At 29.0% G+C, this 122,036-nt stretch overlaps 7 protein-coding genes and 1 long non-coding RNA gene across 13 annotated transcripts; 6 read left to right on the forward strand and 2 right to left on the reverse strand.

The window, feature by feature from the left end:
- The first annotated feature begins 404 nt into the window (after positions 1-404).
- On the forward strand, positions 405-21,036 carry LOC132939784 (probable peptidoglycan muropeptide transporter SLC46). Of its 2 annotated transcripts, XM_061007155.1 has the most exons (9): positions 405-1,078; positions 12,380-12,522; positions 14,077-14,778; positions 15,046-15,418; positions 16,844-16,945; positions 17,061-17,198; positions 18,330-18,413; positions 18,475-18,631; positions 19,396-21,036. In XM_061007155.1, exons 3-9 carry the CDS (start codon positions 14,188-14,190, stop codon positions 19,640-19,642), a joined length of 1,692 nt encoding a protein of 563 aa, XP_060863138.1. In that variant the 5' UTR covers positions 405-1,078; positions 12,380-12,522; positions 14,077-14,187; the 3' UTR covers positions 19,643-21,036. The 2 variants fall into 2 exon arrangements, with proteins under 2 accessions (XP_060863138.1, XP_060863137.1); XM_061007154.1 differs by lacking the exon at positions 12,380-12,522 and having other exon boundaries at positions 408-1,078.
- An 8,233-nt stretch (positions 21,037-29,269) lies between these two features.
- Positions 29,270-65,572, forward strand: LOC132938918 (uncharacterized). The gene is made up of 15 exons (XM_061005904.1): positions 29,270-29,720; positions 47,327-47,973; positions 48,066-48,447; positions 48,595-48,696; positions 48,775-48,912; positions 48,989-49,072; positions 49,143-49,299; positions 50,955-51,122; positions 57,290-57,878; positions 58,078-58,447; positions 58,908-59,009; positions 59,075-59,212; positions 64,120-64,203; positions 64,274-64,430; positions 65,219-65,572. The coding sequence occupies exons 2-15, from the start codon at positions 47,377-47,379 to the stop codon at positions 65,310-65,312; spliced, it is 3,162 nt and encodes a 1,053-aa protein (XP_060861887.1). The 5' UTR covers positions 29,270-29,720; positions 47,327-47,376; the 3' UTR covers positions 65,313-65,572.
- Positions 34,044-40,181, reverse strand: LOC132939786 (uncharacterized). 2 transcript variants are annotated; one of them, XM_061007157.1, is made up of 8 exons: positions 40,116-40,181; positions 39,490-39,572; positions 38,893-39,395; positions 37,866-38,089; positions 36,524-36,724; positions 36,262-36,450; positions 35,859-35,987; positions 34,044-34,226 (listed from the first exon to the last, which is right to left on the reverse strand). In XM_061007157.1, exons 3-8 carry the CDS (start codon positions 39,002-39,004, stop codon positions 34,044-34,046), a joined length of 1,038 nt encoding a protein of 345 aa, XP_060863140.1. In that variant the 5' UTR covers positions 39,005-39,395; positions 39,490-39,572; positions 40,116-40,181. The 2 variants fall into 2 exon arrangements, with proteins under 2 accessions (XP_060863140.1, XP_060863139.1); XM_061007156.1 differs by having other exon boundaries at positions 38,893-39,572.
- Positions 65,573-70,250: 4,678 nt separating the features above from the next.
- LOC132938919 (uncharacterized) lies at positions 70,251-75,075 on the forward strand. The gene is made up of 4 exons (XM_061005905.1): positions 70,251-70,335; positions 73,187-73,270; positions 73,341-73,497; positions 74,982-75,075. The coding sequence occupies exons 1-4, from the start codon at positions 70,251-70,253 to the stop codon at positions 75,073-75,075; spliced, it is 420 nt and encodes a 139-aa protein (XP_060861888.1).
- Positions 75,076-79,093: 4,018 nt separating this feature from the next.
- LOC132938450 (uncharacterized) lies at positions 79,094-99,538 on the forward strand. 3 transcript variants are annotated; one of them, XM_061005287.1, is made up of 9 exons: positions 79,094-79,294; positions 79,462-79,664; positions 82,517-83,181; positions 88,771-89,134; positions 96,909-97,010; positions 98,058-98,195; positions 98,531-98,614; positions 98,713-98,869; positions 99,271-99,538. In XM_061005287.1, exons 3-9 carry the CDS (start codon positions 82,615-82,617, stop codon positions 99,344-99,346), a joined length of 1,488 nt encoding a protein of 495 aa, XP_060861270.1. In that variant the 5' UTR covers positions 79,094-79,294; positions 79,462-79,664; positions 82,517-82,614; the 3' UTR covers positions 99,347-99,538. The 3 variants fall into 3 exon arrangements, with proteins under 3 accessions (XP_060861270.1, XP_060861269.1, XP_060861272.1); XM_061005286.1 differs by lacking the exon at positions 79,462-79,664; XM_061005289.1 differs by lacking the exons at positions 79,094-79,294; positions 79,462-79,664 and adding an exon at positions 81,790-81,811.
- LOC132938451 (uncharacterized) lies at positions 83,067-107,431 on the reverse strand. Its single transcript, XR_009663917.1, has 3 exons — positions 107,266-107,431; positions 84,222-84,309; positions 83,067-83,199 (listed from the first exon to the last, which is right to left on the reverse strand). It is a non-coding gene; the product is annotated as an uncharacterized LOC132938451 (long non-coding RNA).
- Positions 89,231-96,860, forward strand: LOC132938449 (uncharacterized). Of its 2 annotated transcripts, XM_061005285.1 has the most exons (11): positions 89,231-90,146; positions 92,228-92,323; positions 92,385-92,459; positions 92,520-93,419; positions 93,652-93,874; positions 93,939-94,202; positions 94,261-94,632; positions 94,705-95,223; positions 95,323-95,417; positions 95,505-95,704; positions 95,775-96,860. In XM_061005285.1, the coding sequence occupies exons 4-11, from the start codon at positions 92,994-92,996 to the stop codon at positions 95,908-95,910; spliced, it is 2,235 nt and encodes a 744-aa protein (XP_060861268.1). In that variant the 5' UTR covers positions 89,231-90,146; positions 92,228-92,323; positions 92,385-92,459; positions 92,520-92,993; the 3' UTR covers positions 95,911-96,860. The 2 variants fall into 2 exon arrangements, with proteins under 2 accessions (XP_060861268.1, XP_060861267.1); XM_061005284.1 differs by having other exon boundaries at positions 92,385-93,419.
- Positions 107,432-108,312: 881 nt separating the features above from the next.
- Positions 108,313-118,757, forward strand: LOC132938490 (lysosomal proton-coupled steroid conjugate and bile acid symporter SLC46A3-like). Its single transcript, XM_061005355.1, has 8 exons — positions 108,313-108,581; positions 111,470-112,051; positions 113,540-113,897; positions 115,624-115,725; positions 115,805-115,942; positions 116,013-116,096; positions 117,863-118,019; positions 118,388-118,757. The coding sequence occupies exons 2-8, from the start codon at positions 111,515-111,517 to the stop codon at positions 118,521-118,523; spliced, it is 1,512 nt and encodes a 503-aa protein (XP_060861338.1). The 5' UTR covers positions 108,313-108,581; positions 111,470-111,514; the 3' UTR covers positions 118,524-118,757.
- Positions 118,758-122,036: the final 3,279 nt, after the last annotated feature.

Here is a 122,036-nt window from a genome sequence, read left to right on the forward strand (position 1 = left end):
ATATTCGTATAATTTTCCCCTATACCTCCTACACACACACACACACACACACACACACGGGTAATTGCGTCGTGGTCCTGCTATCGCGGCGTTCGCTAGCACGCAGAAATCACCGCCAAAGTTTGAACAGCCTGCGCCGACGAATCTGTCAAGTGTAATAATACGCATGTTGTAATATTGTCGTGTATCGCTTACGACCGTCGCGGCGCGGTAGTTGAAATTTTCTGATTTCGTCCGCGGAGCATTCAAAATAATATCATTATTATTATTATTATCATCATTATTATTATTATTATTATCATCATCATCATCATCATCATCATCATCACCATCATCATCATCATCATCATCATCATTATTATTATACACTCCACCGCGGCGCCGCCGCCGCCCGTCGTTGCGAGCGAAATGAAAAAGCGCCGCCGCGTCGGAAGTGGGGAGGAAGCAGAGGGCAGCGAATAGGTATATTATGTTATAGAGTAACGACAAATTAGCAGCCTTCGTAACTCGTGGATACTCACTCGTCGATTGTTTTCATAGTATAGCGCGCAACAGCAGCAACAAGTCGAACGTCGATCGGCGACCGTGGCACACACACACACACACACACGATACATAACATTAACGCGTTCACGATTTAATATTATCATACCGCGGTATGACCGGTGACAACACGTTATTTTTTCAATTTGGTATATTTCGCGTGTACGCGACCGCGGTATGAGCTACCGGGTATACTAAAAAAGCCACCTGTTATACCAGCTCGGTAGTTATACGATATCGTATACATTTCGCGGAGACGTCGTACTGGGAATACAATATAACACTTGATATCGTTGTACACCGGCCACGAATAGAATATAATATAATATATAGTTGTATACCAAGTGACATTTTCGTTGCGACTCGACCGATTCAACTCGTGGCCTAGAAATACATCGTTGTGTGTCCACTACGGCGTTTGATTGGCGAAGACGATTTCAAACCATGTCGTAAGTCGATTGACTTTTTCAAATTTCGGAATCCATTATTACACTGCACCATGTACCCGGCAGATCGTCGTGATTTCGGACGAAAGGTAAGATGACTCTACGTTTTAATATCATCACTTATACGTATGGTGTATTAGGGGTGGTAAATAATATATTGTTTTTTTTTTTTTTTTTCGTCGCAATAATTAGACATATAATATAATAATAATCATTATTTGTCTTTGAAGGTTTTTTATTTGGTTTTTAATTGCATATTGCCGTGATGCTCGGTCATTGACAATAGGGATGTGAAAATCATTAATTTCATTTTTGAATTAAATGTCCGTATGAACACATTACAATATTATACTATTAAAGTCCACCTAAAATATACGATCAACGATATTTTGTTTGGATTTCACGGACTTTTAACGCACATACTTGTTCCAGAAGGTACCTACGCTACTTTGATTGGTACACTGGCTTGCTACGGTTTTTATGTTCATACACAATTTGAAATCACTCGCGTCTAAGAATTATGACTTGAAAAGTTGTTGATCTTGTTATGGTGACAATTGGTTTTTAGTTTTCAAACTAAATTGAAACTGTAAATAATTATGTGTATATTGATGTGAGTCTATTTAATTTTTCTGAAAAACATTTTTATTCATATATTGTACCTATATAGGTAGGTTCAATGTAAATGTCTATAAATTCAACTAATTTGTAAGTGATATCTAATCTGTTTTATGTAGTTTATGCTTACATTATTTTTGTATTAAAATTAATAAATTATTTTAACCTTGTATTAGGTAGACGTATTCAGTAGGGTTTAAAGATCGGAACTTAACTTCTTTTTATTATAAAGACCTCAATCAATTTAGTGTTTGTTGAGATACGAGGATCTATACGAGGCCTTTTTATAAATTCACCAGTGTATGTAACAATATGTAACATATCTATTAAAGTATAAACTCTTTATTAGTCATTATTTTATTAGGTATATACTAAAATTTGTTATAACAACAGTTTATATATAACATACGATCTATAAGGATTGCCGGGGTGTAAGTCACATTTTCACGTGCATAAAAATAATTTGACCTAGTCTATTTTTTAGTTACAATACTATACTATATTTACCAAATAATACATTTTCTTGTAAAACTCTTTTATTTTAATTACAATTGTTATTTAAAAATACAAAATCCTATTTATAGCGACGACACATTGTCAAGCGGACTATTGCATAATTTTTTATTTTTAATATTTTTATCACTGTTATTCTAACCGATATATTATTATTTCAGTCGAATGTCATAACACGACATTGTTTCTGGGACATTCGCAGATTCAGTATAATAGAACAATAAAAGTTAATTATGTGGACCTCTAACGAAAATAATAAAAAAAATTTCCTCGTCTATTGTTTATATACACTGGATAATGTTATCATTTCTAAATATGCAGATGATGCTTGTCAAAATCGTTCGTACCATCAAATTAACTAATGCAATACGTTTACGATCGATAGTTGTATGAATACAATAATATTTTTCTTCCTGTTTAAAACCACGATTAACTATTATAAGTAGGTACCTAATGCAGACAGTTTCAGATTCCAAATTAAATATTTTATGTTTATCATTTCACTATTCATTAATGTTTTTTCGTTGTATTAATATTATAAAACTATTCTCATCATTGTAATGCTAAGTAAAACAAAACACTGTTATCCAAATCCCATAAAATGGCCTAATGGTTTACACTACCGTATGCATATTATGTTTCGTATGTTAGTATGTTTCATATTAAGTCGGTATAGTATAGTATACAATTTATCATCAAACAATGTTTTAATACAATATTGATATTACAAAATAAAATCATAATCATTTATAAAGTATTAATCCCAATTACTACCTACCTCCTATAACTATTTACCGACAACTCTTCCCAGCTTTGTAAAATTTAATTATATAAATTACTAATTAGAAACTAACGCGATATATTATACTTGTAGTAAGTTGTGTGCAATTGTTGTATTAATATACTTTTTAAAGTTAAGTTTAAGTTTTTTTATTCGATTTAAATTATATTGTGTTATATTTTATATCCGGTGAACGTACTTTTATCACCATAATTCAAAACTATCAAATGAATAATGGATGCTACGCATATCACATTAATATTAAGCAGGTATCCATTAAATTTGGGCACAAGAAAAAATTTGATCAAGAATGTGCTGATAGCTGCGGACATCGTATTTTTTCAATACAGAACAATAATTTTAAATTGTTCTGTAAATACGTCGCAGAACGAGCAATCTCAACGTGGATGCAGTATAATACATAGATAGGTTAGGTTAGGTTACATAATAATATTACTGTTATTATTATTTTACACGGCAAGTAGGGGAAAATTTGTCCCAGAGTTTTTGTCGAATGCCAATTTAATGTTCAGTGTTTTCACTTTACTATTATCGTCAATCCAACTATTATACCTAAATAGTATATAAGAGACGTACCTATGGTATTATTTAATATTTATTATCTGAGAATTCCGTTCATGAGATACAGCTGGGCTGGCGCTTTAAACGTTTTCAATAAAATAAAGTCGGCAAAAAGGTACACGATAATAATGAATAATAATATATTGTATTGACTTTAATGTATGTAAGTATAAAGGTAATAAAATTATAAAAAAAATTTACATAAACATTGACAAATTCATTTCATATACATATTTATTTGAATCATTTACATTGATATTTGATAAAGTACTTCTCAAATCGATTAGCCACGTTATTTCCCTAAAAGTATAACGCGTAATAATTTAATTATTTCGAGCAACACTGGTTATAATTAATCTAATTTTAATTCGCTATCCAGCTTTATCTGCGATTTTTTTTTTTTAACTGAAAATATTTTATACCTCAAATTGAATAGTGTAACATTATATTTACATTGGTTTATTCGGTGTAGTTTTTTTTGTTTTATATAAAGTTGAACTTAATGAATACATATTTTTTATTAGATTATTCATTAAAACAAATTGTATTAAATCACACGTTTTTCATACCTTATTATAAGTTATATTCTCATGGTTGTACATTTATTGTAGCTGATACTTTTTAAGTTCTGACAGGTTTAAATATATATATGGACACGGTGCAGCTTATTCAAGCATATTATTCTCATTCATTTTTGTTTATGAAACAATAACTAGATAGTTGTATTACCACATATAAAAGTGTGATACATGATAATAATAATATAAACAATTTAGCCATTGATTCAAAAACATCTCGATTTATTATTATATGATGACGCCTTAAAAATAATTTTTTTTTTTTAATCACAACTAATTAGACTTTTCATGTTATAAATATAAATTGTTATACTATCTTTATTTTTCTCATATACCTACATAAAAAATAATCTTGCGACTTGTTCAAACTGTATTTTAAAATGTCAATTCAATAATAAAGTATTACATTGGTTAGGTAATAGCCTTACAATGAGTAGATGTATAGCGAAAATAATATTAAAATATAATTGTCAACTGATATCATCAAGTCGTTACATAAACTCATAATATTCAATTTTATTCTAAATTTACTGTTGTATTTTGAACCTATATGTTTCAGACCGTTAATATACAGTCCCGCACAGGGTTTTTGTTATCCTGTTGTGTAATGTGAACGGATATAATGATTAAGACGAAGAAAAGCAAGTGGGTCAGACGTTTCAATAATAAATTGACACAGTTTTAGTTTCTGAGCGGAGCGATGAATGTATTGGTTTTACAATGAAATGAGTTATTATTATTTTTCTTTATATTAGATGACACTTTTTACAGTAGAAAGAATGCTTCGATCTTAAACTTTGAGAGTGGTTTCTGGTAGCACAATGAATCTAGTTGGTACCTACTTTGGGAAGTCAAAACAAAAAAAAAACCCAGTATTTTGCAAAATAATCGAGAAAAACTAAAAAAATATTTAAGGAAAACAGCTAAACCATTTTTCGACAAAATCTATTAAGATTTAAGTTTTTTGGGTGTAATTCAAAAATGAATAACTTAATGTATAAACTTAAATTTTTCCCCTAATATTTTTGCTGGGGTCTTATAATTTCGTGACGTTTTATAGGTACGTCGTTTCAAAATATTTCATATTATAATACCTATTTGTGCTATTTATAGATATTTGAAAGTTTTTGTTATTGAGCCTTTTTGGTTTTAAAATGTAATCACGTTTCCTCATAAGTTTGTTTTACTGGAAATTAAAAGTTTAACACAAAGCCACATCATTGTTTGTATGAGCGATTGAAGTTCAAGTTTAAGTTTATTTCGTCGTACTAGGTAATTATTAAACGTAGGGACTTGACACTCTTCACCACTACGTTAATTATTATTTACTATATACGATATGAAATTTTCAATATATTTAGATTAATTTTAAGCTATTTATACGATGAACAGTTTTAAGCTGAGTATGTATAGTATGTAGTAGTAACGCGCCGAATATTATGCGTCGTTGTTAAGGGGATTCGATACCGTAATTTTCTGTTTTTGTCTAACATACACGCGACATAGGATTTTAGACTGGTTCTTTGCCAAACATACTAATTGATCTAATGAAGTAATAAGAATTCTAAAAAAAGATTTGACTTTGTCGTCAAGTCTATTTGAAATCGACTTTCCCATGTTTTTGATTTTTCGATTTTAACTTCTCCAAAAATTAAAATACGACAATTTTTAAATACAATTTTTTTTTATATGACATTTTTAGGAATCTGGTGGATAATATAAAACATGTGGGAAAGTCGATTTCAAGTAGACTTGACGACAAATTCAAATCTGTTTTCAGAATTCTTATCACTTCAATAGATCAATTGGAATGTTTGGCCAAAAACACGTCTTAAATACTATGTCACGCATATGTTAGACAAAACAGAAAATCACAGTATCAAATCCCCTTAATAGCTAATTATTTCAAATAATAAATAATATTATAATAATTATTGTACCTATATTGTACCTATGCGATTTGTTATTAGAAAAATTACTTATATCATTATCAACTATACATATTTAATAAAATTTACTTCCTTAGTAATATTGGATGGCAGAATGGCACTTTTGATCTCCGCTCAGAATCGTTTTTTTGTATGTAATGATGTACCTATCATATAATTCATATTAACACATTGCAGTGACCTATTCGATAACGATACTCGACACCTACTATACAACAAAGCGATTTAGGGGTTTTTTTTTTTTATTACAATTTAAACAATTTACAGTTATAAATACATAATAATAGTAAAGTGCAAGATTTGTATTCAAAAATGGGCAAAAAGAACGGAAATATGTTTGTTAAACGTACAAAATGTGTACTCATATAGGTTGGGACTTGGGACAGTCGGGTTGTATATTTTTAATACTTTTAAGTAGGAAATTTCATGTCAATCGTAACTTTTTCGTCATCGTTAGCAAAGGTGTTTGTTGAAACTAATAAGTTACAAGTTGCTTTATTTTCCTAGCATTGAAAAAAGAACGTTTTACTGCATTTATCGCGTCCGACTTTTATGGACTGTAGATTGTAGTGATCGGGAAGATGTAGGTTTTTGCCAATAATAGAAATGTAACACGCATTGAATGTTGATTGCATAATTTTATTTAGTTTAGGTATACGGCAGTACTACAACGGTCACAAGTGCACAACTATGATGGTATAAAATAATCTTAGAACTTTCGAATCGCAAGTCCTCGGGAGTCTCTGTGTTAATGTAAATTCCGTCCAGAATGACCGATATTTTTATCAACGTTTATTTATTACGAGTACAGTAAACAGTAGCTAGCAATAAAAAAAATGTATAAGTACTCATTCTACGTCTAATTATATTACTATCAAAGTTTGTTGAAATTGTAACCTAACCCATTAAAAAAACTCCACATCGTTAGGTAACAAATCGAAAATTCTTGATTATTTATCAGTATGGTTTGGGCATTATTTATATAGTTACGTATTTAATACTTCTAAAACGATATGGTTTTGGTATATATATATTTTTTAACAGGGGTACCTAATAGGTTGTCACATAAATGTCAATGTAAAAACAGTGAACCTACCATGTACAGGAAATACAATCGCGTATTTGCAACAAAAATTCAAAAATCAACTTTAACGACCGAAACATCGCGATTATGGACCACGTTACTAGTTACCGGCGTCGAGCGGTTGATGTCAAAGTTAATTTAATAAAGGGACCGAGTGTGGTTATTTATCAAGGTTGTTTAGCGCGTATAAAAAAAAAAATTAAAAATTATAACTCGTCTGTAATGACATCCTTTACACGACAAAATCTCCGCAAATTTACTTGGAATTGTTTCATATGAAATAATATTATATACGAGTGTGTTCTTGTGAAGAAATGTTTTTGTTCTCTTGAAGTTTTCGGGGAGACTTACCAACGCCCTCGGTTCATCCGTGAACCCAACAGACAACGAAAGTGTTTGACTAACTATTTTTAATGTTGATCATCACTTCATCTATAATTACTGCAACATTTTCCGATGTAGTATTTTCAAAAATAAACGGTTCGGCAATTGCATAAAACTATTTGAAAATGACTAAATAAAAATGACCATAAGGTTCCAAATGTTCTAATACAACCTACCATATAATAATAATGTATATTATTATAAAATGATATAGTAACTGTTTTTCTATAATGTATTTGATACACATACATTTTTTTTTCAATTTACATATAAAACATATCACACGTTTTGTTGAAAACTATATACAGGATAATAAGACTTTAATTAGGTAAGTTACAAAACTTCGAAACTTAAAAAAAAATTTTTACTAATCCACAGTTATTGTGAATAAATCTCTTGAGTTAATTATGAGTATTATTATCTGTGGAATAATATTATTATAATGTTGTGATTTGTGACCACAAAAAATTGGTGAATAGGATTTGATTGGGGCCAAGGACAGAATATTGTTGTCATTGATGATAAAAATACCCAATGTTTCTAATCGACGAGTTTGATCAAAATTACACACATAATATTTATATATTTATATTTATTTGTACCTATTATAATAAAATTGGAAAAATATTGATGTGCTACTATAATATACGACGCATACATGTTGTACCTATATTCTGCAATGTGCAGATGGACCAATTGTTTTTCACTGTCATTTGGATTCCAAATAAAATGTTTAGGAAAAAGGTGTGACCACCAGAACATACATTATCTTAAAAATCATCTCCCCTTTGCCCATCGACAAATCTCTGCAGTACAAGCTACACTATGAACTCATAATTATTTGAAATATTATACGGTGGTATATGATGTATAATGAACGGTATTCATTATATTAAAGTTCCATTCGACCAAGAACGTAAAAATAACTAATAAGGTAATAATACGTGTGTTTACATTAATGTTTTCATCTACTTCTCGGAAGAGGTTTATATTATTAACTATGCGCGTTGGTCGAGAACATAAATACATAATATCGATCTTGACTGTTGATTTTCTGGTTTGAGTTTGAACACAATTTTTGCGGGGGTGGGAGTTTAGCCTGACCACTTTCTCCCCCTCAACTTTTTCTATATTTTCGTCGATGGAAACTATTTATAGATAAATCGCAGAGTCGAGGTTACCGAGTTTAGCACAACGATGACCAATGTGTTAAATATATAATATATCACCGAGTGACTACTAATATCATCAAATGTATGATGTGAAGGAACTTAACAGTAGCTACGCGTGTTACGAATTTTGTTCTACAGAAGGTCGATACCGAGATTTTCATGAAATTATGACTTGTGTGATTAATTGATATTTTATGAGCACATTATAACATAATGTATGCAAAACAAAATAATAATAAAATAGAGTTATGGTTCGAAGACAATAGTACAATAGAAACATGATGGAAATAACAGGGAGTTACTCTTAATAGAACAGATTTAAATCATCTTATTCTATATAGAATTAGGTAGGTTCATGTTATATTTATTTTGTTTAATATTAAAATGACATACGTTGTTTTAGGCTATATACGACACTAAATAATAATGTGAGTACCTATAACTGGTCGTCACTCATCTAAACGACATCGATATTTTTAGGAAAATTAATTTTAAAATTAGCATCATTTGAAATTTTGAACATTTTCACAAACGAGTCACAGAGTTATTTTCATTCACATTTCAAGAAAACATAGGCACTGATAATTTTTCAAAACTTAGATATTCAAATGAAAATTTGAAAAGATAATACGGAACTATACTAATACTTAACTAATAGTGTACCTATCTACTAACAAGGGAATTTTATTTATTACAATACAGACGAAGTCCAATTATGTAAACACATTAATAAAACTAAAAATGTGAAAAATATAATATAAATAAAATAGTTGTTATTTAACCAAATAAAGATGAAAAAGATACGTCTTCATTGGGAAGTCGCATGCATCTATTGTGTGGAAAACTTATATTATTGGTAGAAATTGCAAAAACCAAATCCATTCTGGTAGTATAGGTAATATGAGACACGGGCATTTAGGTGAGCAAGTATAGTGTTGGTATTTCATACAGACAATTTTGCGTAATAAAAAAAACAAATTGGTATTAATTTGTCTAAGAGTAAAGACAATCCAAGCTGCTGAAGTACTGGGTCGTGTTCACGAGGCTAATCACAAAGTAAACAATACTTTATAATAATGTAAAATTATTAATTTTATTTTCATTGGTTTTGGCAAATATACATATTTAAGTATACCAACTGTAACATATTATGTAGTACTCTTATGATCGAGCGACACAATTAAAAAGTGTTACCATAATATGATATTCTTAATTAACGAGATGGGTAAATATTTTCTTGTTTTAAAACATAAATTTAGTTGTTCGGGTTTATATAATAATATGATTCGCATATCGCACACAACATATTATAGTACACTAATTGCCGGATCATCAAGCCTTGAACTAGTTGAACTATGTTATATTATTATTTACACAGTTGTAATAAAAAAAATGCACGTTGTTAGGTACCGGTCTGTAGAATTTATAGATTATAAACAGTTATTTAAAACAATATAGGTACTTGGTAAGAAGTCAGTTCAATAATATGAGAAAAATTAATATTAATAAACGAGTGAGCAACGAGTTCTTTGGATAATAATATTCATTAAAAAGATATTTTTTATAATAAAATTAAAATATTTAGCCGTTTAAGGTCTTACATATTTTATTCCACTTTATGATAAATTGGTAACAAGAAGGTATTTACATAATGCATTACAAATGTACATTATAAAGTTATTTTAAATTAGTATAATATAGATACGTATAACTCCTAACGCTTATTATAAATATTATAGTAGTGTCTATCAAATATTATCAACACTGTCTACTGTCTAGTATATTATAAATGATTTGAAAAACATCTGGGCTCGCCATAATATGACATTTATTATAAAAGTGCAATTTCTGTGAAGGGATAATTATGTCAAACTTAACGCGTAGACCTCTACAATACCAGCTGTAGTAGTTGTATAATAAGCGGTTTCTATCAACAACAACAATATTATTGTGACGAAGGTACATAATACCGATGATACTGTGAGCAGCATAACATTATAAATGTTCAATGTGCACAACACTGTTACTAATATTACTTGTAGGTCAATGTGGTGGTTGCAATCTCCTCACGACCACTAACCACAACAAACACCGTATGCGCCTAATTACTTTTACTTATCGTACACGATAATAAGACTCGATATTTATTAATTGCTCGTAGGTATAGTGATATTATAATTATATTTTATTGTGGTGACAATGAACAAACACAATCCGCATAATATATAAATATAAGCAATGGGTATTTTTAGACTGGTCGTGTTGTGCTCGGGCCTAATGGTGTTTGTACATGGTACCACAATATGGCAGGTACCCATTATATGGGTAGTAACAATACGCGTATTTTTCCAAAATGTTTTGAAAGTATTTAATCTGTAAAAATCTTCAAACGTATAATTACAAGGTTCTAGGAACATATGATTTATTTTACTTAACTATAAACTTTAGCCTCTAATGTAGCTTCTGTAATGTACATTATCCAATGTACTACTATATTGTTATGTATATAAATCTCGAATTATTCAATCGATACAATAATCAGATAAAAGCGTATTTCCAACATAGTTTTAATTTAACCGATTTGAAGTTTTTATTTAAGAATAATAATAGTTATAGTAATACCATACCGTTATTGTTTACCTATATATTTTGTTATATTATTATGTAATATGTATTAGGTACATCTGTATTGTTATTATGTTATTAACTACTATTGTTAACACTGCGATCATAAGAAAATTGGTTGAATAGAAGAATAATAAGTATATCCTCTGAGCACCTGCTTTGCGTTTCGAGTAATTACATAATAATTTATATATAATATTTTAATATTTATAGGTATCACTACTATCACTTATTAATTAAATTATCATCTTAAATAGGCTTATAATACTGAACTATACACAACTAAACGCACAACGACTATATTTTATTTGACTTGTGTCTAGACATTCTAAAAAATAAATTCTTGCATTTCATTTTTAAAAAAATATTTGTTTAGATAAAATATATACCTCTTACCTATAATTTTTTTTTATTGCTAATTTATGTTATACTAACTATAGTTAAATAAAATTCAACAGTAAACCACTGTACATTAAACAAATTCCTGGTACAAAGAGAATATACAATTAGTCAAACCATCCTAAGAAGGTTATAAAAAAATAAAAAACTACTGCCGTAAAAACATTTATGTATTAAATATATTTTGTTACTTTCTGTTTTTATACGGTTTGATTTAAAAACAGGTACAACATTCAAATAGTGAATACATTATGTTGTGGTAGGTACAGGGTCTGGGCGTATGGCATGGTTCAAAACTCAAGGTTAATATAATTTTAATTAAATTTTTTATTTTTAGTTCAGTGAATTATAGTTTAGTTATTTATAGTTGTATTATTTTGTATTAATTTGTCAAGTGCAAATCTTAAATTATGTTCGTTTAATCGTTTAAAACTAAAAGCTAATAAAGAGGTGCCTACTCTAATTATTGATAACAATTATAAAATATATAAATAGGTACTTTAAAATGTCCAACTATTAATGAATTACATTTATTCCATGTCCCGATTTTTGAAAGTATAATATTTTATCTATCACATATATGTAATATGTATGTAATATGTGAACATAACTCACTAATCAATACAGTGGCATTACTGGCAGGGAGGGGGAGGTTATTATCTCCACAAAATGTTTTTTTTTCAATTAAAATTATTAATTTTCCAGGTATGCAATATAATATAGTGTCAATAACTGATAGCGATTTGAAAAAAAAAATAAACATTTGGGTACGCTCCAACTACCATTGTCTCCATTTTACAAGTGCATACGAGTACAAGTCATGTGCTCATATCTTGTACACTCCAAATGTACGTACAGTGGTTCACTTAATTTTATTAATTTTAAATTTTAAGAGGAATCTACCAATTGTCAAATTTAAAGGTAAGAACATTATCTGTGGTCTCTTGGTGATTGATTTTTATGTTTCATTTCAAAGCGAGTTATGAACATTAAGCAATATTTTTTACTGTTTTACTTTCTATTATATTTTACAAATGTATGACTAGCTTTTTAGTAAAGACATTGAAAAATCCTTTAAGAGAAAGAGAGGAGAATTGAGTTAGCTTTAAATTTGATAGTTGATTGATTTAATCTTAATATTAAAACCAACGAAACTAAACGTGAACTGCTAAACGTAAATTATCTATGTTGCGGGCTTGTAAGACAGAAACAATAAACGCAAGTGTAATGTTCTCTTGATGAGAAAAAAGATTAACGAATAAGGATCAATTTAAAATCGTAACTATTTTTTTAGTTCTAGAGTCTAGAATGACGTTATTATACTATTAAAATTTTTAAAATTAAAAATATTCTGATCATACATATATTGTTTTTGATTGTTTAATAATGACAACTAATAAACGGTATAGTTTTTCAATTGATCAATATGGTTCATATTCAGGGGGTTATCTCAGAAAATAAATCCTAATAATTGCGCTTCTGTATTCACAAATCGTCGGATTATTGTTTCGTATTAATATGGCTAACTTCGTTATTGTGTAATGATATCACGATCATTAAAGGTCACCATGATTTATCCGGTTATTTCTCTACGTGCTATTAAGTATACGTTATTTAATAAAAAATAAATAAAACTTAAGACGTTTACGTGATCGGAGATACAAAAATAGACGGAGAGAGCGTAATGAAGAGTGAAAGAGACGGAGAGAGAAAAAATAATGATCATTATTATATACAAGATAGCTTGTCACCTTAATGGCGTTACACAAAGTGTGTCATAGGGTCATTGTTTAATGTTTATAAGTTACTGCTGTGGACCATTGACCCGCCCGATTTTAATTAAGTATCACCACAAACCTATCACGTCGGTTCATAGCAATTTGTTGTTGTATTTTCCCTATCGTTTTTATTATTGTCTCTAAACCTCAAATAATTATGTTGTCGATGATATTTTTGTGGTGTTTTTAATCTCAATGCCGTTACAATAGTTCTTCCTTATAGTACTTTATAATTACTCGGCAAAGAATTTTCTCCTAGGCATTATGGTCTTGACACAAAAACGCTTAAAAATTAACTACATGAAGAAAAAGGTCGATTGATCTTTAGTCTTTGTAAACGTTCCATTATTTTCATAAAGTTCAGCTTTCTAAATATGAATAACTTTAAAAATATTTAAATATGACATTGTTGGTAAGTATCCCCTGCATTATATTCATAGATTTTTTCTATCCAACTAAGTAACATCTGGTATCTATGTTTTAATTTTAAACGTGATTTTGTTTAATTTTTAAAACAAATGTAGGTAAAATGTGAATCTCCAACAATTGTTTTAACGATGAGTAATGAATAATGACTAATGGGTATTTAGCAATTGTTTCAACTTAAATTATGTTTGGTTTTAGATATTCGGACGACATGTTTGAACCAGAATCCAAGTGTACTTTTCTTTCGGACATATTCGATTTAACTCATAGCTGCGTTTAATCACTGTCACAGACAACCCCGAAAACACAATGACCTACGATACTAGTGGGGTAAAACGCGAGAAGTCGTCGCCACCAGAAGACAACCACGAATCATGGCAGGCCATGAGCATCATGTCAAAAGCCAAATTCATGCTGAAACATTGTACGGTGGAGCCGATGTTGGGATGCTATATAGTGTCCAGCGTGTTGGCGTCGCTCGCCACGCAGAATCTGAACTTGCAGAAGGCGTGCCGGGTGAACCTCCGGCTGGACAACTCCACGTGCTCGGCGCTGGAGAGTCGGACGATGAATAACTACACGAGGGAGGATGAGGTGGTGGTTCAAGAACTGGTGGCCGACATGATAATATGGAAGACGATCGTGCAGAGCAGTATACCGTCGGTTCTAATAATATTCATCGGGTCGTGGAGCGACCGGAACCACAAGCGCAAACCGTGCATGCTGATACCAATCATCGGTGAATTCCTCACCAGCATTGGCCTGTTGGTCTGTACTTACTACTTTTACGATCTCCCGATGGAGGTGGCCGGGCTCGTGGAGTCCGTACCGCCAGCTATGACTGGCGGATGGATGACCATGTTCATGGCCGTGTTCAGCTACGTCGGAGACGTGACTACGGTTAGTATAAAAAAAACAAGTGCCTATATACTATACTTTTGAGCTATAACCTAACCTAACCGATGAGTACTATTTGTGATATGAATACTGTCATGATAATATAAGACGTAAATCACGTGGAGTGGTCATTTCCTCGTGGAGTTATTTATAATCCGCGTTTATTCACTCGTTTCTATAAGAAAGCGCGTACAAAATATGTCTCTACTGCACAGATTCGCATTTGAAATGGCAACCCTTTTTTCTAATTCGTTCGTTTTGATTTTTCAGGTGAAAATGCGAACGTTGAGAATCGGTATAGTGAACGTTTTCTGTTCTGTGGGTGTGCCCATCGGTACCGCGTTATCTGGTGTACTGTTCCGAGAACTCGGATTTTATGGCGTATACATCATAGCCACAGTATTGTACATATTTGCTTTTGTGTATGGCATGGTCTTCATCAAGGAGACGAAACCAGAGATAAGTATTGAGAGTAAAGAGCCACCGAGGGAAACGTCCTGTGTGGATTTCCTCAAGGACTTTTTCAGCCTGAGCCATATTAAAGAGGCCGTCCGAGTGACATTTAAAGAAGGACAGTACAACCGAAGACTAAGAATTATTGCTTTGATGGTTGTCGTCATCGTCGTAATGGGCCCTTTGCACGGTTAGTAAATCCAAGTAAAAAAAAATTGATATGCTTGAAGTATTATTATGGTTATTTTTTATATTGATAGAACAATTTATTTTCATTTTTCACTCGTTAAATCGACCTTGGAATTTGTAAAGCTGACGGCTTGATAATAGATTGTTTGATTAGGTTGATTTGATAAGCATAAAAATGACGTTGTATACTATGCCGGATATAAATTGTGTAAAACATAACCTATACGCAAAATTTACCACTCCTATATGAAATACAAATGAAATGCATGTCTAATCAACGCTACCGTCTATGCTTCATATAACACTTACGTGTTTTTTTAATACAAATTTATGTTTCTCTCTCGGATAACCCCTAAAATACATAATAAATTGTACTACAGTACTGAGTTTTATTCAAATTAAAAAACTACTTATCCACATAGTTCTTATGCGGACCCGACATTTTGTAGTTTTACTCAAGAATTATACTATAATCTAGTAATACAGTAAGTATAATTTAAAAATGTTATACAAATTTTTGACTTTTTTCATTAAACCTTATTTTACATTTCCATTGTATCTACCTACCTATATTAGCTATAAATATTAATCTAATGGAATTGTGCGCAATTATTTGGAGGTTATTTTATAAGTCAAATGTACACAATTATGATAATATTATAGCTTCTATATACACCATCATTATGGTTATTTTTCAAATAGAAAAATTCCCGCTAGAGGAGAAAAGTAAGAAAAACAATGGCAAGCAAAAATTAAAATTTTAACAACATAATTGTTTTAATCACTATGTCCTTCGACTCCGTAACAAAGCTTTTTAGTTTTTTTTTAAATTTATAACTTACAATTAAAATACTCATCGCTGTCTGTTAATATATAAATGGTTTTAAATAATTATTACTTATGATAAATTATGTTTTATAATATCAATCACATAGAAAAACATTTTTTCTCTATTCGAGTAGGTAAATGTAATTTAATTAGAATTAAATTACGCATACAAATAATTTATATTAATTATACTTATTAGCTATATAACTAATACAACTGTATAAGTTATAACTCAGTTTCTCAGTTGCCCTGATATTTATTCTGTATTCAAATAAGAGCCAAGTATAATCTTGGATAATACGACAGACGTTGACCATGGACTATAAATTCTAACATAACATGTAAAGAAATAAATATTTCTTTAAAATTTATTCGCATAAAAAAATGAAGCTCTTCATAGTTTATTCAAATATTAATTCATCGTATTACTATTAACTTATTGAACTCCGTGAAGTTTTAGACATTGTGAAATATTATGAGTGTTGTATATTATTTGTAATTAGATAAATTTATATTATATCGTACACAGAGTAAATATATAGGTAGGTACTTGTGATTCAACAGTTCAACGTATAAATTATAACATAATATTTTGCAGGTGAAATGTCTGTGATGTATCTGTTTACACGTGTAAGATTCAATTGGGACGAAGTGAACTACAGTATGTTTTCCACGTATTCAATGATTACTAATCTTGTAGGTACGTCAAAATGTATACATCAATTATGGTTTCAAGTTTTTTTCAATATTTTTATTGTTTATACTTTAGTAATAATATATTCGTGTATTGTTTTTTTCATTTTTTATCAAAACAGGTACAATGTTTTCGGTTGGAGTGTTCAGTCACATGCTGCAAATCGACGACGCCTTGATTGGAGTAATATCATGCATGAGCAAAATATTGGCCGGATTCGTTTACGCGTTTGCCACAACGGATTTCGTATTTTATTTGGGTTGGTGATATTGCAATAAAAAATTTAATAAAAATGGAAGTAGGTACTAATTTACCACTCGCTGAAAAATAACCGACTTAATGCTACGACGAAACTGTTATAAGATTCTAAAAATCGAATATAATATTATTATGTGTAGGTACGTATAAAAAATAATACGTACCTATAACAATATTATTTACAACCCATACACATTTTGTAATGTGAAAATTAAATAAATAGGTATCTATTATAATAATAATTGTCCTATAATGTTCATAATAATTTGTCAGTCGTATAATCTCGTAGCTCTAAAATTAGATTTTAAGGTAAGAAAACCATAAGAAATACAATAGTATTATATTGACAAGTATGCTTAATTCAACTCGATAAATACTTAGTGAGTTGTATTCATCAAAGTAAAGGCCCAGGTATGTTAAATTTCATTTTGGTTTTTATAAAAAAAATAAATTTCATAACTCGTTCAAAATTATTTATTAAGAGTACGTCATACGTCCAGACCAGCATTTTGTTGTCTCTAACTAACAAGTGCGTAACATAGCAAATTTACATTGGGCAGACCACGTTTAACTTCGTTAGTTTCAAAATTAGTGTGAATTGACCTATTGTCAAACTTAAAGGTAAGAATATTATCTGTATTTTAAATTTATACGTCGGTGTTTTACGATATTTTAATTTTTAGATTGCAATATTCATCATACTCATAACTCATAAGTCATAACTCTCCTAAAAAATTGAAATAGATATCGTAAAAAACCTACTCACTTACACAAATAAGCTGTTGTTACCTTTTTAAGTTTGATTACTGGTCAATTCACTCTAATATTAAAACTAACGATGCTAAACGTGAGCTGCTGAGCGTAAATTTGCAGTATCACGCACTTGCAACTTGCAAGACGGACACAATCAATCATCTTAAGAATAGTTAAGTTAATTGTAATTGATTCGTATTATATTGCATGCTTCCGAGAGATAAAAACTTTTTATGAGAATAATAAAATAATAACTTGATTAACAGTTATTTACCATAATATTTTATATTTATATACAAGTGTCAAAACAAAACGTTTCTTAATTATTTGTTAAAATGTAAAAATAAAAACCCGTGATAAAAAAATATTATTTTTACAGCACCACTTGTTGATATTGTAAACGGCACATCATTTATCGCCATGAGATCGATTATTTCCAAGCTCGTACCACCCGATGAACTAGGTATGCAATGGTTATTTTAAAATCGAATTTTTTGTATCTAATCGTACATAAATACTTTCAGGAAAGGTAAACTCGCTTTTTGGCGTATGTGAAGCTCTGGTGCCCCTAATTTATGGACCAATGTACAGCGCTGTATACAAGGCCACGCTGAAGACGGTTCCTGGAGCGTTTTTCTTACTTGGTGGCGCATTAACTGCTCCTGCTGCTCTCATATTTCTGTTAGTATAATTTATGTCCTACATCGTGTTTATCTATAAAATATGTTTTTAAAAAACAAATACTTAATTAATATTTATCATAAGTTTCAATAATAAGTTAGTTTAAATTGTTTTGTTAATACAGTGTACTCTCGGTAACTCGAATTTCACGGGGGAAAAAAAATCGACTTAGGTACTAAAAATTTCGAGTTATCAAAATCTTAATATGTTATTGTTATTTGAAGGGGAATTTTATTTGTTCGAGATGTCGAGAATTTTGAGTTATCAAGGTTCGAGTCACCGAGAGTACACTGTATAATATGTTATGTTTGTTATTCTTTGGTTCACGCTTAGGCCCGGATTAAGAGTAGGCAGGTGTAGGGTACGCCCCTGGGTCCTATACGTGAGTAATTATAAACATCAAGAAGGCCAATATTGCAATGTTCAAACAGGAGTAAGAACAGGGTTGTTTTTTCCCATTTCCAAGGGGGGGAAGGGCACAACCAAGTATCGACATGTGACCATGTGTGTCTTACAGTGACCTACTCAATGACGAAGGAGGCATAAAATTGACAATAGAGCAGCCTTCCCGGTTTTATAAAAAAATATGATTTTAATAATAATTAATTTTGGGTTTCAATATGGGCTTTGATACACTTATAGCTAACAATATAATTTGATTAGAAAACGTCAACCTAACTGTTAGATAAATCGATTATTAACTTTATTACCCATAATTATTTATATATAATATATATGTGTGTGTGTGTGTGTGTATATAATAGATGGATGTACAATGAACATAAAAAGGAACGGAGAGAAAAAGAAGCAGAGATCAGAGACGAAAAAAAGAAATCTGAGGCGTTGAAGAAAAAAAATAGTTTGGACTTCAGGATATCCTCGCACGACTTCGACTTGAAAACTATATTAGATAGACGGACACAGACTCACAGAGGTTCGGGACAATTTTCAAGTCTAGGATTGGACAACATCGCATTCCAGATGGAAGAAGGAACTACCAAAGGCAAATAATCTTGACGATTATAACAATATATTATTGAGTATTTTTTTATTCCTAATGTCATGAAGTCACAACTTCGTTCATTCGTTCCGTGTGTAATATGTGTACATAAGTTAAGACGTCCGTGCAAATTAACTGTACAATAACTCTGTTTGAAAATCAGTAACTTAATGTCCATATTATGATTTTTAATTTTCGCCTGTAAGTTGGTATCGTCATGGTTGAAAACAAAATATTTTCGTATACGTTTAATGTTTTCCCGCGTATGGGGAATTCAGCGTTAGGTTGTGGTACAATTTACCTTGAAAATATGACCATTGTTTTCCTTGATGTGAATTAGTGTATTATACTTGTAGTCATAAATAAAGTCACCTGCAGGCGTCTAAATGACGACCCCACTGACCCAAATAAAAATATTGTAGAATATAATAATATATATACTGTTAATAATAATTTAGTCAGGCGAGTTATATAATGTTATACTATTTGTAGTATATTGTCTTATAGACATAAAATACAGCTTTCCTAATTTTTCCTGACTGACTTAAATATCTAAATTTTAAGTTACCCATCTTTGTACATGTAAATATACATAAATATATAAATATTCAAGCTTATACATAATTTTACATCATAATTATGTTTCATAATATATTTTCACCGCGAGGTATTAAAAATAATTGAACTATATTGGTTCGGTTAAACAACATAGATTTAAGACAGTTAATATAGTTTTGACCTTATTTTTTTATACGGACTCCGAAGTACGAATGTTAAATTAGTAGTTCAGTAGTTTAGTAACAACTCTTTACTGTAACTTATAAGTTTATTTAGTATAAAATACATAGAAAAGAATCACAGTTTTAGAATAGTAATTTGAAAACTGTATAGATTTGTATATTATTATTATATTACCAGATATATTAAAATTTAATTTTGTTTAATAAGATATATATAAGTGATAATAAACAAACTTGTTGACATTAAATTAAATCGTAGATGATTTAAAAACTCTATTTTGATTTTGTAAACTTTGGGAGGTGTAATATCCATCGGGCACCATGGGCCATTACTTCACTTATAAATCCTCCGCTCGTACTTGCGAACCTGCAATACCTCCAAGAAAATAGTCACCATATTTTATACTATACATAGATATTTAAGAACAAAAAAAATGTTTTATGCATTGTAACGTTTTTATTTCTGCGATTGAGTAATTCAATTTTAAACAATTAATCTGTAAACATTTGTTAGTTTTTAAGGTTTTTGTTGAATTATATTATAAATTTGTCGTTTTAAATTACCTACCTAAAAAAATAAAAATTATATATGAAGGTTCTCCTTTACTCATTATACAAATATATTAATATTCAATAAAACAATATAGTGCTATGTTAACACGAGATTACTTGTAAATTACTTTATAAATTCATTTAAATATTTGTAATACGTAAATCCTTTTAATTGCCTATTTAAAGCTCCTTAAAAAAAAATAAAAATTGGTGCTCGATCATTGTTTTTTTTTATATGTATAATATATATATACATACATTTTAAGTAATATTTGAACAATTGTCTGTACTATGTTTCTATAGACAATAGTTATATAACTGTACACTTGTAATATGAATTATGAATAGTGAATACATTAAACTTTTTTTTATACATTTCTCGTAGCTATTTATTATTATTAATCTTTGTAGGTATATTTTCAATTAATATCAATACTATATCATGATAATGTTGAATTTTATAGTTTTATGCGTCTGACGTTTTAACAGTTATCAAATCCAGGTTTCTAGATTTAAAATAAGTATAATTTGTATGTCATGATCACTTATTTATTTTTTTTGTCGTCGAATCAGTCAGTGGGTAAAACGGAGGTATTTAATTGAAATTATAGAATTATACTATCTACGGTCAAACATAAACGTATAGGTAAGTACGCTTTTCGTAGTAGCTCGTGAATAAGACGTAGGTAATACCTATACATATAATGTGTGACGTATTATAAAATATATTATAATAATATTATAATATACCTATGGGTTTTTATCATCACGTGGCAGACTGTAAAAAAAACGTATTGATATCAATCATATATTATATAATATTTTAGCAAGTGCGCACCTATCTAAGTATCGTACGTTTGGCAAGGGCAATACATTTCTCACGGGGCGATGACTAGCCGGAAAAATTACCTTCGTCGTTTTATTCATACATATTGTGTGCAATGACCACGTTTTCGGACCGAACATCGTTAAACACTCGTCTTTTAAATCAATGTCAACCTCGTCACACCTTTATATTATAGATATTAGATACTTACTCGGTTTTGCAGGTGAGTAAAATTCGCAGTTACTACTTCTGTACAACAAATGCGTTTCGAACCATTACGCCGACGTTTCGATGAAGAAGATTATTGAAAAATGTTGACAATGCCCGGGCAAAGTAAAAACTCTGCTCAGAATATTATATTATTGTTTTTTATCTCGTGGAAACCGAAACATACGTCATAATGTTATATAAGTAGCGACCAACACAGAAATTATAGCTGTTAAATACAATTGCATGATACGGAGACAGCTGGGTAAGTAATTACATCTATGTATAATGTATTATAATAATACTCGTATTATTTTAGAATTAAACAATTAGGTTGATCACCGCAATCGGCAAATTACCCCCTCCGACGAATGATAATGTTAAACTTACATGAGGACAAATTAAGACATCCTATATTTTTAATTAATACCGGCAAGAATATTCACCCACGGCTGGCCGATTTCAATAAGTGTTCAGTGAAACCAATTGGATATATTATAATATAGTGTTGTCAACTTTAATATTAGAGTGAATTGACCTACTATCAAACTTAAAGGTAAAAATAAGTGGATGTCACTCTGATGTTCAGTAAGTTACAAGTGGGTTACTGTTATGGATGGTGTTAAATTTGAGTTTAATGATATAATATAAAATGTATACGAAAAACGATTCTGAGCGGAAACGGTTTGTCAGCCAAGGATATATTATTCTTATGTTATGTTATTAAATATTTTATATTATTATTTCTAATAATACGGTAGCCGGTAAGTTGAATTAATATTATTTGTGTATAATAATATACTTTAGAAGTTTCAAGTACACACAAAAAAATTGTTAAAAAAAAATAAAAATAAAATCGTTCTTCGTTTAAATATCTAATTTCGTCCAATTTTGAACAATATTTTTTTTATATTTTTTGGTTACACAATAACTACTTACGTGGTACCTTGTTTTAAATGTTTAATCCTTAGCCATAAAAGTTGAACATTTTATGAATATTTAATTTCAAAATCATTTTTAGATTTTCAATTTGATAAATTTTGTCAACATTTGAACTTTAAATGCTTATAAAAAAAATTGTGAATTTGTATTTTAAATATTTGTTAACCATAATTTAAACAATATATTAGAAGCCTTGAATAAATTTTCAAGCTTTTTGACCCAACAAATAAAATTTTATTGACATTTATAGAAAAAAAAACTAAAAAAATTGGAAACTGAATATGTCCGTAAACAGCTCTAAACAAGTCAAAATATTTTGAAAGTTGTATGGTGTAAACAACCAGTGAAAATCATGTATATACGGTCATTTGTTTTAAAGTTACACCAAAAACCTAAATCGACTTTGTCAAAAATTGATTTTGGGTAAAAAATCCCGTTTTTCCTTAATTTTTTTTTGTTTTGCCCGGGACTTTTGAAAACTACTGGGGATTTTAACTTCCCCATTGCACCAACTTTATTCACTTTCCCATCAAACAAGATACTTAAGTTAAAAATCAAAGCATTATTTCAACTAGTCATTGTGCACACAACTACAAAAAAAAAAACTAGCTACACTTGATACTTTTGAGCAAATTTAGAGAAAAATACGGGAGAATTATTGAATTATGAATAGGGAGAAAATGTTTTTACAGAATAGAAAAGAAAAAAAAATATACATCATTGTAAAACCGTTACATTCCTCGCTCCGCTCAGAATCTAAAACTCAGTACTCATCACTGAAAAAATAAAATATCAAAATAAACCGACTTTTGATTTTAAGTCAATTCACTCCAATATCAAATCTAATACACAATTGGTTTTGCTGAACATACATTTGCCATGTTGTGTACTTGTTAATTTGTAAGACGTAGCGTATATACATCGCGTTCTCTTGATCAAACTTACCCGTAACCACCTGTGTGTATAAAGTAATATATTTTTACATTAGTGTTCGATAAATATTTAATAGCATTTTATAGCTATCATTGTACGTATTAATATATTATATTCTTTAGTAGAACTGATAATATTTACTTACGTAATTTCGATACATTAAACCTAATGCGTATTACATAAATAGATGACTATAAAGTGTTTATAGTACCTATATTCAAGTTATAAATATATTTTACAATAATTTATTCTCTCGGTGGAAAGATTAAAATCAAAATATACATGAACTGACAAGTCGCATAACAACTATGTCTTTATTAAACTAATTTGTACAGTAAACTAACAGAGTTGCATTCTAATCAATTTTTTAAAAAAAAAACTTCCTACCGCGTTTGAGTTTTACTGACTTCTACCTATATCTATTATGTATATAACTAAATCCACGTAAAAAAAGTATTCTCTGCTTACGATAACATGTATTTTCTCAAAGAGATATTTCTATAATTCATCTAGATAATATTAATTGTTTACAGATGGTACTAAGTAATATTATACTTATTCGAAATATTGTACAGAAAATTATTTTGTTTTAATTAGTACAGTTTGTTTAAATTTGCTAGCCACTCATTGACTGGCCTAAATATTCATATCATACAAAAACTTAAATGTATTTTGTATAAATTAAGTTGTTTTTTTAATCAACCAGGAAAGATAATTCACAATAAAAATTAAAAATAAAATTTACAATTGGCATTTAGGCCATCGTATACGATAAATATTTTTATAATTTTATATTATTTTAATCAATGATAATTTATAGTTCTTGTCAATTGTCATAGCTTATAATTTCTGATCTACTAATATGTCAAGTCTTAGTATTGTAGTGAACAGTAAAACATGCGGTACAAGCAGGTACGTGTGCACCCAAGCGTCAACAATTTTAGTTTTAATTATAAAATGTATAGAAGTCAACCTTCAGCTAAAACTAAAGGGTTTATTGTAGGAAATAAAATAAAATAATATTAGATATGACTGCAAAACAATATTATAATATACAATAACAGTATGTTATTACAAGTGTACTACACTAATTACTCAATACAAATTTAAGAATAAGCACAATACATAGTGAGCGTGTTGAATTTTCAGGTTTCTCTACAAATTCACTAGAACACATTATTTGTGTTAAAATATAGAATGCAAGGTGCTACGTGGTATACAATTTTCGTTTCTACTATTAAAAATTATCTTAAATAAAAAAAAAAAATAATGAAAAGATAGTAATGACCGTGATGTTAAAAAATAATACATTAAAATTTAACTGTAAATAACCTATAATACCAGATTAATTATGCTATATAACTGTAGTATTATAACTGTGGTTCGTGACAACTTTTTTGGGGGCGGTCAGATAGATAAAATACAACAAGAGTAGGGATTTTATATTTTTCTGTAGGCAGGTATAAATCAAAATTTGATTTTATATATTAACGGTTTGATAAAAGTAACTGCGTATATATAAGTAGGTACTAGGTAGGTAGGTAGGTACCTTATCGGTATATTAATCGGATAAACAAATTTTGGTATGAGAAGAATTCATCGTTTAGAATTTAGTTGCTGATTTCCTCGACTTTTTTGCTAGTGAATTAATGATAATAGCTAGTAGGTACTTCTGCAATCAGGCTAACCAGAATTTACTATGTTTTTTAAATTTATTTCCTTGAACTTTTTACAGTGAATATTATTTCAATACGTCGTGTATTATAGCATTAAAGCGCAGTAAAATATTTTTAAAAATATAAATTAACTGTTTAGGACTTATATGGACAACTGTAATGACAATGTACCTACGTATATGTTAGTCACGCTGGGCGAATTCAATGAATGCATGTGAATGCGTGTTAAATATTATAATAATGACATAAATAATCATTCCGTGCAGTATTGCCGGATATGCAGTTGATGGTCATTGATTATAAAACGGGAAAACTCAGGAAAAAAGTATACTACACGAACTCAGGGTTATTCGGTAAAATGAAACAAATTATCCACTGTTGTTTCATATACAAGTACAACAGTTAATTACAACTATTACTGTAAAACATAGTTTTTTTGAGATTAAACGGCGTTGTGGCCTACAATTGTATACTGTACACGTCTCGGTACGTCGATTAAAAAATAAAAATACATTTATTCATACTACTTAAAGATAAATAATAATTATGATTGATCGAGTATGTTTATTTTAGACTCTGAGCGGAGCGGCGAACGTATCACACGTTTTACAATTTATTATGTGTTTATATGTTTGTGCCAGTCTGAAGACATTGTTTATATGCCATTGATATGAAATAATATTAGGGGTGACAATGAAAAATAATTAATACTCTCCTACCCGCGGTCTAATACACCTCTACGTGTTAAGACCTATGTCGTAGGGGTCAGAGCTCAAAACGCCTCCCCCCACAGTTTACGGATTTCTTCTAATAAAATAGCGCAAAACATTATTTTTTACAAACGATATAATTTACTAAATAATTGTTTACATTTTGGCATTATATGTTAACGATACTGACATTAGATATACTGATACAGTTAATTTATGACGAGTGGCTACTTATTTAATTTGTTATAATAAGCTATACTGTTTTCTGTGTAGATGGGCAGTGATAGCAATGTGAAGTGGTTCCTCTATAGCAGTCAGAAAAAATCGAAAAATAGGCTTTAACAATATTTTTTATTAGGTACCTATCTTTATATTCGTATTTTAACGATTCTATATTAGTAAGTACATGTAATTTAGTGTTACAACTTTACAGGTGCAGCTTGTAAAAATATTTTTTGGAAAATTTCAAAAATTAACTTAAGTGCGAAACGAACGTTGACTGTTGTTTATCGAATGAATTATTCTGTGTTGCATACTTATAATAATATTATGATATTACATATTTTTTAAATTTTTTCTTCTTTTAGACATTGAATCATTTGCAACAATGAAATAATATTGACGCCAATTGCATAATTTAATATACTCGATTCTGTATAATAATTTAAGTAACATTAGTATATTTACTAATTATAATATCTACCATTGCTTGGAATCATGTTACTTTTTTTATGTGAGTTTATAATATTCCTAATCAACGTTAGTTAATCAAAACTAAATCACATAAAATGTTTTATTATAGTTCCATTGGTTGTATAATAATATAATATAAGGATTAATGGCTTAAGTTCAAAGATAACATATGATTTCAAAAGTTCTGTAATTTGTTTTAAAAAATATAATTTAAATAAAACCATTACATTTATAAGATGTGATATTAAAAACAATAATTTCGATAGTACAATTATTTAAACGATGTACGGATGTAATAGAAGTTTTAAAATGTTACTCAGTTTTCATTACCACCTGAAATATTTAAGTAGTTGTAGCTAGCTCCGATTATGCAGTTACCCATAGGAAAATGAAACGTAATCCTACAGCTGGTTTAATCTGATGTAATCAGCTTATTTTATCAGAATATTGTAATGATTGTTTCTTTGATGGACGGTCTTCCGACGAGGACCCTTAAACAATAGCTAATTGGTACTTTGTAGCTTATATACAATAGTATAATGATTAGGGCCAGACGAATGATTTAATTTCCTCGTTATGTAATAATATAGATAATAAATTCATATTATACGTTATATGCCTATACAATCTACATAATATTATATAATTTTAAATTTTAGCATCCTGTTATCAAGCCATATACATGAATTCAATTCTTAAACAGTTGCACTCGCATGGACGTCCAACAAATTACGTATATTAACTATAATGTTACATCACATATTATTCTGTTTAGTGTTTACAAACCATGATGATCTGTTAAACTTTTCATCGGAATAGAAAGATTAAAAAATCTAATATGTAAAAGTATTATACCTACGCGTGATGCGGATAGACACACGGAATTAGCATTTAATATTATTAAACGTCGTGTGACACGTCACATATATTATAGTGACACTATATATAAATGCCGAAGATGGACATGCCAAAATATACACACACATCGAGTCTGAGATAAGTGGTCTTAACAATGATGATGCGTTTCACAATGAGGATGTGTTGGTTGAGTTTAAAAAAAAAATGATTATAAAATGTTACACAGACAAACGCTGTGTACTACCGTACCGGTAGGCACATGATTTTTATACGAGGAAAATATTATTTTCATTTATTATTATATTTTACACGAAATATAAATTCTTATATTTTTCCCGTCGCTTATTATAATTATTACATTGCATTGGATAGAACACATAAACACATACGTTATTCATATATTCTCGAATGTCCTCGCAGAGTCGACTCATTGGATTATATACTATGATATCATGTCTCGGTTACATTTTATATTGAATTACATGTCATTCCCGAACTGTAAATCAACCATAATATGTATGGTAATAAGACAATAATTGAATTCCTTGCATTCTGTAACTGCAGCGGTTGAGTGGTTCTTATCAACCAACGAACTTCATTTACCTAAATATGATTGCAACAAAACGGTATATTGTGTCTAGTGTCCATACACGATCAGATTCCTCAATGTCTTGTTTATTAGATACCAATTTCATGTTTTCAAATGTCCACTCGTATACTTCAGTGGTCAGTGATGCATGTAAACATTATGAACTAAAGCAGTCCATCACCTAGTATACATATTGAATCGTCATTCACAATACAGAGATAATTTCTGGTTTAATTTTATTTTCAACCGAACACGTTGTTACTGAGGTGTAGGTACATAAAATAATAATTGCGATCATCACTGCCGAATCCTTGTATGGTTTATAAGTTTGTGAAATGTATATGCATAATATTTAATTACTAATTGTAATAATAAAAAAAAAAAAAAAGCACCATAGGTCGTACGATTTCATCCGTTTATAGTTTTTAAGTGGGAAACTTCGTTTTAATTTTTTGTCTTACGGGTTATTATGCGAACAAAACTTTATGAAAACAAAAACTATGAACACAAGACGATAATAATATTAATAAATAAGACGAAAACTCAAAATGCATTATTGTTTTATTGTTGTTCATCAAATCTACGGGCGATTTAGACCCTGCCACGTATTTTCGAACGAACGGTCGTCAAAGTGGGGAGAGTGTAGGCTAATGGAAACAGGTTGCATTGACGAAGGTCGATCAACTGAACACGCAGTTCTGCATTAATTGTGCACGATATGAGACGTACCGCGAAAGTCGTGTCCGTGTAGCGGCAGTCGGCAGAGGAAGATCCCCGTCGTCGAGTTACTCCGCGAAATCCCTGGAACCGTCGATTTTGTCGCGCACGTGATTTCGTCCGATACCGTTTCGACACCGGCCGGAATGATTTATTTTCAACAAACAAATATCTAACAATTAGGTAAAGTCGTTCAATATAGCACGTAGTCCGTTGTTTACTTATAGTTTTTAAGCCGGTTTTATTCAGTCCTCCGTTATTACGACAAAAGTAGTTGTCGTACAGGATTCACAGGGTATCATAGGTATTCATATAGGCATCACAATAGTACGCAGAAGTGCGAGCGGAGAGGGAATCAATAAAACTATAGTGATAAAAAGTAAATGTAAAATAAATAATGCAACCCGGATGGGGCTTTAGTCGCGTGAATGAAACTTTGCTCGAAGGAGTACTTATCATTATCGTTTTGATGATGACCTGATCGAGTCCAAGGTGGCGCATTTTACTCGTGAACCGTAACGTACGGAACCATAATCATATAGTGGTGCCAAGTATTCCGTCGTAAAAAATAATTGCATGCTATATTATTTACCTGTCGTTTCATCAAGATTTCGAAACATAATCAATTTCCGTACGAATATTTCAGGTAAGAATTAATTAATTAATCTTTTACGGGTTGCACCATACTGGTTCTGGACTTTTAATCACATTTAATACAAATAAATATACACTGTTTCACCGTCTCTCAAACACCTATAGTAAACGTTTGTCGATTTTTTATATGTATTGTACAATATAGATTGACAATGCGATAATATGCTGATTTATTAAAGAGCAGAGACATTTCATATTTTGTAGATAAAGAAAGATTGTATAATATGGTAAAGTAATTATTATTGTCGTTTGACTTTAATAGTACATACGTATTTATCTATGCCATCTACATTCAGTATCAACTGTTCATTTTACAAATCGGGTGCTTTACCGTTTTACGTGATTTATTCGTAAATTATCGGGAAATGTACGAATTATATGTTAAAATTACAATTTATAATATTATGTAAGTATAATTTACAACCTAAAGCGATTTTTCGGAAATGTTTGAATTTTTTTACAACCATCAGTCAATCTACAATTTATAGTTTAAACTTTAAATTTCTAACTGTCAAAACTACTAAAATAAAAAAATACTAAAATACTACTTAAATATCTACTTTAAAATACATATTAATTAATTAAATGCAGTACATGCATTATATTATTATTATTATTAATTATTCTTAGGCAAATTTAAATTGTATTGGTAATGCAATGGATGTTATGTAAGAAATAATTCTTTGTTTCCGTCAACCTCTGATTCATTTAATCGTTCAGTAATTTTTCATCCTTGTAATAAATTCGTAGCTTATACATTTATATTTTTAAATATCTGATAAAATCGTTGTATTCTCAATTACTTTAGGTCTGTGAAGCGTAGGAAATTATAATTAATAAATTAAATATACAGTACGTTTTATAAACTAATAATGTGGCTTGTTTACGAAATTTTAATAAAACGTATACGTTGCACGATATTGTAAAATACTAATAAATCGTGGGTAATTAAACTGGGGAAGACGCTGGAAAGTACAAGTTTCAAGTGTGCCTCATCATTGAGGATCCAGGGTTTAATTTTAGGAGGGGCATGGGGGGGAGAAATGCCCCCTTGCCCTCCCCCTGGATTCGCCACTGATTGAGTAACTACCTAGATCACGCCATAATGCATGTGTTAAATTTTAATATAATGATAAATCATTACATTTACGATAAATTATATTAAGAGGAGGCAGCATCTATTTCTAAAGATATTTTAAAATGTATTATACAATTTTACTATAAATATAATTTATTTTCTATTATAGTAATATGGTATTTTAGACTAACTTTTGACGAAAAAATCGAATACATTATGTAGTTATATTATATCGTACAATGTTGTTATTCACTATTGCGACATATATGCCGGGTTGCATGAACAATCATTAAACATTTATTGAATCAATAGTGAGCCAAGGGTCCCTTAGACATGATTCAGTGGCCCAAGATTGGTCCATTAAATTTTATTGAACCATTAATGTTTCACGCAACCCGGTATAAATATATTAAGCTGTAAAATGTAGCTCTGGTACAAAAAATAACTCATCGTTCTAAACCATATAGTATATACCTAATAATAATACGCATCCATCACTCCAATCAGAATCTAAAATAATATTATATTGATAAAAAGAATAAATATTATAATATAATGCGTTTGTAAAAATAAAATGTGCTCTGATTCAATATGAATCGTCCGTCACCATATAAACTACGATATTAACCTACGATTTCAGCCATGAACAAAAAAAATTTTTCTTATCAACTCACCGAATCCGTTGCACGTTTCAAACAATATTTTAACTGTATGCACAAACGTCAAACACTAATTTGTATGTCTAGCAACTATTGCAGTGCGAAAATAATAATACACATCATTACATATTGTATGAAGCACAAAGAGATCAGATTTTAAATCCTACATTGACAATGGAGTTATTATAGTAGGTACCTATATATTTTATAGTTGCTGACTATCGGTGTGATTAATCGATGAGAAGAACCCGTTATTATGTACCGGTACATAAAATAAAAATACAATAATAGTAGGTTTCTATGCATTTGTGTTTAGGCTATAAATAGAATAAATTAATTCGTCCAGCACGTCGACGAATGTAAAAAATATTATGACAACGCAAATTATAATTTCATAATATATAATTATTTAATCTCGAAGAGCCGCGAGCGACTCCGTGTCTGCTTTTGTCAAGTACCTATCTATAAATTTGTTATGCGCGTATCGGCAAAGGATTATAAACTAAATCACAATATTTGTCATTTGTCCGTCGGGGGTGGCTTGTATACAGTAAATAAATAGACATCTACTTCATAAAGTTGAACTTTGACACTTAGTTTTAACGGTAATGGCAAAACTAATTTTTAATAATCATAACACGAGTCGAGGACTTTGCCTTTAAATTCCCTGAACACCGTATTGCAAATTAAATATTATGATAAAATATAGCACTTGCCTGTATTAATACATTTTATTTGAGTATATTAAACATAATATTATTATGGCGTGGAATCTCGAGGTCAGTTTTAGTTTTAAATGTTTACATAATATAATAGTCCAAAAGTGGAAATCAACTTATTTTAGTTAAAATCAAGTTAAAAAAATTTTTTTTTTCTTTTTAACTTACAACTAGTTAGATAATTTACTAATTATTTAACTTAATAACTAAACTAGTTAACAACATAGGTATCTGTAATACCTGATTACTTTAGCTTTAACCAATAATCTGATATTTAGGTTTACACAATATAACACATAATATTATATTGTATGAAATATAAATTATATCATTACAATTAATCAATATTTATTTTGTTTAATCACTCTGTATACTGCAATGATTTTAAACAAAAAATTAATAACGTAGCACGCTACTCGATGTTTTTTCTCTGCAATGAATATTATTATATGAATCTTTATGTTTTTTATTTGGGCTGAGGAGGTTTACCATGGTATCGTAAATTGTATAAGCGTTACAAAAATCTGGCACGAAGAAATCGGTCAGAAAAAAAAGTTTTTAGCCAACATATTTATGTTAATAAACAAAAAAATAATAATAGTTTTAATAATGTAGTTGACATAACCTTGTAATGGCCTAAACCACTATAGCTAGTTTGCAATAATAAGCAATATACAGTACTACAGTAGGATGCATTTAAGAATTTTTAGTTATTATTAAAAAACATTTAAGTTACAAAACCAATATACGTAACCAAAGTTGTAATTACAAAAATTAATAATTAACTTGTTTTTGGCTGTGTTCAATTAATATCTGTGTCCATACTAACTTTGAACTTATAAATAGTTAAATATATTGTTTATAAATAACTTAATAACTTGGGTATAAATTAATGTTGGCTTTATTTAATTAATTATTTAGGTTATTTATTTTTTTCATTAAATTATGTGTTGTATATTTAAATCTTAAACAAATTATTAAGCCAGTTAATTTTGGTAATTATAAAATCTATAATAATTTATTGAATATTTTATTTTGATTTTATTCTTTATAAAAATTTAAAAATATATTGGTATCAAAAATGAATAAATATGACCCATGCTCTTTGTTAACAAAGTAAAACATCGTTAACAATAAATCAACGATTTGGTTAGTTAAATAAATTATAATGTATATGAAATATTTAAATTATTTTTCGAAATACAGTTATCAAAATATTTAATACAATATACCTAACTTATTCACTACCGATATTCTAACAACGGTGGTGACTTACTCTTTCTTACCTGAAATAAATATTTATAACTTTAATAGATTTTATATTATACATCAAATGCACAAGTATTACAAGTAAACTGATTTCAATAAAAAAAAGTATGTATGTCACGAGTACGCGCGTGGGAAGTGAAACTTCTTTCCGCAGTTAAAGGTGAAGATATTAATGATAATAATTTTCCATCGGTTTTCGAGTGCTTGTTCTCTTTTTCGAGCTCGAAAGTTTCGCTCACGTTCAGCACCAGTTTTAGGTTAGGTTAGTATAATATAACCAATATAATTAGAATTAAGAACAGAGGACGCGGATGATAGACTTCGGCTTGAACCACAACTAAACATTGCAATGATTTTCACCTGTTCCGTCATCAATGGGATACTATATTTTCTTTTTTTTACTTGGTATTGCCGTATTTTGCATATTTTGTTGAACTCATTCCTACATACTTTATGTAAACGAATTTATTGCTTAAAATGCATATTGATATTAAAATAAACAAAATGTATGATCAAAAGAATACAATTATTTACGTTTATTGTATTTTATTATTTTTCGAAAGAGATATAATATTATAATCTTAAACGAATTATCTATTAGAGTTTTTCATTTCTAATTGATTCACAAAGTCACATATTTTTTCTTTTAATACATTATTTTCATGTTGTAATTTTTCGTTCTTTTCGTCTAAAATTTTACATTCGTTTTTTACAGATGATACACGGTATTGAATGTTAAACAATATCCCTTGTATTGTTGATTGATGATCAGGCTACAAAAAATGATACATTTCTAATTAGTTTGATTCATCTGTAACTGTTTTTAGCTAATCGTATGGAAAATCGAAAATGTACCTAAATACTTACTTACTATGTCATGATAATATAAATATAAAATAATAAATAATAATTTTATTTTATATTAATATACATTCATACTCAAATTCAACTATGATTATATAATAGGTATAAGATCCCTCCTGCCACTTAGTTTAATAATAAATACAATTATACAACAGACCATTTTAATTAAATATTACCGGAAAAACCGGAAAATACATAAAATAATTAAAACAGTTGCAAGACAAGTTCACATTTTTTCCCAGCCAATATGACGAATAGGCCGGTCTCATTCAAAGGTGTTATTATTGAGACAGTGCATTTTCAGCGTAATTTTTCGGGGAGTTTACCAATTTTACTTAAAATTACCTTTTCATATACTAATTGCGATCGGTAATTTTCAGGGTTGATAAGCCAATTGCACTATGCCAAATTTCACATACCAAATTATAAGTGCTGAATAATCCATTTAACTCAGATATGTAAGAGCGAATTAATCTATTATCAAATTTAAAAGTAAGAATATTATCTAGTAATTAGTGGACCTCGTTGGTGTTTTTTTTTTATATTTTAATTTTAAAACAAGCTATGAGTATTTTAAAATTGTAAAATTGTTTGTGCATTTTAAAATATTCATAGCTTGCTTTAAAATTAAAATATAAAAAAAAACCAACGACGTTCACTAATCACTAGATAATATTCTTACTTTTAAATTTGATAATAGGTCAATTCGCTCTTATACATACCTCAGTTAAATGTATTATTCAGAACGTACAATTTGTCATGTTACGCGTTTGTAAGACGGAGACAGAGTATACGGGTGTGTCTTCACTCTTCTTAATACTAATTTATACCTCTGCGTATCAAATTTCTGGGCAATACTGTAATAGTGTGTCAGAATATTTTTACAACGATCAATTTTATTTTTGATAACTACTATTTAATATTGTGCAATACACTACTTATTCATATATAATTATTAATTATTGAATAATGGACCAACTAATGATTTTTTGCATGATCAGAGAGTATCAAGACGTGCGAAAAGACAAGAATATAATAGCTATTGGAATGAAAATGTAGTTTTAATTCTTGACAAATAATCACGGTTAAAACTTTAAAAGCGTTCATGTAATATTAGACACTGAGAGACTAACTAATGTCTAATATAGTTCAATAAATACCTACTTAACAATCGTTACAAAAAATTTAACTAGAAATGTTGTTAACATTTTTGATTTTTGAAATATAATTAATCATAAATTGATCTATGATACATTTTTTGAGTTTTCTGAAAATATACACTATTTTCTACCAATTCTTTGGTCAGTTCAGTTTATATAAAAAAAATAGTTTTCATGTAGCACTGTAAACAGTAATAGTACCTACTACCTATACCTACCAATGATTTACATAATATACATTCCATAGATCTTGTTTTGTATGCCCATTTCCTAATGCTATAAATACGGTATTTTATACATTATATAACACTCGTAAGCGTAACAAAAGTCAGAACAACTTTTTCGTATAAAATCCAGTTAAATTAGATAAATTTGAATTACCTCTTCAATATTTTCACGTGCATCAAATATTGGAATTTTATTAGCTTTGTCTTCGGGTGTTTCCAATTCTTGACATAGGTGGATACATTTTATTATATCCTCACCCCTCTTCAAAATATTGATTAAAATCTATATTTTAATGTAAAATGAATGAATTATATTAACATCATAAAATATGCATATTATACAGACACATATTTTCAACAATTCATGTCTAACAATAATACACACAAACGATTATTATTATTATTATTATAAAAAAAAACGTAAGCATTTATAAAAACAATATTGTTATTTGTATGCTATGTTTAACCGTGAAATTGATTTTAAATACGGTTATTTTATTAGTATAAGTATATAAATAACATATATTATAATACGATTTCATTAAATTAGTTTTTACGGTATTTATCTGTTTGGTAGATTGGCAAAGAAGTGACTTTTGTCTGAGGCCGAGCTTAGAATTATTTGCAACCTTATTTCGGAAATGTTTCAAACCCTCTTGAACTTCATCTCTTTTTTGTATTAATATATTTAATTCCTTGAATAATTTAGGTTTGCCCATTTCCTTTTCCAAGGTACTTATTTTATTCTAATAAATAATTGTAATATTAATAGCACATTAAATATCTGTAAGTTACTGTAAACCCGTAGTATCAACTTACTAATAAATCTTTGATTCGAATTTTTAATTTTTTTGTTGTAATTGATAATTGTTCGTCTGTTGATTTGAACTTCGAGTATTCTGTTGCTGTATTTTGAGTTTGTTTCAGATAATCATCCAAAGTAGAAGAATATACATCCTTCATATTCGTGTAATGCATTATGTAATCTTTCCAACAAAATTTATTCATAATTGATTCGAACTACAGTAAAAGGTAAAATATTAACTTTAAGCGTGGGGCGTAATTACTGCGACAATTAAAAAAAAAGTCGTATTTTTTTTAGACATTATACTTAGTAGATACTTATTAGTACAAATACAATGAAAAAATGAAATTCTTTAAAACATTAAACAATAAAAAATAACAATTGATAAAAATCCTAAATCTTAGATTATACTAATTTTGAATACGATTTCATCAGGCAGTAATCGTACTCATCGTAGTTATAATTTTTAATTATTAAAGTTGTACATCTGATGACTATAATATTAATATTTGTATATTTGTATACTAAGTATTTGTTTATTTTATATTTTTATTGAATATGATACTATATATTTTTGTACAACATAAAATAGTTTATAATACGTCGTCCACATCACCATAATATACAGAACATTATAGCCTATATAGGTACAGTGATATCACTGATGAATATAATGTTACCTATACAGTTACTAACCTATCATAATGTAATAATACAATAATAATATATCATATATAATAATCAACGCAGTTATTTATACAACAATATAATATTGTTCATCATTAATTACCGTTACTGTAACTATATAATGATCAGTATCGTTTAGTTTATATAACCATCAGTAACGGTACATGCAACAGCTTATCATCATTGGTTTGAAATTTCAACGTAATTAAAAAACTGAAACTATCTAACAACTGCCTAGCTTTTATCATGTCGATGGATCAAAAAAAAATTAAACATTTGTATTATCAAAGTGACCCTTATTTACGGTAGCATGTCTTATCCCTTTGATTAATTTTACAAATAAAAATCTAAGTTGTCAAAGTCGTATATTATTTATATTATTATTAATGTCACCGCAATAGTATCATATTTTCTCGTGTAGATCAATTTTACAAATTCGTAATGTTTTTATACCTAACTAGGTACTTAAATAATTATCAAAGGCATATTTTTAATAATTACAGCATCACTATCACTGTAAAAGTACCTATTAATTTTTAAGCTTTTAAAGTTAATTGTAATACCAATTTTGTAAATGTTTACTTTGACTTATAGGTCATGAGTTATAGGTATCAGATTTTCAGTGTAAAATGTAGAAATTGTAGTAAAATACATTTTTATTGTACCTACCCTTCCACGTTCGATGTCCATATTTTCAATGTGTTTTTTTTTTATGTCAGATGTCCACTTATCTATCTCAAGTTGTACCACTTTACTATCATATTTTAGCATTTTCCAATAAGTGTCGTTCTCGTTAGTCCTGACCTCTAGTTCTGCCAAATCTACAGGTAGTGCTAATTCTAATTCAGCCTGGTATTGGTGATGTATATCTTCAATTTCGTTTTTAAATGCACCTTTCATGTAATAATTAAAATAATATCATTATTGAGTAATGTGTATATATTTACATAGAAATTATGTGTTAACGGGATGCCACCGCACCACATAAAGCTTTTTATTACCATGATAGGTAAAACCACGACAGCAAATTCAACGTGAGATATTTTTCAATAAATGTCGATAGGGCACTTAAAGGATCCTTAGAAAATCGTCTTATTTGTTTGGGTTTATTTATTGAAAATTAATTTTTAACTGCTGCATTCAATATTGTGTACATATAGGTACGAAAAACAGTTAGAACTTATAAGCTAAGAAGATCAGCATTTATTTCTAAGGACAGTTTATGTTATATTATTATTTTCTTAATTCAGTAGATTGCACAATTTTTTCCAAAAACATCGTATAATATAACATAATAGTCAATAGAGACAAATTTCACTGTGTATAAAACATGATAATATAAGTAATTGTGGAATGTTTAAAACGTCTGCGTTTAGTATTGTTTAATCACAACAATATAACTAAAATCATTTGAGGAAAATCGTTATTTAACGTTTGAGTATCTTATTTTGTGAGAAATTTGTAAACAGTTTTTTTTAACTTTCAATTTTTAACGCCATAGCCACTTAGAAGATTATATTTGTGATTTTGGGCACATATTTTAGTATCCCGCTTTCAATGAGGTACTCTAGCTATAGTTCTTAACCTATAATATGTAAAAATCCCGTTGAAATTCAGTAGCATTTTCGATGAATAATAGCACGGACACACAGACTTTTATTCAATTTTGTTGTATAGCTGATGTAGATTAAATTACCTAATGTGGCACTGACCAATTCCAAATTTCTTTGACCAGTCCTACAACGATACTCTATGCATTCGTCCAACTCGTTTTGTAATTTCTCTATTATTTTATCTTTAAATTCCATTTGTACAGTTAGAGATCTTTGGGAGGACTAAAAAATGTAAAACTAGAATTAATATTAAAATGTAAAGCATTTCATTTCAATGTCAATTATTATAAAATGCAATTGTATAGAAAGTGTCAAACAACGATAGCTTAAATAATAATAAAATGTAAGGTTGTTTTTAATGTTTTTCGGGTGAAAAAATACATTCACAGATTAGATAGTTTTTTTTACTTAATTTACTATCTAGTTACAAATCACTCTTATGAGTAAGAATACGTAGTATAATATGACTTGCCAAAATTCGACTATGCAACTCTGTGTCATGGTATTTTAACAATATGTTTTCCCAGTGTTTGGTAAGAATTTTCGTACTATCTATGGTATCGTCCACATTTTTTGTCAACATATCCTGGTCATAATACAAACGTACATTATATTACATAATAGTTCAACAATAAACAACGTAGGTACTTTATAATCAATAGATAATAAATCGTTATTACTGTATAAATCTTCGTTTTATGGCGTAATATTCCCAACATCTTCTCTTCTTTTCTATCCATTATCAATCTATGTAATTACTCACCTGCTAATTTATACGAATTCGAGTAGATAGAATCTTTTTTTGATTAACATTTACAATAGTATTATAAGTACCCACTACCTAATTATTATAGTTATTATTTATTTTACAACCGAACAAAGTCTATTTGAAATAAACGGTTATCGAGAGAGCATATAGCGGCATATTCCTTATAATATTATAAACAAAATAATTAAACTTATTTTACGTAGGTATGGGACCTTTCAGAATTAACTATGACTCACTGTTTATAATAAAACAAATTATGATGGGATGGCTTCTATAGATATAGTACAACAACAAAAAACGATTGCACTTAGTCCAATCATTTTTTGAAATTTAATTTAATATTAAGCATTTATTTTGTAAATTACATTATTGCTAAACACTTAGTGCATAAAAAGATATGATAAAAACAAATTAAGTCTTCTTACATTGATGAATATTATAATGCATGTTATTTATATAATAATAACATTACATTATACCTTACATTTTTTAATTTAAATAGCTTCGTTACATTATAAATAAATTTTTAGTACTAACCGTTGGCCATTGGAATTCTGATGGATTCAATGAGTAACAACATTTGTACGATCACTTCAGTTTTTTAAATAATTTTACCTGCTGCGACTACTGTTAAGTGCTAATATAATACATTCAAATTATTTGCTATTCATATTATTGATTGTGCGTCGTATAATTTTATGCAGATTAAGGGGAGTATTTTATTTGCTTCAAATTTATTCTTAAGTATTTAAAACTATTGCCCCATAAAAAAAATTTCGCGTAACCCGTCAATACTAATTTTTTATTAATTTAAAAGCTGTTATGAAAAATTAAATTTTTATATTTCTCATGTTTATTTATATAAAATACTGTAATTTTAGGTGCATAATTGATAATATTATTACTTTTTAATAAACATAATAAAATTAAAAAATATATATAAAATATGTTACTCGCTAAATCGTTTGATATTATGTAAGTATAATCAATACGGCATATATTTTTTGAATATAAAGCTGAATAAAATCTAAAATAATAATATTATATTAGAATCATTATAATTTATAATCATTATTTAGATCAAAGCATGGTTACTATGGCATATAGGTAATATAAAATATAAATTGACGAGCCAAATATTTTTAAAACAACTATTTATATATTATGTCAGAGGTTGTAAGCAGTCACGTATCCAGGGGGGAGGGGGTCCATGGGGTCTGGACACCCCCCTGAATTTTTTGTGTACCGGCGTATAAAATCATTATCGTTATAATTTAAATTAAAATAAAATACGTGTCATTCAAAAAAATGTTATTGTACACCACTATTATAGAACGGTCGAATATTATTATCTATGGGTCAAATTATATCGCGGAGACCCGACGGCCGACACACTGTCACGTCAACAACGTCGTATAACGTCAATTATCATCGAACAATATTATCACAGATATGTGATATTTGTACATGTTATCTGAAATGATGGATATTTTGGATGCATGTGATGCAAAGTTTTACCCAAACATACATTTTTTATTGAAAATCTTGGCAACACTAGGCAGTTTCTATAACAGCAGTTGAACAAACGCTCATTTTCAACACTAAAACGTTTAAAAACATTGCTTCGCAACAAAACTGGAAATGAGAGTTTAACGGGACTTACTCTTCTGTGAGTACATTGGGAAGTGTCTATCTCTACAGACCAAGTATTGGATATAATAGCTCAATAAAGCAGAAAATTTATATTATAGACATCAGTTGAAAATTGACTTGTAAGGTTTTAATTTGTCAGTTTATAAAAAAAAATAAAAGGTTTTATACATCAATTAAGCATAAAAATTGTACTTACATTTATTTCGACCCCCCCAAAAAAAATAAAAAATAAAATCCTGGCTACGTGCCTGGTTGTAAGTATTGAATATTTTGAAATTGCTTAACTTGACATCAACATTTTAATATAAATAAATATTTTATATATCATAACACTGCAGTATCGTTAATCTTAGTCTCTAAACGTAAACATAATAATAATATTATATAACCAAACTTCCAATATTTAGAAAATGAAATTATTTTATCATAGTATATAAACATTAAAATTAATGATTTCATGGAATATTTTCTATCTGTACTACATGGCATAATAAGCAAATTAGAAAAAGAAAAGAATACACAACAATGATTACATGAGGAAGGAGGCCATACAGTGGTATAACTAAACATCAATTATTTACATAATATATATTTACATTATAATGTAATCTGTAAAATTATTATTATAGTTAGAATGTAGACTAATTAGGCCTTATACGCTGATAGCATATTATTATTTTATTTTTTAAACTGTGAAATATAGTTTAGTGTTGATATCAGTCGTAGTTAGCATTAGATAATATAGTTAAAATATTCCTTTCCCAATTTTTAAAATGTATTTCTATATTTATTTTTCTAATTTGAAATTGAATAATTTATTAAAAATCCATCGAAAATCATCATAAATAAAATTCTTATATTAAAATACTCAATCCATTAGATTGAATGCAGTTCAATGCAATATAATGTTTTCAAAGAAAAACAGGTAAATTGATTTTGAATTTTGTTAAAGTATTTTTTCAGCGTTAAATGCATAAAAATGTTCTTATCAAAATATATAAATAATAAACACATTGTATACATTTATTCGGGGCCTGGTGAAGCTCGGTGGTTGGCCTCAGTCACTACCATATATACTGGAGCAAAGTACCACCCTGATTTAACGTAATAATTTAGTTTAATTATATTGGGTATTATATTTTATGTAGGTGCTCATGTAATTTTTTTAAAATTTTTGTAAATAATGTTATTTATTATATTATTATCAATTGTTAAATTGCCAGAAAAAATAAATTCTATAATAATAATAATAAATTAGATGACTTCATCAGGAAAACTTTACAATGAAAAAAAAAACTAAAAAAATAATACATACTGTGTCAATACATAATAATCACACGATCGATCATACAGAAAGTATATTTATTTTTTTGATAAAACAATAAATATATAGGTACACGTTCTAAACAGTTTATAATCCACAAAAAATACAGCAAATTTCGTACAGGATTTGACGTATCAAAATGCAATATACTACCGAGAAATCGTACGTTATATTATAATATTTTTCACCTTTTAAACGCAACTATACATTTTTTAAGGTGCACAAATTGTGATTGAAACCTTATTAAGACACGTAAAACCGTAAAAAGTAGTTCGTGGTTATATTAATAATTACGAGGTATGCTAAAGTGTATATACGTTGTGTAAAATATTAAAATTCTAAAGGTAAGGGAGAGTTAAAAAAAAAACCGTTACGATCAGAGCGATTGTAATGAATTTGCATTTCATTATGAGCAAATTAAAAAAAAGTGATACAAATTGAATTCAAAGCATATAACGAATATTAACGATATTTAACCATTCTAGGTAACCATTCTAAATACGAAATTTTACTGTTATATCTTTTAGATTTAGACGTTAGTCTACGTATAAATTAATGAATAAATGCATATCATTTTTATATCATTATTTGATAAATCATAATAGATTTGGAATTTTATACCATATTGACAATATAATTATAATATTTTAATATAAAATCTTTATTATAAATATGTTCATGAATTATTTTAAAAAAATATTTTTGACGATCTTGATCAATTTTTTTTTTCATAAAACTAAGTTATTCTTTTTCAAGTATTAACGTTATCTGATTTATTTTGCAGTTTGATTGACGGAAAATTATTTTTATATTAAACAGCCTAAATATAATTTTTAAAATACCTACGATTTTTTTTGCTTAACAAATTATTGTTGGAATGTTAAAATGATATTGTTAATGTCTATAATCAACCTGTATTTCTTTCATTTTTAAATTCGATCAAATAGAAAGTCAAAAAAATGTTTATTTTAATTTTATGTCAACATATATTATCATGCTTTATACGTGCCTATATATTAGTGAATAGTGACGTACTTATTACCGTTTACAAAAACTACGCTTTGTAACACATGTCCCTACGTCAAGTACTATTATAATATTTCCTAATAAATTGTATTTTAATAGCAAAATAATTTGAGCCAATATCGAGCTTGAGCATAGTTAGTTATTGATTTAAATTTAGTTGTGGCTTATGAATCACATATTTTATAAATATTAAATTAGAAACATATTATAGAGTGCCCATTGCTATATAGTATTCCAGATTATGTGTGTTTTCTTTTATGATAATGTGTTGATTTATTTGATAATCAACCATCAAACAACTATTTGTATAGTTATTTGTTTGGATCAAATAAATCAACACAATTAACAATGTATTACTATGTATCATTATTTATTTAGAATCGAGTTTTATTAATATCAGCAAAACATAGTACATTAAATATTTTTTCGTATACAATTATTATCATTACTTTAGCAATTGTTTTTCTTGACTGAATAACAATTATATTATTATATTGACCTAACTTATATTTTGCCGTAAAAAATTATGTTCAAACATGATTATATCACTTTACTACCTACTCGTCAAGTGATCGATTTCCAGTTGAATACAAACGAAATAAATTCGTTACTTCTTAGTTATTACTAGTGAGAAATATCTTTTATTCAATTACAAAAACTGTCTTTTGACAATTTTCGTTAAAGTGGACACCTAAGTAGTTTTAACAATTTGTTAAACGACGGTGTTACCTCTAAGTACAGATCTAGTGAATAAAATCCTACATTAAAAAACAGCATGTTTGGCTATAGGTATGTATCTATATATGATTTGGAATAGCCAAATCAAATGAACCTTTAGGAATTTCTTAGAAGTTGTAATTTTTCAATTTTTTCAATAATTTCTTTAAGCGTAAGAAAAACTACCGAAAACTGTTAAAAATATTTTATCAGGTTTTTAGATTTTATGCGAGATCCAATCAAAGAATGTTTTCGAATGTATACATTATAATGTTTAATTTTAATCATTACTTTTAAATTTAATGTCATAATACACCGCACCATCTTTGCAAGTTTAACACTCAGTCACTATATCCATAGGCGGAAATCCATTACAATTTCTTGATGGAGGGGGGGGGCTAACATTATTAACAACAATGTGAGTAGAGGGGGCTTCGATCCTATTGGGATATTTGGGGACATAGCTATTTCCGCCTATGGCCGTATCCTGTCTGGATTTTATTTTAGATAACTACGTATATAGTATTAGTATTGTTTTAGATATACTGGGCGATTATATAAAATCAACACTCGCATCACCTCGATAAACATGAACGTTTTTGAAAATATTTATTTTTCAATGATTTGAATTCTTTAAAAAACAATATTTTAGTAAAAATATATAATTTTTACTATTTTTATAAAATTTTATATAAATTTATAAAATTTATAAAATTTTATTTTTGAACGACAGTTGTTTATTATTTGCAAGCCCGGACTAAGATCTCAGACTATCTTTTGGTTATAAGTATTTAAAGTTTATATGAACGGAGTGGAATGTTATACAGTTTTGGCACGCAAAATTATCGTCTTCTTCTTCATCACTATAATAGTCTACTGATGTAAAAATTAAATACTTACTTATAATTGAGTAACTGATGGTTTGAAGTTAAAAATTCTCAGAAAAATATTCTAGTAGTATAAAAGAGCATAAAATTAAAAATGTGTGTATTGTCATTCAAAATTATAAAAACAAAACCAATTTTAATATTGTTTTGAAAATTGAGTTAGTTATAATATAAGGTTCTGAGAATCTAATCGTAGAGATATTTGTATAGATTTAACAACGATGTGTGTTTTATTTCTGTGTACACGTTTTATAGAAGAAAAATGCTTCAATCTTCAACTTCTTGAGGGTGATTTCTGGTAGAAAATTGTATCTTGTAATTTGAATTTGAAAGGTCAAAAGTGAAAATTACCAGTACCTATTTTACCTACTTGTCAAAATTATCGGAAAACCCCAACTAAGGAATATCTCTCCAGTGTAGGTAATTGTACGAAATTAGCGTTTGCTGTTTAAGGAATCACAATGTATAGTTGACCCTAAAATTCTCTTAGAACACGATTATTATTATATTACATGTATTGTCTATATAGTTATTTGAATCATGTAATACAATAACAACATTAATTTTTACGTTCGACGTAGATAATAACGATGTTATAACATTTTTATTAAATCACAAACAATTTTTTTTACTTGTTAGATTTAAATAAGTACCTATTTAATAATAGTTTATTCCGTTAATTCATACATCAATCCAACGTGGTAACTTTCAGTAGGTATAAATATGTAACAGCATAATCTGATATGTAACTACAATTATTATTACGTGTTGATTAATTAATACATTACTACATTAACGCATATACATCATCAAATATATCAAATATAATTTTCTACTTTTTTATGTGCCTGTTACAAATGAGAGGATTTATATGGGTAACTCGTTTATAGTTAAATTCGATTTTGTACAGGTAGGTAGTGGAAATATATTTTATGCCTTCCTTCTGTACACCACACGGTTATATTATGCAAGAATGTTATAATAGGTACGTGACAAAACTAAATAAAAATACACACACACCATCACATATATTTTTTTTACTTTTATACTTATAATTGTTTAAAGAAACGTAAAACATGTAATTAAAATATACGCATACCATATTATTTTAAAAACTATAATAAACTAATAAATTCAAAACTCCACTCGAAATCTTAAGTTACAATACATATTATTATTGTATACGGCATGTCTCCGTGCTTCATAATAATATACCTAATCATTATGTTTACTTGCAAAATAAAGTTTAGACAATTGCATACTGTCATTATTATTATTATTATTATTATTATTATTATTATTTGTTCTGTTATTTTTTTCAATTGCATAATCGTTATTTTTGTTTAATTATTACTAGCTACGATATCTACTTCATTATAATTTTAAACAGTATTAGTATTGTGTAGTACCTGCTACCTCCTACCTTTTTATTAGATAATTAAATATATTATAAACCATTATTACCTATTGTTTGTTAATTGTGGCAACGGCTTTTACGTAATAGATTATTTTTAGAATTACGAGAATTCATAAAATCCTTGAACATTTTAGCTGATATTCACTTTTGTGATAAATACGTATTACGTTATTCGTCTAGCTTTTAATTAGAAATTCGGGCAGAATACAGACTCTTTGGTCCAATCTGAGTTAATAGTGGTGTATTCTTTCAAATTTTGAAACAACGATAAGTCAAAAAATTTCATAAACACGCCTAAGCGTTGTAGTTTGTTAGTGCTTTCAAATTTTAATTGCTCAAGCGATTAATATCATAAATATAAATTCCAAGTCACGATTTTATGCAATATTTTTGATAGTATAGAAATAATAACTGCTAGTGTTAAAAACTTCAGTTGAATCATCGTTATCATTCAAAACTTTAATCAATTGTATAAGTAACTATCAACAATAATTTCTATTTAAGTCCAACACAGAGTTGGACGTGCAGATCAAATTTTCAAGTCAAACAAATTAAAATAGTAATTTTTTATTCACTTGGAACTCTATGTGTTGAGTAATTTTGTTAATTTATTTATAGCACTCAAGACGTCTATTGCATAGTATATATTTTTTAAGATAATTTTTCTGTATGATGATTATATAAAATATTTTGTATAATACTATGATGTATTTTATTTTTTTAGGTATTAAATGATGTTTGTTCCGAAATGAGCTAAATTGAAACAAAACAATAATGAAGCTCACAAAAAAGTCCATAAACGACGATACCAACATGGCCGAAGAAGTGGACGCAGAGCACGAAAAATGGCAAAAACTGAATTTAGGCTCAAAAGTTAAATATATAATTAACAACATTACGGTGGAGCCGCTGCTCGCATTTTTCATCGTGTCAAGTGTGCTCGGCAACCTCACCACGCAAAACCTAAACTTACAGAAATCATGTAGGGTCAATTTAAACATGAGTGACGCCATTTGCACTGCGTTGGAACAACGGAATAAGACCAATTACACCATTGACCAGGAGGCAAGAGTCCAAGAGCTGGTCACCGACATGACAATGTGGCAGTCGGTTATACAGCACACCATACCGTGTATATTCGTGATTTTCGTCGGATCCTGGAGTGACAGGACCCGCAAGAGGAAACCGGTCCTGTTGTTGCCAATTTTTGGAGAGCTCGTGCGGGTCTTGGGCTTATTGGTTTGTGTGTTCTATTTTTACGAACTACCGATGGAAATCGCCGGTCTGGTCGAATCCGTGCCCGGGTCACTAACGGGTGGTTGGATGATCATGTTCATGGGTGTGTTCACGTACATTTCAGACGTAACCACGGTTGGTACACAGTTTTTGATATTTTTCAATACTCCTCTGGAATTTCGAACAAATAACTACCTACACGTATTATATTGAAATTATGGTTTCAGGTGAAAATGAGAACTCTTAGAATAGGTGTGCTGAACCTATCATTAACCATAGGGATATCTTTCGGTATAGCCTTGTCTGGTATTCTGTACCAAAAGCTCGGTTTTTATGGAATATATTCAATATGTTCCACTTTATACTTCATGGGTATACTTTATGGATTTTTTTGTCTTAAAGATATAAAAAATAACGACACACAGGCCATTTGTGAAGACCCTAAATTCGTTAAAAATCCGTCATTCTCAACAAATGTTAAGGAATTTTTTGATTTAATACACATAAAAAATGCGTTTAGAGTAACATTCAAAAGAGGTAATGATAACAGAAGGCTCAGGATTTTGATGATGATGATAGTTCTAATGATAATAATGGGTCCTATGACAGGTTAGTAAATTATTTGAAATTTATATATTTTACACTTCCACTATATCAGATATATTAAACATTTTATCACATCTAAAAATACTAAAACAATCACAATATGTGTTTAAAACAATCTAAAACTTATCATTTTTTAATCATACATTTTAGGTGAAATGTCAGTTATGTACCTGTCGACCAGGATTCGATTTAACTGGGACGAAGTCGATTACAGTATTTTTTCTACATTTACCATGGTCACTGGTTTTATTGGTATGTAACCAAATATTGTTAAAACCAAATTAAAAAAATTAATTTAATATAAAACACATTATACAACGTTTATTTTAGGAACATCAATTTCGTTATGGATTTTCAATCACAAGTTGAAAATGGATGACGCATTGATCGCTGCAATGGCATGTGTCAGTAAAGTCATTGGTAGTTTCGTTTTCGCGTTTGCACCCAATAAATACATATTTTATTTGGGTAAGTAAATAATTTATACTCGCAATAGCAGATTTTTAGAAATTATAATACACAATTAATAATTACATTTTTTCAGGCCCTGTTGTGGAAATTATTCATGGCGCTGGTTCCATTGCAACTAGATCTATATTTACTAAACTTGTCACTCCAGACGAACTTGGTAATTTTTAAACTGTTGCAACGATTGGAATATAATTTTACTTAATTATGATAAAAATGTAATTGTTTAGGTCAAGTAAGTGCTGTTGTAGGAGTTTTTGAGGCTTTTGTTCCAATGATATATGTACCGATGTACAGTGCATTTTATAAAGCAACAATGAAAACTTTCCCAGGAGCTTACTTCCTCCTCGGTGGTGGATTAACTATACCAGCAGTTTTTATATTTTTGTAAGTATTGAAGTCAACAGTTATAAAATGTACTATTATATTTTGTGATATTAAAGGAATCTATTGTGATGGGCAACGATACAATTTTGTGTATTGATATTGTTCCGATTTTCCGATATTGTATCGCGATATCACAAGTTGTACGATATCGTCATATCGATATCATATAGAAAATATCGAAAACACACGTTTTAAATTAATATTGTAGCCTACTTATCACTAATATTACTTTTAAAATATTATAATATATTAATATATAGGTAGTTAAATCCGGCATCTACAATGAAAATATATTCAAGGATGGTTCATAAACCATAACTAAAATAAATTACAGATAAAAAGTTATAATACATCAGAAAAAAATGTTTACGTCAAAAAGTTTGTGAGGGGGTTCAACCCCCAAAACTCCACTATCGAAGCTTAGTACTTATATAGATTTTGAGCCGAGCCATGAATGTGTTAATTTTAAACTATGTATGTGTGTTTATTCCTATCTGTCAGACCTTTTGAGGCAGTAAAAATGCTTTTCCACTATAACATATTTTCTGGTAGGAAAGCGAATCTTATAAAAGGAAAAAATGCTCAGTAGTTTTCAAAAAGGTAGGGAAAAACAAAAACAAATTAAGAAACAATGGGGATTTTTACTCAAAACAAGTATTTGTCAAAATCGATTTTGTTTTTTTTGTAGTAAACCAAAACCGAATATTCGTAGATATTTGACATTTTCATAAAATGTTTATATGACCATTTGCCATGCAATAAAAACTTTCAAAATATTTCGACAGTTTTTGAGCTATTTATTGCCATGAGAAAATGTCGGCACGATCAAGAAACTTGAAAATTTAATACAATGTTCTTCATAAGTTGTTGTAATAGCAGTTCAAAAATATTGAAAATAGGTACATGATAGGTGCAAATTTAACTTAAAAAATTTTGTCTAAATTTGTCAAAATCACGACAATTTGCAAATTATTTTGTAATTAAAAATTTATAAAATGTTCAATTTTTATAGCTATGGCTTGAAAATGTTTGCTTGTTAGTAATTAATATTGAAACCAACAAATCTAAAACATATATATGCCCAAGTTTTTCATAAATATTCAAGTTAAATTCCAAATTCGGACTAAATTGGATAGGTAGTTAAACAAAGTGTAATGAATTTATTTTTTTTGTTGTAAAATAAAAATATTATTTGTGGGTATATGAAACTTATAAAGTATATTATTATATTTTACACACACAATGACATTTTCAAATGCAATATTTTTGGCAAAAGTTAATTTAAACTACTGTATTGTTAATATCGTAATAAATAAACAACTTTAATAGCTTCTATATCATACCTATACCTACTTAGTAATATAGGCTGATAGACCGTCTTTGCTCAGAATCTTTTTCGTGTGCAATGATTTATCATTGAATTCAACTTTAACCCATCTATTACAGTAACCCTCTCGACACCTACTGTACAGCATTTTTTTTATAAACTTATTTTTTATAAATTTAGAACTGACAAATTATAGTTGAAAATAATGACAAATAGGTACCCACGTATTTTCAAATCTTACTATTGAGTTATGTCATATCAAATTACAAATTATAGATAAATACTAAATAACTTATTAACTAATAACTAATAATTATCTTTATTTCAGGTGGATGCATAAAGGAAATAAAGAACGAGAAGCACGTGAAATAGAAAATAATAAATCTGAAATAGTACAGAAAAATTCTGAATTAACGAATGATACAATCAAAATTCCTAAATTATACGAAACGTCAGAAAAAAATAATTATGAAAACTCAGGATATAAATCCGACTAATGTGCAAACAATCAATCATGCAATATTTCCAATATTTAAATATTTGTAATTAGAATTTATTATTTTATTAAACTAAGACCTAAATAAATGTGTGTATATATATTTTTCTTTTTAATTAATTTTACGACTGTTATATTATTTTTCATCTAATCTTAAGTTTTAATTGTTAATTAATTACAATTATTCATTGATAAGTGTTTAATATAATAATTGTTGAACTGTTAATTTATATAATTTTTGTGGAGAGACAAGATAAAAATATTTTTTTATAATATATTGTGATAGTAAAATGTATAATCTAATCCTTATTATATATCCATAAAAACGTCTATAAAATAATTATTTCAATAATTTTTATATCTAAAAATATTTATTAAGCCACAAAATATAAATAAATAATATATATTTTTGTATTTATTGACAATTTTTTCATACCATATATTATTATCATCTAAGAATATTATTTTAATTTTATAATATAATATTTTTCACATTAACTTAAGGACATTTTACCTGATCTATATCCTATAACCTATATTATTGAAGAGTATATTAGCCTGAGACTAACCTAACCTTACCTAACCTGTGACATTGAAATTTGTAAAAATTAAACAAAATTACATATTCATAGTTTTATTGAAGTAATTTGATTTGTATCTAATTATCTATGTTAACTTGGTTAGGCTTATAAATGTTTGTATCACGATTCTTTCCGGCACGAAACCGTTTTTCTATAGAACTTTATAATTACAATAGCCAACATTAAGAGCATTATTGTTGGACCATTTGTGAGCTACTTTTAATATTAGTGTTTGAATGTATTTTTTAACTTAACTTTTTTCATCATAAGGTGCATTAAAATTGCCTATACCAAACCCCTTGAAAAGCCAATGTCTAAACCAAACCATACTTCAGTCCTTTTAATAATCGAGCTCATCCGTACTAGATCGTTTTCCAAATTCAATGATTAAATATAATTTATTTAAAAGTTAAAACACTACAACCCTGCAAAGATGTGTTATCCCTACTATCGAATATTCGAGTATCTAGGTGACTAGGACTTAGGTATGTATTTTGTCTAACTTTTTAGTAATGAAATATGACTATAAATAACTCTCTATTGACTATTGATTTACCTAGTTTCACATTCTTTAATTTATTATTTGATGATTATTATCATTACTAACAACCAAACTGAAGGGATCATTTTTTCGCATCTTGTTTTATGAAATTAATACTAAAACAATAAAAAGGTAGTCAATTGGGTCACTGTAATGGAAATATCATTGTATACGAACAACGATTCTGAGCGAAGACGGTCAGCTAGCCTATGATATATTACTAATTATATTAATTGATGATATTATTGTGATCAAAGTAATTTATTTACTTAAGCTGGGTGTTATCAATGGATAACTTCCCAATCCTATTATTCGCCGTTAATTTTTTATTCTTTCCTTTATCAAATCTAATTATTGTACAAATAACTGTATAGCTTGTAGATGTATTTTAAATAATAATAAAAAAAAAAAAAAGTAATTTATTTACTTATTTACGCGGAACCTTGTTTTAAATGATCAATCCTTAGCTATAAAAGTTGAACATTTTATAGATTTTTAGCTATAAAATCATTTTTAAATTTTAAATTTGATAAATTTTGTCAACATTTGAACTGTATATGATTATAATAAAAATATGTGCCTATGAATTTTTAATATTTTTCCACTGCTATTTTAACAATATATCAAGAACCTTGTATTACATTTTCACGTTGTTTTTTGATACAGCAAATAAAATTATACTGACATTTATAGAAAAAAATAAACTAAAAAGATTAAAAGTTGAAAATTTTTGTAAACAGCTCAAAATGAGTCAAAAAAATTTGAAAATTTTATCAAGTGTAGGAATTTATAAAATAAACATATGGTGTAAATTTCAAGTATCTATAGTTATTCGTTTTTTGAATTACAGAAGAATAAGAAATTCCCCGAATTTGTAAGTCACCCTATAACTTAGATATCAAAAAACAAAATGAGGGGACCAAGTTCACGTAGCCCCCCCCCCCCACACTTTGGCTTATCGACTCTGGACAAATTGTATACAATTGTAAATCCATTTTAAATAATTGTTAATTCATTCCTCAATAAACCATAAGCCGCTCAAAACAAGTAAAAATATTTTGAAAATTTTTTCCGTCTATAGAAAATGATAATATAAACATTCAGTCAACATTTCACTGTCATAAAAGTTGATCACAGACACAAAAAAATAAAATAAAAAACACTCATCATTGTAAAATCAATACATTCATTGCTCCGCTCAGAATCTAAAATTATTACCTTGCAAGCTAGTAAAATAATCATGTTTATTATCAATGATATAATGTTCGCAAATCGTATGCACCTTAACAGTGCATAGTACTGCATGCCTACCATTGTAGTATTATATTTGCGAGTTACCATAGTATATTAGGCAAGAAACTAAGATTAGCATATAGTTTTTATGATGTTAAATTGGGTAAATGGTAAAAGCATAAAATATTGTATGTGTAAGTAGGTACAATAAGTCTATACTATACAGATATAAAACATTAATGATAATGTAATATAATATTTTAATTACTGTTTTTACTAGTTGTCCAATTATATTTAAATAAAATATCAATACAAGGCTATTTTATTATTTGGTTAAAATTATTGCTAATTATCGTTGGAGATGATAACAATAGTATTCGACATTGATTGCATACGACTTGTGTTGTGTAAAACAAAATGTTTTTTGACATATCATATTAAAACGGTTTTATCTGTTCGAAATTTAATTCAGTAAGTGTGGTGGGAAAACAATTACTTGTCAAAGTAATCTAGATTAATATAAAATATAATTTAATTCGATCGTGCAATGCAGTACGTTAAAGTAGTTGCAGTAGTGAGTAGGTACCTGCTGCGTTACACGTCTACATGTTCCGTAATTGGAAAAATACTTCGATGACTGAATATCTCAATCGGGATATATCACAGGTAATAAGTTACAATTTATATACTCAAGTTCACAATCACTAGTAGTCGTTCATCAATATTTGTTTTATGAATTTACATAATAAATTGAAATTAAAATTGAATAAATTATTTTTGTTTGAAACGTATTCTACGAGTAATTTTGAAGTAGGTATACATAGGTATAGTTCAGTTCTCAAAAATCCAAAATTTCGGTTCCGGTTAATACCAGTATTAATCCATCATATTTGACTTTTGCTTTTTATGTTATTTTTATCAATTAAGTCCTGTATAACAAAAATTAACATATTAAGAACCTATATTTATTGGCAGGTATTAATATTGTTATTAAGTGTACCTATTTCAGAGTTTATGTAATATAATATCATTAACACTAAAACTATAAAAGATATACAATTATATTAAAAAATGTACTGACTGTTTATGGAAGTTTCACTATACCATTGAATTCTAAGCTTTGTAAGATAACGAATGATTATGATAACTATTACTGCAGTGTATTGTATACAATTATGTAATGCCTAATAATTTGGATCATGTGCTCTAATAACATTTCTATGTGAGATAAACTAATCTGAGTGTTTAAGTCTTGTCCATTGATCGATCCTCAAATGAATCTAGATAGGTAAAAAATAATCGCAAAAATTAACTTGATATATTTCAAACTAATACAATTTGATTAAAATAGTTTTTAATACGATTCTTGGATCTGTAAACCTGTTAAATTAACATAAAAAATACTTAGGTACTAAAAAAGTGAACTGTCTTATAATAATAAAATTATTCGATACACACTAATTTGGAAAATTAAAAAAAAAACAGAGATAGATTTATGAATGTGCAAATACGTTTGCTACAACAGCTGTATTTTTCATAAGAATAGAAAATATTATTGGGAAATAATACCTCTTAAAATGAATCTCAGAAAAATATTGTAATGATTAAACATTTTCCATTGGTTACAAATTATATGTATACTAAAAAAAAAACGATTATCCATCATTATAATATACGTTTTGCATATTGTGAACAAATTATCAGTAACTGCGTTATAACCTATTATAGATAAAACATGCAATCGTATAACATGTTTACTTCTCGTTAAATTGTGAATGCTCATACTTGTATGTAATATATTTAATATTATATCAATAATCACACATCGACCAAGTGTGTAATTTTTAATAAGTCAGGAATGAGTACGATGCTAAAATCAAAACAATAACCAACCGACAATTATAAATTCGATAATTGTACATTTGAACCTAATATATATGTAGATACCTACATAAAAGTATGCGAAACTTACTGTGTTGCATACAATTTGATCAAACCTAATGATTCGGTTATTGGTCGAAATATCTTCGGAAAAAATATCTATAGAATTAATAGTACCTCCAGTCAATTATAGCTGCTGAAAAAAAAACTCTAAAACAAAATATCATCGGCTTTGTAGCAAGACCGTGTAAATAATTTTTATCAAATTATCAGGAAAAACCGTGATAGGCTAAAATATGTTTACGTTTGTTGACTGAAATACGAGGTTTTATCCTTTGTATTTTATCATATAGAATAACTATCTAAATATTATTATCTAAATATACTATAACGATATCAAAATGTGTAAAAAAAAATGTATCCATGAATAAAATGCATTTGGAAAAAAAATGTAAATTTTATGACTTACGAGGTCTTGCCACGAAGCCGAAGATATCTAACTGACAAAAGAAACCACAGTTTTCTATACTACACTAGATAAGAAATTCCTATATAATTTACATTATTATCAAGCGAAGCTTGGCTGTGGACGTCCGCCATTTTAGTTAGCAAAACTAGAAATTTAATTAGGAATAACATCGTTTTTAATGGTAAAATAAAATAGTAAATGTCAAATAATTTATATAAAATATTATTTTTTATTTTAATAACAGATTTAGAAATAATAAAATACAATACTAGATAAATCATAATTAAACTTATTTACCATATAAAATACCATATAATTGCCAACCGACCTTGATGCTTCAATTCATGGTGGGAGTTCGCTATCTAGTACTATATATAAACCTGTGAAAGAAACGTCAAGAAACAGCTGTTACGGCCACGTGGCATTTTATAATGGCCATAAAAATAATAAAGTCGTATGATATTAGATAAGTACTAAACTATACTATAATCGATGAGAATATACCAATTACTAACTAAAAAAATGTATTTCATTGATTATTGGTCGGAAGAACTATCGTTATCCAAGTATCCAACTAAGTTTAAATTCCTGTTTAATTTAAGGTTATGCATGTAAAATTCAGTACACGACAATAAATTGCATAATTTTTCCTACAAGTATTTTTGACAGGAAATAGGTATTTTTTTGAGATAACTTTGCAGGAGTTTTGATTAGTCACCACAAGGATTCAAGTCAAAATATTTTGATTGGTAAAAAAATACTCTATTACGAATGAATTGTAATATTTTACCCATAAACATTAAAATATTAATGTTTTTTATATACTTCTAATTATTACTAAACACTTGCACAAAATTGAAAAATATAAAATATCAGACATTTATTATATATTATTACTTTCTAGGAATATTAAACCGTTAGTAAGTAATTTTTTTCTATTCTGACAATTATTCATTAAAATATAATATTTTATTGAACATTTATATTATTCTCAGAGTATAATAATATATTATATACATATAATAAATTATATTGTGGTTTAGTTCGGTGAAGTGGCTAAAATCAATCACACAACGTGTTTGAGAGTAAGCAACGGCCGCTGCTACTAATTCCCGGATGGATGACCACCCGGGTCCATAGTGGCAAAAACCTTGACACACATACCTACACGTTCCTTTAGACCTTTTAGAAAAAATAAATAATAAATGCTATTTTTCCACTATATTATTTTGTAGTATAAAAATTGTGTTTATAAATTGATTGTTTGTGCAAGATAAATAAAAATGTTATGAATCGATATGAATGTTAATATTATAATTGATTGGTTGGTTTAGTAAGCAAAATACGTACCTATTAATGTTCCAATTTCCGATGTTTGTAATTCGTATACGTAGCAAATTACAATGTGCAGAATATAATTTGAAGTACCTTTTTCTAGAGTTTCTAAAACTGTGGTATAATATTACGGTACAATGGAAAGGAACGAACGAGTAAAAAGTTTCACTCCGGAAGACGAAGACGATCACAGTTGGCGAGGAATGGGGTTCGGTTCCAGAGTGAAATATGTCTTCCGAAACATCACCGTGGAACCGCTGTTGGCGTTCTTTCAGGTGTCGTCCGTCTTATCGAGTCTGACCACACAGAATCTCAACCTGCAAAAGGCATGCAGGGTCAATCTAAAGATGGACAACGACGTCTGTCACGGATTAGAAAACAAGAACATGTCGTTCTACGCTGATCAAGAAGTCCAAGTGCAGCAGCTGGTCGCGGACATGCTCATTTGGCAAACGATGATTCAGAGCAGCATACCATGTATACTGGTCATATTCATTGGGTCGTGGAGTGATCGAAACAGAAAACGCAAACCGTGTATGCTCGTCCCAGTTATCGGCGAAATCGTCAGAAACATCGGCTTGTTACTTTGCGTGTTCTATTTCGACGAGCTGAGGATGGAGGTGGCCGGTCTAGTGGAATCGATACCAACGTCCATGGCCGGTGGACTTACCGTTCTGTACCTGGCCGCTTTTTCTTATATGGGGGACATAAGCTCCGTGAGTAAAAAGCCCTCTTGTATTTTTAATCAAATCAATATTAACTGTACTTTTCACTAATACAAATCATTAACCTGCACAGCGTACAAGGGACCTATTCCTTGGTATTTACGATAAACGATTGTATATTTGAAAATAAATAAATAATATCCCGGTGCTAATAATAAGTGTACATAATACAGATTATTTTTATTTTCAGCTGAAAAACCGAACTCTCAGGGTAGGTTTAATGAACTTATTCTTTGGTGTGGCTTGGCCAGTCGGTGCTGCACTTTCCGGTGTTTTGTATCAAAAACTAGGATTCTTTGGAGTGTACTATATCTCTACAGCATTGTACATGATAGCTTTTATCTACGGCTCAGTCAACATCAAAGAAAATCCAGGGATGTTAGAACTGAAAGAGCCTACACAGACGTCTAAATCTTGCATGTATCTCGTGGTCGATTTTTTCAGTCTAAGACACATCAAAGAAGCATTTCAAACAACGTTCAAAAAACGACCGCGAAGAAGATGGACGAAAATTCTTATGCTGATGTTTACAATAGTTGTCATCCAAGGGCCTTCACATGGTGTGTATTAAAAATACTATCTATTATATTATAGTTTTAGCTGCTCAGAGTTCCGATGTCCGACTGTTAAGCGTTAATGTTATGTTTTAAGCAAGCAACAAATTTTCTTAAGAACATTTTTGTATAAAATATATAAAATTTGGGCACATAACCTTAGGCACAATATGTACATGATAACAGGGTAATAAAAACATGGTGAGTTTTGGAAAATTGTATTAGTTAATGCTTTAATAAGTTTCAAGCATTTAAATTTTTTATTTTTGTTGGATGAGTTAGGTAGTTCAATAGATTACTATACCAATTTCGCCTAAGTCACCTTGGAGGGTTTCCGAAAGTTGTTAGTGGAGAGGGACTTTTGATAAGTACGATAAGGGGTTTTGAGTGAGAGACTAATTTGTAGCAAAATAGTTTTGTTTCACCGTACGCTAACGTCAAACAACTCATAACACAATTATTTCAGGAGAATCTGGAATTGCCTACTTTTACACGAGAGTTCGTTTCAATTGGAATGAATTGGACTACAGTTTATTCTCGACATTTTTATTTATGACAAATATTGTAGGTAAGGACAGTTATTTGTATTTAAAGGAACTAATACATTTATAGTGTGTATCGATTTTATTTTAGGTGTTGGATTCTCGATCGGAGTTTTAAGCCACTTATTGAAACTAGACGACGCACTCATTGGAGTGATCGCTTGCCTCAGTAAAGTATTCGCTGGATTCGTATTTGCATTTGCACCATCAGAATTCTATTTTTACATTGGTAAGCATGAATTATATTTTTAAAATAATACATATATTAATATTATTGATGTACAACATTTTTTTAAGAAGAATATAAAAATAAAAATAAAATAATAATATGTAATAATAATAATAATAATAATAATGATAATAATAATAATAATAATAATAATAATAATAATAATAATAATATGTAATAATAATAATAATAATATGTACAACAACTACAACCTGTATAAACACAATTACAATAAGCGTATGGTTAGGTTAAAATAGGATGGATTCATTGGAGGGTTTATATTGACACTACTTTGTATTTTTTAGGATTTATTTTTTTTTGTCAGGGGAAGATGGGTTTAATACTTTTAATCATTCAGAAAGTCTTTCGGCCATTTGCGCTGAAGCTGACTACGAGTTGGATTGTTAGGGAATGGTATGGAAGAAAGGTTAGATATAACATATAACTATAATATAAGTGGATTAGAATTTTTATAATAGTACTTTTATAAAATTGTTTGTAATAGAATACGTCTAACATAGGGGTTTTTATTATTTTATGGTTTGTATGAAGAGAGATAGATAATAGGACATAATCATACGAAGGCATATTGATTGGAAATATTGAATTGTCTGCGTCCTTTGGAGAAGAGTTGGTTCGACAACCCTCTGCTACTAGGCCGTGTATCTCTGTGATTTAGTGCGTATTTATGTAATATGATACGAGGAACTATGGGTGTGCACATCTGTTTACGCATTTTGGTGTCATTTAAGGTTGATTAGTGATTTTACTTTACTAGACTAAAGGGTGTATGTAAGAGATTATTCTACTACTTTATTATATTTTGTATCTAATGAGTAATGTCTGTGTGAAAATGTTATACGATATATTTTAATTCACTCACCTGAGTTGTATTCGTGGATATGGGATTGAGTTTGATGTTCGAAGTCACTGCGTTTTATATACGTATATATTACGTCCGCCAAATTGGTATATTTTTTGTTTTAAACTGTTAAAAACTATGTTTTACACAAAACATATATGCACATTTATTTTTTTATTGATCTTAAGCCCGGCAACTGAGGCCATTATACCTGTAGAATTCTCGGAACGGTAAGGAACGGTCGGAGGAACACGTTTTTGTGTTTGGCAGAATTTTCAAGTGGGCACCTGTAGGTGTCTGCCATGCCCGGATGGGGGATGGCGGCATCTCTCTCCAGCACCGTGACTGCCCAAAGAGAAGTGCCCCCCCCCCCCCCGATTAATTATTTTAAATCTCCAAAGTACTTTTGTCACACCTGCACCGAAAGTTTTGTTTTCAATAGCAGTTGAAGCATTGGAAAGCGTCATTTTTCGTCCAGCTGGTGGTAAAGTGGAAATCCCGAACAGTGCTGGGTGGTAAAATGGAAATCCTCAAAAGTGCTGGACGCACATATCACGCACGTATCCCCTGCACAACCAGACACTGAAATTTAAACCACAGTCCTTACAAACATACACTTTTGGTTGCATGCATCTTATATATTCATATTATAACCTCCATGCGTGACACTTAAAATAAATAAAACCAAATCGTTTCTTTCATGAATTATTGTTGACTGTTGCCGTGATCGATAAATGTAGAGGCGTGACAAAAAATTGTATGTGTGGCTCGTGCGGGAAGGCAATTTCATTCTTGGGCGAAATGCGGCCCTCACCTACGGCTCCCGTGACTGAAATAGCTCATTTCCCGCCCTTACCACAAAATATACAATTGAAATGTGTTTTAAATATTTTCTGTATGGATGTTTTATGTGGACATTATATTATGATTATATTAACTATAATTAAGTAAAAAAATTTTAATGAAGCATGGTAAATAGATGATTATTTAGGTAATACTTTAACTTTTTTCTGAAGGATATCTATTATTATTTATTATTGATAATAAACAAAAAAACACAATATTCACTTGAATTTTACACTGTTTTATTCATTTTAAACATGTTTAAAATATTTTATTTCAAACATAACAACCCTGATTACGTGTTTTGATTTATATATGATACTTAGTATATTAAATGATGCTTTTTCTCCTGAATTGTATGTGTGATATTGATGTGATTTGGGACTTGACTATTATCATAATCTCTTAAAAATCCCTACATCCGTTGCAATCGTACATAGTCAATTGGCCAACCGAATATAGTTTAAGTTGATGAGCACTTATGATTATACTTATATTCTAATTATTTCTAAATAAATAATTATGATTCTGATCTATTGATAATTATATAATAATACTATAACTACGCTATTTTATGATAATAGTCAATACACTTTATTTTCAATGGTTAGGTAAACAAGGAGTGAAGTGTATAATATTAAATTCGGTGAAGATAAAAACTAATGCATTAATTTAGTTAATAAAACAATACATTTCACTCACAGTGATCAGGTAATAAAAATAGAAGGTATGTTCTATGTATCGTAAATTGCACCAGGAATTTTTGATTTCTAAAATGGCATCAGTAAATTTCACTCAGCATTTATCGATGTCTAAAACGCGTATAGCAAATTGCACCCATAGTGTATCTAAGTTAGGTATCTCGAATACATCTATATCCATTATAAATACCATACCGCATTATTATGGTGATATAAGAATACAACATATTATTATAATATTATTTACTATATATTAAATAATTTACTTATTAAAAAAAAAAAACTATATAACTTCATAAATCCTCCACCTGTATTATTAAAATTGGAAAAAGGTTTATATTTTTTATTTTAACCAAACCAAAAAACCTATTTTTAGAGAACAGCAAGTCTTTCTCGTGAGTCGTGGTATCCTCTGGGTTAGTCTAAATAATGCAGTTTGCGCATCAATTTTGTTGAATTCAACCATTTTTGTAAGACAGTTGCGCATCATTCCATTTTTAGGTTATCCATCGTTTGCGCATCGTCACTAAATTATTGTAAATAATTTTGGCATCAACATGTGTTTATCATCATAACTGGATGTGATTAAAAGTATCCAAAATCACAAACTGTTTGTTAACATTCAGCTTAAAACTTTCAATTTTCAAACATCAAGCCGTATTTCTGTTGAAAAATTTATACCTACGTATATTGCAATAAGTAAAATGTTATAATTTATAACGGATTTACCTATCACGTCGTTCAAGAACTGAAGTGGAAGGGTGACTCGTAACCACAGCCAACCCATAGATTTTTATTGAAAAATGTAGGTAATAGGTATATTGTATAATATATTTTATTATAATACTAAGCGTAATCGTGTTCCCAAAAAGGTACACTGTATGCAATCCAAATTTAGATACCTAACGAATACTTTTGTGCTTAGGTAACTATTGTATCATTTTAGTTATACACTTATATAACTATTAGGGTATTACAGCTCAGAAGTTTTCAAATCGACGATATTGAATTGAGCCCATGCTACTTGTATGTGTCTGAATTGGGTCCAGGGTATTATCTTAATATCTTTGAATTGAGTTCGTATATATTTATATGTTCCTCTTGTGTTTTTGTTGTTGCCCACGAAAGAGTCGAATATTTTTGTAAAAGCATTTCAACATATTATTAACTATTGTACATCGCAAAGTTTAGCATTTAGCCCTTCAGAAATGTATGTAGATTTTGAAAATGGAATCCACAATGCAATTAAACAAGTCTGGACCGATGTTAGAATTAAAAGGCGTCGATTCCATTTGGGTCAAAGTTGGTGGCGTACAATTCATTCAGAAGTTAGGTTTGTCTAAAGAATACAAGTCTGATTCTGAGAAAATTAGATATCTCAAGTATTTTTTTGGATTGCCATTTTTAAACGAAAATGACGTAGTCCAATGTTTCACTGAAGATTTGATGGCAATAAAACCATGTGATGACGAAAAAACTGATGGGTTTTCAGATTACATTTTAAATAATTGCGTTGGCAATGATGTTGCACAGTTTCCCACCAAATTTTGGAGTGATTTTTCAGCAACCACTAATCGGACCACTAAAACAGTTGTGAAAGTTTACATGCAAAATTAAATGCCTTTTTCATTCGGGACATCCAAATATTTTTATTCTTGTGGACACTCTTCGGGGAATACAGTCCGACACAAATGTAAAACTAAGAAGCAAAGCAAAGAGACCATGTAAAAAAACATTAGAAAAAGAAAATTTTTTACAGGAGCAGACAAATAAATACATAAATAAGCAAATTGGCAGATTTGACTTTTTAGAATCTGTATCATTTAAATTTTTACCAGCAACTATTTAATTATTAACATTATTATATTACACACAATCGTACATAATAATAATTATTTAAAATTTTTTTTTAATTAGTTGAGTCTTTGTACGTAGGTATTATTAAAAAAATACAATCACACACATTTTTTTTCACTACTCAGCCAACCTCCACGTGGTGTCTTCTGGGTAACGCTAATAGGCTGAAGGGACTCAACTCGAACAACCTAAAAATATTGGTCGGACTCAACTCCGATAACCCAAAAGTATTTGTGTGATTCAATTCAATGATATCCTTTCAAATTGTATGCACTGGTAGACGGTGGTACGCGGAAAATTAATAAATACATGTTTTTTTACTAATGTTTGTAACGGATCTAATATTTTTTTATTGTTTGTGTAAATGGATACCAAATACTGTTAAATGTGCCTAAATTATTATTTTTATACATTATATTGTTTTAAATGTATTTAAATTTTGAATAATTCGGCTTTTATTACATAATAGGTGGTAACCTAAAGTGGATATGTAATCCATAATATGAGGAATACGCAAAAAAACATGTTTGAGAACTTTTATGATATAGTTAATAGTTGTTGCCTATTACATATTTTGTACGATATCAAATACCTATTTTATTTTGGTTTTTTTTTCAAACTATGTTATATTATTTTGTTAACAGGTGCTGTGGTTGATGTAATGAGTGGTACTACATATATAGTAATGAGATCGATTCTCTCAAAGATCGTACCTCATGCTGAACTTGGTACATAAATAATTTTCATTTTTTATTTACATTATATTGAAAGCTATCTCAGTAACTCACTAATTTCCAGGTCAAGTATCAGCAATAATGGCAGTCATTGAAACAATAGTGCCTGTTGTGTACAAACCTTTGTACAGTGCAATATACAGAGCGACTCTGACCACGTTTCCGGGAACATTTTACGTGATTAGTTCAATAATGCTCACACCAGCCATATTTGTGTATTGGTAAATAAAAATCATCAACAATTATCTATTAATTTATTACATAGGTACAGGATAATTCTACGGCAAATTACATAAATAGGATGATAATTATTATTAAACATTTTTTTAATATGATGTTCCATTCAATAATTATGATTATAAATCTTAATATGGGGCTCGGGTGCTTGGCGTGGTGCAGTGGCTGAAATCAATCACGTAACGTGATTGAGAGTAAGCAACTATCGCTGCCACTAGTTCTCGGATGGGTGACCACCCGGTTTCGTAGTGTGAAAAAACCTTGCCACAAATACACGTGTTCCTAACCGACCGTACCAACCATCCCAACCCAACTGTGCCAACACTACCGACCTTACAGGCTAATAACCTCGGTCATCAGTCTCAAAACCTAAAAAAAAAAATCTAAATAATTAAGTCATATCATAAAATATGTATTTGAGATTTGAATGGCTACAACTTTATTTTTCCGACTGATTTTCGCGTGGCCAGTTTTCGTACCGGCTGTAACATTTATTGTTGTTACCATGGTAACTCTCCTCCCAAAAAAACATGTTTATGATTCATAGATGTTCCTTGCAGAGAAAAAATATCAAGTAGCGTGCTTCGTTTTAAGATTTATGTACCTGTAATATTTATGAAAACATGTAAAGGGTGGTGTGGCAAACTTAATATAGTCAAATACAGCAACCACTCACATGTAACCTAACATTTCCATCTTTGTCAACATGAAAAACAAAATAAAATATTATACTTTGTATAATTGTATAACAATATCAAATTGACATTTACAGGTGGATGTATTATATAAATAACCAGGAAGATAAGAAAACAGGTACTGTTGAAGAAATCAAATCAAATGATAATCTTGCTTTCGAAAATAACTGAAGACTATTTATAATATTCTAAAATTTGAATAGATTTATTTTATTTTTGAGTATCTATAGTAAAACGATATATTGTTTATATGATAATTTGTTTTAATTAAAATGTGTATCAAACTTCATGTTTTCTGATGTATATCACATCCACATTAGTTTGTGTTGTTTGCACTAATTATCTATAATACATTTTATTAATATTTGGGACAAGAAAATATTTGTTATTTGTTATGTAATGAAAATAAATAATATTTTAAAATATCCTTATTCATTTATGCTATTTTATAATTGTAGGTACTGTACTCTGATTATTATTAACGTAATTATTTATATTAAAAAAATATTTATAAATTTTTTATAAGTTAACTAATGTTCATTATATTAACTAACTTAGTTACTTTTATTTATTTTAACCGTTATATGTTTTTTTTTTAAATATTATGTATTATATTGTTTTAATTTAAAGATAAGATTATATTACTTTACTGTACTTGAGCCCTTACAAACATAAAAAGAAAATTTATTTTCAAAAGTTTTAGTTGACTCGTTAAAAATTAAAATTTTTTTTTTATTCCGTATGTTTTCATGCTGAATTTGATGCAACAATCAGATTTTGACCATCATTTTAAATTATCCTTACATATAGTATTATTTTGTATGTTAAAAATTTCATTCAACTCATAAATAGGAGTAGGTACCTACATTTATACTCGCCCCACATAAGGGCCTTTTAAAAAAAGAAATTTTACTTATACCTATAACACGGTAAAAACTTATAAAATACATACAAGAAACGACAGATAACTATGATAAACGAAAAAAAAATCAGTGGTATTCTAGGTTTTATTTATTTTTTTTTTGTATAATTCAAAAAGTAAATACGACGGTCAAAAATCAAAATAATATTGTTCTATCAGATCAGCGTAAAAATAAACTATTTGAATAAATTGTTTTCTTGTCTATTAAAAAGTTTATATAATTTTTGGTTATAGTATGAGCTACTTCTAAAAAAGCTTAAACTCAATTTTCAATCCTTCCCTATAAAAATTGAACATTTTATAAATGTTTACATAATTATTTTCAAATTTTTGTTATTTTGACGAATAATTTGAATTATAGAGAGGTAGAAAATTGTATTTAATGCATACACATTTTTTTAGCTTACATAGCGTACATAGCTTATTAAGAAATTTGAGTTATAAAGGTTCTGGCAAAAAGTATCGAATTGTAGAGTGTCACCCACCGATAGATATTTCGAATAATCGTGAAGACATGACGTATTTTCTTCTAATTCATGAGCCCCCACATGGACCTGTTCAGTGGGATTCATTATCTTTTTGAAAGAATAAATAAAAATAAATAAATAAATAAAGGTGGCTAAGCGGTAGTCACTCTACTGTAAAGTAGGTTACAAATGGGTCACTGTATAATGGATGGTATTAAATTTGAGCGGTGACGGTCAGTCAGCCTATGATATATTACTATATGTATATTTGATGATATTATTGTAAGGGAATTAATTATTTTACCTATTTACGTGGAACCTTGTTTTAAATGTTCAATCCTTAGCTATAAAAGTTGAACATTTTATAGATTTTTAACGATAAAATCATTTTTAAATTTTAAATTTGATCAATTTTGTCAAAATTTGAACTTTAAATGATTATAATAAAAATATGTGCGTATGAAATTTTAATATTTTTCAACTGCTATTTTTACAATATATCAGGAACTTTGTGTTAAATTTTCATTTTCACGTTGTTTTTTGACACAACGAATAAAATTATATTGGTATTTATAGAAAAAAAAACTAAAAAAATGAAAGTTGAAAATTTCCGTAAACAGCTCAAAATGAGTCTAAATAATTTGAAAATTTGATCAAGTATAGGAATTTATAAATAAAATAAACATACGGTGTAAATTTCAAGTATCTATAGTTATTCGTTTTTGAATTACAGAAGAATAAGAAATTCTCCGAATTTGTAAATCACCTCATAACTTAGATATCAAAAAACAAAATGAGGGGTTCAAGTCCACGTAGCTCCCCACTTTGACTTATCGACACCGGACGAATTGTAAACAATTGTAAATCCATTGTAAACAATTGTAAATCCATTTTAAATAATTATTATTTCATTCCTCAAATTTGTAAATCACCTGAAAACTTAGAAATCAAAAAACAAAATGAGAAGCCAAGTTAACCACTCCCACAGATAAAATAGATAAAATTAAATAAAATGAATAAAAACTTAGGCAATCGCAAAAAAATTAAATTAAAATAAATTAATGATATACAAAAAAAAAACAAATACAACAAGGTAGTAAAAGAAATATAAATTATTTACAGATAAAATACTTAAAAACTGATGTGGACTATTTGATTTGGGTTCATGACAAATAATAAATAATTGTAAATTTTGGTTTTAAAATTTCTAAATTATTACGGATTTTAGGAAATCAAAAATAGTTGGGATGTTTATTTTTCCTAAGCTACTTGCAACTTTCACTTTATAACATAATTGTTAATCACTTTTTAAATGAAAGCATTAATTTATTGATACTATTGACAATGCACATTGGTACGATATTATCTAACAGAAAATTTTTATAGACTCACCGTAGATAAAGTTTACTTAAAGTTAATATTGACATATTATTTTATATTATGAATATAAGTATAAAACATAATTGAGTTTGTTTCGTTACAAACTACAAAGTATATTTAGCGATTATATAAATATATGAAATTTAAAATCATAATAATATTTATATGTACCATTGCATGGCAATCATTTTATATTTCATATTTATATAATCGCTAAATATACTTTGTAATGAAACATAACTCAATTATGTTTTATACTTATATGTTATATGCATAATATAAAAGAATATGTCAATATTAACTTTAAATAAACACTTTATCTACGGTGAGTCTATAAAAAAATCTTCTGTTAGATAATATCTAAGTATTCAAGTGATAAACAAATTCGGGGAATGAATTTACAATTATTTACAATGTATTTACAATTGTTTACAATTTGTCCGGAGTCGATAGGTGAAAGTGGGGTGGGGTGCAACATCGTGTACTTTCAGGTAGACTTTTTTTTTTTTTGATAACATCAGATAAACTTATGAGACACCTTGAATTACATTTTCAAATCTTAGATTTAAAAGAAAATTTTTTATAAATTTCTTACTCAAAATAATTTGCACATTTTCTAGATTTTTACGTATATTGTCAAAATTCAAACTTTAAAAGCTTATAAAAAAAAATGTGTGCCTATGTATTTTTAATATTTTTCAACTGTCATTGTAACAAATAACAATTAATATATTAGGAGCCTTGTATTAAATTTTCAAGATTTTTTACCCAACGAATACAATTTTATTGACATTTATAAAAAAAAAACTAAAAAAATTGGAAACTGATAATGTCCGTAAACCACTCAAATCAAAAAAAAAATATTTTTGAAATTGTTTCGTCTATAGAAAATGTTAATATAAACATTTAGTCAACATTTTTACTGACATAAAAGGTGATGACAGACTTTTAAAAAAATATATAAAAAAACACTCATCATTGTAAAATCAATACATTCATCGCTCCTCTCAGAATCTAAAATTAAGTCCAGTGTTGGGAAAGTTCCTTTTAAAAAGGAACTCGTTCCCGTTCCTCGTTCCTACTGTAAGAAAGGAACTCGTTCCCGTTCCTCTTTCCTGTCCCGAAAAAAGAACGCGTTCCCGTTCCTTTTTAAAAAGGAACGCGTTCCCGTTCCTTCATGTTCCTTTTTTTGCAATTTGAGTGGTGGTCAATGGTGTATTTTGCGAACAATTTTTAAGTCAGAAATAATCGAACCGAGAGAGTTAACCGATTATTTCTGACTTAAAAATTTTTCGCAAAAAACACCATTGACCACCACTGAAATCGGTTAACTCACTCCTTTCTAGGAGCACCGATTTTTAACAAAAATGATTTGTCTTAGATTTTTTTTGTTATAATTCAAAAGTTGTATAGCGTAGACTTGAAACTTTATATATATACATTCATATTGCATAATTGCATAATATTATACATGTATATTACTATAGTAGTATAGTATACAGTGTATAGTGTGTACTATACACGATACACCACACATAGAGACATGCTATAGGTTATAGGCTTATAGCCCATAGGAGTATAGGACATAGTATGATACAACAATCTGTTTTTTTTTTTAATTCAATTTATTTGAAAAAATATTTTTATACTGACATTTTGTTTTGTTTGAGAAGAACTAATTTGGCGCGCGGAACCGGAAACGACCTGGAACACGACACGCAGTCGACCGACGGCGTCGCGGCTCAGTTTTGGCGCGGAAACACACTATATGCGCTTCATAAAATATACTGTGGCACTCAACGTGTTAAAATTTTTTCATTATTTGAGGAACGGAAATTTTCGTTCAAGTTCCTTCAAAATAGGAACTCGTTCCCGTTCCTCGTTCCTATATTTTAAATGGAACGCGTTCCGAGCTTCGTTCCTATAAAAGGAACGCGTTCCAGGAACGCGTTCCTTCCCAACACTGAAATTAACCTAACCTTGCAAGCTATTAATTAATATTATAATGTTCGCAAATCGTAAGCACCTTAACGATTATAATATTATATTTGCGAGTTATTGTAGTATATTGGGTAACAAACTAAGATTAGCATAGTTTTTATGATGTTAAATTGGGTAAATGTTTAAAGCATAAAATATCGTATGTGTAGGTAGGTACTACAAATCCATATTATACAAATATAAGAAATTAAACGATTGAAGATAATAAGGTATTCTATTTGTAACTTTGGGTTCTATGGTAATTGCTGGTAGTAGGTAGGTACTTATCGGTATTCGAGACGAACGATGTTCTGCTTATCAGTCATTATTATTTATTAGTTTTTACTGAATCTTATAACCATGATTAAAGATATTATATCAGCTTTAATCGTGCTTACTGCTTATAACTTATACAAGGATATTTCCCTATGGGCTATGCTTAGGAGTGGGTCGATAAGTTCAGATAGATGGTATCTTTCCTATGGATAGGTGTGAACGGGTATGAGTGTATGACAGTAGACGAGTAGATAGTAGTAGTTCATATAACTATTAGTGGGACAATAAAATAATAAATATGTATTATAGGTACCTACTACCTACTATGGTTATCTTTTAGCTTGAACGAATGTACAGAATGTTTAACTTCTGGTCTTTCAAAACAAAAAACCGTATAGTGCCCACAAAAAAACCCTAACATTGAGGGTCTAAATCTCACCAACGGATTATTCAAAAATTAAAATTATTATATGAAATTTTAAACATAGGTTAGTGTCCTGATTCTCGGTAGAAGTTTTAAGCCACTTATTGAAACTAGACGACGCACTCATTGGAGTGATCGCTTGCCTAAGTAAAGTATTCGCTGGATTCGTGTTTGCATTTGCACCTTCAGAATTCTATTTTTACATTGGTAAGCATGAATTATATTTTTAAAATAATAAATATATTAATATTATTGATGTACAATATTTTTTTTTATGAAGAAAGATAATACAGAAAGAAAATAAAAAAATAGGAGGAATTAAGAAAGAATCAATAGAATAAAAGTATGAAGAAAGGTATGTAAGTCCTGGTCAGAAAGGTATATTTTAAGCATATAGCAGAAAAATACGTAAGGTACGGAGTGTGCTAGAGGTTGATGAGCATTCCGAACAAGGTGTTCGAGAATAGTAAGTTGTATGCGTCCTTCCGAGAAGAGTTGGTTCGACAACCCTCAGCTACTAGGCCGTATATTATTAATAGAGCTCGGATGTTAATGACCAAAATGCCATTAAAAATGCGTTTAAAAATTTCAAAATATGCTAAAATATGCATTTCAAAATTTCAAAATAAGCTAATAATATATGCCTTTAAATATTTCAAAAATATACCTATTTTTCAACAAATATATGCAATAATAAAATAATATACGCAAAAAAGGTGTTAAAATTAATTCAAAATAAATTATGAACAATATTAAATGTATACTAAATATTATACCTATTTTAAACAATTACAAAAAATGGGATAATAGTGATTTAGAATAACTTTTGTTTTAAATGATTTTAAAATAACTTCATTGCAAAATACATAAAAGAAATAAAATACTATAAATATAAATATATAAACTAAAATACATATTCGGTAGTAAAAAGTGTTATGTCTTATGTTTATATTAGATTTAAATATTTTAAATGCCACTAAATCTAGAAATTAGCAATATATGCATTGATATGCTCAAAAATGTCAAATATGCAAAAATAAGCAAAAAAAGTTTGCTTATTTCTAATATAGACTTCAAGAATCAAATTTATATCTCACTTCGGTGTAATTCTGACTGCGTGAAAAAAATATGCCAAGTCATAAACATCCGAGCTCTAATTATTAAATATTGAAACTATTTATTTTTAAAAGTATTACCATTATGGTATTTAGAGTTGCATAAAATGCAAAACAGCTTTACATTTGCATCTCCTTGTTTCACATTTTTAACCAAAAGTGCAGCGGCTCTAGCCTTGGCCTCCTAGATTTGAAAACAATCTTGCTACTTCTCTTAGTGACAACTGAATATCGGGTACTTAATCAACACCATTTACAAACTTCTCCTTGCAAATGGTTAGTTGATTTTTACTGTAATAATGTTGCAGGTTACATTTGGTTGTGACTAATTTATAATTGAACGTAAAAAAAAAAAATTATTTACTCTACATATTATATTAAATAATTTACTTGCTAAAAAAAAAATAAATCCTCTACCTGTATTATTTAAATTAAAAAATGTTTATATTTTTCATTTTAACAAAACCATAAAAACTATTTTTAGAGAACAGCAAGTCTTTCTCGTGAGTCGTGGTATCCTCTGGGTTAGTCTAAATAATGCAGTTTGCGCATCAATTTTGTTGAATTCAACCATTTTTGTAAGACAGTTGCGCATCATTCCATTTTTAGGTTATCCATCGTTTGCGCATCGTCACTAAATTATTGTAAATAATTTTGGCATCAACATGTGTTTATCATCATAACTGGATGTGATTAAAAGTATCCAAAATCACAAACTATAAGTTGACATTCAGCTTAAAACTTTCAATTTTCAAACATCAAGCCGTATTTCTGTTGAAAAATTTATACCTACGTATATTGCAATAAGTAAAATGTTATAATTTATAACGGATTTACCTATCACGTCGTTCAAGAACTGAAGTGGAAGGGTGACTCGTAACCACAGCCACCCATAGATTTTTATTGAAAAATGTAGGTAATAGGTATATTGTATAATATATTTTATTATAATACTAAGCGTAATCGTGTTCCCAAAAAGGTGCACTGTATGCAATCCACATTTAGATACCTAACGAATACTATTGTGCTTAGGTAACTATTGTATAATTTTAGTCATACACTTATATAACAATTAGGGTAGGTATTACAGCTCAGATGAGGTTCTCGAATTGTATGCACTGGTTGACGGTGGTACGTGAAAATTAATACATACATGTTTTTTAATAATGTATGTAACGAATCTAATTTTTTTTTTATGGTTTGTGTAAATACATACTAAACACTGTTAAATGTACATAAATTATTATTTTTATACATTATATTATTGGTTTAAAAGTATTTCAATTTTGAATAGTTCTACTTCTAGTATCTAATAACTAATAAGTGGATTTGTAATACATAATATGAGGGGTACGCGAATAAAAAGTTTGATAATTTTCGTGATATAGTTAATAGCTGTTGCCTATTACATATTTTTTACGATATCAAATACCTATTTTATCTTGGTTTTTTTATACTAGGTTATATCATTTTGTTAACAGGTGCTGTGGTTGATGTAATGAGTGTTACCACATATATAGTAATGGGATCGATTCTCTCAAAGATCGTACCTCATGCTGAGCTTGGTACATAAATAATTTTCATTTTTTATTTACAATATATTAAAGGCTATCTCAATAACTCACAAATTTCCAGGTCAAGGATCAGCAATAATGGCAGTCATTGAAATAATAGTGCCTGTTGTGTACAAACCTTTGTACAGTGCAATATACAGAGCGACTCTGACCACGTTTCCGGAAACATTTTACGTGATATGTTCAATAATGCTCACACCAGCCACATTTGTATATTGGTAACTAAAAATCATCAACGATTATCTATTAATTTATTACATACAGGTTAATTCTATGACAAATTACATTAATAGGGTAATTGTTTAACATAATCAGTGAAGTGGTCCAAAAATTAAGATTTTTAATTATTTTTATATGTCGAAAACGCGGATTTGTATATTTAATATCAAAATAAAAAATAAATATTCCACAGTATTCCTTGAAAGTCCGGATGTGATATGATACACCACATATTTTTTTTTTACCATTCTGTCTATCTAGTGACATGATGTCATAATAGAAAACAATCATATGACCTATAGTTTCATAATAAGAATGCTGCAGGAATTAGTAAGGACGTTTTGGTACAATTTACTTGTTCATTGAAATACACTGGAGTGTTTTTAGAAAGATCACTAAGAATAATTAACATTTAACTTCTCGGAGATGAGAAAAAAATTAAAACTTCGGTTTTGGGTCATATCACCCAGTATTTATTCTATTGACAATATTCATCGTATAAATACCCCGCATGGCTGCATATGTAAATATAAAAAATTGTTTACGAGTCATTAAAAAATAATTAGTGTTAAATTCATAGACTGCTTCTGTAATCAGAGATATTACTCATATACCTGCTAACAAAAAAACCTTGTTCTCCGGCTTTAAATGACATTATGAAAAACAAAGAAATTACTTTTTAGAAAATTCATAAAGAGATACTATTATACATTTTTAGTTAGCTAGGATTTATAAATAGTACGATTCGTGGTATGTTTTTTAATATGATGTTCCATTCAATAATTATGGTTTATGATTATAAATCTTAATATGTGGCTCGGGCGCTCGGCGCGGTACAGTGGCTGAAATCAATCACGTGACGTGATTGAGAGTAAGCAACTATCGCTGCCACTAGTTCTCGGATGGGTGACCACCCGGTTTCGTAGTGTGAAAAAACCTTGCCACAAACACACGTGTTCCTAACCGACCGTACAAACCATCCCAACCCAACTGTGCCAACACTACCAACCTTACAGGCTAATAACCTCAGTCATCAGTCTTAAAACCTAAAACAAAAATCTTAATAATTAAGTCAAACATGGCATACATATCATAAAATATGTATTCGAGATTTGATTTTTTTAACATTAATATGTGTTGGGCTGGCTACAACTTTATTTTTCCGACTGATTTTCGCGTGGCCAGTTTTCGTACCGACTGTAACATTTAGATATTGTTGTTACCATGGTAACTCTCCTCCCAGAAAAACATATTTATGATTCATAGATGTTCCTTGCAGAGAAAAAATATCAAGTAGCGTGCTTCGTTTTAAGATTTATGTACCTGTAATATTTATGAAAACATATAAAGGGTGGTGTGGCAAACTTAATATAGTCAAATATAGCAACCACTCACATGTAACCTAACATTTCCATCTTTGTCAACACGAAAAACAAAATAAAATATTATACTTTGTATAACAATATCAAATTGACATTTACAGGTGGATGTATCATATAAATAACCAGGAAGATAAGAAAACAGGTACTGTTGAAGAAATTAAATCAAATGATAATCTTTCCTTTGAAAATAATTGAAGACTATTTATAATATTCTAAAAAATTGAATAGAATTAATTGAATTTTTATTTTATTTTTAAGTACCTATCTATAGTAAAACTGTATACTGTTTATATGATAATTTGTTTTGATTAAAAAGTGTATCAAACTTTGTGTTTTCTGCTTTATATCATATCCACATTTATTTGCACCTGTTATCTAATACTTTTATTAATATTTGGGACAAAAAAATATTTGATATTTATTATGTAATGAAAATAAATAATACTTTAAGATAATATCCTTATTCATTAATGTGAAAATAATTATAAACGTAATTATTTATATTTAAAAAAATCTTTATAAAATTTTTAAAAGTTAACTTGAAAAAAAAAAAAAGTTAACTTAATATGTTCATTATATTAACTAACTTAGTTACCATTATTTCATTTAAACGTTATATGCATTTTTTTGTTTGTTTTTTTAATATTACCTGTTGTATTGTTTTAATTTAAAGAGAAAATTGTATTACTTTGCTGTACTTGAGCCCTTACGGTTTATTAGAATAAAATAAAATATTATTATAAATGTTTTTGAATGTTAAAAATTGCTAGTTTTAAAGCACTTTTGCTATATCATAATATGACGTATGGGAGATGGAGTGGCCGAGTGGACTAAGGCGTCGTTTGCGACGTGCACCGTCGATGGTTCGAATCTCGGTCATGGGTGGCACTTCTCTTCGGGCAGTCACGGTGTCTGGTGAGAGAGGCTGCCATCCATCTACCTACTGGTGCCCACTTGAAAATCCTGCCAAACACAAAAACGTGTTCCTCTGACCGTTCCTTACCGTCCCAAAAACCCTTCAGTACCATCCTACAGCTAAGGGCCTCAGTTGCCGGGCTTAAGACCAATACAAAAATATGACGTATATTCATGTAAATATTAGTATGTAAAATGTATGTTAAACTGTATATTATTATGTATATTCAACTATTATATGGATAGTCTCCCTGTTCCCTCCACAATGTTGCCTTAAACCTACAGGGAGTAGGCTGTAGGTATCAACTTGTAAATGTAAAGTATAATGAGTAAAGACCGGATTTATATTCTCTTAAAATACCTTAAATATGATGCTAATATTCTCGAAAAAACCTTAAAATATTCTCATTATATTCTCTTAAAAATTTAAAAAATATGCTAAAATATGCAAAATATACAAAAAAAAGCAAAAATATGCAAAAATAATCAATAAACATCATTATATTTACTTTAATATGCATTTAAAATTTTTTTTTTTTCAATTTTATATTAATAGTGAGTTAATTATTAGGTATTTAAAGTTTCGTATTCTAATGGAATATTATTGCACTTTAGTAAGAGTTGGAAATGATAAAATGAAAAATTGTAAATGTTCAAAAAAATTTTTTCTGGGTACCGTAATATTAAAATTAAAAATAAATACAAATTTTTTCTCACAATTTACGAAATATTCCAAAATATACTAAATGAGTTAAATATTCTCTAACCCATAAAATATTCTCAAATATGCAAAAAAAACTTTTTTCTATGCATTCAGAATTGAACAAATCATCCACATTTTTCACTCTCAGAAGACTGCATAGACCCAGTAACGATATGTAAAAACATATAAATCCGGTCTTTAATAATGAATAATGACTAATGACAATATCCAAGCATAATGTTATTAAATTTAAACAAATAAATATTATTTACAAACTTTTGTATTTTAAACAATCGTTGATTAATAGCATAGGCTTAATGTAATATATTAACCCTATATGACATGTATTCGTTTACATGTTACAATATAACTGTTAAAAAAACAAAAACCAAAAATATAAATACTTAGTGAATTTTAAATTTTAATCACAACAATAAATCCTGGTACCTATGTCGACAGGACAACCTTCTTTGGCTGTTTGATTTCAAGTGGGTTGGCATTTGCAGCCACCATTAAACAACACTTGCCGCAAGGTCGTGAAACCAAAACGTTATAGAAATTTTAAGCACCACGTGTCGTTACCAAAGATAATCACAGCTCTATCAAGAAACGTCAGCTATCTTCGAAGAAAAAAAATTGAAAATTAGCCAACTAGTAACTATTTTAATTTGTAGGTAGGTATATAATGCACGACAAATTAAATTATTAAATTATTACCACGTGAAGTACTTGAATCATAGTCAATACTGAGGGTCAAGTTATTTGGTGAGCCACTGCGACATACAAAATATATAATAACATTTTTTACCGATGCCTGTACGGTAACCCTAATTAACGGGTACGGTTTCTGGTATACAGTAGAGAAATGCGATGCTAGGGTAAAATATATACAGTGGCTTAGTAGGTGTTAACAGTCTAATTTGGTACTATGCCACTATGACAAGATTACACGATTAACGGAACCCCGCAATGATCGTGGGATAGGCCAGCTATACGGATACAACTTCGAATCCACGGCCACACATGTAGATCGTGGGAACTGGGTAGCAAAAACTATTTCGGGACATCGACCATCACGACGGGCCATGGGGGCGACAGCACTTCTCGCAAGGGACAAGTTAAGCAGAGTAATAGCAGGCAGCATATATAGGAGAGCCCTGAACGGCCCGTGATTTTTCAGACGTGATTTCATAGGTTAGGTTAGGAACGAGCACCTCCGCGCCAGACTTTGGTTTAAATCAATTTCTTGGACTTAATCGATCGTCAATATTTTTTTACTTAAAAAATAACCGAGTGAAATCGTATATTTTCTAACAGCTAGTAGTATTCGTTGATCCGGTATTTTAATTATCTTGACATTGTAATCGTAATCTTGAACATCGTTGCGCATTTATCGCAGTAAACAGTGTATATACAATTATTATTAAGAGATGTACGTATTGTATTTTATAATCAAATCCGCCTTATCGTGTCCTATCACCTTCACATGTACGCGAGTGTACGCTACGATAGTGTCCCAAAAAGCAATGACAGACAAACAGAAAGTAAACAAACACACTCACATCATTGTAAAATTAATACATTCATCGTTTCTCTCGGGATCTTAAATGAGTATAGGTACTAAAGTTCATTTTTTTCCTCATTCTGACTTTCCGTTGTTACCTATTTATTTTAAGTTACATGTTGATTTTATAACACAATGGTTAACCTATTGTTTATATGCCTATAATATTTAAATAAAATTATTATTTTTACTCTATGGACTAGTTTATAGGGTTGAAAACTGATTTATTGTTTCCTGAGAAAAACTTCGTTTTTGGAGTTACTGTTTAGTGGCTTTTGACATCGGTATAAGTGTTGGTATATTATTTTATACATTATATCCAATTTATTATTCCCCATATTGGTGCCAAATTTTCAGAAAAAAACGGGATCATGCATAGTTAATACGTAGAGATGGTTTGCTACTCACAAATCACAAGTACCCAATAGGTACCTATACTTACATTCGTTATTTCGTCATAAAATATATTAACTATTTAAGATAACATATTGGTTTACAATTTTGTTGTTTTGTTATTAATAACACGTTTGATATCCTATCAGTTAGGTTTAATTTATGCTTCAAATACTTGGCTACCGATAGTATTACATGGGTCGGAGTTTTACAATTAATACAATAATATCTCCGTGTAAGTGCGTCAATACAAAATATGTTTTCAGTGTAGGTACCCACTAAATTTTAATTCAAAATACAATAAACAGTGACGTATCACTGACTAACCACTAACGTAATTTAAATCAGGAAAAATAGTTGCTAATACAAATTATAAACATAATATAGGCTTGAAATTTCCAAATTGTATTTTATTTCTATAATAATTAAAAAATAATATAATTTTAATCTTAATTATTCATACGAAAATGTTTGTGATAAGGTAAATTGTAAATATTACAAATACCTAAATGGTATTTTTTGTGTATCTATTCTGTTCGTCTAAGTCAAATGACCTCATTGAACCCATGATAACAAAATAAAATGTATAATCATGATGTTTGAGACACGCCAACTATTCCTCGTTATTGTTTCACAAATGCAGTTAGTATGTTCGGGTACGTGATAGCCTACGTGTATTAGTTTAAATTTTACCATAATATTCTCAAATATTCGTTTAACTTGATAATTTAGTTTTGATTATAACTGAGATAAAAATAAAATAACGTAAAAGCAATGATTATGATTACAACTCAACTTTTCCAATACTCGCATATATAATATCATGTTTATTACATCAGGTAAAAAAATATTATTAATACAATTTTTTCCTATATGAATGCAATTATAGTTATAATATTAATTAAACAAATATCTTAAAACTGTATTATACTATTTACTAATTATGCGACACGAATAAATAATGAATACAATTATTTTAATAAAAAACAAAACTATATATTGTTAGCTGGTCCCGCGCACTTCGTTTCCCGTAAGAAACAACAACTTCAAAAAAATTGTGATTGTTCAATTCCTTTAGGGTGCAATTCAGCCTCCCTAGTAGGCAATCCGACTACGTCAGATCGTGAAAAATGTGCGACATCATATCAAATAGGCAATGTGCGAAAAATTTAATTAATGCATGCTTCTGATCTGCCAGATTAACTAATGGTAACCAAACAATAAATATTAATTTCTAATAATTATTTCTCATAAAACCAATGGCCAATCACCACATACTTGTACTATACTGTATTTCCTTTATTTAAATATTAAGATAATTGTAAATAACTTGTAAACATGTTTTTGTCCCCGGCCAATGACTTTAATGTTGAAGCCGTATCAATAAAAAAAAAAAAAAAAAACCAATGGCAACCATTTAATATTTATAAACAAAAATGTCCACCGTAAATCTCAAAATCCCCGAGTTGGACATAAGTGGTGAAAAATACTTTGCGACTTATTCTCTTCACCTACATAATATACAAAAAAAAATCATTAAAATCGGTAGAGCCGTTTCGGAGGAGTGCGACCACATAAACACCATGACACGAGATTTTTGTATACTAGATAATAATATTATGAAAACAGTAATTTAATAATAAATAATAGATATAATAATCACTGCAGTTAACTTCTATTGTGCAAGTATCGTATTTGTACAGTTTAGTTACTATCTAATAAAGTAATATCTATAAGTATTGTTATTATCTATCTCATAATGAATTATCATTATGAAAATGTATTTAAAATGCAATTTTAGTTATATGTTGTTTAACAATAATTACTACCCATATTAATAGTTAGGAATAATTAGGCATTAGCACAACACAAGTATTTACAGGATATTGAGTCAGGCGCTGTAACTATTTTTACGAGTAAATTTTCTCTTACTAATACGGACCGAATATAACATCTTAAGATATTAATGACTTTCGTATATTGATTAGTATCAAATTCATACATTTGCATGCTTATTAAAATCAATAATAAATAGGTAAACACTAAACAAATATATTATATATATTAGATTAGATTCTCGATGGAGCTGTCCTTCTTTTAGTTTTACAAAGACGTTTTTGCCTTTCGCGTATGTGAATACTTTTAATAGTAGAACAAATAATCCAATCTTTAACTTAGTGGGTGGTTTCTGGTGGGAAATTAGATCTACTTAATAGGCAGGTGTTTAAAGTTTTCTTAATAATCGGGAAAAACCAACAAGTAGTTATTCTTATTTGCTGTTATGGAAGAAACATTATATGTATTAACGTTTTTAATTTGAAAGTTTATGTTTTACATAATTTTAAGTCGTAAACCAACATTTTTCTAAAAAAAAATATAAATATATATACATTTTCCATAATATACATATATAATTAATTATATTATATTAATATTTTAACTTTTTTTTAGAACAACATGCATTTTTAATTTCTTATCCTAAAGCAGAATATTTTTTGAAGTATTTCAATATAAAAATTGAATTTTGGACGAGTAGCTTATGAATTATAAGTATTTAAAGTTACAGGGGTATTAGTCCACTAATCATTACTCTGCTCATCACAACTTTAAGCCCTTACAAACTATAATCAACTACTTGTCTGTAATTTGATTTTTATAGATTGAAAGATTTCGAATAATATTCTGTTTCGGAACAAGAAATTAAAAATGAATACTGTCATCCAAAAGAGTAAAAGCTTACATAATGATAAACAGTAAGACATAAAATTTTCCCCCAAAATGTTGTTTATAGTAACGACTTAAAATTATTTAAATGGAATATTTTCAAAAACTTTAGTGTTCTTTGAAATAAACAGTTCCGTAAATTAAATGAATCACTCCGTATGTTTATTAATAATTAACCTTTTGCTGTCAATTTATTCGACATCCGTAGTGAATCTAACTTTGAAACAAAACTACAGTATGAGCTTATATCTTATTATATAATAAGTAATAACATAATATCCCAGGCACGTGTGGTGTCATCTTACATATTTTGTTCTGTACTATCATGGAATTCCGCATACCGGTGTAATTACCTATTTTGATTAATTGGCAACATATTTTATTATAATAAATTATCCTTCAGCCTGCTAGATGATAATATTATGAATAATAATATGATACGTGATACTATGTGACCCGATTTAGGTTAACCCGACAATCGTTAAACTAAGGTTAAACCACCGAATTCGGCCGGTAAAATCAGTGGGTTAGACGTAACCGAGGTTTAAACTATGATTGTAAAACAGGCCCTAAACGTGTGCCGAACTTGTCTCGTTTCATCGCTTGCTTCGTGTATCGATACCAGGTCATCGGTTAAGTAAAATATATTATATCATCAACAATTTATTTCAGTACACGTTAAATCGTTATCGGTATACCTAAGTGTCACGTCTGTAATATTATTAACATAAAAATGCTCTCATATTCCTTCGTTTGATATTAATCCGATACTGATATACCGTACCAGAGACACACAACGTTTTAATAGTTACCACATACCACGTAACGCCAGTTAACAGGTTATTGGGAGTTTTAGCCGGATTCACAGCTGCAGCGTCGTGTGTCGTGTCGATCGAATCGTACTGTGATTGGATATTACTTTTTTGGTATCATGTTGTAATAACCAAGTTGCAACCGAGTATACCAATATGACTGACTACAGCTAAACGTTAAAAACCGTATTGGTTATCAATGGTCACCGTATTATAACCAGGCCCTTGCACGACCCGACACACGACGTAGCTGCGAATGCGCGTTTACCGGTTTCCACCAGCCTTTCACTTTTCCGCCAGATAGTAAATAATTGTGTGACGTCTATTTCCGCCAAAACCATAAATTTTCTTTTTCCACACTTTACCGCCATATCATGAATAAAACGTAGCCATTCGCATAATATTGAATGATTGTAACTAGTAGAGGGACGTCCCGTACACACTGTATACCATACCGGTATGGATTGTATTGCTGCGATTCCGTCGTCAACCTATCAATATCATCCGACCACGTATTTCGTACAGGTTTTCAGGGTGCAGGTCAAACGTGGGGGCTGTGACGGCAAACGGCCGGGCGAAGGAAAACGAACGGTGAACAAGGTTGTGCAGCAGCGCGCGCCGACATGTCCGAGGACTCGTGTGCCCCGAAAGGTGACAGCGTGCAGGAGACCGCCTGGTCGCGAACCAAGCGAGCGCTAGGCGCAATCCACGTGGAACCTCTGTTGTGCTGTTACATCGTGTCCCGGACGCTCTTGCTGCTGGCCACGCAGAACCTGAGCCTGCAGAAGGCGTGCTCGGTAAACCTCCGGTATGACGACGACACGTGCGCCGCGCTGCTGGCCAAATCCAAGACGAACGCCAGCGAGCCGCTGCATCGGTACGAGGTGGCTACTCAGCAGCTGGTGGCCAACATGCTCTCGTGGCAGCTGATCGTCCAGAGCACCGTGCCGTGCGCGCTGGCCGTGTTCGTCGGGTCCTGGAGCGACCGACGCCGAAAGCGAGTGCCGTGCATGCTCATGCCCGTTGCTAGCGAACTGGCCCGCGTCGTTGGCCTCGTGGCCTGCGTCTACTGGTTCGACGAGCTCCGCATGGAGGTGGTCGGCGTTGTCGAGGCGTTGCCCACGTCACTGGCCGGTGGCCGGATGGTTATGTTCAACGCGATGTTCAGTTACGTCTCCGACGTCACCGGTGTAAGTTTACCACCTCTCCTGTGTAAAGAGTAAGGATTTGCATACACTAAAAAGTTTAAGAATATGCCACATGATATTATTATGCAATAAATCGTGAAAAAATAAATTATATATAATCAATCAAAACAATTAGGTCCTATACAAAACAGTTTTTTTTAGTCTATACGGCGTTGAAATACATAATTTTAAAAATACTTAAAAATTATATTTTATTTTATTTTACGCTAATGTGAAATTCAATAACATCAAATGTGCCGCAAAAAGCACGCGTGCCACAAGTTGGCCACCCCTGGTCTACATAATTAAATTATTTATTTGATTATTATTAATTAGGTATTTAATGCCAAACAGACAATATTTTTAGTGAAATCAATTAAAACTCTAATTATGAACCTATAAATTATAGTTTTTTTTAAGTTTATACGCTTAAATTTTTTAAATGATAATTATTGATTTTATTAATTAAGTACTTAAGTACGTGTATTAATTATTACAAGTACTTAAATACTTGTATTAATTAATACAAACAAATAATTTTTTTGATGAAATTGCTCAAACAAACTGATTAGTTTTAGGTCATGAAAACTGTATATAATTCAATTTAACTTAAATATGCAAAAATATTAAAGTTTTTCGAAATATGCAAAACAAAATTGTTGTCATATTAGCTTGAAACTATTAAATTTCGTAAAGATTAGTTACTGACAACAATCCAAAAATATAAATAGGAAAATAATATACCATTGCATAAAAATCCAATCTCTGCCCATGAAATAATAACATATACCTACCTTTTTAATTTAAACTATACTGTTGGTTAAAACAGGATAACTGAACAGTCAATACAATTATGTTTTTGCTATCTCATGATATTACCAGCTCATTTATCATAACATCACATAAAATAATGATATGAAATAAGGGGTTATACCTATTTGTTGAAAATGCATATTTAAATTTTATGGTGACAACATAACCCTATTTTCGAAAAAAAATAACTTAACCCCTTTTAACCAGAAAATTGTACATTTATAATATACCTGACTACATCTTGACCGATGACATCAAGCCCGAATTAAGATCTCTATATGGGTCCAATGCTGATGACACTTGGATGCCTCCAGTCCCCTGCAACAACGTAAAAAAATATAGTCTGTTCTCATGTCTGTTTGGACATAATTATATTCAACGCATTGGCGAACACATAACTTTAAAGTTACTATAGCTGTTAAGAAACGTTATCAGTAATTATAACATTTTTATAATCAGATAAAAATATTCAACACCATAATATTATTATTGTTGACTTTTTTGTCATTGTCGACATTCATTTGCTCCCGGGGAAAAAGCACTACAAAGATTCTAAGAAACCAAATATATAAGTCGTACATGCAATCTAGTACGACACATATAGCTAACATAAACGTCGTTTTAAAAACTATTGTCAACTCTTTCCTAGTTAAAAATAACATTTTCGAAATTTTTTTTTTGCTAAATTGTTACTCAACGATGCCGTAAATTATCTAGCTTAGTTTTAAAGTCCACTCAGAAATCCTTCCACCTTAAAATTCAAACAAAGTAAAATATGTAATAAAAAAGCCTCCAACCGATGTCACCAGTACCTATAAGTTCGAAAAAAAGTAAACTTTTCCAAATTATTTTTTCTATCAACGTATATATTGCCATTTAAATAAGCTGTAAAGTCAGGTTTGAGGCGTCAGAATAAACTCCTTCTACTTCAAAATGTATGTAACATAGACTTCGTTTTAATAACTATTTTCAATCCCTTGCCTAGTTAAAACGTACTAACTAACTTTTCGAAGTTTTTTTATTGCAAAGATGTTACTCAAAGATCAGTGTCCCAACTTAATATTATTATTGTTATTTTTAAAATGCAATAAGTAAGTTTCTGTCTTTTTTAGTAATAACTTTTCATTAACCATCCCAGTAAGTCAATATCAACACTATACCCAGTAGTGGCGGATCCAGGGCTTAGTTTTTTTTGGGGGAAGGGGGCATGGGGGGCAAAAGTATAAAAAGTACCAAAATTGGCTGGAAACAGTGTAAAACAAAAATAACTGAAGCAATAGGTATACGACGTTTACCTGGCAAAATTGGTATCCAGTTATACCGTGTTATATTGCTATTAAAATAAATCATTTTAATATTAATATTACAAAATATTATTTTAATTTTAATTTTAATGTTTTTTTAAAACATTATTGTATTAATTAATATTTAATTTTCATAATAGTCAATATATTTTATATAATTTTATATTATTGTTAATAATTTTTGAGTCAATACCTGCTCCTGCAGAATAGTGTGAATAGGTTCATGGTACAAATACGTAATAGATTCAAATTAAGCTAAATATTTTTAAAATGTCATTGCATACCTACAATTTTAAATTTTATAAGTCCCCACGAATAATGTTTTTGAATTACAACGAAATAATACCAACATCGTAATTCTTCGTTTAAATATCTAATTTCATTCAAATTTGAACTTATAGTCTATACAAATTAACCGTGTTAATACATTCTTTAGTGTTTTTGGTTACAGTATTAACTACCTAGAAAAAATATTGTTTTAAATTTTCAATTCTTAGTTAAAAAAATAGAGCATTTTATAAATTGTTGGTTACAAATAATTTGAAAATATTTGTGACTGATGAGTTTTTGTAAAAATGTAATTTTAAACTTTACCTTATAAAAATCATGTTTGGGTAAGTACAGGTATACTTTAACATTTTTAAACTAAAATTAAAATAACTTACCATGAACCTTTTATTACATTTTTAAGTTGTTTGACACGGCGAAATATTTTTATTGATATTTATAGAAAAAAAGGTGGATAAGTGGATGTCGCTCTGCTGTACAGTAGGTTACAAGTGGGTCACTGTAATGGATGGTGTTAAATTTGAATTCAATGATATAATATCATTGTATAAGAAAAACGATTCTGAGCGAAAACGGTCAGTCAGCCTATGATATTACCAAGTATATTTGATGATATTATTGTGAAAAAAGTAATTTATATAATATAACCTATTTACGTGGAGCCTTGTTTTAAATTTTAAATCCTTAGCCATAAAAGTTAAACATTTTATACATTTTTAACCACAAAATAATTAATAAATTATAAATTTGATAAATGTTGTCAAAATTTGAACTTTAAATGCTTATAAAAAAAAATTGTGCCTATGTATTTTTAATATTTTTCAACTGCTATTAGAACGATATATCAGGAGCCTTATATTAAATTTTCACGCTTTTTTACCCAACAAATAAAAATTTATTGATATTTATAGAAAAAAAAACTAAAAAAATTGAAAACTGACAATGTCCGTAAACAGCTCAAAAAGAGTCAAAATATTTTCAACATTTTATGGTGTATAGAAAATGCTAATATGAACATTCAGTGAAATTTTCAAGTATCTGCAGTCATTTGTTTTTTAATTACAATAAAATAAGAATGTTACATGAGAAATCGAGTAAATATCAAATGTTGTAAAAATATAAATTTCAGACGCTCATAAAAATTTAATTTAAGTTTCTTCTAGACATTTTTTTTTTGATAAAGGTAGACAAACTTATGAGTAATCTTATATTACATTTTCAAATCTTAGATTTAAAAAGAAAAATTTTTATGAATTTCAACTCAAAATAATTTGCTATTTTTCGTGATTTTTCCGTATTTTTTCAAAATTTGATCTTTAAATGCTTATAATTAAAAACTGTGACTAAGGATTTTTAATTTTTTTCATCTGCCTTTGAAACAATAACCTAGGAGCCTTCTATTAAATTTTCAAGCTTTTTTAATCAACAGATAAAATTTTATTGATATTTATAGAAAAAAAAACTAAAAAAATTGAAAACTGACAATGGCCGTAACCAGCTCAAAAAGAGTCAAAATATTTTGTAAATTTTATGGTGTATAGAAAATGCTAATATAAACATTCAGTCAAAATTTCATGTCCCTACGATCATTTGTTTTAGAGTTACACCAAAAACCAAAATCGATTTTCTCGAAAACAGATTTTGCGTAAAAATTCCCGTTTTTCCTTAATTTTTCTTTTGTTTTTCACGACGCTTGTGAAAACTACTGGGAAATTTTTACTTTTGACCCCCCAAAGTACCAACTAGATTCACTTTCCTATCAGAAAAATTACTATCGAAGAAAATCCAAGCACTTTTACTGTCCTAAAAGGTGATGACAGACACAAAAATAAAAAAAAAAATAAAAAAAAAAATAAAAAAAAAAACACACATCATTGTAGAATCAATACATTCATCGCTTCGCTCAGAATCTAAAACTAAACAATTTCAAAATTTCAAATGAATTTCTATAAATAGCTCAATTAGAGGAAAAATATTTTTTAAATCATACCATGTAATTTCATGTATAGACAAAACTAACAAACATTTTTGGTGAACATTTCAAGTATCTTCGGTTGTTATTCGTTTAGATACTAAACTTTAGAACTAGAGGTCTGTGTGCATTTGCACACCATGCACACCCAATTCGTTCGGCACTGGCACATAAAAATATTGATCGCATTGGCGAACACATAACTTAAAAGTTATTATAACTGTGGTTCATCCCTCTACCCCTCCCCCCTTTGCCGTGTTATATGGTAATCATATTATAATAAAAGGCAAAGTACAAACCATGATAATTCTAATGACGGTTTTTTTTGTTCCTGTGTTAAAGTGTCAGCCAATAATAATGATATAAGTTCTCATATGTATGTCATAGCCACTTAGTGAAATCGAACTTTCCATGAATAGATGACCATTTCATGAAATGGAAACTGATATTTTACGCTTCATGAAATTCGAAAATATTTCACAAAATGGTAACCTTTTCATGAAGTGGTCACTCCAATTTAATATCGTGTAATCTTTTTCACAATCTGGTCGTTCAGGTAGTGTACTGAATTAACAACATTTATCGCACACGTCTATAGTTTGATTGTATCCATTATAATTTATTTAATGTATTTATTAAGTATACTTATTAGTTTTTTATGACTTCTACAATACTATAGGTATATCTTTATAATATTATAAAGATAAATCTAAGTTATTTTATCTAAATTTAATTTATATTATCACCTATACATAGTATATTTATAACTAGTTATTTATACACTGCTTTAACATCAAGGTATTGCCAAAATGCTGATATGACATTATGATTATGACTTTTATCAAAACCAATAAATATCATTAACACATTTCAGATAATCTGGCAATTAGGCAGATGTAATATAGAATACAGATAATATATTTTATTGTATTTACTATTTAACATCAGCACATGGTCAATGAATATAATCAAACTATAGACGTGTGCGATAAACGATTTATTTCAGTACACAAAGTAAACGACCAGATTTTGAAAAAATTACATGATGTTGAATTGGAGTGACCACTTCATGAAAAAGTTACCATTTTGTGAAATATTTTCGAATTTCACGAAGTGTAAAATATCCGTTTCCGTTACATAAAATTGTCATCTTTTCATAAAGAGATCGATTTCACGCAGTGGCTACGACATGTATATAATATAATACGTTTTCAGGAGGAGAATAAAACTACACGAATCGGTATAGTCAACGTACTATCCTCAGTAGGCATGGCCATCGGTACAGCGTTGTCTGGTATTACATTTCAGAAGCTGGGTTTCTATGGTGTGTACGGTGTGTCTTCGGTCCTATGTATAATAGGTCTTCTGTATGGTCTAGTATTTATAAAAGAAGTGTCACCAAATAAACCAGAAAATGCAATAACACAGACACGAAATAATGGTCTGTTTAATGGATTTTTTAACGCAAAACACATTCAAGAAGCATTTAAAGTCACGTTCAAAGACGGACCACAAAATCGAAAACTCAAGATAATCATGTTGATGTGTATTGCGTTTTTAATCATGGGACCTTTAAACGGTTAGTAGGTTATTTTTTTACATATAATATATTATATACTCTTACGAGTGACTTAAACACTGCATTGAATCAAGTTGTAAATACTTAAGAGGACGCCACACCACTCGTAATTCGGTTGTAAAAACTGTTTCGCGCGGGACAACTTTTCTCGCATTATAATTTTAATAGAATAAACAAAATTTTACTACATATAGAGGACAATTTTATCTATGTCGTAGCGTTTTTATTATTTGGATAACATAAATACGTTTAAAGTTATAGGTTTGAGAACATTTGACTTTTTTGTATTTTTCAAATGATTGTTAAAAATTATTGGGTAGTGCTATCAAAAAAAAAACGACGCTACGACACAGATAATTTTCTTCTTAGTAAGGATTTACAATTTTGGTAATTCTAATGTTAATATTGAGGGAGTAATGTTGTCCCGCGCAAAACAATTTTTAGCATATGGAATTATTGTAAAATAATTTTTCTAATTATTATCGAATTATTCCCTGGTGGCGTAAAACGACAAAACGCGGCTTCCCCCACTCCATTCAAGCACTCGCGTTTTTCGTCATCGGCCGGCACCGGGCAGCCGCGCGACAAATTGTGACAAAAATAAACATTTCCGATAATCAGAAGTCGATAGACATACTATTATTATCTTGAATAATGAATATAGACCATATCTAAACTTATTTATAAGCTACACTTGATTATGTCGTCGACCGTCGTAGTCACCATATGACAGAATACGCTGTGGAATTACTATATTATATTACGATACCTATTATAATTTAGCAATATCAGAAAGGCCTTTATATTAATTACTCATTATATAAATTGTATTTAATTTTTATGCTGTTGTATCTAACCATATTTTTTTTCGTGCCAAAATTGTATTAACCATTGTTAACATAATGTCACCAAAAAAAATTCGCGTCATCCAAAAGAAAGGAGCCCGATCGGGTAAGACTTCTTTAAAAAAAAAAATGAAAAAAGTTCGTAATGGGGTTCGTAAGGATGTGCAGTAAGTACTTTTAAATATAAGCTTCAAAATAAAAATACATTATTTCATGTCCTATTTTGTGACTTTTTGTAAGTAAAATATTATGTTATTTTGTAGAACATAATATGTTAAATTATAACTATACAGGTATATATAATAGTTTTATTATTTTATGAATATTACTTGATTTATATGCATATGTTCATATATTTTATATTGATGTGAGTCTCGTATAAATTTGCAAAAATATTTACGATTTACATTTTTTTACCGTTCAAAAAATTGAGTGATCACTTTATTTGTATACTTCTATATTTTTATCGAGATTTTAGAATTATAATACAAATCAATATTTTATAAAATTATATTGATTGATAATATGTTTTTAATTTGTAACATTTTATTAATTATTTTTATTTAAACACATAATAGAAAACTATAATTATTAATTATTATTTTTAATAAAGGGATTAAATACTAATGCTTTATTTTATATTTGTCTTGCCTTCTTTACATAATTTTGTAAAAAAAAAATAAATAGGTACACTATAAATTTAATTTTAATAAAAATTTACTAATTTTACCGTATTTTACCTAACAAATTACCAAAAAATTTTTTTACGTAAAATACTTATCACTTATATTTTATAATACAAAATAAAATAATATATTATATAAGGTATTATTATTACTTAATTTTTTCCTATTTATATCAACAATGTAGGTATCTGCTATTTAATTGTAATAAAATATTTTAGATTCTGAGTGAAACGATGAATGTATTGATTTTACAATGATGTGTGTTTTTTTTTTTATTTTTTTATTTATTTTTTATTTTTTTTTTATTTTTTTTTTTTTGTGTCTGTCATCACGTTTTAGGACAGTAAAAGTGCTTGGATTTTCGACTTCAGTAGCTTTTCTGATAGGAAAGTGAATCTAGTTGGTACTTTGGGGGGTCAAAAGTAAAAATTTCCCAGTAGTTTTCACAAGCGTCGTGAAAAACAAAAGAAAAATTAAGGAAAAACGGGAATTTTTACGCAAAATCTGTTTTCGAGAAAATCGATTTTGGTTTTTGGTGTAACTCTAAAACAAATGATCGTAGGGACATGAAATTTTGACTGAATGTTTATATTAGCATTTTCTATACACCATAAAATTTACAAAATATTTTGACTCTTTTTGAGCTGTTTAGGGACATTTTCATTTTCCATTTTTTTTTAGATTTTTTTCTAGAAATATCAATAAAATTTTATTCGTTGGTCAAAAAAGCTTGAAAATTTAATAGAAGGCTCCTAGTAAATTGTTCCGAAGGCAGATGAAAAATATTAAAAATCGTTAGTCACAGTTTTTTTTTTATAAGCATTTAAAGTTCAAAAATTGACAAAATATGGAAAAATCACGAAAATTAGCAAATTATTTTGAAAGAATTCGTAAAAATTTTCTTTTTAAATCTAAGATTTAAAAATGTAATACAAGATTCCTTATAAGATTATCTACCTTTATCAAAAAAAAAATTTCTATAAGAAAGTATAGGTACTATTATAGGTCAATTTTTTTTTACCGATTTCTAATACCATAGATACGTATGTAATATGTTTTAAACCTAGACTGACATACCGTCTCCACTCAGAATCGTTTTTCTTATACAATGATATTATATCATTGAATTCAAATTTAAAATCATCCATTATACAGTGACCTACTTGTAACCTACTGTACATGCAGAAGAGCGACATCCACTTACCCACCTTTTTTACAGTGTATTACCACTTTTACCTAATGATTAAAAATTAAATTATATTTTTGTATTGCATATATTTGCTATAATATACATCTTATACTTTTTGTTTATAAAAATTTAAATAAAATTAATAATTAATTATTACTGCAAAATTAAAATCAAGTACCTACCTATTTATGTTTGTATTCAATTTTTGAATTACTTGACTGGGTGTAATAGTGTACCTAAATAATTAGTTATTACGAGTAAATAATAATTTATGCAAAGTTAAAAAAAATATACAAAAAATGGTATTCAAAAGTGACTATATATGTTATGAAATAATTTTTCAACATTTTTTTTTGATTTTATATTTATTTAGAAATGAAGATTTAATTAATGAATTAAATAATGTAATTCCGTCTTCTAATGCAGAAAATATGATTTTGAATTATAACTCAACAATTGTTTACAATAAGTATGCATATTTGTATTTTCTTTAGATTATATTTTAATCTATCAATTTTTTTTTAATGCAGTGTTTTAGTACACGATTTAAATCTTGATGAAACGTCTGTATCGTCTGTAGTGAATACATTATCATCGGATATAAAGTAAATATTAAAACCAAGTTAAATTATGAATATATTGAATAACTTTGTTATTTTATGAAGTAATTTAGATGCAACATTGATTTTTCCTGAATATAAGGCCTCATGTTCTCGATTAGAGTGAGCAAAGATTTAATACTATTTTTCTTATAAGTACTATAAGTATTTACAAATAAATTAATATGGGCATAATAATAGTGTATAATATAATTAACAATTATTGTAGAGACAACAATATTTCTGACCATAACCTAAGTGTTATGTATACTGCATCTGAAGATAGTTTATCATCGGAAAATACTACAACTGCCGAGTAAGTGTGTACAAAAAAACTAGTGTTATGCAATTTAATTTAATTTTAATTTTTTACTAGAACTTATAATATACTGTAAAACATTTATTCAACTATGTTATTTTTTGTTTTTTTTTTTTTGAATTCACAGACCTTTAACAGGCCGAAGAATTATTGATATTTTTCACTTTATCAATCAAATCCAAAAGGTACACAGTGGTGGGTTCGGTTGTTCATTTATTGACATGGAGTATCAGAAAGAAACATTTGTAGGATTTCAGTCGATTTTAACATTCAAATGTAAAGTGTGTAACATCAAAAGTAAACTTTATACAGAAAATCCTAAAACAGTACAAGTCCCAATTAATAAAGCAACTGTTCACGGCTGTCAAGCAATCGGTATTGGTCACACACAGCTGTCTGAATTGTTTTCATTTCTTGAAATCCCATCGTTATCGATTAGTGGTTATACGAAAGTACAAGAAAACGTAGCTGATATTGTGCATGCAACAGCATGGGATGAAATAAAAAAAGCTGGTGAGGAAGAAAAAAAAATGGCGTTGGAGTGTGGTGATATAGACGTAGATGGCACACCAGTCATCACAGTTGTTGCAGATGGGCAGTGGTCTAAACGCAGCTATCGGACAAAATACGACGCCTTATCCGGAGCAGTAAGTAGGCTAGAGTTTGCATATTTTTTATTAATCATTAAAACATAACTTATTGATATATAAATTTGTTTTAAAGAAATACAGTCATACTGCATATGTAATTAAAACTGTAGTTTTGTTTGTATGTTTAATTTTTTTTTACCTTTAGTACATATTTTGGTAATATATCTAATATAGTATATATAGTTTGGTAATAATGATAATTAAACCAAATCTTATTTATTTCATTTAGGCTACGATAATTGGTTTTAAATCTAAAAAAGTGCTTTTCGTTGGAATACGCAATAAATATTGTTGTATTTGCCAAAAATCGAAAAATAGTAAAAAAGTCGCACCTGATCATCAATGCTTCCTCAATTGGAAAAAGTCCTCAACAAGTATGGAGGCCGATGGCGTGGTTGAAGGATTTATGAAAAGCGAGGAAATGCATGGATTAAAGTATAATTGTTTAATAGGTAAAAAAATTAAAAAAAAATACTTGGTAAAATAAAAAAATTGTGGCATTTAAAAACGTAATAGGTGATGGGGACAGCAGTGTGACTAAACGCTTAAATGAAATTCAGCCGTACGGTCCCAATTTTCACATAAGAAAAATTGAGTGCCGAAATCATTTGATGCGAAACTATGCCACCAAACTTACAGTGATTGCTAGAAACACAAAATACCCACTTCGTGTTCGAAAATATATTCTATCGAATATTTTACGATTTAGAGGTGATATCACAAAAGCAGTTATACATTGGAGAAATATAATTGGAGTAACGAAATTAGAAAAGATAAAAGGTATTTTGTGGAAAATATTTTACAATTTATTATAAATTGAATGATTTTTAATTTGTAGGTATTCAAAGAGATGTTGCTAACGCCCCATACCATCGACTTGGTCAGCATCTAAAGTGTGATTCTTATTTTTGTAATGGATCGAAAAATAATGATTTAAACTTAGTGCCAGAGGCTGAAAGCTCTGGAATGATGAATGAAATAAAAAACTATGTATCAAGACTTGTTTTAAATTCCGAAAGTTTGTTAGAAAATAAAAATAACAACATGTGCGAACAATTTAATTCTTTAATAAACAAACACATAGCCGGTAAAAGATTAAATTTTTCGAGTAAAAGAAGCTATAATACTAGGGTAGAAGCAGCCGTAGTTTCATTTAACTCTAAACAGTATCTAAGAAAAATACACAAAAAGATCTCCAACTGTAGTCCAGGTGTGTTGTAGTAAAAAGTTTTAAAATTTTGAAAAAGGTATCTACATTAAAAATAATTATTTTGTTTTATAGGAAAATTTGGGAAAAGATTCATAAAAAATTATGAACGAATAAGAACCAACACATTAAAAAGAAGACAGTTATTCCCAGAAGCTAGAAAAACTAAAATTATTTGTACTGACGGTCCAGATGCTGACTATGGTTTGGCAGAGCCGCTAACAAACCAATATTCACCACAAGATTTTGAAAAAAAAAAAAAAGAATTCCTTACATCCTTAGAGAATGCAGATATTAAAAAAATTGAAGATGATACTAGAAATCAAAGTGAAAGTGAGAAGTGGTACTATGAACGCAAAAAACGAATTACTGCCTCTAGATTCGGACAAGTTTGTAAAATGCGTTCTAGTACCAGTTGTAAAAACACCGTGTACAATATACTTTATGCTGGAAATGTCCAATCTAAATATTTACAATACGGCAGAGATACGGAGCCTATCGCTCGTAAAAAAGCAGAATGTATAATTGGCGAAAAAATACAAATTTGTGGTTTGATAGTGGATCCTGATGAGCCATACTTAGCAGCAAGTCCAGGTAAAATATTTGAATATTAGGTATTATATTATATTATTTATGTTTTATAATTTAATTTACGTATACAATTTAAAATATATCGGGTCTAATATTATATAGATGGCTTGATTGGTAAAACGGCAATTATTGAAATTAAATGTCCATATATTGCAAAAGACACTTCAAGTGCAATAGATGCTATTAACAAAAAATTAGTAAGTCATGTTGTTTACATATTATTATAATCATTGCGTATACTTTAAGCCTGTAGTTTTACAATTTCATTTTTTTAAACTTTATAGTTGCCATATTGTAACATAGTAGATAATTGTACAAAACTTAAAAAAGATAATATTTATTATTATCAAGTAATGGGCCAGTTGCATATTACCCGCAGAAAATTATGCTATTTTGTAATATATACCAGTAATTGGATTACGGTAGAAAAAATTTATTATGAACCAGAATTTTGGACTTCTAATATGGCAGAAAAATTAAAAATGTAATTTATTATCTGACCTAACTTAATAATATTTTAAGTAAGTACATTTTTAATTTGTTTATAATTTTAGGTTTTATATGGATTGTATGCTACCTGAAATAATTCAACCACTTTATCCAATAAGAATGTTGAAGTCCGATATCAAAGAGCCTGAGCGTATTATTAAAATTATGACCACAACTAATAATAATTTTAAAAAAATGTGACCTTTATTCTCATCAGTTATTCTATAATATTTTTAATAAATGTGAAACGTGTTTTTAAAAATATATTACCATTTCAGATTTTATTTAGAATGTTTACTGCCAGAAATTGTCGATCCACTATATGGAAAACGATTTTTGAAAAGTGATATTAGAGAGCCTGACCAGTGACCACATTAAACACCAAATTAATAAAAAATAAAAATATACCTATATTAGTTTCATGTATGATATAATAGTGTTAACATTATAATTGACAAATGATTACCAATAGGCAATACTGTATTTTTTATTTAATTTAATTTGAATATTTAATAACTCAATAGCATATATAGTACCAACGGTAATCGTATCTTTGTAGAGAAAGGTAGAATCTTAAAAATAATAATAGATAGCTTTGATACGGGCTACTGTATCATCTTTAAGAAGTACCCAAAAACTGTAATTTAAAACGTATACCTACCTATGTAGTAGCAGTATAACGTAAAATCATATATTCAATAATTAAATTACTAAAAACTAATACCTATTTAGATATTTAGGTAGGTAATATTAGTTTAGGATACTGTTATAAAGTAGATATTATTTACTGTATTGTTTATATTTTGTATGGAGTAAGCATCTAATAATGCAATAATTATAAGCTGAGTCGCCGAGAAGGTATGCGCGAATATTACGGCGGAAACGCGTCATAATATAAGGTGTTTACATTTTATATTTACGCGATCAGACACAGTCGAAGGTTGAGGAAATAATAAACATCGCTCCCGAATGAGCACAATCGTCCGCCGGTCGCCGACAACGAGTATTGGGCGTGGCTTAAACGCCGCGTGCTTGCGCATCGTGAAAACACTTAACAGCGCGTTCTCTCGGCCGTTCTATTCGTTTCGCTTTAGGTGTAGCGTCCTCTTAATATGAATACCTATCATATTAGTACATGCCAATAATAAACTTAATATTTATTATTATAATGAGACTAAAATTGCAAAATTATTTTACAGGTGATCTTTCCGTATCGTATTTGAATACACGTGCCCGATTCAAATGGAACGAAGTTGATTTTAGTGTGTTTTCTACTTTCTCTATGGTCACTTGTGTAGTAGGTAATTAAAAAACCCAGATTTTTTAGATAAAATACTAAATACAACTGAAAAAAATGTTATGTAAGAATACAATTTGCTACGTAATATTATAAAGCTTGGAGTTATATAAAATAAGTGAAAATTGCAAACATCTAGCTCTAAACTTATATTTTTCATATTTTAATACTTCTATTAATCTATTTGGTAGCTTTATTATGCGCATAGTACCAATAAAGATAAGTGAAAAATAAAATAATTGCTATTTCTGTAGTTCACTAGTTTAGTTTACTTTGATTGTTGTGTAAATAAAATAAGAAAATAAGATACATTGTTAAATTTATTGTTTGTTATTTAAATGTACAACAGGCTACATATTTACAGCTAATTATTAATACAATTAAAAATTTGAGAGATTTGAATAAATTGACGATTGCCTTTCAAAAAAGCCTATTATTTTGAATTCATGGTCGTAAGGTGTTGACCTAGTCTGAGAATGAATAAGCCAGTCATTGAAAACGTTCATCCGACCCGGGCTGAAGAACACAAACTTGTGTTTGAAACGAATAAACAGTTTCTTTATTAATGATTAGGTTGTGTGAAAAATGAAAAGTATTTAGTAATCACTTCGATTATTTTGCAATCAAAACTACTATAATTACTAAAATAAATCCAAGACACAATTGTATTTCAAGTACTGTCCACCCACGGATGTAAATACAAAAAACAATATAAATATTTTTTTTTAATTTAGACTTTTAAGTGATTTAATTTATAACCACGAGCTATACATTTTTTGAATGCGTATGAAATAAATATTTAAAATATATTACAAAAAAGTATGTATTTAAGTATTGAATAATTAGAATGTAGATGGCTACTGTGAAAAACTATAATTTATACCTACATCATTATTTAAATGCTTGATTTAATCTATGCGAGTCTATTAAAAGCAACTATTATTAAAAATAATATACTGTATATCTACCCGTCTTAATTATCACATAATATTGAATATTTGAATGTATAAATAGACCTTTTTATAAAAACAGAAATGTCATTATATTTTAGGTTCATCAATTTGCATCGGCTTATTTAGCCATGTCCTTAAAATCGACGACAGCTTAATTGGAGTGGTGGCATGTGCAGGAAAAATTGTTGCCGGAATATGTTACGCTTTAGCGACGGAAGAATGGGTATACTATTTGGGTGTGTACCTTATATTTATGAAAACATGTAAATTAAATTTAAATTTAAATTCAATGATGAATGGCAACTATTCCGATGCCTATGCATACTGATATGTATACAGTATACTATAGTACTATACATACAATGAGCAATTTAATTAAATTATCTTTACTCATAATCGTTTTACGAAGAGATGATGTATTATTTCTTTCAAATAATACGACACTCATCTGCTGTCATCCGATGAGAACCAAACCGAATTTAAATGATTAAATAACATTTGCTAGTACAGTGCCATAATGGTAATGTGGTATGAAAAAATGTGCTTAATGTAAAATGAATTTTGATTGCAGGACCGTTAGTAGACATTATGGGAGGCACAATTTTCATAACATCGAGATCAATTATGGCAAAAATAGTCAAACCCGATGAATTAGGTAAGAAGTTTAGTGTTTTGATCATTTATTTTTTTTTCTATTCATTTAAAAACGTACATACTATTTTTAACTATAATTTAATATATTATAATTTATAGGACAAGTTATGGCTATTTACAGCATCGTCGATTCGCTTGTCCCGGCCGTGTTCGGCCCGCTATATACTGTGATCTACAAAAATACAGTGGATACGTTACCCGGAGCGTACAGTTTAATAGGATCAACTTTAGCCATACCGGCGACCATAATATACTAGTAAGTAATCGTCATAAATGTAAGCGGTTTGTATGGCTAAATCACATGGTTAAATCTCAACTTAGATTTTCTAATTCCAATTTTCGGTATATTATAACTTATGATATTTTCGTATAATATAAGCTAATAAATTGTTATAAAGCGAGTGAAATGAGTTTATTTAAAATAATACTTGACATTCTTCTAATTTTGAATGCTTAACTAATCTATGAGTATGAGTTATAGGCTATAATTTCTAACAAAATTATATCTCCAACTCCCCCCCCCAAAAAAAAAAAATAAATGACGAAGAAAAAATGTATTTGGTAGAGAAAAATACATAATTGTAATATAATGAACAACATTTATTATCAATATAGTTAAAGAGTTCATAGTAATATTTTATTTGATTTCCGAAATAGCTGGATGTACAAAGATAGCAAACTATCTCAGAAAATCGATGATAAATCAGTTGAAATCGAGAATACCAAACTTTGAAGCTTGATGTAATGAAAACCACAAGGCAATTTTCAGTTGGATTGATCATCACTAAAAGTCGAATATGATGAAAATCATAAACGTGGAAGCATCGACGAAAAATATATTTTACTTGTTTTTATTAAAAATAAAATGGTAAAATGTTGTATAGTTATGAAGATAAATAATAAAGTTTCGTACTTGATAGCAAAATTATGTTGTTCGGTTTTCTTGTTCAATTCAAGCAATATTAATACGATATTTAGATTTTATTAATATTGTTTTTTTTTTTTTTATTTTTAAGACAACTATTAGTAGAAACACGGGGAGTGAAGGGTATTCATTTTGCAGTTGCATGCCCTAATCATCAATGAATGATCCACTTTAATTTAGGTTTTGAAGGCCACTGACCACTAAGATTTTAAATTCATGGGTGATTGTAGCGTTTATGTATTTAACAGGTAGTAAGTAATATTAAATATGACATAATTCTATAATATTATAACATGAAAACTGAAAATTAGTGTGGAATTTAGATGATAAGAATTAAGAAATCACTATTAATTATTGGTATAATGTAACTTAGGCCAAGGTAATACTGTATATTAATCAAAAACCAATAATATATTATTAGTCAGTAGTCTGTGATATTAATACACCGAGAATGTGAATTAGTAGTTTGTTATTATTATGAATAATACTATCTATTTCTATATATATATGTTACAATTAAAATATTCTTGATAAAAAACAACTAACGAGCATCATCTATTAATCGAGAATTTTTACTCCGATATCTATATAATACATAATATTATAGGCGGTTTTATTGAAGAAACTAGTCAATTAGTATTGCGGTTAATGAATCCCACTTCAAAGTAAAGTATTAAAGTTGTGATTATAAACATAATTTCACTTGATCATTCAAAGTGGTTAAAAAGATTAATTAGAAAAAAAAATCATTTACTCCTCTGCTGTACAAGTTAGATTAGAAGTGGGTCATTGGAATGGATGGTGTTAAATTTGAATTGAATTGTATAATATCTTGATAATATCATTGTATATAAAAAATGATTCTGAGCGGAAACGGGCTCTCAGTCATCCTATATATTATAATAATATTTTGAAATTACAACAAAATAGCTGAGATCGCTATTATTATTTGTTTAAATATCTAATTTCGTCCAACTTAAAATAGCAATAAAAAAAAGGTAGACAAGTAGGTACCACTCTGTGCCTCTGTTGTACATAAGTTGTCGAGGATGTAATTTTAATGGATGTTATTTAAATTAATTATTAGAATTCAATGACAAATCATTGCATACAAAAAACGATTCTAAGCGGAGACATTGTGTGTTGTGTCCTAATGTAAATAATCCTTGTATTAATAACCTAATTTATTTATTTTTTTTTTTTTATTGATCATTTGAGCCCGGCAACTATGGCCATTAGCTGTTTGTTCGTTTTGTAGGGGAGGATACTGTTGGTTGATAAACACGTGTGTGTAGCTTTGGCAGATTTTCGAGTGGGCACCCGTAGGTATCTGCCGTGCCCGGGGTGGGGGATAGCGGCACTTGTTCTCTGGACACCGTGACTTGCCCGAAGTAAAATGCCGCCCGTGAACCGAGGTTTGAACCCGGGTCGGCTGCATCGCAGCCGACGCCTTAGTCCGCTCGGCCACTCCGTCCCCCTAATCTAATTTAATAATTAAAAAGGTGGATAAGTGGATGTCGCTTTGCTGTACGGTAGGTTACAAGTGGGTCACTGTAATGGATGGTGTTAAATTTGAATTCAATGATATAATATCATTGTATAAGAAAAACGATTCTGAGCGAAAACGGTCAGTCAGCCTATGATTTTACCAAATATATTTAATGATATTATTGTGAATAAAGTAATTTATATATAACCTATTTACGTGGAGCCTTGTTTTAAATTTTCAATCCTTAGCCATAAAAGTTAAAAATTTATTAATTTTTAACTACAAAATAATTAATAAATTATAAATTTGATAAATGTTGTCAAAATTTGAATTTTAAATGCTTATAAAAAAAAATTGTGCCTATGTATTTTTAATATTTTTCAACTGCTATTAGAACGATATATCAGGAGCCTTATATTAAATTTTCACGATTTTTTACCCAACAAATAAAAATTTATTGATATTTATAGAAAAAAAACTAAAAAAATTGAAAACTGACAATGTCCGTAAACAGCTCAAAAAGAGTCAAAATATTTTCAACATTTTATGGTGTATAGAAAATGCTAATATAAACATTCAGTGAAATTTTCAAGTATCTACAGTCATTCGTTTTTTAATTACAATAAAATAAGAAAATTGTTACATGAGAAATCGAGTAAATATCAAATGTTGTAAAAATATAAATTTCAGACGCTCATAAAAATTTAATTTAAGTTTCTTCTAGACATTTTTTTTTTGATAAAGGTAGACAAACTTATGAGTAATCTTATATTACATTTTCAAATCTTAGATTTAAAAAGAAAAATTTTTATGAATTCTCATCAAAATAATTTGCTATTTTTCGTGATTTTTCCGTATTTTGTCAAAATTTGAACTTTAAATGCTTATAATTAAAAACTGTGACTAAGGATTTTTAATTTTTTTGATCTGCATTTGAAACAATAACCTAGGAGCCTTCTATTAAATTTTCAAGCTTTTTTACTCAACAGATAAAATTTTATTGATATTTATAGAAAAAAAAACTAAAAAAATTGAAAACTGACAATGGCCGTAAACAGCTCAAAAAGAGTCAAAATATTTTGTAAATTTTATGGTGTATAGAAAATGCTAATATAAACATTCAGTCAAAATGTCATGTCCCTACGGTCATTTGTTTTAGAGTTACACCAAAAACCAAAATCGATTTTCTCGAAAACAGATTTTGCGTAAAAATTCCTGTTTTTCCTTAATTTTTCTTTTGTTTTTCACGTCGCTTGTGAAAACTACTGGGAAATTTTTACTTTTGACCCCCCAAAGTACCAACTAGATTCACTTTCCTCTCAGAAAAGTTACTATTGAAGAAAATCCAAGCACTTTTACTGTCCTAAAAGGTGATGACAGACACAAAAATAAAAAAAAAATAAAAAAAAAAACACACATCGTTGTAGAATCAATACATTCATCGCTTCGCTCAGAATCTAAAAATTAAAATATCTTCTGGCAGTAAATAGCGTAACACTCCGTTAAACTTTTTAGAAGAATTTGTGGAGAATCTTCTATTAAAATGTCTAATGTTAGTTATGAAAATAAAATTATGAAACTTATATGAATTGCTAAGTGTAAAATAATTTACAATATTTTAATAAATTCGCATGGCTAAATTAAATTGTTTGGAAGTTTAAATTCTTACAACATTGGATATTCATTCGATTTCTCATGTAGCGATTTTCTTATTTTATTGATTTGTTTTGAGCTGTTAACGGATATTTTTAAATTTAAATTTTTAAATTTTTTTTTTTCTATAAATATCAATAAAATGTTGTTTGTTGGGCCAAAAAGTGTCAAAATCTAATACAATGTTCAACTTTTATAGCTGAGGATTGAAACGTTTCAACAAGGTTACACTTAAGTAGGTTATTCTGTTGTACCTTTGTAAGACGGAGACAACGAATGTCGGTATCACGTCCTCTTAAATGACCAAGAATAACGATTTTAGTTATTTTGTTGTAATTTTATAATATTAATTCAACTTACCGGCTACCGTATTAATAATAGGTAATAACATAATAAATATAATATAAAATATCCACACAGATAAACCGTCACCGCTCAGAATCGTTTTTCGTATACAATGATATTATATCATTGAGTTCAAATTTAATACCATCTATTATACAGTGACCCACTTGTAAGCTACTGTACAGCAGAGCGACATCCACTAATCCATCTTTTTAATTATAAAAGCGATGTCCCAGTATTTATTCTTTTTATATTATTCGAGATAAGCGAAACTGGTAGCTACTTAAAATGCCCACCAAATAATTATTTTGCAATTTAACCCTTTCAATTTTAGTTCATAGTTCATATAGAAAAAAAAAATAATATACCTAATATTTGATGGTTTTTTACCCAAGTCCCAAATATTAAATAATCAGAACTTAAATTATTATTTTATTTAGCAATATATATATATATAGGATATTATTGATATTTTTAATTCACAAGACAATCTAATGGCCTGATAGCCTCTGTTATCGTTTATTATTTGAGAGATAATATACAAGTACATACCAGTACATTTGGATGACGTAGATATTAAGTCAGATAGAGCTCTATAGTGCTTCTTAATTGTATACCTTCTCAATTGAACGTTATTTAATTTAAAGTAAAATACAAATAATTAAATATCTAAATAATTTATGATTGAAATTTTCTACCTAGCTTGTGTTTAAGGAAGAAAATTAACTGTTTCATAATATATTGATAATTTTACATTTTTACATATTATAATTAGATATAGATATATAAACAATTAAAATAAAATTGAATATGGAATAATCATCAATCGACCCACACTTAATCTATATAAATAATTAACCATTTGATAACTGACGTTTGGTATTAGAATTTTTACAGAATAGATAATGTTTTTTTTTTTGTCAACAACTTTGACCGAAAGATTTTTAGAAATAAATTATTTTAGTATCATAAGCTATAGTTTTTCTTTTATTTACCAATTAATTTATATTTATTCAGTTATTCAAATTATTTTATTTACTCATAACTCATAAGATGGAAATTTTATGAATAACGAGTCCAATGGTAGAACCTACATTAAATGATTTAAAATTTATATAAGTCGAGCCTTTAAACATACACAAACTATTTTTCTTTGATGTATTAATAGTAGTTTCAGTGCAATAACTAATAGACCCCCCCCCCCAAAAAAAAAAAAAAAATATATATATATAAATAACAGTCCATGTTGCTTGGTATGTTGCTAAGTATACTGTACGTCTGGACGAATTACTTGCATCGGTACAATTTTGTGTAACTTATAAAAGCTAAAACTCAAAATACGAAGACGTATTACTAGATTATATTCACATGCAAATTCCATCTCATATTATGCTTATCAATTGTTAATCCAAAATAATATGCACGAGGCTCTAGATAAAGTTTTAAATTCTATATCATTGCACAAGTTATTACTATCACAAATGTGATAGATATAATTGGGTAATATTTTAATATCGATTTAATGATATTTATTAGTATTGTAATTTTTTTCATGATGATTCTAGGAATCATCTTTGAAGTTGATCACTTCCTATATCGCAATCATTTTTGTGTTACTAGATGAAACTAACTTGATGATTTAAAACAATATGGCTATATACCTATATTTTTTTAGTACTTCGGAGCTTGTAATTAACACGTGCAATTAATAAAATATGATTAGAAAACATTCTGTGTTAAATAAAGGATAAACTGAAGTTTGATCCCGAGATATTAGTTCACTTCAATTAAACACAATTTAGGTCCACGCAATAATTTTATACTACTCGAGTTGAGTCAGCAGTAACAACACGCAGCATTTTGATGGTTAGGTTAGGTCATTTAGGTGTAGCTGCAGATTTCACTTAGCGCAAAGTTGGTGGCGAAAAATTGAAAAACTGGGGCTATCGTAGCTTTAGTTATTTAAATTAAGAAGGCCAATACTCTACAGTATTATTTAAAGAACATAATATATTATATACCTACATTAATACATTATATAATAATGAATAACCCTCAATAAGAAACCGTGTGTAACTCGAGGAATAATATGAGAAATTAATTTTTTTAAGCTGATCAAAAAAGAGTGATCCATCCACTTCATATATTATCTATATGATCACTGAACAGTACTTTACGGTTGATTGTGTCGATTAAATAGGTGCAGTTATAACTACCTAGCCATATATGTTCACATTTTCGACAAAAAGTGTTGGTAACCTACTCTAAAAAGTATTCCTTGAAGTAGAAGTGTAGTAGATAGTAGGTACTCAGAATCCCGCCACCCTGCCAGGGCCCTGGAAGTGGAATATTTAGAGGGGCAAATTTACCAGCCAACATTTTTCTTTATGGGGGGAGGGCATAACATCTTAGGGGGAAATGTGTAATAATCTATAGATAACACGCCGTAACACAATATTATATTGTTAACGCCTCGTAATTTGTCCGGTTTATCAATGGTCTGTGTGAATATGTCATAGGTACCTACTATAATCAAATTAAATACTGAAATAATTCGACTGGTATAAGACAAAAGGGGTTTTAGGTCACTTTGTACGGCCAAGCATTAAAAGTGTGAAACGTGGACATTTACGTCAGGTAAAAAGATACATTGCAGAACGCGAACACTTGTACTATTATTTACATAAAGTAAATATCATAAATATAAGCTATATACCTAATATAAGTAGCATAATATATAATATAAATTATTGAAATAGAAAATTTAAAAATAAAAACTTAATTGTTATAAAATATTGTTTATTAATACTCGTATAATCAAAATGATCAAACAATCAAAAATATGATTATAAATCTTAATTGTATTATATTATATTATCAAAAGTTATGTTTAAGTAAACTAAAATTTGTACAATATAAATATATCAAAATTACAAATAAAATATAATATTGAAAAAATCTTTTAAAACTACATGTATAGTATAATATTGAAATATCTCAAAATCACAAATAGAATATAATATTGAAAAAATCTTAATAAAAAATACATAATATTGTATAGTATAATATTATAGGGATATGTCAAAATGACAAATAAAATATAATACTGAAAAAATCATTAAAACCTACATGACGTATAGTATAGTATGGAAATATCTCAAAATCACAAATAGAATATAATATTACATATATTTACAATATATACCTTATGTATATAATAGTACAAAGTGTCCGCGTTCTGCCATGTACATTTTTACCCGACAGTACAAAGTGTCCGCGTTATGCATTTTAAACGATGGACCATACAAAGTGACCGTTTACCGACAAAAGGGGCTAAGTGACAGTTGTACTACTTTTCAGGAGAGCAGAAACAACATTTTTATATGTTCTTAACTTTGGCGTTGGGGCTTATAGGTACTTAAGCTTTAGAAATTAAATTATTATATATTTTAATTCCATTTTATGTTACATTGATGGATACTAGTTATATTGAAATGTTTCGTTAATATTTAAACGCAATGAATTATGTTAAGAGATTTACCATTTTTTGGCGTTTAGCTCTGTCTTTTTGTTTTTTCATTTGTGATGAAGAGCGCTTTTACCCTAATTTAAATATGTTATGATTATTGCTATAATAATATATTATTTTGAATAAAGCGATAAAGAAAAAAACAAGTTATCTATTTGTATTAGTTTTAATACCTATTAACTCTTCAGAAGATGAATTTTTAAATAATTTGTATAGTCCAAGTAGATATATTAATATTAAACATTTTAATACTTATTTTTAAAATTATTATTTGAATTATATTAATATAAATTTATTACATTTAAAAAATGTTATTTTGTATTTAACTTATAAGCCGGGGACAAATATTGTCTGTGTATAAAATTATAATGTGGTCCAATTGTTCGCTGCGGCGATTTTTCGTGGGGACCAATGATTCTAGATCCCATAAAACATTACTCACAATATTGACGTTTTTATGATAGTTCATCCATTCAAAATTGGTAACATAGTATAATATTGTGATTTGTGACAAAAGTAAAATTATAATTATATACAATAACTAATTTCTCTATCCAACGAATAAAATCATAATCTATAATCGATCATGAATAATATAAATATAATTATTGTTTTAAATGATCAATTAAATGATCAATGTGAAATGTGCAGGTATTATAAATAAATTAAACTACAACAATACTAACGATTAATATATTAAAATATGATTACCTTTCCATGTTGTTTCATTGTTTAGTCCCCACTCATCGTGAATAACGAATAAATAAAAGTAAAATAAAGAAAAATGCTGTGACAGATTGTACACGATATCTCAAATGAATACTATGTAAAGTGATAAGAGATAATAGTTAGTACAGTGATTAACTGGTCGATTTAACGAAACACAGAACCATTATTGGATACTTAGTAACAGAATAAACTGCAATTATAGCTAAAAAACCACAATAATCATTGACACATACACACATACATACACACAGATATACACATTAATTAGGTACTTATGTAATATTCAATAATACAGTTAAGTAACAGTAAAGTTATAGGTCTCAATGTCTCATGCAATATATTATTATTTTAGACAAAACACATTATCGCAGTTAACACAAAGGTCAGTGAGCTATGATATAACCCGCTAGTCGCTAAGTACCTGCCTACTTATAAAAGTCTATTCTATTATTCATAACACTACAGAGAATACATTTTAAAACAGCTGGTAACACTGAGTGAGGAAGAATGAAAAAATAGATAGGTACCAAATATTAATTAAGTGATTTTATGTGTCAAAACAACCGGAATGTTGATTACATTGTACCTATACGTAGGTTTTTTTTCATGTTTTTAACGTAATAATTAAATATTGAAATGTATATATTTTTCAGTTATTTATTATAAAGTTTGCCTATCTTTGGATAAAAACCCTGACAAATACCCCCTTCCGGGTGTTAAACTATTAAATAAACAAACAAAACGAACAGTACTCATTTATAGTATTCAATGACAAGATTAAAATATACCTACGTAGGTAAGCAAGACACGAAAAGTTCGATGTGTTGAATGGGAGATTGGGGAGAGGGGAGTGCTCTAAGGTTCGCAGGCTGTACGTGGTGAGCATTGGTGTTTTCATTAATAGTTAATAATTCATATAGCTGATAAAGAAAAACGAGGGGGGGGGAAACCACAGCACACCATTATACACCATATTATACTGCATATTAGTATTTTAAATATAACAATATTTTATATACAGTTATGTATTTTATTTAGACTATATTATATACGATATAGTGTAACATTATCTAGTTGGCTTCACTACTATGTTCGGACCACTCGCCAACTGTTTATTTTACGTTTTAACAATTCAATTGGTTTATGTTTAACAAATTTTCGCGCCAAAAAAAAAATACTAATACGTAAAATACAGTATTTCTCAACGCTAAATATTTTATGAAACGTGTGATTGTCAACTTACCGTCACTGCCAAAATCTAATGCCATCTAAATCGAGCAATTGTCGATTAAAATAAGGTAACTTTTAGCTTATAATATTAAATCAACATAACTTTATAGGCGTTATGCACCTAACCTACGTCAGATACTCCTATATGTGATAGATTTTAGACTGCCGTAGTTCCGTCCATTGAGTATGTTAACAACAAAGGTGGGCAAGTTAGTGAAAATAATTAATTGTGGCAAGTTAAGTTGATTAAATTAAATTGCCTTCAGTTAAGTTAAAAGTTAACAACAAAAAAATTTAACTAGATACCTAAGTTTAAAGAAAATAAATTAAATTAAATTAACTTAACTCAGTTAAAAAAAAAATTTTTTTTTCAAGTTTCAATAGTTTTAAGTCATAAACTGCCCTATTATTTTGTTGTACTTAAACATTTACCAAGACTTTTAACACTGTGTAAAAAATTAGATTATTATAAAATATAATTAGAAAATTAATTAGGTACCAAAATCGAAAAAGTGTCAACGAATCAGTATGTCTAGTTGATTACGTATGACACGAAAAGAAAAATAACTTAACTGCACGACAATGATAATTAACTGTAAAAAGTTAAGTTACAATAATTAAGATTTAACTGAATAAGTTAATAAGTTAAAAACAAAAATACTTAACTTTAACTTTTTAACAAGTTAATGCCCACCTTTGCAGGTTAACAAGTAACAATTGCTCATCGTTGTGTAATTTAAACTAAACAATTTATTATTTAATTATACGTCGTTCACCATAAATGAAAATATAATTCAGTGCCCGTATATATGTCCTTAAAATAGAACCATCAATACTTTACAGTTAAATAATTTTATTAGATTAAATATATTTGTGTGAAAAAAAACTGAACCATCCCTAAGTGGGGGGTACTATGGCACTATGTAGATTTCAAGTCCATATTATATTCCTATTATCGTTTTGGCTGTACGTTTATTATCTATGAACAGTCAGCCAGAATTTTTTATTATGAATGAACATAAAATACAGCACTATATTGGTGTATCCATAGTCAGTGGCGTGGTGAACGACGTTTACCTGATGCAATTGCTTAGCCCTAGAAATTTTTCAGAGGGGTGGGTACCCCTTGGCTCAGGTAAAGATAATAAAGAATAGATTAAGAACAACCATCGGCCAAAACAGAATCACTAATGCTTTTATCTTGCGAAAAAGATATTTCAACTAATTTAGAAGAAGCATTAGATAGAATAGGTAAATTTTCTCAACTGCTAGAAAGAGATCTTTTATTTAAATAAATAAATTTATATTTATGTGATACTGTAAATAAAAAATTATATTACTATATACCTATATTATTTTTTATGTAATGAATTTTAATTATAAATAATGCATCATAAAATCTATTTTTTAATAATACACTTACATATAAGCAAAGCTTTTGTTAACTGCATAAAAGACTGCTTCAAAAGTCATCAGAGTTAATTGATATTTTTAATTATACTATTACTATCTTATGTATAATTAATTATTATAGTATTATTTATAATAAATTATTGATAACTTCCTATAACAAAAATTCAAAATTAGCATATAGAAAATTATATATAGTTTGGGGTGGGGTGGTAGTGGGTGGGTCAATATATAAATAATTTGCTTAGGGTTTGAAAGATGTTCGCCACGCCACTGTCCATAGTCGCAAGTATTGGGGGACTAGGTAGTTGGACTAACCTCCTCCACCCCCCTTAATCTCAAACTACTTACCTATGAGTGTATCTCTGTTTTAGTGTACCTCATTTCGCTGGATAATGGTGGCATCTAATTACCTCGCTTTGTGAACTGATTCCTCTGAGATGAGTAATGAACCTACAGTGGATTGGATATAACACTTAGTTTATTTTTGAACGTAGTTCAAACTATTTTCTAAATTTTTCTGATACATCTAACTCATCTAAGACTAATCTCTGAAACTTTCCTTAAAATTAAATACGGTTCGTTGATAATCGTTTGAAAACTGTTGGACCAATTTGGCTCTTTTTTTATGTTCGTAATTGTCTTGTTAAGATTTTTACAGAAAGACAAATTGGAAAAATTTTGTTTTTTACAAATGGTTGCCATTGGTTACATCTTACAAATTATAATTTAATTTACCTACCTAATACTAGAAATTAATATTTTTTTGGTTTATAAATCATAAATGGCGGCCGTTGGTTACTCGGGCAGGTGAGGTAAAAATATGCATCAAATCGTCCCTTTATGACCTCGAATAAAAAAATCATATCTTAAAACGAATACGAATCGGTAGTTTTAGAATCGGTTCAGTAGTTACAGAGATTACCCCCTACATATTATAAACAAATGTTGCCTCTTTATAGTTTCAGTAGTTATGGAGATGACCCTCTAACCCATACAAAAATATATTACCTCTTTATAATATTAATGGTGTCGGTGCCGGTTTTTTCAATTTTACGAAATCCTATAAAATTTGAAAATCAAATTTTATGTTTTAGCTACCACCTTAATTATAATACTTTTCCACTAATCAACAGCTCGATACATATTTAGGTGGGTTGATATACGGTGTATTATATCAACGAAAATAACTTTACAGCTAAAACCCTCACGCCCTGTAAAATAGTCAAATTTTCATTTTACTTTAAATAGTGGTAAAAATATACGTTTGAAAAATAACAAATATTGTGCATTACCATTGAAATGCATATTTTAGCTTCTATAATTATAGCTGTTAAAATCGGGCTTTGACACGACCCGAAAATTGCTCTCTTCTTTCAAATAAACGAAATGAAATGAACGAAATGAACGAAATCCGACTATTGTGAGGGGTTTTCCTGTTAGACATGTTTTTGTACTAAAAACGCACCGCCTCCGACGAACTTAAATAGATCATTGTTATTATATTAGGTATATAGAATATGTATATAACATAATATGTATATAGATTACACATTTTACGCGCCGTCCAATTCGATCCACGTCAGTGAGCATGAGCCACCACCAGCCGGTCGCGACGGCCGCGGTGTCGGTGTGGCGGCGGTTCTGGAGTGGCGTCACCGTCGAGCCGGTGGTCGCGTGCTATATGACGGCGTTCACGATGGTCACGCTCACTGTGTCCAACCTGAACATGCAGAAGGCATGCCGCGTGAACCTCCAGCTGCCCGACGAGACGTGCGAGGCGCTGGTGACGAAGGCTGCGGGCGGCTATCCGGCCGACGAGGTGGCCGTCCAGAAGCTGGTCACCGGCATGATGATGTGGCAGACGTGCGCGCAGAACATTCTGCCGTGCGTGCTCATGCTGTTGGTGGGCGCTTGGAGCGACCGGACCCGGAAGCGCGTTCCATGCATGCTGTTGCCGCTCTACGGCGAACTAGCCCGGAACGCGGGCCAACTGCTGTGTGTCTACTACTTCTATCAGCTGCCCATGGAGGCGGCCGGAGTCGCCGAGACGATACCGCTGGCCCTGACCGGTGGCCAGACCCTTATGACCATGACCGCCTACAGTTACATCGGTGACGCCACTTCGGTCAGTACCCCACGTTTTAATATTATTAAAGATTTATGGTACTTGTACTGACTAAAAGCCCTTAAAATGTCCAATGAAAGTTATCAATATATGCGTAGTTAAAATGTTTTTTATTTGAATCCATAGTGGAAGTAGGTACGTGATATATAAATGTTGAAACGTACAAAATAATTTCTGCTACGTCGTCGCCGTGACTCGTACCTTTTATCTTATTCTGATTGGCCGTTGTAATCATGGTATATCGTTCAACAACCATGATGATCTACCGAGATAATATTATTATATTATACGAGATATTGGGCCGAGATCAACTTTTGGACAGGGTACGACAGACGACGTAACTGTGAACCCGCGGCCTAATTGATAATTTATGAATAAATCATAGCTTAACCCAGTGGTTCCCGACCTTTTTTCATTCTACGCCCCCTAGTAAATTTTTAAAAATCTCACGCCTCTTCCTTAAATTAGTGTTTACACGACCCATTTTTTTTTTTAGTGATACAAAATAACTATATATTATACAACTAACGACTAAACGACTTACATCAAATTTGAAACTGGTATATCAAATCAACTGTCCATGGTGGCACACTGGCATAGTGAACCTTTATAGTTTATTGTCTCGACAAAACTCGCCCAAGTCTGAAAAAATGTTGATTTAATTTTATTCGAATTTAAACTTGGCTCAATAATAACATTAATGATTATAAACTTGGTTTCGATTGCGTTATTAGTTAATACTTATTTTGGTTATAGATAAGTGCGATAAGCACCTACCGAAATGTAATAACTAATAACGAAAGTGGTAAAGATTAAGTTTCGATAAGAGTTATAGATAAAATTAAATACCTATAACTAAAAACATAAAAAAATATAGACATTCCTATTACCATATATCATACCATTTTACCATTATAGATAAATAATTGTTCGTGAACGTTCATCACCGGTTCTGCAAAATGTATAACCGGGACTTGTTATGTCTCACCTAATAGTCCTATCGATAATCGATTTGTATAGAATACAATATGATAAACCACACAATTAATATTTTCATAGTTCCCCAAATATAAATTGAATAATAGTGATAAAAAATAAAAATTATTTCCTTCAATTTTTTAATGAGACCAAAAATTGGTTAATAACAAGTATTATGCAAGACAATTTCTAAAATTTGGCCATTTCAAATATTGAAAGAGATGTTACCAATGTATTGAAGAATGACGATGAACTGTAAATATAGCTATAAGCGTATAACTCAAAAGACAGAAAATTTGTGTAACAATACAATTAAAATATAAATATTACATATTATATATATAATTTTTAATATACATTTATATTTATTATAACTTATAAGCAACTGTCACTTACAAATATATAAGCTAGGTCGGTGTATAGAAAAAATAAGATACCTACTTATTGTTATAATTGTAATCTATAATTGTTATAATTGTGAACATACTTTGATGTTTATATTTATTTTAGGTGGGACAACGAACATTTAGAATTGGGGCATTGAATGCTGTTATGGCTGTATCTATGGCTCTCGGAACGTCAATGTCCGGCATAATATATAATAAGTTAGGATTCTACGGAGCATATGGTATATCGTCCATGTTGATTTTAATAGGTCTGTCGTATGGATTATTGTTTGTCAAAGATGTGACGCCAGTTACGGAGGTGAAAAAAAATAAATCATATCGTACGACCATATCAGAATTTTTAGACTTCAAACAAATAACCCAGTCGTTCAATACTACTTTTAAGAAACGTCCGAACAAACAAAGGATTAGAATTATAATTTTACTAATTATATTCATGGCAAGTGCTGGTATAAATGCTGGTTAGTATATTTGAGACGGGATAAAACAATATATTTGAATAGTAATATTAGATTCTGAGCATAATAGCAATGAGTGAATTGGTTTTACAATGATGGATTTTTTTGTCTGTCTGCCATCAACATTTGGGGTAGGTAGTAAAAATGCTTTTGACATCAACATCTTTTTTGATAGAAAAGTGAAACTAGTTGGTGCATTCGGGAGGTCAAAGTTAGAAGTGTCCAGTAGTTTTTAAAAGCGTCCTGAAAAACAACAAACAAACCAATTTTTGACAAAATAAATTTTATTTTTTTGGTGTATCTAACTCAAAAACTAATAACCATAGACACTTGAAATGTTCACCAAATATCTGTATTAACATTGTCCATACATACAAATGTTGACTCTTTTTTACCTATTTATAGCCAAGGGGAAATTGTATAAGTTTTTTTTAAATTATTGTCGATCAAAACTTTTTCACTTGGTAAAAAAGTTTGAAAATTTAATGCAAGGTTCCTCAAAAGTTGTTGTTAGCAGTTATAGCAGTTCAAAATTATTGAAGATACATAAACATGATTATTATTTATATTTTATATTCAAATTTCGACAAATATCATCAAAATCGTGAACATTTGCAAACTATTTTCAGTTAGAAATTCCCAAAAAATTTTCTATTCATAGCTAACATTAGACATTTTAATAAACAATTTCCCAAAAGTTTTCTTGCTTTTCACAAAAAATAAAGTTTATTGAAAAGTAAAATAATTTTTTTACGAGGGTAGAGGGCAACCAAATATATTTTTAAATGTTTACTTTAACTTTACATAATTTCGTTAAACACTAATATAATCGTTAGCTATGGACGGGTCAGGTTAGGTTCGATTGCCGCTCCTTGGCTACTTGGCTACGCCCTTGCATCCATTACGATGACACACTCGACAACTGATGTACAGCAGAGTGGTACACATTTGTCCACCTTTTACATTTTGAACTAAACGAAGAAGTTATTGTTTTCTATAATATAGAATAGGTAACTAGTTTTTAAATAGTTAACAGTTTTAAAATTGTGATTTTTTTTTTTATCCCGCATTACTTTTATAACGATTCTGGCACAGTTCTAAAATTTAAAATGGAATTTATTCAAAATTCGAAATATATCTAGCAGTTAATATTATCATTTATCAGTTTTACTGTATCGATATAAAAAAATAACGAAAATACAATATTACAATATATTATTCAATCGTATTGTTACTATTCAAAAGTAGCACGTATGATTCGTGAGTGTGATAAATCCTTGTACTAAATTATTGATTTTGAGTGAATTTAGTCAGCTTAAAACAAATACTTGCTTATATTGCTTTCATTTTTCTATTCAAAACCTAAAGTCGCTGACATACTTAAATGTAAATTTAATTATGAAAATCAAACTTTTTAACAAATATCTAATATGTGTTATTTACATGTAAGTATATATAGAAATCAAAGTTACAGATAATTCAAAACATAGTGAATCAAATGCACCGCTATCGATATTATATTATAAAGCCAATTACCTCGCTAAACTCAAAATAAGCTATGATTAAAACATTTATAAGAAATGTTTTAATAATAGTTATTAGTTATACATTAGTACGTTACCAACATTTACCTACTAACCTCATAATATATAAGTCATTGAAAAAATTTAACAATGAATTTTATTATTGATATAATATTTATTAATTACTTATTTGTATACTTGTATAGGTTATCATACGGTATGTTATTTGTATACTCGTGTTCAATTCAATTGGAACGAAGTAAAATACAGTGTATTTGCATCTTATGAATTAGTAATGAACATAATCGGTTTGTTTAAAAAATAGTTTATAAATCCTAATAATTTAAATGTTTTTTAGACGATATTAACGAATTTATTTTATTTAAGGTCTTCTATTCACTACATTTGTCCTTAGTAAGCAATTGAAAATTTCTGATGAAATAATTGGAATGTTGTCATCGATTAGCCAAACACTGGGTGCATTATTTTACACCTTCGCTTACAACGAATCCCTTTTCTATATAGGTAAGTAGTGAAACTATAGTTAACAGAGTTATTTTTTCATTACCTATTTAATATGCTCATTTGTGTACAGGACCTCTTGTGAACATTTTAATCGGTGCAGAAAATATATCTACCAAATCACTGATGACAAAACTAGTACCAAACACTGAACTCAGTAAGACCTAATAACTTAACATTGATTATATTTAGTGATCGAAGTGGGGAAAAAATACGGAGGGGGGGTTACATTACACCACTTCTATAATACGTTTAAGCATTTTCCATCCTCCCCTTTTATTTTGTTTAAAATTATCCATCCCTCTTAGATTTTGAAAAACTAAATGTTTACTGTTATGATGTTCAATAAATGATTTTTAAAAAAATATTTAAAAATATTTACAATTTTAATGTTGGACACAAGAAGTCAGTAGACAAAAACGTCACTTACACGCTAAAGATATTATTTCACATCTACAATAATGTAATAAATTCTGTAAAAACCACTTATCTCATTACTATGTAATCATAGTCAATAGTCTATTATCTAACTATATATCCATTAATAATAATGTAACAACAACTACAGGCTAATGACCTAGCTGTTGAAGCCTTTATTACCAATAAAAAAAAATAAAATAATAATGTAATAGGTAATCAGGAACCACCACTGATCACTAATAACTAATATAGGTAGCTGATAGATATTAGCACGATACGATGACAGCTGCATTTGAGCTTATGAAAACGCAGTTATAGGCATTAACGGTATTACCCCCCCCCCCCCCCCCCCCATTTTTATTGGTCCACTTCAAACAATTCTTATAAGTACTTATACTTAGATTTTTTTTTAGAACTATTATTCTTATTGCAAGAAATTATTTAATTTTTATTTGATCAACTTAAAAAAATTGTTTCGTTAAAACATTAAACAAAATAAAGGTGGGTAAGTGGATGTCGCTCTGCTGTACAGAGTACTACAAGTGGGTCACTGTATAATAGATGGTATTAAATTATAATTCAATGATATAATATCATTGTATACGAAAAACGATTCTGAGCGGTAACGGTGTTAATGTGGCTATCTTATACTATATTTATATTACTATATTACTATATTTATATTTTTATTACTTATTAGTTATTATTAGTACGGTATTCGGTAAGTTGAACACAAAATAACTATAAAAAACTGTGTTTTTATATTTTTGAGGCTTTTTGGTTACAGAATAACCTACTTACATGAAACCTTTTTGTAAGTTTTCAATCCTTTAAGCTGTTTAACATGTTATACATTTTTAACTACAAAATTATTTTTAAATTTTAAATTTGATCAATGTTGTCAAAAATTGAACTTAAAATTCTTATAAAAAATTGTGCCTATGTATTTTTAATATTTTTCAACTGCTATAAAAAAAAAAACAGGGGCCTTGTATTAGATTTTGGCGCTTTTTGTCCCAACAAATAAAATTTTCTTGATATTTATAGGAAAAAAAAATTTAAAAAAATTGAAAATTGTAATGTTCGTAAACAGTTGAAGATACCATTGAAGAAAATCGAAGCAGTTTTACTGCCCCAAACGGTGATGACAGACACAAAAAATAAAAAATTTAAAATTTAAAAACACACTTCATTGTAAAATCCATACATTCATCGCTCAGATCAGAATTTAAAATTAAAACTAAGTACCTATCTTAATTAATTAGATAATAATATAGGTACTTAATAACATATTTTGTATAGAAAAATATTTTTCAATTTTAACTAACATATGATTATAATAAAAGTTTCCTGTGTATCATATTTTAGTTCTTATGGTGAGATTATTAAAAAGTATAATACAACATATTTTCTAAACTATAAACATTTATTAAATTGTTGAATCAAAAATTAAAGTTTTTAGATTTAATTAAAATTATAATTAATATATTTGTTTTATTTAAGGTCAAATAGCAGCTATATTTGGCATTGCAGAAATCATGGTTTCATTGGTGTTTGGTCTTATGTACAACGGTTTATATGAAGCCACAATTAATATTCTACCCGGTGCTTTTTATATGATCACTTTCATATTCAGCGCCCCATCTATTGCTTTGTTCCTGTAATTAATATAATTATTTATCTAAATTAGTTAAAATTTTAAAATTTTAAAGTTCTGTTTGCTAAAAAACCAAAAAATATCTTATTGAAATAAATTCATTGTTTTTTCTTTTAATTGATAAATCATGCAGCATTAAATTTATAGAGTATAATATATTTTCTTGACTCGTACAAGTAGAAACAATTTTATATTCATACCAAACTTAAAATGCTTAGTTTAATTTTCTCAACATTTTCTGATTTTAATATTCAATGTGGACAGATCTTTAATATTTATACTATCTTAGTACTTCTATAATATTTAATAAGTACATTGGTAGATTAAAATAATATTATTATGTCTGTTAAGGTTTTTGTTTTTATGTTTAGATGGCTGTATATGAAGCGAAGAAATGAATATGAATACTTAAACGAGTCAAATGATGTAGTGCCACATGAAAAAAGTGCAAGACTAAAGTCAAAAACTTTAAGTAGTTCTAACTATGGTACGATCGTAAAACCATAACAAAACTAACAAAAATATGCGACTGATTTTATAATACAGCAAACTCTCGTGATGCTGAATCTCAAGGGGATTAGAAAAATGTTCGAGATATCAAAAACTTCGAGATATCGAGTTTAATTAAAAAATTTAAAATAAATGAAATACAATATGAATATGAAAATGTATATGAATAATAAATAATACGAATGCCTAAAATACATAGTTTGAATACTTAAAATACTGAAATAATTGAAATGACTGAATATATTATTTTTCTTTTAAAAATCTGTCATTAAAGTTTCCTTAATATTACTTGTTGTCCATTTCCACATGATGTGAAAAACTTCTGTCGTCTAAATTAAGATGATCAGCTACAAAATCCCATTTATCATCAGAAATTATAGTAGTTGATAACCGGCTTTTATGAAGCAATTTATTCGAGATAACGAAAAACGATTCATTTTATATCGAGCTATCGAGAGCAAAACACTATTTAATGTAATAGTAGTTTCAAGGGGAATTCGATGTAGTTCGAGATAACGAAAAATTCGAGATAGCGACGTTTGACATATTAAGAATCTACTGTGTATAATAAACAAAGCTGGGCACTTACTAGTTAGTTTTAATTTAGTTGTAACTTAACTAGTTGAATTTAATGTGTAAAATAATCTAATCTATTATATAATGTGTTAAAAACGATAAGTAACTAGTTTTTTGTGTAGTTTTTTTTTCATTCCAAAAATCCAAATTTTGGTAAAACTGCCGAGTGCCGACTATCTATAGTATCTAAAGCCATGATCTTAGTTTATTAATAATGAATATTGAGTATTTTCGATATTTTAAATTTTATGATAAAAACATTTTTCTTGTCACATTATTTCTTTTCGATTATTTATATTAGCTATACCCTTAGATCTTATATTATCTTGCGTTATTATTTTCACACGTTAACCAAATACTATCTTTTAATACACGTTAACTTTTTTAACCACGAAGCTTATAACTATAATCACCAATATATAAAATATTATACGAATAAAGAATCAGACTATTATTACACTGTAATGAATTATACTGTTTGTATATTTCTTATTTTATTATACATTCCGACATTCCGTGTTCTAATGACTGATATTTCATTATTTGTTTCCAAGAAATAGAGGTTATTAGTTATTAGTTATTACCTACCTACTTGAAAGTTAAAACATTTTATCAAATTATCAGTTGTTCAGTATAATTTTTCTGTCGTTACCAATAATTGAAGTTAGATACCAAGGCATCGAGTAATTAATTTATGTAATACCATTGATTATATATAGTATTAGTATATTATACTATGTATAATCATTGATACTATAGTTACTACTTTACTAGTTACTAGTTAGTAGGTATCTTAATCAGGGTCTGCACGATTATATAAATAAAGATATATTATATTAATACTAGCTGATCCCGTGCACTTCGTTGCCCGTTAAATGTACAAACTCTATTGGCAATTGAAAGCTTATCAATTATCAGGCTAGTGGGGGGTGGATCTGTAACGAGTAACTAGTAAAATTACATATAAATGATACACAGCGTCCCCGTTACATCTTATCACTTTCAATCGCCAATATGACTCAAACTTTGTTCAATTGGGTATGGTCGAATTGCACTTATCTTAGTCGAAGTGCACTTAGGCTTAAAAAAGATACCTAATGGTCGAATTGCACTCGGATGAAAAGCCGGTAGTAGTCGAAATGCACTTGAGCTCAAAAAATGTATTCCAACAAAAATATCATGCATTTGAAGGAGTTAAACGTTTATAAAACACTAATAATTTCCCTTCACACTTACAAGCTAAGTTTGGTTAGTTGAATCGTTGTGGAATGCTCTGGGCGAAAAGCGTATTGCTCCGGTCGGGTGAAGGGAGAAACGTATGACTTGAGACGTTTTAGTATTAGAATCTCGAACAGTTTCGAACGAGATGGGTCGATGGTTCTGTTACGTACCCACGTATTAATTAATCATTTATTAACTATGTACAGCGCGCCGCACGTTTCTATAATAATATTTGACACTATAACTAATAAGGCAATTAGTATAGTATAACACTATAACATGCGGAGGTCGTTGCAAAATCGTAGAGAAAACAATTAAACTATAGAAGGTGCCATCACATACGTATCTTTCCTGGAAAGCCAACGCCCATACGCAGGATACGAGTCGACCAGCATACCAAATACGAGACCCGAACTCTGTCTCATGACCGAGCTTAGCCACTACTACAACCACCCACTCCAAAGGACACAATCATATATATAGAAGCCCAGGACAAGAGCTCTTCAGAAGGTTAGGGACATTCAGAGTCAGGTCGTAACACCACTCACAGTTTATATTCTATCTTTATATTATAACATTGTATTTTTGTACTACGTTAATAAACATTCATCATACCTAGTACATCACGTATTCTATCTCTGCGTTGATGTATATATCGACGTCGGTTGGGACGTAACAGTTCGCTGGATCTGTTTTGGTTTTCCCCGGCTTTGGAATTATGACCACGTTTGCATGTTTCCATACACTAGAAAAGTGGTATAGACGTATGTATAGACGTATGCAGCTGTTAAAGATTTTAATGAGATGTAAAATAGTGCAGTTGGATGCATGTCGAATGGTGTCGGGTATCCCATCTGGGCCTGGTGCCTTCTTCCTTGGAAGGGTTTCTATGATGGATCTGACTTCATTTGAAGTAATAGGTTGTATTGTTGGGGAGTAGGATTTGTTGAGTATCTTTAGTTTTTCCTTTACCATTTGAGTAGTCATGATGTTACCAGCTGGGCAGGTGAGTTGAGTTTCAAGTGAGTTGGCAAATAGTTCGGATTTGGTTTCTTGATCCAAAACAAGACCGTTTGGATTAAGAAGGGGTTCTGTGGCCGCTTGCTTGTGTGTTAGACTTTTGGCAATTTTGTATACTTTAGGGTCATTTGATTTCAGGTTGTCTAGTAGATTATTCCATTCTTCCTCGGGATGAAGTCGGCGTTTTGCATCAGGATTTCTGGTATGTTGCTAAATTTGCCAGTCTTTTTTTCTTGGTAATTTCGATTTTGATGGCTTGAGGTAGGTCTTTGTGTGGGTTACACATGCGAGTGGTGGAGTTGACTGAGAGTGCTGAATTTAATAGTTTGGCTATTGCAGCTTGGTCGAGATCTTTTGTTGTGCCAATAGGTGGATTTGGGTTTGTTACAGATTCGTGGAGGTTAACCGAGAAATTCTGATTGTAATATAGAATAGTGTGGGTAGGTCGAAAATAAGCTTGCTGAACGGTTTTTTTGAGAGTGTTACCATTAGCATAGGTGGTTTGCGGCCGTCTTTTAGAAATTTGCAAATGTTATCGAGTGTAATAAAAATCACTGTAAAAAAAAAAAGTTTTTATTTTTAATTTAAAAAAAGTTTTTTTTTGCGATATTTTATATTACATAGGTAATGATTGAGCTATATTCATTTTGCATTGTTTTCCAAATCTAGCTGCGTGATACCTGTTTTATAACA

The sequence above is a fragment of the Metopolophium dirhodum genome, chromosome 2 (genome assembly GCF_019925205.1).
Source record: "Metopolophium dirhodum isolate CAU chromosome 2, ASM1992520v1, whole genome shotgun sequence".
Lineage (NCBI taxonomy): Eukaryota > Metazoa > Arthropoda > Insecta > Hemiptera > Aphididae > Metopolophium > Metopolophium dirhodum.

Coding starts and splice junctions, on each gene's coding strand:
- LOC132939784 (XM_061007155.1), top strand. CDS start 14,188: ATGACCTACGATACTAGTGGGGTAAAACGCGAGAAGTCGTCGCCACCA. Junction 17,199..18,329: donor GGATTTCGTATTTTATTTGG/GTTGGTGATATT, acceptor TTATTTTTACAG/CACCACTTGTTGATATTGTA. Junction 18,632..19,395: donor CCTGCTGCTCTCATATTTCT/GTTAGTATAATT, acceptor TGTATATAATAG/ATGGATGTACAATGAACATA.
- LOC132939786 (XM_061007157.1), bottom strand. CDS start 39,004: ATGGAATTTAAAGATAAAATAATAGAGAAATTACAAAACGAGTTGGAC. Junction 38,090..38,892: donor ATTGGTCAGTGCCACATTAG/GTAATTTAATCT, acceptor ATTACATGAAAG/GTGCATTTAAAAACGAAATT. Junction 34,227..35,858: donor CACGTGAAAATATTGAAGAG/GTAATTCAAATT, acceptor CATTTTTTGTAG/CCTGATCATCAATCAACAAT.
- LOC132938918 (XM_061005904.1), top strand. CDS start 47,377: ATGAAGCTCACAAAAAAGTCCATAAACGACGATACCAACATGGCCGAA. Junction 49,073..49,142: donor TGTCACTCCAGACGAACTTG/GTAATTTTTAAA, acceptor GTAATTGTTTAG/GTCAAGTAAGTGCTGTTGTA. Junction 58,448..58,907: donor CATCCAAGGGCCTTCACATG/GTGTGTATTAAA, acceptor CAATTATTTCAG/GAGAATCTGGAATTGCCTAC.
- LOC132938919 (XM_061005905.1), top strand. CDS start 70,251: ATGATTAAAGATATTATATCAGCTTTAATCGTGCTTACTGCTTATAAC. Junction 70,336..73,186: donor CCTATGGGCTATGCTTAGGA/GTGGGTCGATAA, acceptor TTTTGTTAACAG/GTGCTGTGGTTGATGTAATG. Junction 73,271..73,340: donor CGTACCTCATGCTGAGCTTG/GTACATAAATAA, acceptor ACAAATTTCCAG/GTCAAGGATCAGCAATAATG.
- LOC132938450 (XM_061005287.1), top strand. CDS start 82,615: ATGTCCGAGGACTCGTGTGCCCCGAAAGGTGACAGCGTGCAGGAGACC. Junction 83,182..88,770: donor ACGTCTCCGACGTCACCGGT/GTAAGTTTACCA, acceptor ATACGTTTTCAG/GAGGAGAATAAAACTACACG. Junction 89,135..96,908: donor AATCATGGGACCTTTAAACG/GTTAGTAGGTTA, acceptor ATTATTTTACAG/GTGATCTTTCCGTATCGTAT.
- LOC132938449 (XM_061005284.1), top strand. CDS start 92,994: ATGGAGTATCAGAAAGAAACATTTGTAGGATTTCAGTCGATTTTAACA. Junction 93,875..93,938: donor AAAGTATAATTGTTTAATAG/GTAAAAAAATTA, acceptor AAAACGTAATAG/GTGATGGGGACAGCAGTGTG. Junction 95,705..95,774: donor ATGGCAGAAAAATTAAAAAT/GTAATTTATTAT, acceptor TTATAATTTTAG/GTTTTATATGGATTGTATGC.
- LOC132938490 (XM_061005355.1), top strand. CDS start 111,515: ATGAGCCACCACCAGCCGGTCGCGACGGCCGCGGTGTCGGTGTGGCGG. Junction 115,726..115,804: donor ATTAGTAATGAACATAATCG/GTTTGTTTAAAA, acceptor ATTTTATTTAAG/GTCTTCTATTCACTACATTT. Junction 118,020..118,387: donor CCATCTATTGCTTTGTTCCT/GTAATTAATATA, acceptor TTTTATGTTTAG/ATGGCTGTATATGAAGCGAA.